Source organism: Macrosteles quadrilineatus, unplaced genomic scaffold, assembly GCF_028750875.1.
Source record: "Macrosteles quadrilineatus isolate MER2022 unplaced genomic scaffold, UCM_ALF_1.0 Scaffold_3__2_contigs__length_128488019, whole genome shotgun sequence".
NCBI classification, from domain to species: Eukaryota; Metazoa; Arthropoda; class Insecta; order Hemiptera; family Cicadellidae; genus Macrosteles; species Macrosteles quadrilineatus.
The window spans coordinates 50,527,559-50,671,737 of record NW_026542596.1 but is presented as its reverse complement, the minus strand read 5'-3'; the positions used below and the strand labels follow the sequence as shown (position 1 = coordinate 50,671,737).

Here is a 144,179-nt window from a genome sequence, read left to right as displayed (position 1 = left end):
ATTGAAAGAGTAAAGTACGATTTCTCTTTCACCATTTTTTTTTGTGCAGGAAATGATTTGTAACGCGGAAAAATCTAAAAAATGAATGATCATGATATGTTTAACACAAAAACATAGAAAAGTTTGAGCTTCGTCCCTGGTTATGAAGATCAGTAACTTGACTTAAATTGATGAGTAAATTGATAAAACGTGTTAAAACAATACTTTAAATTAATTGCGATCTCAATATAAGAAAATTGCTGAATGCCACTTTCTTAATCCAATCCCTTGTGCAGGATCACACAAAACAGTATTGGACAGTTTTATTGACAGAAAAATACATTATAAATTAAATTAATTCCTGTATTTTGTCAAGTAATACGTATAGAATCGCCAGAGGCATGTCATGCCTGATATTGATATTCCAATCAATCGTACCGATAGAACATATGTGTTAATGGTATTTCTGAAAACTTTATTTCTGAAGGTACAGTTTTGACCTCAGGGGAAGGACTTGAACAAACTTTTCCGAGTAAACTTGTCATTTATATTTGTCTTCCCCAGCAGACACATATGATATATTTACTAAGCTGTTTTACACTAGAAACACAACCCTAAGGTAAAAAAAAGGTTACTTTAAAAGGTACGCTTGAGTATTTCAATTTCGGGACTAAAGGTCCAATTTTTAGAGTAATTTGTTATGAAACGATACAATTTGAAATCCACATACATATCGAGAGAAAATGGATTACGAATAAAATTTTGAAAGTTGTTACATATTAATGATTTTTTTATACGCAATAAGGCAATAGGTACTATGTGTCGTTTTAAAGCGTTTGATCTAGCACAGGTTCCAAGTATTCAAAATAAAAAAAAAACAGAGTTTTCGCCTTAACGCCATTTCAACCTTAAAGCCTTTGCAGCTTGGTACAGCCATAAAACGTACGACTGCCTAGAGGTCATAAAAAGAAATAGTTTCGTAGTGGAAATGGACGACGAGAATGGTAGCCATGACATAGATGAACTATTCATCACTACATAGACACATAGAACTATTCATCACTGATTTAGGCAGCATGCCTTTTTGATTGTGTATTCAAATGAAGAGTAAAATCACTATGATAACTCAAACACCTATATTTTGTTCAAGGAAATCATTGAAAATATTTACTAATAGGTAGAGAACTAGGTAAAAATCACTATCTACCAAACTATTCTTACTAATTAGTAATAACAGCTATTTTAAAATCAAGTCTTACATTCAAATGAAACCTTCAATGATGATCTTCTTGGATCTTTTGTTTCAAGGATAATGAGTTTCAAATTTTAATTCATACAAACCAATCATTGACCTTTTAAGATGGGAAAAGTATGAATTATACCTAATTCACTGAACAAAATTAAGAACTACTTTGGGATACACGGTATATATAAATAAACGAGGGTTGCAATACACCTAGGACTATTACGCAAAACACAAATAAAATTTTCGGAAGTGTGATTAGATATAATCTGTAAAAGATACAACGGGCTACAAATAAAAATAATATGTACTATAAATTTCTGACTACAGTAACAACTACAGCAACAACAAAAACAATAATCAAATGAATACACGACATTACATTTACTCAATACAAAAGCAAAGAAATTATGTTGTACAGTAATTCTAGAATAATCACAATGATATCAATGTTTTCATAATTACTGTATATCAGGTATTACAGTTTCTTCTTTTATGATTAGAGTATGCTGCAGGGATTACTTGATTAAGGCAAATGAGCTCTTTTCTTTTAGATAAAGGTGGAAGTGAATTATCCTTAGTATTGTGCTTTTATTCATTTGACTGCTTTTTACATTGTTGACTGAATTAGGTAATATGAATGGGTATAAGTATGTAGCGTATCTTTTAAAATTGCAGTTAACTTATCATCGAAGCATTTCTCATAACTTTAACCTTAGAAAACAAAACATGTTAACGCCTCTACAGTTTTAGTCTATGTATACGTTTTACTTAAGTTTTAAACGTAATGGAATTGTTTATATTTTAAATGCAAGTTTATTTACATTTTACATGTGACTATTTACAACAAATAAAACTATGGACAGTAAAAATAATCCATACACCTAGCGTATTTTGTTCAACAAGAAATATATTTTAACAAAACCCATGTTTTACCAATCTTAAAGGCTCTTCTGGTTTTAAACCAATTAGCAATAAATGAATGCTCTAGAACTGAGAAATCTGCAAACGTAATTAGATTGTAAATTTATTTACCTTTTATTTGCAAATGAAACACATTTTCACTGTGGGTGTGGTCAATTGTTAGCTTTACATTGTACAGTATTACACAACTTTATTGCACAGAATGCCTTTAGGAGTAAGTTTCTGTCATAGTTATTGATACAAATAATCAATACTATATTTTCCATATTTGTATATATTATTCCTAGAAACGTTATTTGAGTGTTAACAAAATATACACAATAACAATCATAACCGGTTTTGTTAAATAGGCCTACTAAATTTTTATTTTTAACTTAAGGCATTTTGGCCAAGTACTTAACTCACTGCTATTTTTGTAAGGACCCTTTGTTTTTTGTTTAAGTCATTTAACATTATTGTCCTTTAATTTATATATATTTTTAATTTGTAACCTATTGTACTATAATTATTTCATTTTGTACAAATCGTTATCATCGATAAAATGAATGAAATTAAATCAAATATTTGACATTGGCCTAGGAAGCGTAAGTATCTTATTTTAAAATTATTTTGCTTATTAAAATTGCATAAAAAGTGTGAACTTTTTACATCTGTTTCAAAAGGATAAGGTAAGTTTTTAAAACGCTATCTAAAAACACGCAATTCTTCCACAAAAAAATCTTTGATATATTGTATATAAAAGAAAGTGCAGCAATTTTATAAAAAAATGTACTCAAAAGGCAAAACCTATTCTTGTGAAAGGAATGAAATAGCCTAATTCAAGAAGAAAAATATACAGAGTGTCCCGTAACTCTTTGGACATATGTATATAGCGGTATTGCTTAGGTCAAGACAAACAGTTTCACCGTAGGAACATGGGTCTGTGGTGCCTAGTTTTATGTCTGTCTGTATTTATGTGTTTTTACAAAAATATTAATAACTCCTAAACGGTTTGAGATACAGCGTTGAGATTTTGCATAAATGTTTATGTTGTTAACACCTAAAAACTTAGAGTGTTGTTAATTCATTACCTTTATTAGTTGTTTTTTTATTATTAAAAAGAAATTGTGATTAGTACAATGAACTCAAATATGTATTAATAGAATGTGTACCAATTGTTTTATCTCAATAGTCATATTAAGCTATTTAGGGAGTCGCAGCACGGCTATCTTTGAGCGGGTTGGTATCTTAACGCAATTTCACGTTATGAGATAAATAGTAAATAATTTAAATTAGTTTTAAAATTTTATTATTTATAAATAGTTTGTAATAAATTTTATTAGTAACATTGTTTTGTAAAAAATATGTTGGAATAAAAAATTCAGAATCTTGAATATGATTTCTATAATATTCAAGAAATTTAATTACTACCTATTCGATATCAACGGATACTAATGTTTCACGACTAAGTAAATCACATATGAAACAATAAAATCACTTTAGGCAGGAAGTTGTAACGCTATCTCACATCCACAGTAATATAGCATTGGAATCAGAAAATTTAGAATTTGAAAAACATTTAATTGCATTTTAGTAATAGTTTTATGTAAAACGTTATTTTAAAATCATAATATTATAGAATGACTTTTTGAGCGGTGAAAATGTTTCTTAACAAATTTATAAGATTAGTACAGTACACAAGTATATTTCCCTAACAATATCTTTGTTATTTTGTTTGATCTTATGTAATGCATAAGTCATTCAGAAGACATCTTTATATATCCCTATAGATCATCAATTTCTTGTCTAGGTAATGGCGAAGGTAATTCATCAACATAAATGTTAATGGTAACTGGTTTGATACAGAAGTAGATCAGTTCTAGAAGCATATTACATTTAAGATTATGAAATCGTTAATTTAACATTATTTTGAATTTAATATGGTGCACTAACTATCAAGAACATAAGGTTTTGTAAAAAAAAAAACAGAAAAAAATTCACTTTAGACCTAAAATTGTTAGACTTGTGATACAACAATATTTTGTAAAAAAAAATTTCTTGCTTAACAATTTAGTTAAAATAAGACTTGTATCCTTATATGATAACATATTTTCTGTATATTGGTTTCGGTCAAACCTTTTCCGATACGGTACTCATTATCAAGTAAGAAATTATGTGAGCAAATGTCATCGGTTCACACCACTTCTTTACATATGACGTCTCTGTATGTTACCTTAAACATAAATAAAAACTAATTTAGTTTCATTATTAGAGACAAAATCAGAATAAAGAAGTCGATAATATATAAGTTTTGAACAAGAGTTTAAATAAAGATACAACCTTCAGCATTATGTCAACGCATATGAATGGCTTCTTATCATATAAACGCCTTTGACTTCAGTCGCGTTAAAAAGATTGGTTTTTGTGGAATATATATGAAAGTCTTATGCATGTACAAAAAATGTTGTACATAAAATACATGACGTCCTTTACACATACATTATAGTGCTTGTATTGGGTTGTATACTTATTCTGACTGTTTTTACGTAAATTTAAAATATCCTACTAACAATATATACATGTCGACAGATTTTTCATAATATTTGAGGTGGAGGAAAAATATTGCTTTTCCTAAATAATTTTTACTAAAAAACGTCAAACAAGTAGTTTAATTTTCTTTAGCTACATTTTCAAATTTAAATTTAAACCCTTATTTCCAAATCCAGATGTTTTACGGTTGGTTTAACAGTTTCGGTCCTTTCAAATTCTGCAAGGCTGTGGTGATGTTATCTGATTTTTAGTTTCTATAAAAACATACGTAGAAAAACCAACCATAGTGTATTTTCAACATCAATAGATATTTTAAACAGCTTCTTTTAATTATTGTAAGTCTAAATACGTATTCCATGAAGAGTAGTTTTCTAAACTAAAATTAATCTTTCCTCAGTTCTTACTATGTGTCTCTGTCTCGCAGTAGCACGCAAACAGCTGGTTTTATCGTTGTTTGGGCTCACATTTTATTGTTGGCGCCTCCTAACAAGAACACGATTGCTTTATTGAAATGTCGATAAGCTTTTTCACAGTTTTGCACGTGGTTCACCTTCTCATGCCTAGTAAATGAGACTTAAAAACGATTTAAGATCTTTAAGTTTATTTGCAGTCGTATAAAATAGTATAAAATTAGTATTGCGTCCTGGGCCATTAAACCAGTCATTGACGGTTATAGACAGCATGGAAATAATTTATACCACTTGAGTCATGAGTGGATTAGAATACATCTTATATCGTAACAGTACTGTAATGTCCTTAGATACCGTACGAAATAAATAGTCTTTGTCGAGGTTAAACAAAAACATATTAAATTGGATAAAACACATAAAGCATTAGTTTACTAAAGAAAAGAAAATAATACGTAATTATAGCTAATGGACTAAAGTCTACTAAAACAAATCTTCAGATTAAAATGAAAAGTCAATTTATAAAAGTCAGTTTGATGTGTGCAGTAATCACATATTACTGTCATGTGACAGGAAAGTTTGACAGTTTGACAGATGATATGTGCCAATACAAGGAGTCATCAAGTGGTTGCCTCTACTCAAACCTATTTTGTAGTCTGACACCAACGTCTACAATGTTCTCCAACTAATAAATGAAACGTTATCGTAGTAAAACTTAAATTACAATTACATATTTTTAATTGAATCTATATTTTCAAATAGTAACTAATGGTTGTGACGTATAAAATTATGAACCAAGAAGAGAATTTAACCTAAGATATAAGGTAAAATTCTCAAAGGTGTCGTAATTTTGTTCCTGTTACGTAACTGACGCAGTATTAATGTGGATATGGAGGACCTTTAAACATAGGCTATTCTAAAGCTTATGTTATTACTGTTAAATTATCCTAATGTAAAACGACGGTTCAATATCTTTAATTGTGAAACGTAATCATCAAACCAAACTCAAGCTTGAATACCCTTCTAAATGCACGACAAGGCTATAAAATAGTAGTAAAATAGTGAATATCCAGAACTGACTTTAAGAACCTCGGGATATTTTTAACTGATGTTGAAGCTACATTTCATAAAAAAAAATTATTTCACTTTTTATAAACCTCAGATCACATTCTTTGGTGCAATATAATATTAAAACAAAACACTGCTATCTTAGTTTTAAGACCGTCTCATATTTAGTTTGCTGTTAAGTTGATACTAAGTTGATGATGTATTGTGGATGTTGGTATGGATCCTGTCCCTTCCACACACGAGTACGAAACTACTATACTTCTATCTACTATACTAGCAACACACTCGAATGTTCAATACACATCCACAAGTAATATTGGCACTGTATTGACAAGTCATTCAACTATGAAACTTAGACTGTCTAAGGTCGACTCACATGCCAAAAACACAAACATTAAACCACATACGGTTCGATCATAATATAATAAGCTAAAATTCAGAAAAACCTATGGATCGATTTCTAAAAAAATTATTTAATTTAGTAAATAACTAATAACATTTAAACGTATTTACAATAAACTGAAACCAGTCAATGTACAATGGATGGACCCAACTCAAAAGTTAAATACGTAATTTTAATACTTGTTAAAAAATCTAGATGGAGCATGGTTTGTTTAGGAATTAGATCGGTCCAATTATCTTTGAACTATTTATATTTATAAGTATATTTACTGAGTTAGGTGTAAATAAATTTACTTAGCTTAACTAAACTTTACTTTACTTTAATTTACTTAGTTATTTACTGATACCGACTTAGGATTATAATTTTCTTTCTGGATTAAGCTAAAGGTCCAACAAGTGATCGGTAGGGGAAGAAACAGGGTCTATCGGAGATACTTTATATTATAATGAGGGAGGAAAACATGTTTCATTAGATGTAAATGAGACTATTGGCCTGATCCTGAGACGAAAATAGTTGTATGTCAGGAAATACATTGCAACATTGTTTATATCCCCTATCAACTCCTTTCAACTCCTTACTTACATGCTAAAGTATATGTTGAAGTTAACAGGATAGTTATCTTCAAGCTGCTTTAAGGTAAAAGTTTAGTTAAATACGCAAAACGTCAGTACCCATTGTTCATCCTTACCAAAATTGTATTCATTATTTTGATTTTATTTTCCCTAAAAAAATTAAATTATAAAAGCTTAAATCTTCGTCGTGATTCTTACCGCATATCTTTTTAAAATGAAGACAAACTGGTTGTATAACGAAATTATTTAAACACCTTTTTTAAATCAGCTTAATTGTTTAAGCCTGAAACAAGGATGTATAACACCACCAACATAAACTTATCAGGTGAAATATTTAATATATTCCAAGCAATTATGAGAAGTTTGACCACACATTATGTTATATATATCATCATGTTTTATGCACTAGATCTGTATCAAACTGATAACCAGTGACATGCCAGTGAGTGTTTTTGCCAGTTAGTGGATGATATGTAATTTTATTTCATACTCCATCAATGAGAAATCTACAATTATTGCACTTAATGTAAACTAAGAAGCTTAAAATTATCGCTTTTTATTATTTGTTCGTTAGCATGATAGATATTACTGTAGAGTGAAACCAAACTAACATGCTAGTTGTTTTATGTTCCTGAATGAAAATACAAAACGAGAGGTGGTAATAACAAGGTATGTATAAGGTAAATGTCTCAAGGGTGTCGTGGTTCCATTTTATTACGGCAACAAATGAATATGAATGAACTCGAAGTGGAAAACGGACTTCAAACTGTGACCAAACCAAGATTATCATGGGTGAGTTGTAATAACAAACATTGAGTCTATTGTTAAAAAGACTAACTGTTGTGATATTAGTTTTAAAATTCTAAACCTCATTTATGGAGGTTTTCCCTTTATTTTCCACGAATTGTGAAATCCAAATACTGTTACCTAAAGTTGTCTTGTAGTTTTATAACATAGTTTGTAAAATGAAATTTTCAATAAGATAATTGGCGAAACAAAACACTATATTCTTAAAGTCTTAAAAATATTTTACATTACAACAAGGATATTATATGAAGCTAACAGAGTTTTATCTGTGGATAATTACTTGTGTGTGGTTTACTACTGATCTGTGTTATATACACATACTTTTACCTACATAGTTAGTATCCTGTATAACTGAGTCAGTAGGTATATCACAGTTTGAAATTAGCCTGATGAAGTTTGCTCTCTAGCTCATTATTGTACATACAGTTAACTACTGATCTGTGTCATGTACACCTACTTTTATCAACGTTGTTAGTATCCCGTATAACTGAGCCAGTAGGTGGATCACAGTTTGAAATTTGCCAGATGAAGTTTGCTCTGTAACTTTACATTACATACGGTTAACTACTGAACTATGCCATGTACACCTACTTTTACCTACGTAGTTAGTATCCTGAATATTGGCTGAAAAGTCGGAGGATTTGTGTTTTCTAGCCGACAAGTTTATTCAAGAATGTAAAAAAGTGGGTTTGGAACTAAATGAGGAAAAAACCAAAATAATAAAGTTTGGACGACATCCCACCAATAGAGGCACCAATTTCAATATAGCCAACTATTTGATTGAACCAGTAGAAAGCTTTAAATACTTGGGAGTTACTGTAAATAGCTTTAACATAGAAGATACAGAAATATTAAGTAAGTTAGACAATGCCAATAAATGTTTAGGTGCATGTATGAAGCTCCTGTCATCAAAACTCCTATCATCTGATACAAAAATAAGAATATATAAAACCATTATTTAACCAGTGTTATTGTATGGAAGCGAGACCTGGGTCCTATCCAAGAAAAATTAAGGACGCTTGATTGTTTTTGAAAACAAGGTCCTAAGAAAAATATTCGGCCCAGTAAACGATGAAGGAGAATGGCGGATTAGAAAAAACAGAGAGCTACGAGCGTTATACCAGGACCCTGATATAATAGCTTTGATAAAGGCAAAAACATTAGGTTGGCTAGGTCATGTATTGCGAAGGGAAGAAGGAACAAGACTGAAGGAAGTATGTTCAGCTGTAGCAACTGGAAAGCGTCCACTGGGTAGACCAAAAATGAGATGGTATGACCAAGTTAAGAGAGATGTGAGTCAGTGTGGAGGGACAGTGGAGATGGCAGCGGACAGAGAAGCGTGGAAGAGGCTGATCTACGAGGCGAAGAATCGACTGCGATTTGTAGCGCCCCAGCAGTAAGTAAGTAAGTTAGTTAGTATCCTGTATTACTGAGTCAATAGCTAGATCACAGTTTGAAATTAGCCAGATGAAGTTTTCTCTGTAGCTCATTACACTGTATACGGTTAACTACTGATCTATGTCATGCACACCTACTTTTACCAACGTTGTTAGTATCCTGTATAACTGAGTCAGTAGGTGGATCACGGTTTGAAATTAACCTGATGAAGTTTGCTCTGTAGCTCATTACACTGTATACGGTTAACTACTGATCTATGTCATGCACATCTACTTTTACCTACGTAGTTAGTATCCTGTATAACTGAGTCAGTAGCTAGATCACAGTTTGAAATTAACATGACGAAGTTTGCTCTGTAGCTCATTACACTACATACAGTTAACTACTGATTTATGTCATGCACATCTACTTTTACCTACGTAGTTAGTATCCTGTATTACTGAGTCAATAGCTAGATCACAGTTTGAAATTAACCTGATGAAGTTTGCTCTGTAGCTCATTACACTGTATACGGTTAACTACTGATCTATGTCATGCACACCTACTTTTACCAACGTTGTTAGTATCCTGTATAACTGAGTCAGTAGGTGGATCACGGTTTGAAATTAACCTGATGAAGTTTGCTCTGTAGCTCATTACACTGTATACGGTTAACTACTGATCTATGTCATGCACATCTACTTTTACCTACGTAGTTAGTATCCTGTATAACTGAGTCAGTAGCTAGATCACAGTTTGAAATTAACATGACGAAGTTTGCTCTGTAGCTCATTACACTACATACAGTTAACTACTGATTTATGTCATGCACATCTACTTTTACCTACGTAGTTAGTATCCTGTATAACTGAGTCAGTAGCTAGATAACAGTTTAAAAGTAACCTGATGATGTTTTTTCTTAGCTCATTACACAGTATACGGTTTATTACTGGTGTGTAATGTACACTTGTACCTATAGAGTTAGTATTCTGTCCAACTAATTCAGTTAGTTGCTAGATCACAGTTTAAAATTACCTAATGAAGTATTTTCTGAGGCTCATTACTCTGAATACAATGTACACCATAACTCAGGTACTGTACAATGTATGTGTGTTGTTTTTTTGGATGTGATCTGTGTTATGTACTCGAACTTGTTGCCTATAGGCCAATAATTACTATCCTAGGCTGTATCCTAAGATTTTTTTTTTTCATTCATAGAGAATGTTTTAATCGTAATTCCAAATTATTAATAAATTTCTCTCCTGCCGTTTATAGGTTATGAATGTGTAAAACAGATATTGAGTGAATAAAACAACTAACTTAATATTTGGTTTTAATTGAAGATGTATATCATATTTAGTTTATCCCATTGACCTCAAAATTATCTCAATATGTTGCCTATGATTAACATACATTTAAACATGATCAGCTCTTAAACTACGATGCACAATTGAAACCGTTATGATTGTGATAGTTAGAATCACCAAATCTTAGAGAAAGAGCTCTGCAAAATCATCAAAGACTAGTGGACTTCCCCAAAGAAAACTAATCTTTATATTGTACAGTTACAATATTCCCTGATCAAGATCATAATAAAATGAAGTGAGTAAAATGACTCTTCAATCGTTCAAATATCCAAAAATAAATATACGAAAATAGTGAAAAACGAAAACCCTTTAGTAACCTCTTTTCTTCTCGATTGTTATATTTTAAAGTTTTTTCAAGAGAAAATTCTTGAAAATGAAACTTTTGCAGCTTTAACCATAAAATTTAATATTAAACATACTTTTTAATGTCTCCCTATAAGCTATAGAGTGTTTCTAATTCAGAACTAGCTTGAGTAAATGTATCATATGTGTCTACCGGGAAAGACAAATATAAATGACAAGTTTACTTGGAAAAGTTTATTCGATTCCTTCCCCTGAGGTCAAAACTTTACCTCTAGAAATGAGGTTTTCAGACATACCATCAATACATGTTCTACCAGTAGTTTGGAATATCAATATACATTTTGTCGATTACCGAGAGATTATGTAGAGACAATATTTTGCAGAATCAACAGTGTTTGCTTTAGTAATCATCTTATTCGTAAATATACGCTCAGTCAACTAATTAATATTTATTTCTTGAGGCTGGCGTAGTAATAATTCTTATTAATGGATTTCACGTAAAAGAAAAATAATATCATTGTTTGTAAAGAACTATTTAATAACCTATCCTTAAACAAATGCAAATTTTTACGGGTACATCGCTGTGTAATGTGTATATAAGCTAATTGTTGAACTTTCTAGTTGGAAATTATAAGCATGAATGACACTCTTTTAAGGTACCAAAACTAATCTATTAATTTTATTTGTCCTTTGATCTTTGATTAAGTAAAGTCTCTGTAAATTTGACAACAATATACAAATATCAAGTCGTTAATTGACTGTGGATTGTGAAATTAGACACGTACATGGGGCAGAATAGTATTTTGAATCATCATTTAAAATCTGTCCAAAAATTCTCTTCTTCTCAATCATTTAGAGGGGCAACTGTTTCTACCAATTTGATATTTCTGTTCATATCTAAAAATAATACCAATGATAAGTTTGCATGTATATTCGTAAGTACGTAAGCATGTATATACGTAAGTTCATTCATACGTAACGTTCGAAATGTATTTGGTAATATTGCAGAATAAAATATGTACACATTTTATTACATAAATTGGGGAAATAAAGTATTGTTTCAAAAAAATTTCTCCTGTTTCGTCAAAACTCATTTCTAAAACAACATAATAGTTCAAAAAAATTTATTCTACCACTGACATGTCTATAAAGGGCTCTATAAAAAATATGATGGCAACAATTATAACTTTGCTAATACATTCGAATAAAAAAATGTAATATTATAAATAATATACCATTTTCATTTAATCCATGGCACTTGCCAACAACATCAAATGTGCGTTAGCTCACTTTTAACAACCCAACAAATCCAAAGAAATTCAATTTCGCGGCTTGGTTATCCAGAGCTGTCAACAGAGGGTCGAGTCAGTCAAGGGAAGGGAGCGTAAATCTACTTTGGGGCGATCTTAGCTATATGTAGGGGAGCCAGTGGGGGTTAGGACCTGTGTATGACACTATTTCAAATTAAAGGGTACTGTTATTTATAGCAAAGTAAACTCTGAGAAAATTTTGTAAATATATTTACGCCTGTTTGGACTGCCAGACCTCAAGGTGATATTACTAAATCCGTTTTGATTATACAGGGTGATTTGTACTCAGTGTGACAAAATTTTTTTGGTGTAAGTACAAAGTAAATGAAGTGTGATGATGCATATCAAATGTTCCAAGTCTCAAAATTAGCTTCCCAAAAAATTATTTTATGTTTTTCAAAAATAAACATGTTTTTAAACTTAATACAGCGATTTCCCAATTACCTGTACATGGATTTGAGTTGATAATGTCATTTTCGTGTTCTACATTAAATGTTGAACAAGAATAATGGAAAATGACGGAGGATCAGTTGTAAAAACTCCATTGTAAATAGATTCAAAGATAAAAATTAAGATGTTTGATAAAAATTTTAAAAACAATGGTCTATTGCATTTTTCACAACCTGTATACAAGAATGTGTCGGAATATATTAAAAACTGCGCCATTTTATAAGCTTTCCAACGATATGCTACACTATTGAGGTTTATGTCTGCTTATGTACGCTTTAATGGTTTGAAGACTACAAAGCATGGTGTCTTTAACATTTAAAACATAGAAATTCGGCATGTATTAAGCAAAAGTTGTATTTTTGATTCAGCTTGAACAGTAAAAACAGTAAAAAAGTTCCCTGTTTTCTGGTATTCAAACCACTAAAACAAACAAAAAAATATCTAAACCTCAATAGTGTAGCATATGGTTGGAAAGCTTATAAAATGGCGCAGTTTTTAACATATTCCGACACTTTCTTGTATACAGGGTGTGAAAAATGCAATAGACCATTGTTTTTAAAATCTTTATCAAATATCTTAATTTTTATCTTTGAATCTATTTACAATGGAGTTTTTACAACTGATCCTCCGTCATTTTCCATTATTCTTGTTCAAAATTTAATGTAGAACACGAAAATGACATTATCTACTCAAATCCATATACAGGTAATTGAGAAATCGCTGTATTAAGTTTAAAAGCATGGTTATTTTTGAAAAACATAAAATAATTTTTTGGGAAGCAAATTTTGAGACTTGGAACATTTGATATGCATCATCACACTTCATTTACTTTGTACTTACACCAAAAAAATTTTGTCACACTGAGTACAAATCACCCTGTATAATCATTACGTGTTTGAGCTATTAACTTCGTTTATTATTCGACATTACATTGCCATAAATATGTTAAGATTATTCTATTGAAACTACTACTATAGCTTACAAGAACGACAGAACCGACAACAATATTATACCAATATTTTCACAAGCAAAAGAAAGTGTTTTTTATCTAACTCCTCACATTATTTCTTTGTTTGCCCAGTACTTAAACCAAAATTAAGTTATACGACAATTAATTATTGTAAAAGGTAAGCATAATGTTACGCTAGTATTACGCTAGAGAATAAGTGCATACAAATCACAGAAATGTAAATATTGTTCAGGAACATTACTTATTATTTAAGTCAAACGTCATTAAGCTGTGAAGTCTCTAAAGTAACAAATCACCTAGCCTATTGTATCAACATGAATAATTATTTTCAATTAAGTCAACAGTGTGTAAAGACTATTACTCAACAAAAGCTTTAACACCTGACCTTTCACCTCACATTGCATGATAAATAGTTCACTTTGAGCACGCTATAAGTGCAGTGACTGTATACTTGTTAATAAAAGCAATTAGCAATTAGAGTTTACACTGAATTAACTTTATTGGCTAGTAAATCAGAAAAGTCATATGTAACAGTTTAATGCAAAAGGTTTAATCACTTTTACATAAACGGATCCGAAAGCACATTATACAACGCACTAAATAAATCTTAAAACTCATTAATCCATTAGTAATACCTTATTTTTAATTTTAAAAGCATATTACGTGAAAATATACTACACATGTTAGTGGACGAACTTAGTGTACACGTCTTTGGGGAAATCTATCTAGTTTTTGTTTTCACTAGAAATGGCTAAGAGAGAAAAAAACACAAAAAAAACACGAAAGAAAAAAACTGTAATTTATACAATAGACTGGCTGCACGATAGTAATTTAATCGATATACATGCGCGTTTTATCATAGGCAAAATGGTAATATTGAAATTCTTTGACGATACATCCTTGAATTTATAAAAAGCTTGGAATTGTGATTTTTATTCAAATGTCTATACTTATTTTTTTGAATTTACGTAATATTTGACAAACAAATCCCAAAAACTCCTTCCATTTTATTTATCAATATTCAACTATGAGTATTAACTTGAACCACTGCAGAAACTGCAGAAGAGGTTTCTAAGTAACCCAGAACATTTTTAAGACCAGATATTAATGTTTTTATCATATTGAGAATGGGTCAAAAGGAGTTTGAAAGGATATATCAAATGCAAAATTATGAAAACCCAATTATACATACTCAATTAACAAAATCGTCTTATCCAAAACGCAGACAGTTTAAAACTAATAAGTTGAACTTGATGGAGAAAGCTAATTTGCTATTCCTCGTAATTTTTTACAACCACCTTTTTTATCTAGGATGAACCTGTAGGGTTTGTTTCGTGGTACTGGTTTTCCAAAGAGACGGTTTTACAATTTGACCTGTAGTCACTTAAGATCCTTCCGATTTATAGTGAACCGTTCCTAGTGTGATGGGAAAAATGGTTTTTATAAAATTAGATTATTATGTATGACTCTTATGCATGGCATAGATTCATTATCTGTAACAGTTCAAGAAATAAAATGTCGTTTCCTGACCTTTCGAGGACTCTGTGTGTGATACAACAGAAGCACAAACTAGGCGAAATGAAACTAAAATTTTGAATATATGAAATATTTTTGCAACTTTTCAAACAACAATAGTACATTCCAAATAGTTTACTATAGCACCGACGTAATTTTTTGTTTTACATGTATATACCATACATAGTTATATTTAATGAAGCGGCATGATTGAAATAAATTATTTTCTTAAAAATGTAAATACAAATACATTGTATATGATGAATAGATTTTATATTTTTATCATAAGAAATCAATTTACCCTCTATCGAACAGTCTCCAGTACTTCGAAAGGTCTGATCACAAAGGCAGATGAGACTGGCAACACAAACATTGTTTATGTGTTAATGAGGCAATGTTCCACTAGAGATACTCAAACAGCTGATCGTAGTATCAGGTGAAAATTATAAATTTATTCTTGCCCGTTTCTCGGGACTTGACATATAATAGAATTATAGCTGCCATTCATGTTTTTAAATTGTTAAAAAATTAAAATGAACGTTGTTCATCCATTTTAATTATAAGCTACCATTTCTCCTCCAAGCAAAACTAATACCCACGCCGCAGCAAACCTGCAAAATCATCGAATTTCCATTTGCCTGATTGGATTTACACTAAAATGTCTCCTTAAAAATATAACATTTATTACCTATTTAAATTAAATTTGTTTAACGAGTAATTAAGTGTGCTGCAACAGGAAGGGTAAAAAGTGTTATTCGTTGTAAAATGTTAATATTGTAGTATAGTAAAGAAATGAATGTATTTTCAAAATTCGATCTAAATAAGTTCACAAACAAGCAACTGCAACCGTATTAACATAGGAATTTTAAATTTAAATTATTTTTTAATTTGCTCCGTAACCATTAGGCGCATAATAACTCGTTAACATAATATTTTTTTTTAAGTTCTACAACATGGTTTGGAAAGAGATTGTGAAATTTTCTGTTTTCAGTGTCAAAAATGGGAAAACCCTATTTTAACCCCATAATACCTCCCATACACCCCCGTTCCCATAGTCCGATTATGCTGGTTCGCGAACTCGTTCGAATAAATGTAGGTCTACACGTTTGTACCAAATTTCATCAAAATCGGAAATTTTTTGCTCGAGTAATCGTGCCAACAGACATATATATGTATGAGTTTGAACGGATGGTGTTTTTGGCTACTATGGCCCTCAAAACGAAAAAGTAAATCGGCCCCGGATCCAGGCCTCACCATGAGTACTGCGGTAATTGCTTGTTACCTATATGGGAAATTCGCTAAAAAACTACAATGACAATTTATAATCCCACAGTGCACTAAATATTAAAATTACAATCACTTTAGTATTTGAAAATATATTTTGAGATGGTTAATATTTCCAACAATTTTTTTATGTGAAGCTCACAGACCCTTAAGCTTCTGTTTGAAATTAATGAAATTAACATTGCCCTTATGGTGGGCAATTCCAAGATGACCGTTGGCAGAATGTCAAAAGGTCCTGAGTAAAGTAAAAGAATCTAAAAAAGTAATCTAAAAAAATATTCATGTATTACTAATTTCAAATGTAGTGTTACTATACAGTAAAGCTACTCTTTATCCTACCTATACAAGATACATTTTTATATTCATCAAACAACTTTATAAAGTACAGTAAATCTAAATCAGTATAAGCTTAGGAGACTAACATTGAAGTCTACGACAATTGAACATTTATTTGACAAAGACCAGGTGTATAGTAAAAAACGTAAGATGTATCCGTTTCAATTGGAAAACGTAAAAAAGGCACCCAATCTAACGTGACGTTATTTGACAAATTCCTATTTCGTATTAGCAGATGTACAGTTGTGTATGTACAGTATATTTCCGATGTACAGTTAATAAATGATACAGAAACTTGTTTGTTGTAAGTTCACTTCGCGAACTTCCCAGGCAAGTAAACATTATCAAGTTTGTAGACGCAATCTATATTTTTATTTAGTAGTAACTAAGATTTACCCAAATATTGGTTTACAATTGTTAAGGTGTAGATACGCCATAGAGAATATAAAAATATGTTTATTAGTCAATTTCTTAGTCCCCCAAGTTTTTCTTAATATTCATATTATTTTGTTGTTGTTGTTGTGTATAATGTCAATTTTATACGATAATAAGTTGCATGTAAAAATATAATAATATTGCAAATAAACAAGAATGATATATTTTGTATGCCTTTAATTTAGTGAGTCGGTGGCTCAGTCGGTAGCGTCGCGGACTTCAGGCCCATGGCAGCGATGTCGTGGGTTCGGATCCTGGTCACTGCCGATAACATTTTGTCAGTACAGTTCACCTTTGTACTGTACCGGCTCACTCCTTGCTTTGCTGTTAACGATCCACGCACGGGCGCTTAGTCTATGTGGACGGGCAAATGCAAGGTTAAAAGAGGCCGCCAACCTCTTTAAAAAAAAAAAAAAAAAAAAAAAAAAAAAAAAAATTAAAAATATAACATTGGATTATTATGATTAGGATAACCAGTTGTTCTGATATGCAAAGGGGCAAAAATTCTTAAGAGGGTGAAGGGGTGAGAAAATTACGGTATCTAAATCTACTGTAAGATACACACTTGCCATGAAAATTATACAGGCAAATCTCATTTGTACTTTTTAATTATTTTAATGAAAATTTAGTATATTCACTAAACTGTGTGGCGGAGTCAAAAACTAATAAATTTATCGAAAAAAGAAACCTCTATAATGATGATCAAAAGATTAGCCCAGGAAAAAATTAAACATACAAACTATAATTTAAAAAATCAAACAGCTAATGCATATAAATTTTATTTTGGAGGTGAATTAATTTAGACCTGTAATTGAAGTAAGTGCCCTTATAGTCCAGTCAACGAAGCTGAATGAGTTGGAAAAATGGTGTAGTCCCGGATTGTTGCACAGTTGTAGGGGATACCCTCCTGAACAACATACTAAAAGTCCTGACTGATGGGGTGTGAGCTATTGGGGGGAGGGGGGTGTAAATGCACAATTTTTCGGTTTTCTGTAATTATCTCGAAAACGGTGCCCTCTAGCGGTAAAATGTACGTATACGAAAATGAAGAGCATTACATTTCCAACAATAATGTTCATTACACCGTGTTCCTAAAATGAACACTTAACGAGATACATGGGTCATAAGAAAAAAAAACATTCAGAGTAACTAGTATTTATTGTGGTAAAGTGATTGTTTTATACTACATCAAGTTATATAAACTGATAAAAATGTGCTAAATACTCGTCTATGCAGTACAGCTGTTGAAAAAATTGAGGGGAGAGGAAGTCGGCCCGGACTGGAAGCTGAGGGACCAAACAGTGGTAACCATAATAACATGCTGTAATATTAAAACTAAAATAAACTTGTAGAAAATTTTATTACACCTGTCTTTTGGGATCCCTATTGCACTTTTTAATAATAATAATATATGAACAGCTGATAGGTTAATGCTTACATTTTTTAGTAAACAACTTAAATTTCACAAACAACCATCAAAATGCTGTTGATTTATTGTTTATTATTTGGTTAAATTAATTAAAGAACTTATAATATCATTGATTTAATAATAGTGTATATATAGTTACCACTGTTTAGTCTCTCAGCTTCCAGTCTGGCCCGACTTCCTCTCCCCTCAATTTTCTCAACAGCTCTACTGCATAGACGAGTATTTAGCACGTTTTTATCAGTTTATATAACTTGATGTAGTATAAAACAATCACTTTACCACAATAAATACTAGTTACTCTGAATGTTTTTTTTTCTTATGACCCATGTATCTCGTTAAGTGTTGGTTTTAGGAAAACGATGTAATGAACATTATTGTTGGAAATTTAATGCTCTTCATTTTTGTATCAGTACATTTTACCGCTAGAGGGCACCGTTTCCGAGATATTTACAGAAAACCGAAAGATTGTGCATTTTCACCCCCCTCCCCCCATAGTTCACACCCCATCAGTCAGGACTTTTAGTATGTTGTTCAGGAGGGTATCCCCTACAACTGTGCAAATATCCAGGACTACACCATTTTTTCCCGCTGAGGGACATATTTTGATCTTTGTTGACTGGGCTATTAGGAGAGAGTTTATAAAAGACTAATATTTTAAAGAAACATTCATTCAAATAATAAGCGGTTGATATGTGTCTTTCTATAAATTAAATAATTAGTGCTTTAAAGCTGTAAGATGAATACAAATGATATATATTAAGCATATGATCTATTTAATGGAAAGATAGTACAACTAGGTACAAACTCAGTTATATAGGATACTAAGTATATATATTCACCTCGGTTTATGTGACACAGATCTATAGTAGACTGTACTCAGTGCAATGAGCTGCAGAGAAATCTTCGTCAGGTTAATCACATATTGGGATGCAGATGATGACTCGGTTTAACTGGACTAACTATATAGGTGCGGCAAAAAAACTGATCCATTTTCAGCAGCGTAATGTTCAACGACATGTTGTCTGAGGTTGGTGGGGGTAGGCTGGTTGGAAAGCCTATACATTACCATTATCTGTAGTCGTATTATATTATTATTAGGTATATATCATATTATATAAATTATATTATTATATATATTATATTATATATATATATTATAACCTGAGCAACGCACGTTTGTTTTAGAGTCGTTTTAAAAAAAAGTTATGACTCAGTCATTGCAACTCAGCAGCATGATCTGTATAATAAACAAAATTAAACAAATTAATACAAATTCATCTGTAGGGATAAGAATTTAGATCAAACCTGAAAATTAGTGTAACAGAGCGGTCAGGAATGTTCAAAGCAGATGCTTGTTTCCATGCGGGCCTACGAGGACTGTTTTCCACAGCAGCACGAACTCTATCGAGTTTCAGTTGTCTGGCGTCCGATCTTCTTTGCTCGTCAGCTTCTTTTTGAACGCAGAAGCCGTTGTTCTAAAGCTGATAACCCACCACATGATTGTGCTATTTGACGGATCCACGCCGCCCTAAAGAATGCACGGAACTGCCGCTAAGATGCAATTACTGAATTAATACTTCTTAAATTCGATTCGATAGCAAACAAACGATGCTCAGGTGACCACTGCTCTATGACCACAGATTATGTCATACTGTAGGCTATCCAACGAGCCTAACTCCACCACTCTCAGACGACCTGTCGCTGAACAGTGCGCTGCATAAAATAGATCGGGGTTTTGCCACACCCTAGTTTCACCTAGGTGTACAGGGCACAGATCAATGGTAGATTGTATACAGTGTAATGAGCTGCAGAGCAAACTTCATCAGGCTAATCTCAAATTCTGATTCAGCTACAGCCTGTAGTTTGCAGAAATACACGTCGACCGTTACGGTAAATCCATTAGCACACAACTCTTTTTGTGTAATCTGCAGTTTATACCAGTTACTAGTTTTATAAATTCATCACATTAATTTTACTTCCCGTAACTTAGAGAAGCTTGAGGACGTATTTTATAAAAATATTATTCATTTAGTATTAATAATATATGTATGTTTTATGATGAATCTAATAATATCTACAAAGGCTAAAACAAAACGTATTAAAGTTCAAAATTTTAAGTTTTCATAAAAACTGTTCTATTCTATTCCTTTCTCTCTATCTTTCTCTTCTTAAAACGTTCAAGAAAATGTTCAATTATTATTGTTGGAATATTTATTTTTATTTGGTTAATATTAACGCGTAGATTTTTATTTTTACGAAAACTATGTCAAAGAGACCATTTTTGTGTATTAAAATTAACTAGTGTCCCTGTTGCTCGAATTCAAGCAATTGCTAAGTATTAAAGGCGATATTTTAAAACGAATAACAGTCATAATTTCTGATGACTTTAAAAGATTCAACTCAAAGATTTTGGAAATACTTATGATGTAGGTACATAACAGATCGATATAATCACAATTTCTTGTAAATATCTTATAATTTTTTTTTTAAAGCTGATCTTGTTTTTTAGTGTTTTCTACAATTAGCCTTACTCATAGCCGCATTAGGTTACCCATAATAACATTCTAATTTCTAAAAAAAACAAAAACATTTCTACCTCCTTGATGGTGTTCTATGGCTTTCCTATGTTTCCATGGTTCGCAAATGGGCTCTTTCAATGAATAATAAGAAATGCAGCACAGTGTTAATTCAGTTTTCTTTTTAAGATATCAATCCATCCAGACTCTCTTACTTTTTTCCATTGTAATATTTACGCCAACCCAAATTCAAATAGTAAACATTTAATTTTAACCAAGTCAGTAAATGTTTGTAGCAAACTGTTAAATTATTAGCAAACTTATTGACGGATTACAACATATGTTCTTCTTATCACTTTTAATTTCTGACAACAGCTGGAGTTTCATAACAATTTTTGTTTCCCATGTTAATCTTATGGAGAAATACGAAACTTTAAAGGACCCCAGGGCCTCACTCTCTAATTATTTCCCTAAAAAGAAAGTTTCCTGGACAACTTCACGTTACGCTCTTTCCAATGAAACCAAAAACATGTCAATCGGTTCAGTAGTTTCGGAGGAGTAATTGTCACAAAATTCCTGCTTGCGTATTAAATAAGTATATATAGAATAGATATACAAATTTGACCTTGTCAGTTTTTTATGCTTGAATTTTGCCATATAACTTGTATAATTTATTTTTCAGCTGCATCGTACCAACTAGTAAACTGTTCTATCACAATATTTGTCTTGCTGACCAGTTATCAGCCTATTTAGTTTAACTTATTATCATTATATTATTTTAACATGGTGTTGAGTCACATACTCTTCACACACACAGTGAGGGCTGTGCGAGGTAAACATTGACAGGTTTCCATAGCAACAGTAAGGAAACCACGAGTGTTCGGGTTTATGTATGGTATTTCGTAACCCGTATCTAATCCGAGAGTCAATGATAACATTTTTAGTGTAACAAGACTGCATTAGCTATATAAAATAGATTTATGCTTGATCATAACACTGTAATAGTCACGCTACTTCCACTGATTGTACATGTTTATCCTTTGAAAGTCAACTGAAAAAAGGCTGGATGAGGCTAACACCAGGATATTGATTTTTACTATGAATTTAAGTACTTTTACACATATTATTTGTATTTTTACACATTATTACATACATTGTTCAAGATATGATGTTTCTTTTACGTAACTGTTGGGTGGGCAAATATTTAATGTTATAAAACACACATCTTACCATGTAAAGAGTGCACAACGATAGAAGCCTCTAGAAAATGGTTTATGGCTCAGTTCGTGTACATCACTATGGGCATGTTCTTTTCAAATATTTAAATAAACCTAAAATCTTTTTATTTGCATCATTGTATAACAGTTTTATTAAAGTTTATGGAATTGTGACACCAAAACGGAAAAAAATGCGTTCCGTGTTATAAAAAATTACAATGTAAGTACAAAGTAGGTTCTCCTTGATTTTTATTGTTACAGATTCTAATATTTTTTCTTAGGACACGATATAGCCCGAGATTGTTTTTAGATTGTTTCAAACTAGGGGTTGCGGAATCATTGCGTAGATTAAATCCATTAGCGATTGGCAGGAATTGAACTCGGTACCTCAGAAGTCGACGATGTCCCGCGCTTTACATCTAGACCATCTTGCTCCCCAACAGTTATACATTGGATTTGAACGAAAAAAAAACTTTGTTTTACCCAGTGATGTTAAGATTTTTTTCATATTAATATCTTATTTATTATTTGGTGTAATTTAGTGTTATTTGGTTAAAAAATATATTTTTAAATTCAAAACATAATTATCTCTATTTCAAATTATGTACTAAAGTCTTTGTTAACTACGCACCATCAAACTAGACCTAAGTTATATCTTATGTTATTTTTATGAAAAATAAAGTGCTATTACAAAGTGTGGAGGGAACAAGATCTTTAGGCCTAACAGTGGCTTCGTTTCGCACAGCCAGAGAACTCTGTAGGGACAATGTTGAAACTGAAGCAGTGATTTCATTTGTCGCCGTCACACTAGCGTCAAACGTTGATCTTAATTTGTGTCGAGGAAGTGAGAATGATCGCTGGCTATGATATTTTTACTTATTGTTTCAAGCAAAGGCATACGAACTTTTTACAGCCAAATCTGTTTATTTTTATTAAGTAATCAATACTATTACCATATTTTTTTGTGATTTATATCCAGTTATCACACAACTAATAAAGTGTATAGCATTTTATTTAAGCTTGATATGTAATGCTATATTAAAATAGTGATTTATTTAGAGTTAAAATACGATGTAACCTTAATGGTCCTTTTAATAAATAAAAAATAAAAAAACATAACCCCCTTTAACTTTAAAGGGTGTCAAATATGGTATGATTTTAATATTTATTGACCTCTAAAATAAAAATAATAAATTTTAAATAGATAAATTTTTGTATATGTCATTTTAATTTTCGGCAGTTTTATGTAAACATAGTAATTATAAGAAAGATACGTAGGGCCTATAAGAATTAATTTGTTATGATTAAAATTGAATTTTTTCACTTGTGATGGGCTATTATTGAATTTACGTTTTGACACTGTTTAAATCAAATATTATTTGTGTTTTAAAAATATACTTTAATCTAGTTTAAATAAACCTCACACAAAGGGTTCAAAAAGAGTTCTCAGGCCTTATTCGACTCAATTCCGATTTACTTCTCAGGTATTATAAGGTCTTAACTAAAAAGAATCAATACTTTTACATCCTAAAATATATTAAATTGAACAATTCAATAAGTAAAACCAGTGCATATAGGAATGTAAAAAGGTTGACTTTCAGGTTTAGTTTATTACATTGAGTTCAAGCTTTGTTAGAAAAGGTAATTAAAAACACGTTTAAGCCGTTACATGGCTCAACATTATTCATGCTTTGTATATCTATGTCAACAAACAAAGTTGCGGAAATGAGGTGTCTTTCCGGGGACCACATTTCCGCTTTACAGATAATCCCGCGCCGCATACGGGGGAAACACACGTAACTGTAATACAGTAATATCACTTTTGCCATTCCCATCAACATTGCGTTTCAAAAACTTTACACTGATGAAACAAAGTATAATTTGCCTGAAATCACAATACCCCCGCCGCAGCAAACCTGCAGACTAAGCGAATTTCAATTTACCTGGCTGGATTTCTACAAAATAATTCCCTTTTAATTGTCGGATTTATTTCCTATTTAAATAACATTAATCATAGTAAGTATTTAGGTTTGCTGCTACAGGGAAGATATTGAGGTGTTTTTTTTATCGAAATGTTGATAGCTTGCTATGAAATAACCAAATTTCCAAGTTTGGTTAACATCAAATACACATTACCATCATCAACCATACATCCACTCAGTGGTTCATAGGTCATTATTTTGGTTGATTTTCATTTGGTTAATTTGGTTTTGGTTATCCATAAATAAGCAAACTTCAGAAGTTTATTTACTATCCATAAGAATAACATGGAAATTTTTAATTTACACTTTTTATTATCTCCGTTGCCATTGGGCATACAACAACACTTTAATATACAACATTAATTATTTTTTTATGGTTTGGAAAGAAATCATAAAATTTGGTGTTTAAAGAGTCAAAAAAAGGAAAAGAATATTTTTGCCCCATAAAACCCTGCTCCCATAGTCCGAAGGAAAAATCGGAAAATATTAGTTATCACGCCAATGAACACATAATATATGAATTTGAACTGATGGTGTTTTTGGCCTCTGGGGACCTCAAAACGAAAAAGTAAATCGGTCCCGGGTCTAGGTCTTACCATGAGACCTACGGTAATAGCTTACTCTAAATGGGGAATTCGCTAAAAGTATAACTGATAAGCTGTTCAACCGGAAATATGTGTTGAGTTCTGATTACAATAAGAAAGTGATTATGTGGACAGTGTTAAAACATAGGCATTTTAAATTCATAGATATATAAAAAAGAGGTAATTGTATTAATTTGTATTAATGCAATGTTTTATACAGATTGACTAAACAACACTTGAGATCGCTCCTGATAAAGCTTTTACTTTACTTACTTTTTTTGAGTGATGTTCTTAACTCTATTATTTACCATGAAACAACTCTAATAAAAACACGCCAGCAATGTGTTTATATGGTAATAGACTAGCCATAATTTATGGAGCTAAATGACACAAATAATGTAATATGAAAAATCCATTATTTCTTGCTGTCTACAATCGTGGCATTATATAAGATATATCAAAGAGTATAGTTTTTTAGAAAATCAGAACACCCGTATCCAATTTTGTGAATGTTCCGGGAATAGAAACTGTTACTCTCGTACCGATGTCAGAAACGCTACACTATGCTAGCGACACTCCTTAGAAAGATTGTATATGAATCTAAATAACAATATGAGCCATAATCCAAACAGGCTATACCAAAAATAAAAAAATAATCAAGAAGAGCTGTTTGTGTATAAAAACAGCATGGAGCTAAATTTGCCTCGATGGAATAGAATTTTCATATAATTTTCAATCTCATTGTTCTGCAAAATAAGTTGTACTGTCGACTTGATAATATATTGTGTGATTCGGTTATTTTTTTTTTGCTTTTTAATTAAGGTTGATAGTAAAAATTGTCATTAAGGTTTGAATACAGTAAATTAAGTGTTATAAAACTTTCAGATAATAGGTACAACTTGGGACCTTAAGTTAGGGACCATCATACCACAAATAATGCCAGCATTTCATTCCTCCATTCTAGTTCATATACTTACCAATCAAAAATAATATCACTATTTAGAGTAAGCCATAGTAGAGTTAGTCGAATAGTGTATACGCCCCTTAATTGTCAATCTTCCGCTATCCATAATGCAATTATCAGACTACACTGTGAGTTGCCTTTTTTCCTGTACATAACATATAGCTTACGTATTTTGCTTAATACGTCAAACTCTTGAATAAGTTTATAATATATTAATTTTGTGTTGTGGTTAAACATCAAAAATAGAAAACAATGTTATAGCTTTCTTACCTTTCAAATATCCATACGGATGGATCTTTCTATTGATTCAATCATCCACTTGGTTCATCAATGTTTTCTGCTGCTCTCGAAGACTATACTATCACTTGGTTAATGAATATAAACAACATCAATTCCTTTGGTCCTTTGGTATATTTAAATGTTGTCCACTATATTAAACACATTTCACAATAAATAACTCTACCTATATCGGTCTTCAAATGGTGTGTCTGATGTGTCAATCACAATTCATATTGCGTTATAATCTTGAGATGGTTAAGTTCATTGAACTCCTCTGGCATATTTTGCAAAAAATTATTGTTAATCCATATTCATTTTAAATTAAGTAATGATTGGTACACTAGAATTTGCATTGGTTTTTATTACGCTTAAGTTCAGTATGAGAGCATGATAAAGTGTTGATTCAACAACTTAACTGCATGCCAATGCATAAAATAATCGTTGAAAGCTATGTGATTATTTCTCATGTAAAGAAATATCAAGTTTCATATAACTTCTGAATCGTCATTTGACTATTGATGTCATGCTTTTGACATATGCATGTTTTGGTTTTGATTTTAAAAGTCATTAATGATAAGATAACCCTATTAATCATGATTATTAACTGTTCCAAATCAACTTCAATAATAACAAATTATTTTCAAGATTTGAGTTTCGTAAAGTATGACAATTGCATAAAAAACGGACAAATCATAACATTACTGTCCCCTGTCATTTAAAAGTATTCTATCCGCTTAAACGAACTCACACATTCATAGTCACACGTTTTGCGTTCCCCGAAAAATGCAACACTTAAACTGTGTCCTTTCAAACCCTTTAATTAAAAAACTTAATTTTCTGTGCCGGAAATAGCCGTGTGTTTAGTCGGTGGGTCATTTAATGATACTCCTTCAAAAGAGGTTTGCCTTGTAATTAAAACGTGTTCAGTGACTTGGACATCCTGCAGCTCATTCCTAGCATGGTATGAATAGTGACACTCTCAAATGAGGATGTGCGTGTTGATTTAAACGCTGAATATAATAGTGGCCAGAAATGAAACAAAAATAACGAACGAAAACATACTAATAGGACACTTTGAAGGGAAATGTACAGCAATAAGAAGAAATAGTATGATATTACAATATTTTGAACAGTTTTAAAGCAAAAATTGTGTGATAATGGTAAAAGAATATACCTAAAAATATATATGTACGGTTTCTAATCAAATAATTCTGAAAAATATTGTCTTTTTGTTGTTTGTTTTTCAACATACACACACACAAATGCGTCAAAACTTTTTGTCTCATCTACTAATTAAAAAAAGGTTAGTTAGCGTACAAACCTTTTCCTTGGCCTGTGTGTTGAACAAATTTAGAGTTTACTGTTTTATTCAAAAGTTACAACTGATGCAAAATAACTGGTTGCAACGATACACATTTTGCTTGAAAAATAGTTTTCCAATAACGTATTCATTGTCTTTGGATTATTTACTAATTTATATTAACTGTGATATATCATTTAGGTAGTCTCCTTGGTGATTACCTAAATGAATCCTACTCCACAGACGAGTTTGTAGCCTGTCCAATGAATTAAAAGTTAGGAAATATATTAAACCTAATATAAGGTGTTTGTATATGATGTCAATTTTTCAGCTATATATTTGTAGTATAGTAACCATTTTCATAATTTGAAAGTGAGTATTGTTTATTTAGTTACTATATCATAATGCAACTTTCCTCAAAGAAACTTTTTTACCTCAAAGTCTTTCTACTTTCCAATAGTAAAATATGGTTTCAAAACCTGAACAATAGTTCATACATGGAACAAAGCAAAAGAAGACCTAGCGTATAAAAGTACAGTATTAAATAAGCGCATTGTAGAGAGAGAATATAAGTAAATATTCAAAGCCAAATATTTATGTTGGAAAGTAAAATATATTACCTAGTTATCTTCTTGAGTTTCCTGTCCTGGTCGTGAGTTTGGATTAACTGTGGAGATGGCGCTGCTAACCCTTCTTTGTCTTTTTCGCAATATGAAAAATGGCTTCACATTATTTTTACTCAGATACTGTCTGCATTGCTTTATCATATTGTAGATGTACAGGGTGGCTGAAAAGTAACTTGCACCCCCCCCTTAACTTTTCAACCAATTGAGATATTTGAAATCGGTTTGCGGCAACCTTCTTAGATATAAGGGGCTACAATAATTATGGTCAATTTTGAAAATTTTGCCCTTAGGGGTAGCGGGGGTAAGGGGTAGCTCAAAATTTTCAAATAACAAGTATAGTCGAGTTTGGCATCATTTTTTAGGTCTTGACGAAACATACAAATTGACATAAAGAAGACCAAAATCGGCTCACTAATAACAAAATGGTGCCCTAAAACGTTTCAAATGCAAATAACCACGTGGGTGGAAAAAAATTAACTTGTTCCCTCTTTAACTTTTAACTATTTGAGATATTAGAAACCAGTTTGCGGCAACTTGTTTGGATATAAAGGGCTACAATAATTATGGTAAGTTTTGAAAATTTTGCCCTTAGGGGTAGCGTGGGTAGGGGGTAGCTCGAAATTTTCAAACAGCAAGTATAGTTGAGTTTGGTATCATTTTGTAGGTCTTGACGAAACATAACAAATAACATAAAGGAAGTAGAAATCGGATTATTAATAACAAAATGGCAGTTCAAAATTACTTTAAATAACCATTGTCTCAATCACTTTTAGCTGTCATTTTGTTATTAATGGTCCGAATTCTATTTTCTTTATGTTATTTGTTATGTTTCGTCAATATCTGTAAAATTATACCAAACTCGACTATACTTGCTATTTGAAAATTTTGAGCTACCCCCTATCCCCGCTACCCCTAAGGGCAAAATTTTCAAAACTTACCATCATTATTGTAGCCATTAAATTTCCAAACAAGTTGCCGCAAACTGGTTTCAAATATCTCAAATAGTTAAAAAGTTAAAGAGGGTGCAAGTTAATTTTTTGCTACCCTCATGGTAATTTGGATTTGAAACGTTTTAGGGCACCATTTTGTTATTAGTGAGCAAATTTTGGTTTTCTTTATGTCAATTTTTATGTTTCGTCAAGACCTGTAAAATGATGCCAAACTCGAATATACTTGTTATTTGAACATTTTGAGCTAACCCCTACCACCGCTACCCCTAAGGGCAAAATTTTCAAAATTGACCATAATTATTGTAGCCCCTCATATCTAAGAAGGTTGCCGCAAACCGATTTCAAATATCTCAATTGGTTGAAAAGTTAAGGGGGGGTGCAAGTTACTTTTCAGCCACCCTGTATGTAAGGCAACAAAAAGGTCCTGAATTCATAATGTTAAAGGACACAGAATGTTTTTATTTTTATAAGGAATTAGTGTAAATGGGTAATAATTGTCGTACTAATCATATTTCTTTCTGCTTGACTGTAAATCAAGCTACTTTGGATATTATATAATAACCAGGATTTAAATTACGGCGACGTTGTATCCCAAAGTATATGATTTAGATTTTTCTCGTCACCGTTATTACAATGTTTAAGAGGTTGGCGGCCACTTTTAAACTTCTATTTGCCCGTCTACATATACTAACTGCTCGTGCGCGGAACGTAATATATTCAGCACCTTAATATATTGCACATTAGGAATCTACTTAGACATTATTTACAAGGTATGCTATTTATACGTAGTGTGCATTTTTCAAAGAATATTTCCTTTTATATATTGATAGTGGTTTCAACACATAAATTATCCCATAAGCCTAAAGGACAAATGTGTAACAAAGTATTAACTATATACTGTTGGAGGTTAGTCATAGTTTTTTAATCTTTTTATTAGCAAAACTGTATTTACAAATTTATATTACAAAGCAATTTAAAACAATTGTTACTGTTTACATATTGCATTTTTAAATACTAAATATTACAGTTAAAATAGTTTCATTGAGAGCATAGCGAGTACAGTTTAACTTCCAAACACATGGAAAGTACAAATGTAAAACAATAATAACATGAAGTGTGGTTGTTTATTTTTCACAAATAAAGAATGCTTGTTCACTATTATTCAAAAGTCCTTTTTCATAAAATAACAAGATAAAGATATTGATAATTAGATTTTACAAAAGGTTTTCAAACAGTATTAATTATTTCCAGAATAAGTATAAAAGTGGAAGAATACAAAAATATGTATACAATTCAGTACAGTTTATTCACTGATATGTTTGGTATGCATTTTGTATGTATTAGTCAAACAAGAAAAATTTTCTTTAAAATACAAAATCAACACTTCTGTCAATCAAGTAATGGACGTTTAGAAAACTACATTTGTTTTAGAAGCCTAATCAGTACAAATATACGCTATACTATTGTTTAAGCATCCTAGAAACTACTCTACGACGACCATCACAAACCAGTGTTTACGATAAATATATACAAAATCACTAATAGCTAAAACGTTATCTTTGGTCACTTTGGTAATAAATAAGAATACTTTTTGCCCAATTTATTAGTCCATGCTTAGTGATATGGTATGGATTACAGTCGCTCTTAGGCAAACTACTTTTAAATCAACTTCTTAACATACTCCCACGATCTTAAACTTATTGGTTGTAGTTTTTGGTTGACGACCGTATTAAAATCGATTAATGAAACGTTTATTAACGCTAGTGTTTTATCAATTTCGACACGGTTGTAGGCCAAAAACAACTAATCCATTTATAAATAGGTACTCGTAAATTATAAATTATACCATACAACTTTTGCTAATTGTCTATGTTGATTCACATGTTATTCTTTACTCAAAATATAATATCTGTTAATGACCCAGTCTTATAAACTAGCCGAAAGTGGTATTATAGAGTGGCCAGATAAAAATGGAAGACGAAGATGAAGGCCAAGATCGTCTTGTGAAGACTTTGTGCTGAAGACTCTTCGTCATCACCCAGGTCGTCGTAAGCGCCAACCTTTAGCTCTGAAATCGATACAATTAAGTTAATTAAGTAACTAAAGATAATTAAGTAAATGTATTCACATTTTTAAAATTTTCATCTGCAAAACACGAAATGATATCAAACCCAAAAAAGCTCTAGTTATATATACAATTGTTATGACTGCTCCGTTTAAAATCTTTATAAGTTGAACTAAGAAAAATAGGATTATTTATGTTTACAAGGTGGCATTATTTTATGCTATTTACACCACTTGGGACGTGCTTAAAATATGGCTCATTTTAATGCACGCACGTACAGTATTATACGTATGTGAGTCCTGATAGTTTCAAAAGTGGACTATACAAATTAATTTAACTTAGGGAAATGTACACAGTATTTTATTTTTATTTTTTTACGTAACCAAATTAAAAGTAAATATGTTAACTTTTCAGGGCAAAACAAGCTCATATATGATAGCTCTGATTTCTTTACTTCAATGGCGATATGTTGTTATGGAATGTTTTGTCAACACAATTTAGGGTTCTTGGGAAGTTTCTTAAATAGTATTCAACATGATGTTTTCATGAGCTTTAAGAACTACGAGTTTTGCAATTCTATAGAAATTTTTAAACCATATCCAAACAACATTAACAGCAAATAAGTATTACTTATTACTTATTTAGATATTTGTTTCTAGATGTTTTATATGCTCCTAATTAAATAATATTATTGAACAAAATCATGTTATTTAAATAAAATGTGTGAGCTAAGTTCAAGTTTCAAACCTCTAGCTCATCAAGAAGTTAGTTAAAAATTTGTTTCAAAACAGACAGGAAATTGAGCTAATTAAAACGTGTTAAAACAAGTTGCAATGTGTAAAATCAAAATACTGCGCTAATATAATCGATTTTATATTGTAGTTTTAAGGAAAGTACCTTTTTCATACGTGGCACATTACGAGTTTTTCTCACATTCCGTTCAAGGTGATTTTTTTCAGATATTTGAATCGGTAAATAGTAGGTACTATGCACCGATAGCGTAAAGATAGTCTTAACGACACGGGCAAAAAAATTAAGCCCATTAAAACCAGGCCAATAAAACTTCAACAAGTGGCTTAAAGGCTAATTATGCTAGTTACGTACACTACTTTACCTACGACTGTTTTTAATTACTCAAAATCACTATCCATGACTACTAAGAGAAGTTGTGTTTTCGCTTATAACCTCTCATTGCCACTGAATGTAATGTTTACTGTTCCAACCACTCACTCACTGTTTAATGAATTCAATTGGTGTTCAAATTATTAAAACTATTTTACTTCTTTTCTGTCAATTCTCGAACCTCATTGGTCTAAATCTATGTTGTAAAGCTACAAAAAAATACTGTAAAATAATTAAACAATACTGTAAAGTGAATATTTTCAATTCTAAGAACTGAATTGAATAGGCTAGTTAAAAAACAGTCATAGGCAAAAGTATTATTTACCTTGACAAAAATATCAATTAAATGGCCTGTAAAAAGTTCTTTTGTATGTTGAAAAATAATCCTATGATTTTAAGTGAAACCTTTCTTATACTACAATTCACAGATGTTCATCGTCGTTTTTCCATGGATATCAACGATAAAATATTTCCTCATTCTAAACTCTATGCTAATATCTTACTTATTATTACATTTACCTCTTTGTTTGGCTAGACCTCCAGAGTCTCCAATCTCATTTTGACCTCCGTATTTGGGGCGAAGTCTGTTCTTGTCTGAAACAGTAAAACATGGATTATGTCTTGTATTATGTTGCTTCCAATAAAAAAAGTTAAGTAATGATATTTATTTAAATTTTGATGTTTGTCATGAATGTTGTGCAGAATAAGTAACAATGCCTAAGGTCTGATGTAGTTTTGTAAAAAATAGTGTTCTGCTTCTTAGACCAACTAGTCTGTTCATTATGAACAATTAATTATAAATTATCTCATTTGCACATAGGACGTTTTTGTTACATACAAATAATTAAATTAAATTATTGTTTAATACAATCTTTTGCATTATAATTAGTAATTTGTTCTCTACGTAACTTAAAGATTAGTTAGTCTACACTTTTACTCTACAGTAGTTTCCTTTTATAATGATCATTTGGAATATAGCTACACTATCAGCTTAGCATACAATCTGTTTTTTTATAAAAAAATAATAAAGAGTTCAGTTATATTTTCAAAACGCTGTGAATAATAACTTTATTGATTCTTGTTTCAATACTAACCTTTGTGCCTTGGCTTCATAGTTGATACATTATCCGATAGGACAGCTAAGACAAAACAATATTGGTTTAATATATTGCAATTTTCGGAGTTTTACTTAAATTTCGTATGTATTCAACATGACCACAATCAATGTTACGGTTTGAAAACACATTCCGTCTCCGCACCCCCCCCCCCTACATACCCTCTGTAGTGTATTCCAACTTAGGTTGGGCGTTTGTGTATTGTTAGTTGTAATGTGTTAGTTAAGTTTTTTTTTTACCTGAGGACGGGATCAGATTCCAGATCCCGAAACGTGGTGTATTGGTTTTTACGATTATGATGGAAAATGTCCGCAATAAACCCTTGAACAATATTCCGGCTTTTCCATCTTTGACCTTTAGTAGGGAAATGAAATATTTTGATTAAACAAAAAAGCTAGACTACCTCCTCCCACTATTGAAGTAGCTCCCTTTCCAAACAGATGGGTACTGCATTTGAATGAACCTTGTATATTATCATACGTTAATCATAATTATAATATAATTAACTAGGACATATAAAATCGCATTCTCGTTCATGGATGTTTAAGTGTCTTCTGAAGGGGTCAAATGCCTCTATGTTTTACTTGTATATAAGTTAGGTAGCATACTAAACTATTCAATTATTAATTGCATGATTTTTAGTGATGCAACCAACTTGTTGGTAAATACCACATATCTTGGTGTGAATATTGTACTACCTAATAATTTTTTCTGTTATTTTCCTTTATTGACATTAGCAATACTCACGGTAGACTTTGATGGTGCCATCAGTGTCTCCCAGAGAGTTCTTCGACACACACTTGTACGCCCCGTAGTCACCGGGTCCCAGAGATTTGATGGTTAGTCTCATGATAACTTTGTATAGGTGTTCTACAAGAACTGGCTCGTATTTTGCACCTGAAAGGAAGGGGAAATATTAGGAATTAATTTAATTAAAACTAAATGAAAGCTAGAAACAAAGAGCTAGAAGCAATAACATTTTGTCTTCGAAAAAAAAATCGAATATCAACTAAATTGTATTAGTCTACTTATTTTAGCTTAGGTAGGTACAGTTCAAGTTTAACTGTACTGATAAAATAAAAAAATGTGTACTGAGGTCTAAACACACTATTATTCTTTCTCGGATTTTAATCTGTTGCATTGCTTTCTAAGCCATGAACTTACTATTTACTTTTTCTCATGAGCAAATTAAAATCAGTTGATCTTCTCTTGTTTTACAACAGTGGCCCTCTGGTACTAGTAGACCACGACTCTAAACTATATTAGTTAATGTGTGGATTATCAAATTACATTTCAAGTTTAACCTTTAGGATGGACAGACTAATTTTTGCTTAAATGCTTAACGGTATTGTCACTCTCATTTTCGTATAACTGGATTAAAATATACTATTTACTATTTTGGATGGTTTTTCTAGTTACCTTACTAGATCATACTAGAACATAAATAGTTTTGATGTAAAATACATTAGTATGGTAAAATTGATAAGAGAATTTCAAACAATATTTTAACAGAAAAGATAGTTTACCTATCTATTATTTCGCTATTATTTCGCCCTTATCACCCTTGGTCCAGTAGTTGATAGACTTAGGGTAAGCCTCGGAGTGACACTCCAGGATCAGCTGTTGACCTTCTCTCGAACCTATCAGCTGATTCTGGATCCAGATCATTGGAGGAACTGAAAAAGTGTAACAGTACAATGTTTTGCATAGTGGCTGAGTTGTTTTTATGATAAAAAAGTAGCCGAAAAACAGTTAAGTACCTTAAAAATAAAATTGTCCGCTTCCAATCATTTCAATAGGTTTATTCATAACTCAACATTATTTTCAAACAGGAAAATGCAAAAAATAATATCTTGAAAAGAAATTTACAGAAAAAAAAAATATTTCTGTAACCTCAAGTGTTGCTGGCATAATCCAGTCTCTAGACACCAATGATTTTGCACATTTATATTATTATCTTTTACTCTTGGAGTTTTGACTCACTGAAGTTAGAATAATTTTTATCGTACGTTTGTTTTAAATTGGGAATTTTGTTTTAAATGGATCCCCTGTTTGGTAAGAAAAAGTGTTACATATTTTTTAGTAGCATTTTGAATAAAAGAGAGGTGACGAAAAAGGATTGTACAGATTAACTCTATGATTGATAACATTATGTAATCTTCTATTTTTATTAGTATCAATGTAGATTGTATATAGATGTTATTGGAATGAAAAGTATGTTATAGATGACAAATTACTGTAAATGAGTTTTCACGAGTCTTACAATGGACGGTGAGCATAATCCTCTTGCTGACTGAAGGAGGGACACCGTTGGAGGCGATGCAGAGGTAGGCGCCCATGTGTAGTCTGTTGACCCTTGATATGTTCAGCATACTGCCCTCTACTGTGCCTGCTAAAAAGTGTGAACAATATTTATACATATATTGAAAATATAACCTTTATGAAATATAATAGATCATATTCCTTGAAATAAAAAGTAGATCGCAAATATAAGGACTTTAAAAATCTAATACAAATGACTAATGAAAGTGCTAGATGTGTGATGCATAATAGTGTCATAGACGTATAACAAGTATAATAGAACATCAGTTTCTTAGTATTTTTGTACACAAATATGTTCTGACAGCGATTGGCATAAAATTAGTTCTCGTATATATTCTACAAATCTTTTTTTTAATCCTAAAAGGCTTATGTCTAAACAAATCATGGTAATTAGACAATAAATTGAACGGTAGCACAAACAAAAACAAAATTTTAAAAATTAAATAACTCAAGTATAAAATATTTGTTATATTATGGTATTATTTTCACTGTATTGATTTTAACCACTGTAAGAGGAAAAATATTTATATTTGAGCTTGAAAAAAAAATATTTAAAACTCCTCATATTGGTGTTCATGTAATGAATTTGTTTTTCGTTGGAGATGGTGACACGTACACCATGCCATGCACTTGCACAGTTTTTTTGGTTTCTTACAATAAATGTGTACCTTCCTGGCCAGTAGTGAGAGGTATTGGCTCTCCTCCCTCTCTTCTCCAGGTAATGTTTGGCGCGGGAGAGCCAGAGGCCGCGCATCGGAGAGTCACTGGGCTTCCTTCCCTGACTACCATGTCTGTGCTGGTCGGGGAGTCAAGAATGTCAGGAGGCACTGCAGGCAAGAAGATGAACAAATAAGTGGAAGGTGATAACCATTCAAGAGAGTTTCATATGAAAATACAGTTATTCAAAACTAATTTTGTCTTTAATTTTAGTTTGGCTGTGTGTTAACTGTTTTGGTTATCAAAAATTTTTCCGGTTTTAAATTATTTGTATTACTGTTCCCAAATATTCTATAAGATTAGAATTATTAACTTATCTATTTAACCGTGTAATTTTACTCTTTGTTATATTATAATATAGGTACTAATAAAGATAGAAATAAAGATTTTGTACGTTTAACTTAGATACATAGGGGTATAAGTGAATACCACAACTAGCATTGTGAATTTACCACAGGCCTAAATATTTACAGACATTATGATAATAAGTATTAGAGTTTGCCGTTACGATAACATTTAAAAAAGGCATTTTATTTAAATAATAAAACCCCATTTTTGTGCATTGTTTTCTGAAGATAAACTTACTCGTTTTACTAAATGAGTTACATATAAGACGTTTAAATCAACAATATTTTACATTTTGCAAGTATTTTCATACTCTTCCCTAAAGATCAAATCTATATTTTCATAGCATTTTAAAGCTGTTACAATAGCAATACGCATTTTTTTGATCGCCAGAAAGGGTAATAAGATGAATGTTTTAATCCCAGTCAAGTCAGAACAGATGAATAAATATTTATTGTGCAATCCCGACGTACCAGTTTAATCAGCGCGTTATCATGGTCCGCACCATGGGTTATGAAGATAGATACAGTGTGATTGTTTGTAGAATCACCAACATTCCACCTGCACATTATTTTATACGACTCAATGAAGCTTTGTGATTTCACAACAATGATAACACAGTAGTTAAATCTCCTTCATACTATTGTATTATGTTTTTAGGTGAATCGTATTAATAATGGTAGTATCTATTTTGGATGGTTTACTGGTAAAAATGACATTAAAAATAACAGTGAACAGAATTGTAGTAAAACATTATTTACTGTATTAAAAATAAAAGTAATGTTTATAAAATGTGTTTATAAAAAATAAAACAGCTGTAATCTGGATTATCATGGATTTTAGGTATTTTTTTTTTTGTTCTATATTAACTAATATCTACTTAAATACTACATTTTGCTTTGGATAAAACCTTTTAATTAACTTCGATAAGTGTACCTATTCCTTAAAAAATAAATAAATAAATAAACAGAAAACACGTTATAAACCACAATGTATAACTATTTTTTATTTCAGCTAGAATTTCAGGTTTATATTTGGTTAAAATTTACTATGAATATTGTTCTTAAAACATAATTTTCATATCTATATTGTAAGTTTTAATGTATTTACTCAAACTTCCTTTTAATTCCTTAGTATTTTAACAAATGTTGCATCAAATTAATAGTACAGGTTTAAGAGTTTGTTTTTAACATTATTGCAACAAACATATGGTGAAATTACTTTATCTGGCTACACCATATTACAGTTTACTTATTTGTATTAATTATTTCTTTGGCTAGTTAGTACATGCGGCTTAGTTCAATGTTTCCATTGCTATATGTAGTTTTTTCCTTATCGATTAAAAGTTCCAAATATTTTCATAAGGTAGGCAGAGGCAAATGCAAACACATTTAGTTGCCAATTAGTGCATAATAACAACAGACATTAGAACCAACAAACACACTGCACGACGCATTTCACCTCATCGATATTCTGTTAGTGTTTTGGTAATTGGATTATTGAATTTTGGCCTTTAGTTGTCAGTGTCGAAATAAAGTTTTTGTGTTTAATCGCTGTGGCTTAGAGACAAGTATTGTGAAGCATATTTTTATTTGCATTTAAAAGCATTAGGCAAGTATAAACTGAAACGAGGATTTAATGACTTTTTTGTTGTTCTAAGCTCTATAACATAAAATTTTTGTAAATAACTCTTGTCCTTAGTATAACTTGTCTGGATTTTTTTGCACCAAACTTTATCATAATAACTCTTTGGCTAGTTGATCAACAGAATTTTCCTTCATAGTACATATGTTAAAGAGGCTAGCTAATTCTTTTTTTATAACATTCTTTTCTTAACATATTTTATGTGAAAATAGCAAAATAAGAATAGGTAATTATAATTGGCTTTAAATAAAAAATAATAGAATATAAAATACGTTTTGAAGTAATTTACATACATATTTAACTAATATAATTTATCCATGGTGAATAATGATGTACTATTAGACAACAAATTAGATGCTTAGCTATTCTATCACCTATTATATCTAATCATAATAATATTAGTTGATAGAATATTTAAGCATCTAATTGGTTGTCTATAGTATACTGACTACAAGTAGGTTGATAACAAATAGATTGAATATCCAAACAAGGACAAAATCATAAGTTAAAATTGTATTTCCTTGTAGTATTTAGTATTCTTCTAGCCCTTAGAATAAGTTAACTGATTAATAATTAATAGTAGGTATATTTTTATCCGACCTACGATATACTTTTGATGCTGGAACTAGACGTTCTTGATTATTAGGCCATTAATAAATGATAAATACTAAAGCACAATTTGATTTTAGTCAAGTTGTCATTTAATTCATTCACTCTTGCCACCACTCGTACTTTACTGTGCATTGTATTGCAATAGCTACTGTTTTAAGACTTGCATATTATAAACACTAAGAGGAACTTTATTTCAGATTAGGACTATTCTACCTTTGTACATCTAGTTTTTTCTCATTTCAAACAGACAACACATATTCTCAACACCTCCACGGCTTACCCACAACATCTAGGAAGCCCACTTGGCTCTTCATGGGGTCCGTGTTGATCTGGCACATGTACCATCCTCTGTCGGATGACCTGATCTCCCGGACATGCAGCATCCACGTTCTGTGATCACTGTGAGTCACTCCCACCCGGTGGTTCTTGGTGATCACGTGGTTGTGGATCGTCAGGATGGTCTGAGTGTCCACTCTTAGCCACGCCACCTGTTGGGAAATAATTTCATGATTTGGAAGGTAAAATATTTTAGATCCTTAGTGGATTTGGAGTAAAAAATTATACTTGTAAAAAAATACCTCTCGTAGCTTAAGTGCATTAAACGAACTTCCCAAATCATATAAAGTAAATATGATTACAGTTCAAACGTACTAAATACGTTTGATCAAACTTGTTTGACGTCTTTATCATATTAAAAAATGGAGAAAAAACAGAAATCCTTCATTTTAATTAGCCCGTAATGTATTATTGGTATAAATATGGTCAAAGGAGTGTGATTTCGTTCATTATAATATACATTTTTTACTACATTTAATCTACACACATGATCCTACCTAGACTCTTATAATTTCATTCTATGGCAAATCCAATTTAGGCATAAGGCATATTAAAGGGGAGTTTGCGTGAATTACATGATTCATGTTTTTACACACGCATATAGACGATTGTTATTTAAATTTTTACATGCATATGTTTGTTTTTATAATATTTGTTTCTTATGTTAATACATGAAAGTGCACGTAAAAAAACATCGAGGTTGACCATTTTTAAATCATAAAATCAAACAGCGTGATGCAAATATAGATTTTCTACATAATCTTTATAAAATTTAAATGCATAATATTATATATGTCGATGGTCTAAGCCAAGTGTGTTTAATATTCCTCAAAATATATTTCTAAGGGTAAAATATATAAAGGATGGAAAATACTTATAATTTCACTGCAATAATTATTGTTTATTAGCTGTACAAACTTACTCTAGTTTAAAATTAACACTACATGTTACACCATGGTACTAAATGTTTTAACCATTTTCATTACATATTACATTCGTTTTTGCATGTTTTCAACCATTCCTGAACATTGTTGTGGAGTAGTGTCCAGTAAAAAAGTTAAGTTAAAGCTGTAGTTAAGATGAGTACTTGGGCCACATTGTACTTAAAGTCAAAGGTATCTAGTTCACTTGTAAACATAGCCACCCAAATACAGCCATAATATTCAAAAGTCAAAGTGATAAGATTTGGTTAGATCGACTGACAGTTCTCTGAAGAGCTTTGACAGGAGATATACATCCGGCAATACATCGGACTCTCTATTGGACAGTGTGAAAGGGAATGCGATATATTGGATTGTGTCCCATCCACTTTCTGTACAATTTACTGATTACTTTTGGAAGGGTTCGAATGAAAGAAGTACAAAGCTAAAAGGTCATTAGTGTATCATTGGTACCGGCAATTCAAACTAATTTGAATAGGTTTTCCAGGTTTTAAGGATGTAATTGGTCTATTCGTAGCAAACAAAAATATGTGTTAACTATATATAAGCAAAAAATTTAATTATTCGTCAATATTGCACGGGTAAAAGAGGCCTCCATGAAAGATGTAAATATAGAATAACTAAATAATTTCAAATTCACCATGTTTTTAAAGAAATTTAAAAAAGACAATTTACAGCAAGTAACTCACTTGTATTGTTAAGTATTATATTGATTTATTTTGCCTTTAGTCTATATCCAAGACATACATGTTTTGACATTTCAATATTTGTGTCATTGGTGTGGCTCTAACACATGTTTTGGAATTTAAGAATATTAACATGTGCTTTATATTCACATGAAAGTGAATATAAAACATGAATATATATTGCGTGAATATATATTTGTTGGTTTTTAAATGTTCTGTGTCCACGTTGTAAAATATAAAATATTTTACTCAATTATTTTTAGCTCTTGATTATTTAGTAATTTTTCTCCCTATAAAAGTATTTAACCAAGTTTTCCTGTCTTTTCACTAAAACTCTAAACATCTCAAAGACACATCGAGATTTACAAAGAAGTAAATAGTTCAATTTTAAATCTCTTCTTTAAAAAAATATCATTTGGTATCTACTAATCAAGCCTGATACTAAATTTCATTCTAACTACTCTGATTCTCTCCTCTATAATCATTTCAAGTATTTATAAAACTTATCTTTAGTTTGGAGCTGAAAGAGTAAATGTGATACTGTATGATATATGAACACGATCATTACCTTAATGTAGATTTATAATAGTATAACACTCATTTCATAAAGGTAACAAAGGAATCAAATCAAGTTTCCTACCGTCGGAGTATTTTTATTCGTCGCACAACCCTGCAGTATAATCAAGAATGACATTTTAACCGTTGGTTGACATTTACAGTTTTACTCCTGAGAGAATGGCCCTAAAAATGTCATGGATATAGCTTTTGAACATTGAAATAAGATTAAATGTTTATATGGAATTGTGTCAACATTATACTTTGACAAATAATATATAAAAAAAAAACAATTATTTCTCGAGAGCTTGGGATAAAATTTATCCCAACGAAATTTATGTTTGAACGTACATTTAATGTACGTTCAAAATATCCTGTACCTGTTGTGTACCTAAAATGTATTAGTTTCTTAAAAGAGGGGCTCTATTAAAACCATGCATATACTGTAAATATATATTATATGCTTTTTGCATGTGCATATTCAGCACGTCTATTAAAATTTAATTGTAGGATTTTGTTATAATAATTGTACTGTAAATAATTACAAATATATTCCAGGAACTACAATCATATTTTAACACAACAAAGAGCTAACTTTATACTCCCTTCCACTTGAAAAGAGGCCTTACATTGTGTAGACTTATATAGTATATTGTATATACGACTTTTGATATTTCAGTAGCTTAACCAAATACTTTTACAGACTTAAGTCGATGTTCCATTTATATGGAGCAGATTTAGCAGTGTTGATATATAGCAAAGTGTTCTAAATTCCAATATTCTATTACCCCCTTCGTATTCGTTTATCAAGTACATTATATGACATGAAAAATTATGAAGTTTACAGTAAGATGTTTTTTTTTTGCCTTGTAAAAAAATTTCATATTCCACGGAAATAAGTGAGCCGTCGTCTCAATTTGACTAGGTATACATGCATTTTCATTCCAAACATGTTTAAACATTTTAAATTTTGAATAGAATGTTTGAAATAAAATTTCCATCCAAATTCAAAGGTAAAAAATTCAACCAACTTACAATCAATCTTTTAAATTAATAATATACATTTTATTTTATTTAAATAAAATACCCTTTCCAATCCATAGGCTCAAAAAGAGTTACAAATACATTTCACTATCGGTTTTCCACTCATAGGTATTCCTGGATAGGGATATTAATCAATTAAAAGCAGAGAAGGTTGTTTAATGTCAAGTGCAGGTGAAGTTTGTTTATGCAACAGCGAACTGTTACTCAGAGACAGTTTGACAGCGACGTTAACAGCTGTGTCTGAAAGACAGCGTCAGTCGGAGGTGTTCAACGTCTGACAAGGTTGTCGATACCTTCTAGTCGACCTACTGAATGCGCGTTGAGAACTGGTTTAATTATTACGTTGTCTCTGTTCCGTAAACAGGTATACTGAGTAAAGGCATTTTGTTTGAGTGGCTTATCAGATAAATTATATTTTATCCATGTCATTTTAATGTACTAAAGACTACAAGGTAGAGGTGTTAGTTTTAAATAAGCACGCGAGGCTTTGTTAAATAGTTTTCATTAATTCGTTAAAGCTATTATAAATTAGTGATGTCGTAATAGTAACTAAGTTCCATAAAATGCTTTCATATCTATGATTAATGTGATTAATTGTTTCAACAGCCTACATGTATTTTAGCGATAGAATCCATAATTTGAATATTACAATGCTAATTGGATATCGGAAATATCCTTTAAATAGAATTAGATAGTGAGTAGAACATAGTGCATCGTATTTTTCTGCTTATATCGTTCCAAAACAGTAATAGTAGTGCTGTACTATGGATTATATTATTAGTTAGTTCATTACTGGACCAGCCAACAGAGAGCTCTGCAGTATAATCAGAAGTGACATTTTGGCTATTGGCTGACATTTGCTGTGTTGGCTGGATCGTGACGCACCCGAAACGTAATTACCAAATTGACATTGAAGCACCAACCCTTCAAATTGTATTTTGATTAAACGTAAAAGTTACCGATATTCCTAATTTTTGAACCCTAAAATTTTCTCTGCTCGGAAGAACTTTATATGAATTAAGTACTATAACCATAATGTTTTAACTGCGGTTAACATAAGTGACCATAATAATAACACAACATGTTTTATTTGTTTACCTTTATTAATTTGATATAGTATTCTTCTCTGAGCTAAAATTTTGCATTCTTTATATTTCCCCAGAGACACTAATCAAACATTAATTAAGTTTGTTAAATTTTAATAAAAGACTTTTTAATAGCTGGATTTTTTATTGATTTGTTTTTATATTAAAAACATCAATATAAAACTGTGCTATCATGTAATTAATAGAGCCACGGACAAGAAAAGTGGATATTTGGTGTCATAAATGTAAATTTCAATTTAAATAATATATCTTTTATTAGATATAATTTTAGCATTTTGATGCATGAGAAATATTCTTAGTTAAAATATTAAAAAATACCTCGGTAAAGCTTTTTACAATAAATACACTTTAATAAGGTAGCCATCGTACTTCCATATTGAGGTTGACGAAAAGTAATGCACCTAAACCCTATGTTTATCAAACTCATCAACTTTCTTACTAATCTAAATTAATTTTAAGACTTGCGCGTAGTATTCTACACCGTCTTTGTTGTCGCATGCTAAGAAAATGTAATTTAAGCTCTTCGTTTTTTTTACTATTGTTAAATGTATATACCTACTTTACTACTCCATCCGAAGTTAACAGTAAAATCATGTCAACAGTAAACATTTAAATAGCTTGTAGTACAATATTTAAACTTCACCTCTTTATGTTGGCTTTTGATTTTCCGGATAAATCTTTCTTCTTCATCTTTTCCAATAACGGCTTATAACGGTAATTTGTAACAAATTTAAGAACTATTTATCCAAAATAAAAAATATAAGTATTTTATACTTATGGAATGGATGAAACTGTTTTTTTTGTGCTAGAGATCATACTGAGCAGAGAACACATAAAACAATGAATGTAATGTAATTATAATGGAAATAACGGTTTTGCCACGATAAGTTAAGTATCTGAATATAATTGTGGTCCGATTACTGTTTTAATTTTAGCCTCAACTACATGGATGGTTGTTTAATTAGTAAATCAAATAAAGGGATATTTCTCCTGAAATGAAAGTAAGCATTACTAAAACTCAAACTGCATGATTGACGAGATAATTACGGATTACGTGGCAGTGATGTATCATGATAACTCATACACATAATTACCTCAAGTATTACTTTTTTATTGGCAAATTGATCCCACCATCAATACATTGGCAAGTTACAAAGGCTTCGCATTACTTGCTTTGAGCTGGAAATTCCAAAGGTAGATGGGTAGATTAGCTGTATAAAAGCAAACAGGTAATCTTTAGAGCCGACTGCTGACTTTATTTGCCTTTGATGTGAGTAAATGGAACCTCTGATATCTGTGGGAGGAGATCTGTATAGTGTCCTGCAAAAGAGAATTGACAAATGTATTGTGCCGACCAGGAAAACTGGACCTGCTCGTCTATGTGACTACTCGGACCATATTATTATTTTTATTTTCGTATCATAAACTAGTGGAAACTGAGTTTAAGGTATATATATTCGTTTATATATAGATCTTATTTAAATTGTTTCAAATAATCTTGCATCCGGTTTATATTGTGCGTATGTTACGTAATGTAATAGTGTAATGTAACGTGAAATTATTAACCAGGCAAACGGGCAACGAAATAATAATTTGTTTGCTTACTGTTCTATAATTTTTATTCGTAAATTAAATTCTAAATGCGAAAGACAATCTTTAAGCTATCTCTTTTATGATGTTTTGATAATAACTAAGTAACTCTTAACGTACATACTGAATCCATTGAAATAGTATAATAAAATTACAAACTAGAAATTTTGATTATAAATGCTATCCACCAATATTTATTATCATTACAATCCTTGCAAAATGTTTGACCTTAACTATAACATGTATTTGTTTTGTGTTTGTTTGAAATTTATTGGTTTCCTGACCATTCAATATGCTTATGCCTTTCTTCAATATGCGTATGTTTAACCATTCTTTAGAAAAATATTAATAACTGAAAAAAACAAAATGGCGGATGTGTGAGTAACTAAGGACTTCCGGACAATTTAAATATGATATTTAGGTACGTTTCTTACCCAGGTTCAATGCCCTAAAATATTGGTAGAGAGTTCCGGGGCACCCTGTATAAAAAAATCTATAACCAATAAAGAATAAAAAACTAAATTTTGTCAAAGGGTAAGGAATAAAGGGAAAAATACAGTAATTTAGAAATTGAACAACATTTTCACTTAGAATTAAAAATAGTAAATAACCAACACTCGAATAAGAAGGACTACATTGACAAATTTATACGAAAATATAATTTTGATCAGAAGTAGGATTTACCTTGTAAGACCCCAGGTCGTCTACCACACATACTAGTGTAGCTTCCCTTCCTACAGGGGCGGTCACGTTGATAATGGGCTCCCCGAATCTTGGCACATCTGCAATAACAAATAACTTATTATTTAACTATCATGGGCTTAATACATAACATTGAGAATTATCTCAGCGTATGGTGAATGTTAGTCACTTTACATAACATCATTTATTTAAGAACGTTCTGGTTAAATTTGCTTGGTCAGTTTGGAGATATGCATTGTTAGTTTGGAGGTGCATTATCAGTTTGGGGGTGCATTGTAAGTTTGGGGGTGCATTGTAAGTTTGGGGGTGCATTGTCAGTTTGGGGTGCATTGTACGTTTGGGGTCGCATTGTCAGTTTGGGGGTGCATTGTCAGTTTGGAGGTGCATTGTCAGTTTGGAGGTGCATTGTCAGTTTTGAGGTGCATTGTCAGTTTGGGGGTGCATTGTAAGTTTGGAGGTGCATTGTCAGTTTTGAGGTGAGTTGACCTTAAAACGAACATAGAAAGCTATTTAATTATCATTTCTAAAGAACAAGAGAAAATTATTATCATTTTCAACTTTTAATGACAGTTTCAACGGTTACATAATTAAAAAGCCAATCGTTTACAGACACTACATTTACTTTTTTCATTATTTTTAAACTGAATAAACATATTTTTGAATTAATCCTCAGATTTTTTCCATCTATTTGACATTGTTGTGTATTGACTGTTGAATTAACATGTTTGACAATTTTCAACATCATTATAGATTGATTGATTGACATTGTAGAATAATAGGGTTTACATTACAGCTTTTTGTGAATTATATAAAAAAATAATTCCATAAAAATGGTACTAAGAATAAGTTTATTTATAATATCTATTCACTATTTTACAGTTTTAATTTTAATTGTTGTAGGACTTGGTAACATTTATTGGCGTATCTTAATACGAGATAAATAATATATTATAACATATCAAAGAAAACACCCTTTAAATATTTATCTTTCAAAAATAGCTTAGTTAGTCGATTTAGTTAAACAACATTTATTTTAAATTTTAAAACAAAAACATACAATTTTTGCGTTTAACCCTAAACGCAATTATATGATAATAGAATAGCAGATAAATTATCTTGACATTTCAATAAAATCTAAATTATTTATCCTATTGTTGTTACAGTTGGATAAACAGAAAGTCAAGACATTTTTGTCTTGTGGTAAATCGTAAATGCAATTAAAAGATTAATCCAGGTAAAAATAAAATTTGCATAGACGAAATGCAGATGAAGACGTAGCTTTATGAGTCCAGTTTTAATAACGATATTCCAAGAAGCCTGACAAAGTTAAACATTTTGAAGTAAACAAAAGTAAATTAATTAACCCTTAGCTGAGCCGTAACTTTTATTCCGCTGTCATAAACTTAGAAAAATTTCTAGTTTTACTCAATCCCAGTTAAAAGAATGTCACGTTGATTTAAATTTAATGCAATTATTTATTATTATGCCTTATTATCGTGTTCTAAATAATTAATCTCTAAAACAAAAACTTTTCAGTTGGACTCATAGGCAAATTTAAGTGTTCCTTGTGTGTGTTGAATTAAAACACATATTCAACCACAGAAAAAATGATAAACTTTTAAAACATTTACACGACTGTACATCCACAAGATTATGTATTTTTGTTATTTTACAATTTTGAAAATAAGGTATGGATATAAGCCTTCAAGAGATGATAAAAGTGCATAATAGATAGTAGTTTTGATTAAAATACATTTCAAATCTATTTCCCAGCATATTGTATCTGATTCAATATACCTTAAATGAAATTATTAAATAAATGTTTATTGCAGAAATAAATAGTCCTTATCGTTCGCTTCGAGAGTCCAAAATATATATATGTTGATCGGAAAATGTGTATGCTGTAAGCTACCGAAAAAACTTAAATTATTAATACATTCTGATAATCATATTACTATTTATAATCAAATAAACAGACGTAAATGTTGTAGTTTTTTATAATAATAGTTTATAATAATAGAATAATAGTTTTTTTTTACAAAATTTGCCATACCTTTTTCAAAGAGATACTATTCGAAATTAGCTAATTTATTCGGGTGGGCTTATTAAGCCTAATAAAGATTTTCATTTTAAAGCCCTCATTTGGTCAGCCATTAAACATTTTAAGAACAAAACGTTGTATCATTGAGGTTTGGTAGATTTTTTGACATGATCTTAATTTGAAGAGACATTATAAATGTGAATTTAATTTATATTCAAATACCATTAACTACCAAATTCGTGTTATATAACATAAAACTAATTGAAACTCGTTGAGTGTGCATGATGTTTGGAATAGGCTTGTTTTAATCTACAATTCTTAATCCTAATTTACATTTTTGTATCCTATAAACTGCTGCTTCTGTATAGAAGGTGTCACAGCAGCCATTTCACGAAATGACGACGGGAGATTGACACGAAATTCTAAGTTAATTGACACTGACTGAGGGCTGAAAAGATCGACATTTGACACAACAAAATCTAAAAAGCTATGCAAGTCTCGTTATATATAATTTTAAATAGTGCATTTTAAAAACCTACTTCCATTATGCATTTCTTGGCCAAATAGTTTACAGATTTAGTTTAGGTTTAGGCAAAATCGCCTATACATGCCTATAAATTTGCCTATACATGTAATTTATGTTATAATCGGGGAAACTTAATTCAATTGCCTGATAACAAACGTAATCATATTTTTTTGTAGGTTTTAAACTAAAAGGTAAATAATGAATCGTGGCCGCCAATAATACTAAAGAAAAATCCGTGTTTCGTTTTTTTTAGCATAACACTTAATAAACGGACTATCAGAAACTATCATTAAAGTTAAACATATGTTTATGGTATATAATTGTGACACTTATATATAAATAAAAACCTGCATCTTGCATAGGTCTTGCTCTAATACACTGAAGACGTTGTTGATTTACTACTAAAGTTTGCTTAGATACTTTTAAAATATTATTTTATACCTAATACACTAATTTATAAAAACATCGCATTCAAAATGCACTTCTGATTGTGCTTAAACATTACCCTAAAAGTTGTATAGAAATTTATGTTAATGCAAAATCAACATTAAATGTTTTACACACTCTCACTTTTCGAAAGGAAATATAGTTTTATATTTTACTCTGATATTTTAAGTATTTAGAATGAAAGAATTTTTATAAGTTCTAGTTTTAGGTTACCTTAAGGCCTATAAAACTCCTACTTACTTCAATTATTAACATTATGGCCGTGGAAATTAGAAAGGAAATAGACGCTCCTTTCTTTAATTGTATTGGGAAATGAGACTAATAACACATTACAGTTTTACGTAAATTTAAACTATACAAACATAAAATACTACTTTAATTTTCTTGTTACTTTGTGGAAAATTTCAATTATACATAATTATAATTTTGAAATACACAAATAATTAGATAGCACAATCAAATCCAATACAATTAGATCCCCTGTAGGTCAGTGACTATGTTGTTCTATGCATGTATACAGTAATAACATAGAGGAACATGGGGGATATGGATAGACAAAGTTGATCAGGTTGAGAGTTCTCGGCTGCATAGCACGTCTCTGTTTTATCACCATGAAGACTTCCCAAGATCTACGAGAAATTGATGATAAGGCTCATACACATACATCACTATCTCATTGTTAACAAACTGGACACCCAAATGTATGTTGGTTTCAAGGTAAGGTTGTTGCATTTTCGTATTAACTAGTAGCTATTTAAAGCGGTTGCACATTATCGTAATGTTAAGATTTAATAAAATAGTTTCTCAAGTGATAAAAAGTTCGCTTGTTCATAAAAAGGTCCAAAACTAAAATTGATATTTAAAACATGTTTGTAACTTAGTCTACAGATGAGATCAAAAGTCTAATGAGACTAATCATAATGTAAACACAAATAATTATTATTAATACTATTTTGACTACTACCACTCAGACATATTTTAGTACTTTCGAAATGTTTATATTTTGTATTAAAATTACATAAGTAAAACAACAATACAAGCGAGAAGAACAAATCACAACCAAATATTGCTGAAAAACTGATGTAGTATAAATTAACGAAATCAAATCATAACAGGAATAAACTAATTAAAACTGAAATCAACAATACTATGTCAAGCTTTAAATCTTTGATACAATTATATACGTGAGTTTTTAAACTCCCTTGTAAACTCAAACCTCAAATAGAGGGAAATATATCTGTGTTTTGTCAGTGTGCATTCGGAGATGGAAAAATTATTGGTTTATCCTTAAGTAAATTTATGGTTTATGCTGCTTAAGATGACGCATTTCTGCCAATTACTGGCAAATCTTGAATCGTGTTTACACACTTTAAGCTTTCTTTCTTATGTATATCAATACAATTATAATATTTCTTTTAAGATATAGTTTAAGACATATTAATAGGCTTAACCTCGATAAGAAAATGTTTAGTATACTATATTGTCCCTATTCCAAAGTCACATTACATTTTTCAAAACAGAATCCCTGATTTAGGTATATTGAATAAGTCAAATATAATGGGTAATAAGATCTACGATCTTTTGTATTCAGCAACTTAACAAAGTTACGCAGTAATTAAGCGAATCAACTTCTTTATTAGAAGTGTAGGTTGAAGAGAATGAATAAAACTGGACAAAGGAAGGTTTATTAGCACATAAAAGGTAACTGAGAATCAATAGATTCCAGTAATTACCTTTGGGATTAATTATGCAGGAAACCTCAAGACGAAATGATACTATTGAATTAAATTGCAATACCTTCACTCTACCGCTATGGTTGTTCTACTTGGTACAGAATAAAGTTTCTTAATTCACAAGTACTTTAATGTGTATAAGTATCATTAGTTTAAAACATGATATGTTTCGTTTTACATTTAATTACGCATTTTAAACAAATTTGAATGTCAAGCTCTATTCAAGTTCGCGTAAAGTTTTTTTTTTACTTAGGGAAACAAAAGTCACACACTAAAGGTAACTTATGATAATGAATATATTTAGATTTTTTTAATCGTCCCAATTATTGAAACCAAGATTTTAAAAGAGATGTATTACTCTTTCTTTAAAGAGATTTTACTCTTTAAAACGAACAGGTTTAAAAATAATTCTTATCCCCTTATATGAATTTCAAGTATAACTCTTCAATATCTGGGTTAAGTTCCCCATCAATTGTGAAATAAAAACAAATACATTTTATTCATAAGTCTACCCTAACTTACATTTCTTATGAAATTCTTAGTTATGTAAGGTTAGTGCAGCTTTAAATACCGATATACAATAGAAATTCCATTACTTCCAAAGCGCTCTGTGAGCACCGAATGACTGTCTAAAGCACCTAATAGTACCTTACATCACCGAGACCTCTATATAAGGTTAATCTTTGTCAAAATATAAAACCTAAATATGCTAAAATCAACACTAAGCTGAGAGATTAAATTAATAAATATTTCTAATAGTGTCCATATAAATTGTAATCGTGCATTCACTAAACGATAGAATTGATTTATATTTCATTCCCAAAATGGTTTGCCACCCCTAGGCTGATTGACAGAAGCAAGCTTTTTAAGAAGAGTTTTCTCAAGGAACAATACCTACAAAGTAAGGCGAACTTTTAACAAGATATTAATTACAAACCTCGTTTCAACGATATCCTTGGTTGATTTTGCCTCATCAATTTGTCCAAGATTTTTTTATAATTTTCTGTGTAAAGAAATTACTAACAATAAACATAGTTTATTTTTATGAATTTACTAACAAGAAAAATATTTCAGATACTTATTTTTAATTTTTTATATCATTATTATACATTATTTTGATATTATAATCTGTTCCTTAGGCTCATCATAAAAGTAAATTTATTTGCATGTGTACTGACATTATTCGTACACTCTATGTTTTGAGTAGAAGATACTTATACTGCTATTTTACTTGCACTGACAGGTAAATAATCCAAAAAGAACCAGGGAGATTAAAAGTTTTTATTACTTGATATCAATAGAAGTTCATGAGGTCATGCGATTTGTTTTTATTATCGAAAATCTAATATACTGATTAATGCTCATTTAATAAGCAGTCAAATTACAGTTTAATTGAGTTAATAAAGCGTTCACTTTCTTAAGCTCGTATCTTATTTTCTTGTTCTACCTTGATTAAAATTGCTATTAAAATTATTAATTAATTGAAATATAATGATTTTACATATTACAAGCGAACATATTTAATTTTATTCTTTATTTTTTATATTATTATTGTGTGGGGGGGGGGAGAACCGTCTAAAGCACACTACGATAAGACTTCTATCATAGGCTCTACTTAGGTAAATTAGTCACCTCAGTAGAGCCGGGCCCCCGTGAGCTCTATATCTCTCAGCTAAATAATTCACAAAATTTAAAAGCTCAGTTGCTTGCACCTAGTGACGTAATTGTCTATATGTTAATTTATCAGTCTCTAGAGCTTATTAGATATCCATAGAACCAGTAAACGGAATAAGCATAACATATATGTATAGTGGACAGAATTTACATAACGTATTATTATAATAACTAACATTCAGAAGGGTATTTCTTTAACAAAGATATTTTTAAATTTTAGGGGAATACACAATTTTTTAATTACACAATGAACAGATGATGAGTTTTGAGACATAATCAGTCATGTGTTGAAAAAGGTTTCAGTGAAGTAGTGATGACTATGTGACTTTCCATGGGAATTAAATGCAATACTAACAATGTCAATGTTACTAAAAAACTTTCACTGGGTATATAAAAGATATAAATACTAGGAACTTTAAAATCTAAAGTTTCAGTGATTTTTACCCTGGGTAAGAGTATAAACGACAAATATCTAAAGGAACTTTATGTTTCAACAAGACATTTACCCTCCGTAACCTCCGAAAAATCAAACCAAATCATTTTTTTATACCTCTTAGGGTTTCCTATTTGATTTTACACATTTTCCCACGTAACATTTGTATAATTGGTTAGAAGATGTAAAATTAATTGGGTCAGATACTTTGTATTTACTACTGGGAATTACTACTTTAATCGGTTAAAATGTTTTTAGCACGAAACTATTACTCTATAAGACTTTGTCGGTTATGGTTTGACTAAGGATAATTTTTAGTTTTTACTTTTCAATTATAATAAACTAGCTTGTTGTTAAATAACAAATTAATGAAATGGGTTTAAAACTTTCGGTGTTAGTTACCAGAAATTCACAGGCAGTACTTATTGTTGGAGCGTATTTATATTTTGCTACGTTACAAAAAAGTCAAATTTCTTTTCACTACAAATTAACAATTCAGTTTATACTATTATACAAGTAGTTAGTAGTAGATGTGGGTAATATGTACATATAAAAAACGCGTTTAGTAACTACTTTTTACTTTTCAGCAAGTTAAAATTTAAGGTCTTGGATTGTAAAATTTCGCTTTAAAGAGATTCTTTGAAAAAATACTGGAAAGTTTTAGTATGTAAAATTATAATATTAAATTTAGATATTTTGAAGTAAATTTGTCATATTTAATTGAATACGTATACCTTTCAACAAGGATGGTAATTAATACCTTGTTAAAAGTTTCCTCAACTTTGTGGTTATTGTTCTTTAAGGAAACTCTTGTCGAAGGATGGTAGTTGCTAATCAGCCTAAGGATAAAACGGAATCTTCAAAATTAATACTTGTTTAAAATAAAGCAGTACAAAATTTACTTCCTCATACGAGTAGTTAAATAATATACAGTTTGGCTAAAAAATCTCTGAACGGTTTAATATATTTTATAATATTAAAGTTAATTACTGAAACTTGGTAAATAAATTATGGCCATAAATGTCTTAACTTTTAAGCTATTATTACTTTTTCATCCCTTAAGGGGGGTGGCCAAGAGGAGTCAGGTGAAATTCTTCAATAGCAGTATAAGTCGAGCAGCAAATCTGAGCTCAAAATAACAGCTGGGTAAAAAATGGCAGTCTTTCAATAATTCACAATGGCAGATTCAAAAAAAATTGTACAGCTAACATTTTTACTGAATTTTCCGCATGATTTCGGGTTTGTGGCAATGTGTTTCACTAAATAAGACATTTAATGTGATACCGAACATGACCTATGCTGCTTTTTAAGAATTTTGCCTTACTCCTTATGGACCACCCCCCTAAAGAAATATAAATGTAGCCTAATAATAGCTTGTAAGGGTAGATATTTATGGTCATTATAGATATACTAAGTTTTATTACTTTATATATAATGGTAAAAATATATTACAGCGTTCCGGGACTTTTCAATCACACTGTATACCTAAGTTTATCAAACATCACGTGTTTGGTTGTCTGCGTTTATGCTTTACATAAATTTATATTATAATTCATTACATAAATATAAACCAGCTAAGTATTTTGAGTTTATAAAACGACTAGCTGTACTCGCGGGCCTTGCCCCGTTTAACTTCTTAATTTTCAAGATGAGCTCGTTCGCATGGTTCAATCACGTCCTGGTTGAAGTTCGTTCGCTACGCTCACTCACCTTTAGGTTGGAGCTCGTTCGCTGCGCTCACTTGCCTTCAGGTAAGCTCGTTCGCTACGCTAACTCGCCTTCAGGTTGAAGTTCGTTCGCTACGCTTACTCACCTTTTGGTTAGCAAATTAGCTGTTGTCATAAATTAAAAAAAAATAATAGTGCTGCACCCTGTTGGTAATCCTTGTAAATTTAATGCTATTGAACATCATAGAACAGAACCATCTTGTTTGATTGAAACAGCTGATAAGATTCATTAATTCCTTTTAAATATGAAAAATCATAAGGTTAACATGGGAAAATCCAGAGCCACTGGGGCGGAGTCCGAGAGTCCGATCAGAATAAAAACAACTTAGTTTTCCTATTAAATGCCTAAAGAATCGGTGTACCAAATTTCAGCCTCCTAGGTAAATGGGAAGTGGGAGAATTAGTGATGAGTGTGTCAGTGAGTCAGTGAGGGCTTTGCCTTTTATAAGTATAGATTAACTTCAGTACAAAAAACCTATTCCTCGGGGATCTATGACTGCCGATTGGCTTTAAATTGATATTCTGACATTTTTCTCCCTATCAGGGGACAACCAAATGTCAACTGGCTGTATTCACTTCGTACAAATGCCAATCTTTATTACACAGATAACGAATGTCCATCTTTTTTAAACGTCAAATTATAATACCAACTACAGTTGACAACTGGATAGAACGTAAAGAAACACGATTTTAATTTTCTATACAAACCGTAAAATGTATTAACATTCGTATTTTTCATTTGAAGACCCAATTCCTTATCACATCACGTATTAGTTCAAAAGTGACCTCAGTGAATAAAATAATGTCAGCAAGGTAGTCCATGAATAAGGTTGAAAGTGATTTAGCAAAATACATTTTCTGAGGCTCGGTATAGTTATCCAATAGGACCCCTGAGAACTTCAAAAAGTTCACATGATCTGTTAACTCAGATTTATAGTTGTTGGACTTCTCTTTTTCTCACAAACACATTTTCGAAGAAGGCAGTTAAAAATTTTACCAATTTTCCATAAAATCAGTAATTGTAATCCAACCTGTGCCATACATACAAAAAAATAAATATATGCATAACCTATAAAACTAGAAGTCATGAGAAGAAAATAATATTGTTGTTCCTCTTTTAATAAGAATATTTATTATTGTTAATTATGTCCTAAATCACATTTTCGCATCCATGAATATTTCGGGATAAAATCTATATTATTCTCCAACTTTAACTAAAGTAAAAAAAGATTTATTAACAAAGATTTAAAAATGTACAATGAGCCTAAGGGAAAATATTTAAATTTTTTTGGTCCAGAATAAAAAATACAAATATAAAATCTTATTATTTCTAGACCTGGTTGTAGCATCCCTATACTGCTATTACAGTAGTATTGATCAGTGTTCACTCTCCAGCTAGGCAAACAACGTCAATCAAACTGTCTTGACACCACTATAGTGTTGATTACTTCCATGTTATTGTATACAGACAAAGATATTCAAACAAGTAAAATTATGTGTTTTTAAAGTCATCTAATGTAAAAACAAATCACCTAGATAAATGTTGGTTTGATTTAAGTACTAATATAATAATTAATTGGATGTGTGTAAATAATTAGGTTGTTGTTATGTTCACCTATCAATCTAATGTTATCAAATTTGATTTTAACAGATGTTTGATGTTAGGGGTCGTAAATGGGCCTTTAGGCTAAACAATAAATATATGGTCTTTCCTATGAAAACTGCCGCTTCTATTTAGTAATAAAGCTGGACAGGACATCTCCATTCCACGCCGTTACTTTTTTTATTTAGGGTTTGATACGCACAGCTGTACCCTTTTCTTTTCTTAAAAGCAAAAGGCATGTGTACTTACTAAGATATTTGGGTTAAAATACGCACCTAGTTGGCGTCCCCATCTTAATGATTGATAATTGATAGATAATTGATAATTGATGTTTTTGTAAAGTTCAGAATTTTAAAATATTTTATTTCTCCTTGTAATTAATCGTTTTCTCTTTAAACTTTACTCACGTTAAACATATTTAATCATATTATTCATATTAGTTAGACATAGTATACGTAATAATTATAAAAATCACCCTTAAAATGCATATCCTGCTTTATGAGATCAATAAGGACTGGTAAAATTATCATGATTATGTGAAGAAATACAGTTGAAAATCTAATACCACAGCGTATGTAACTACTAAATAATAATCGACCACTTAGGCCAATAATAACATCACAATAACTTAACGCAATTTTAGCATTTCAAGCATAATTACCGAAAGGTAATATTGACAAAAATTCAAATTAGCAAAAACCTTAAAAAAAAATGTTTTTAATGAAGAAACCCATATTTGCAGTCATCAGTATGACTTGTTGATACGGATTAATTATGGAGAGAATTTGTGTGTGGGGGTCAAGCACTGACATATTAATAAACATCATTTGCAATGATATTCAAATGACACCATTGCTGATGGCAGTTTATCATGCAACAGGCGTCTTTTGTATTTTAACTGCAGCTGCTGATTGTGAATCAGAAAATAATTCTTATTAAATACACTGTGTGCAGAGTAGTTCAAGTATATAAACATTATAATCTTTGTGTAATGAACATTAATAAGATTAATTAAATTCACTAGTTCACAGAAAAAATATATTTATTGGAGGCATGGACTAGTGATAATGTAAAATACAAGCTAAAAGCTATCCCCTTTTACATCCATCTAATATACTTAAGTTTCTTTATATATAAAAGAACATCCTTTACAAATATACATTTGTATATGCCCTAAAAATAGTATATTCTTAAAAGACATTCTGTTCACAAAATTAAATTCCTGGAAAGGAATAAACGAGGTGAAATTGATATTGATCCTAAGTAAAAAAATTTATCAATTCCTGAATATGGTATCTGGACGATGGATAGGTAGGATAACGTTTAAAAAAGTGTTAATATTTAATTTCATTTTTTTCAATTGAATATAGAATTTGTTGTTTTTTTATATCCTACCAAAAAGGTAGCCAAATAAAAAACGTCATAACTTTCCGTATTTTAGCCATGAAAAATTAATTATTGTTTTATTGTTTGTATCTTATTGTGTTCTGCAGACCATGTTATGGGACCAATTCAGTTTTACTAAAGTTAAAGGCACTTTTGGTGAAAATAGTAATTTTTTTTCAAAATACAAACAGCATTTCAAGATATTCCTACAATTAGAACATTTAGAAATAAGTCTTACATTTAGATCCTAAACTGAATATTTAAAGTTGCAGGTGCGGTTGTTTACTTACAGGCAATCCTTACAACGCATTAATTCGTAATATAACTTTGGGTGCTTATTTATAGAAAAAAAACTCCAAAACTCCCGCATCTTTCTGGTCTGATGATTTCTTGATATTGCGTATAGGAAATATTGACTGAGAATCTAGTTGCATCTAGTTGCACCAAAAGAAATTTGACGTAGTTTGTATGGTTTCTGAGACAAAGTGTATTAGATTTTTATGAGAGTAATGTGGGTAAAATATAATTAGGGGAACCACTAGTGTGTATAAACTAATTTAACTAATCCAGCAAATGTATTAAGGCTTGCAATGTGTTTTTTTAAGCTATTTAAATTAAAAGAATTTATATGGTGTTACCTTCAACCGTTTCATACCCGGTTGTCCTAACTTATGATGGTTGTTTATTGCAGAGGTAATGGTATGTTACATACCAATATACAATTCATAACCCTACCATTACTTCCTAAGCACCCAGCGAGCGCCCAATGACTATCTAAAGCACCCATTTGCACCTGACCTCTATTAGTACCTCTCTATGGGTCAAGTAAACCTTTTTTACTACACTATTAATTCTCAAGATAAATTTAAGATTTATAAATATTTAAAGATAATAAAGAGATTATAAAGATTTATAAATAATTTAAGATAAATTTAAATTCAAGATTAATTGTAGGGTTGTTTCATTGTTGATTGCTGCTTAGTTTTGAACAGATGTCTGCACGATAAATCTGTAAAGTCATCAAACTCAATCTCGGCCTACGGAGCTTTTTCATTTATGTTGATGTGTTTTTACCCGTCTGTGAATGAAAACGTTGAGAAAACATTTTTATTGTAGAACCAAAAACACTCACAAAATATTACTGATTTCGATGGCTTTTGAATTAAACTTGAAAATCTACCTCTACTTTATTAATTTTCGCATCAAATACTTCCAGAAATGTGGGTGAACTCAAGTTTCAATTTCACACGTTTTTTAATTACCCAGAAAGATAAATTGTTAATTTGCTTGCTTATGAATAATATACTCAGTAAAGCCAAAGCTATTTACACATATAAGAGTACATTTACGTTGTTAATCCATATTTAAAGTTTGATTTCTTATAAACTTGTTCCAATAAACCATTCAGCAAAGCAGCTAATAATTGCAAGTTAAATTTCAAAACAATTTTTTTACAAAAAAACTTATTTAGATTGTATAAAGTTCCCTGTTTGTGAATTGTATGAAAATTATCAAGCAATATTTTAAGATTTCAACATATATTGTATAATTTTAATCTTGTCTCATAGTATTTGTTGATAAATTAAAGGTCCTTATAACATATAAGGTCGGGTTGGGGTCACGTAGCTATTTTATGGTTTACTGTCCCCCGCAATAGATGCCAATAAATGCCTGGCCACACACATCTGCTTGATTATAGCCTAGTGAAAGAGGAGTGCAGGAATTTTCTTGTCACGCCAGTAGAGCAAAGATGTAAGTATAAATATTGTAAAATTAAATTAAAGGGGAAATTACATTGAATAAATTACTAATAATGGGTAAATAAACTACGTTATTCAAGGTAGTGGCATTTATATTTATATTTTATTTTACTATCATTAATATTATTATTAATGTGATACAAAATGTTCTTACCTTTGTTTTTTATAATGTATTTTAACCAAAACAGTTGTCATAAAAGCTAAGTCCGTGTCCAAGAAAATATATGCCTATTTGTAAAAGAAACGTAAAAGAAATATTTAATAAATAGAAAGAAAGTCGGATTTAGTCCAAAACGACATAAAAGAAAATAATGTGACATAGTTAAACAAGCATATGAGTTTAAACTATCCATACTGAAACTCTCAAATAGATCGAAATTTGTTTTGTATAATGTATTATACAGACCAAAAATTACCAACAAAAGAGCCTCTATATATATAAACAAATGTATGAATTATTGATAAGGGAATTTGTCAATAAACAACAATATAGTGGATGCAATGGTATCTAAATCACACCTTTGCTGATGCTAGTTTATCATGCTACAAATGTTGATAGTTTATCAGGTTAATCCTTATTGATAACAATATTTTAAGGTATATTTGTTAGAATGTAATGTCCAAAAATATTCACGTTTAAAGTTAATAAAATTATTAATAAAAAAAATAAAATTATGCATTTAATAGATTTGTGAAAAGTATACAAATCTAAGGATTGATTAAAAACGAAGACATAATTTCAATTTAAAATGTCAACTAAGTTTAGGCTTTTTACCTCCATGAATTATGAGTGTATGTAAAAGTTTGACTTACATTTGTAAAAGACGTAGTGAATGGTACTCTGGAATATTTAACTTCAAAGAACTTCAAAAACGTGTAATCAGGTATAATGTAAGATGACTTAAACTGAAGCACAGCCTATAGAATATGTCATGTATATTTACTTTATAGCCTGAGCTATAAGGATGGATATAAGGTCTGTGCGTAAGGTTTTTAGTTACTGTAATGTTTACTGGGTTATTTATGAAGTAAAAGCTAGTGATAGAGATATTTTTTTATAAAAGATAAATTATTGATTGATTATCGTATCTTTAGATTTTACTTGAAGAGTTAATACAGTCTTTGTGACACAAATTATCAAATTTATACAAAAAAATTACCTTCATTTTAATCACAAAAAGGTTACTTAAATTATCATCAGGATAATTAAACTAGTAGTACGCTTATTCTGCGCGTAACGGGATGAGTGAACATGAGCGCAATAATGAAAGAGTCCACCCACACCTAGCATACTTACCGGTGTCACTGGTGAACACAATAATGTTATTTGTATGGGCAAATCAACCCATGAGTCGGGGCAAATAATGGTGAGTCGGTGGCTCAGTCGGTAGCGTCACGCGGACTTCGGGCCCAAGGCAGCAATGTCGTGGGTTCGGATCCTGGTCACTGCCACTAAATTTTATCAGTACAGTTCACCTTTGTACCGTACCGGCTCACCCCTTGCTTTGCTGTAAACGATCCACGCACGGGCACTTAGTCTATGTGGACGGGCTAATGCAAGGTTAAAAGAGGCTGTCAACCTCTTAAAAAAACCAAATCTCAGTCAACAACAATCCTAACTTCTCGTCCATTAATTAACCAAAGTCATTGGTAATATACGTAATGTATTTCCTGTTTCCCTCCCTTCCCATAGCATTTTTAGAATTGCAGATGCATTATCTAACTGCCACCAACGGTTCCCACACTCCGCACTGCTCGCCTCATGCTCGATACTGTACATTATTCTAATTATCACAAAGGGTTTCTACACTCCGGAATGCTCGCCTCGACTACTTCCTTCACCACTTCCTACGTCGTAGACCTGTTTCCCTCCCTTCCTATAGCATTTTAGAATTTCAAATAGATTAATTTAACTTTCACAAAGGGTTCCCACACTCCGGACTGTTCACCTTGACTACATCCTTCACCGCTTCCTACGTCGTGGACCTGTTTCCCTCCCTTCCTATAGCATTTTAGAATTTCAAATAGATTAATTTAACTTTCACAAAGGGTTCCCACACTCCGGACTGCTCACCTTGACTACATCCTTCACCGCTTCCTATGTCGTGGATCTGTTTCCCTCCCTTCCTACAGCATTTTAGTATTGAATGTATATTAATCTAACTGTCACAAAGGGTTTCTACACTCCGGACTGCTCGCCTAGACTACTTCCATCACCGCTTCCTGCGTCGTGGACCTGTTTCCCTCCCTTCCCATAGCATTTTAGAATTGCAGTAACACTAATCTAACTGTCACAAGGGGTTTCTACACTCCAGAATGCTCGCTTCGACTACTTCCATTACCACTTCCTACGTCGTGGACCTGTTTCCCTCCCTTCCTATAGCATTTTAGTATTGCAGGTATATTAATCTAACTGTCACAAAGGGTTTCTACACCCCGGACTGCTCGCCTCGACTACTTCCATTACCACTTCCTACGTCGTGGACCTGTTTCCCTCCCTTCCTATAGCATTTTAGTATTGCAGGTATATTAATCTAACTGTCACAAAGGGTTTCTACACCCCGGACTGCTCGCCTCGACTACTTCCATTACCACTTCCTACGTCGTGGACCTGTTTCCCTCCCTTCCCATAGCATTTTAGAATTGTAGTTACATTAATCTAACTCTCACAAAGGGTTTCTACACTCCAGAATGCTCGCCTCGACTACTTCCATTACCACTTCCTACGTCGTGGACCTGTTTCCCTCCCTTCCTACACCATTTTAATATTGCAGTTACATTAAGCTAACTGTCACAAAGGGTTTCTACACTCCAGAATGCTCGCCTCGACTACTTCCCTTACCACTTCCTACGTCGTGGACCTGTTTCCCTCCCTTCCCATAGCATTTTAGAATTGCAGTTACACTAATCTAACTGTAACAAAGGGTTTCTACACTCCAGAATGCTCGCCTCGACTACTTCCATTACCACTTCCTAAGTCGTGGACCTGTTTCCTTCCCTTCCTATAGCATTTTAGTATTGCAGGTATATTAATCTAACTGTCACAAAGGGTTTCTACACTCCGGACTGCTCGCCTTGACTAATTCCATTACCGTTTACTACGTCGTGGACCTGTTTCCTTCCCTTCTTATAGCATTTTAGTATTGCAGGTATATTAATCTAGCTGCCACAAAGGGTTTCTACACTCCGGACTGCTCGCCTTGACTACTTTCTTTACCGCTTCCTACGTCGTGGACCTATTTCCCTCCCTTCCTATAGCATTTTATTATGGCAGATACATTAATCTAACTGCCACAAAGGGTTCCCACACTCCGGACTGCTCGCCTCGACTACTTCCTTCACCACTTCCTAAGTGTCGTGGACCTGTTTCCCTCCCTTCCTATAGCATTTTTAGAATTGCAGATACATTATTCTAATTGTCACAAAGGCTTCCCACACTCCGGACTGCTCACATTGACTACTTCCTTCACCACTTCTTACATCGTGGACCTGTTTCTCTCCCTTCCCATAGCATTTTAGTATTGCAGGTATATTAATCTAGCTGCCACAAAGGGTTTCTACACTCCGGACTGCTCGCCTTGACTACTTTCTTTACCGCTCCCTACGTCGTGGACCTGTTTCCCTTCCTTCCTATAGCATTTTATTATGGCAGATACATTAATCTAACTGCCACAAAGGGTTCCCACACTCCGGACTGCTCGCCTCGACTACTTCCTTCACCACTTCCTAAGTGTCATGGACCTGTTTCCCTCCCTTCCCATAGCATTTTTAGAATTGCAGATACATTATTCTAATTGTCACAAAGGCTTCCCACACTCCGGACTGCTCACATTGACTACTTCCTTCACCACTTCCTACATCGTGGACCTGTTTCTCTCCCTTCCCATAGCATTTTTAGAATTGCAGATAAATTATTCCAACTGTCATAAAGGCCCCCCACACTCCGCAGCGCTCGCATTGACTACTTCCCTCACTATTACCTTCACTACTTCGTACATCGTAGACCTGTTTCTCTATTTTTCCATAGCATTTAAGTATTACAGATACGTTAATTTAACAGTCATAAAGGTTTTCCGTACTCCTTTCTTTTCACTGCTCACCTTTCCGCTTCCTTTACCACTCTCTACGTCGGGGACCTTTCCCCCCCCCCCTTCGCATAGCATTTTAGTATAAAAATATACCAACATCTTTGAATATTTAATATTCAATGCCAACATTAAATTATTGGATAATATAATACCCCCGCCGCAGCAAACCTGCAGACTAAGCGAATTTCCATTAACCTGATTGGATTTACACTAAAATGCCTCCATAAAAATAGCACATTTATTTCCTATTTAAATAGAATTAGTTTAACGTGTACTTAGGTTTGCTGCAACAGGGATGGTAAAAAAGATTTTTTTATAAAATCATAATAGTTTAGTAAGAAATAAAAGTATTTTCCAAAATCGATCAAAATATGTTCATAAACAAGCAAACTACAACAGTTGACTTATTCTCCATAAGAATAACATGGGAATTTTAAAATTACAATTTTTTTGAATTTTCTCCGTAACGATTAAGCGCATAATAACGCTTCAATATACTAAATTATTTGTTTTTTTAAGCTCTATAAAATGGTTTAAAAAGAAATTGTGAAATTTTGTGTTTTTAGGGTCGAAAATGGGAAAAACCTATTTTTACCCCATAAAACCCCCCATAAACCCCCGTTCCTATAGTCCGATCATGCTGGTTCGCGAACTCATCCAAGTTTATCCCGCCTTACACCTTTAAACCAAATTTTATCAAAATCGGACAAAAATTACTCAAGTTATCGTGCGGATGGACACACACATATATATATATATATATAGATATATAAAAATTTGAACGAATGGTGTTTTTGGCCTCTGGGGACATCAAAATGAAAAAGTAAATCGGTCCCGGGCTTAGGTCTTACCATGAGACCTACGGTAATAGCTACTTCCCTATAGGGAAATTCGCTAAAAAGCTGCTTTGTTCTAAATACATACATACCTATATACTTTTAATTTAAAGGTGAATTTTAATACTGAAAATAAACGGTATATAACTGCCAACTAATATTGTTAAGTTCAATTTATTATTCTGAAAGTTGTGAAATTTAATTAGCTTAAATAACATTATTCTGAAAGCTGTGAAATTATAATGATATATATTCATAGATGCCAAACTGTTTACTCCATGAATGAAAGAGCTTAGAGTAAAAGTCGTTCTCTCTGTCTTAAGTAGACAACAAAATTGTTGGTCGCAAAACGTAAACAAATAAAAAGAAGAAGAAGGTAGCTCCTAATGTTATTCTTATGGGACAAAATAAAAAAAGTTTTTTAAGTATTTTATTATTACTACTGAGTGGAATCGTCTAGAATTTTAATGGTGTCTTTACACTGGTGTCATAACTATTTGTGCAAAATTTGAACGCTATAAGTGCAACGGTTCTTGAGTTTTAGGTGCGAACACACATACACACACACACACATACTCCAGCGGACAACTTTTCTCCGACTCCGCTATACACGATACATAGATTCGTTCACTTCGTTCACTCATCTACTAAAATACTAATTTACTAATGTACTCATTATTATGAACACTTTTTCAAAAACTGCATCAATTAAATTTTTTTTGAAATATTAACAGAGATTCTTCATAGTTTTGTTGAAAGATTTAGCCATTAATAAGAAACTGTGAAATAAAAAAACGTGATTACTTTTATTGTTCAATCAAAGTTATTTTAATTTGATTATAACGTATACATTAGAAATAACAACTTTTATACTGAGATTCCGTTATATAATAATAAGTCATATCCAAACAATATAAAATGCATTGCCTTAAATATATTTATTATAGAATGGCCTGTTCTATAATATTAATTAGTTTATAATGTAAGCACCGATAAAGACAATTTTACTTTCAACCTATATAGCTAGTTTTAAACATTTAAAGTGTGTTAAGATTGCAGCCTGTAGTAAAGGAATTGAGAGTCAGTTAATTTTCTCCAGCTTAACTGCTGAAGCTGATGTCTAATATTGATTATTTAATTGATACTCGATAAAATCTGTTAGTTGGTAAACCACAAAAATGGAAGTAGCGTTTCTGGTTGGTTCGTCTCAATTAACACGTTTCTTAATTCTATTCTTTATTTACTACCATATTTTTACTGTACGCATCTGAATATTACTTTTTCAATCCTTACCACACAGTATAAAAGTATAGTTTATAAATGAACTTAAAATAGTATAGTTCAAAATTAAGATAGGTACAAAACATGGAGTATTTAACCTCCATTTTATTAGGAATAATATGAAATGGAGTTCAGTTCCTTTCCAACTAATGCAAATTGTGTCTGTAGCCAGAAGTTTTGATGTAAATAAGGAATAGATGGACTATGCTACGAACGAAAAAAACTATTGTATTTCCTCAGGATCAAAATCATGAACTTGTGTTTGCTTTGTGAGCATTATTTCCACACAATTCAATTCGTACTAAATAGCTCAACAAACTTTACCACCTTATTTTCATAAATCATTGTTTCAGTTATAAAACATTTTTTACAAGCCACGTACATATGTGATAAAGATACGAATTTCATAAAATTGCATTATTACTTTTCAGGATCGAATCCACTCTTGTATTCTGATCCGATACATCAGACAATGACAGTGTGTCAGTAACTGTGACATTGTAATTATTGCATGCAGTTTCCATGACAAGCCCGTGTGTCATCATGATGACACAGTAAACTGGTTTGACACATGATTGATAACACTGTTTCTCCAGGCAAGCACTTTTGCTTTGCAATTATGTGCTGTTTCATATTAGGGTGTTGTATCAATTTAAAATATGTTCGACAAGTTTTCTTTTAAAACTTTCATTGCATGGTAGTAATTTTGAGCTATTTGTTTATTTGTTACCTTTTTTTATTTCAGAGATGGGGAGTCGTATCAAAATATAATTTACAGTATTTTATACATACACAAATGTTTAAAAACAATCTTCGATGAACATTTTTATAGTTTTTTTTTTCCATATTTATTACTACTATTTATTTTGATTATAAGTTGAGGGCTCATTAAGTTATATGATAGACCGGACGCAGTGGCAGAGATGTCAGGGGTTTGCATCCTGATGATCGCCACTAAATTAAATGTTTGTACTAAACCGTCTCATCCCTAACTTTTCTGGAAACCTTTAACGCACAAGTCTGAGGCCTATGTGGACTGTAACGTGGAAGGTTGAAAAAAAACACCAATCTCTCAAAACAGTAATTTTTAATCTATTTATCTTTAACTACAGTATACGTAAAGGTTGTAATTGATAAATAATTCATTTTCTTAGCAAATATGTTAGAACTCAAAGTTACTCAAGATAAAACCACATATTTACAAAAGCTTTTTTAAAACATCTAACCCTTTTTGAAGGGTTTTGTTTACGCTTTGCGTTCTGGCATAAAATAATGACCGCTGCGTAAGGGATTTTCCTCCATCAAGGCTTAGTGGCTGTAAATACTTTTACGGTTCGGTCACTGAAAGAGGGAACGGAAATTGTTTACAAAAAGTTTACTTTTTAAGTTAACATTCACCACTCTTTAATATTAACTTAATGCATTACGAATAATTTATTTTTCCAAAATTCTTAAAAATATTTAGTTATATTCAAACTATAAGAAAAAATATCTTCTTTAAAGAACAGTTATAAATGTAGGTTAAGTTTCATAAGCAGAAGGACTGAGAAATTTAACATACAACAATAAATACAAGCTGTACAACAAAATTTATGATCGTGTGTTTTTATAAGATAAATATCTTTAAAACTTTATTTATATTAGCAATTATGCAGTTTCATATTGAGTCAGTAGCAGCCTTACATAATGAGGACCTCAAAATTAAAATTCGGTAAGTTTAAATTAATAAAAATAAAAATAGTTATAAGATCTCTAATGAGACCATCAAATAGCTTTAACCTAAAGACTTACTGGTACAGACAATGCCCAAGCTAATTCAGATTAATCAATAATAGTACCAATAATACCCATATATCGGCAATGAATTCTTAACATATCGTCAAAATAGTTTCTAGTTATTCAACTGTTATAGTAACAGTAGCCCTTGGAGCAAGCCTGGTAGGTTATTTACGAAGAGGGACAACCTGCAACTATCAAAACATCTCAGACAATAATAAACTTGTAATTTAATCGGTTTAGTGATTACTAGTTCAATGTGGAAATTCTTTGTCATATAAATATAGTGGATAGAAGAATACGTTAAAAAAGAATTAGTTAATATTTTAAATTCATTATATTAAAAAAAGAGAAAACTTTGATGTTTCAAAATGCGTAGAACGCCTATAGTTTTTTCGGTAAAAAGGTAAATTTTCAACTCATGAAACAGAAATACAATCTTAATTTTACAAGTTATGCTTCCTTAACGCTATTTTAGTAAAAAAAAACTTGATAATGCCTCTTGTTGTTGGACAAGATTTCCTTTATAAAAAGAGGCGAGGGAATTTCAACAATTCTTCATTCGATTAATAACGTGATTAGTATTGAGTTTTAATACAAAGGGAAGAATTCCCCCGTGTATTGCGCCTTTACAACAACTATTTAAACATTTTCCTTCTGAAAATTACGGATATTTGGGATTTAATTCAATGTGAACATAAACAATTTAAATCAGGTATTAGTAATACATTTTCATTTACAATTCTTATCAGATTCAAGTAAGATTACTTACATTTATTTTATTTTTGCATTAACTTTGGCCTTCATTATTTGGTGGAGGAATACCATTAGTACTTACATATGCTTTAAACAGTATGCCTTCTTAAATATGTACCTACTTGCAGAGTACCCGTCCTTCGTACGGGGTTGGAATATAAGTATAAAATGCTTATTGCAGTTATACTCAAGCTTTGCGTTTGCAATAAGGGAGGCAAACGCATACACAAAAGGGAGGACACAGTTTGTTTGGATTTGTTTTTTTTTTTTACAGTATTCTATAGTATTAAACTTCTACCATAGCCATAATGTTCTACCACTTCACCTAAACAATAGAGAAAAATAAATTATCAACAATTCGCAAAATATCACAAATTATTCATGAAGTAAAAAACATGAACATAACTGTAAACAATCCTACTTTGACAGTTCTCATTGTGAATCACAGTTTTTTGTTGCTGCCTGGTTCAAATTAGCTGTTTTCATAAATGCAAAAAAATATAGTGCTGCATCCTGTTGGTAAATCTTATAACTTTTTAATGCTTTTCCATATCATAGAACCAACTTTTTTAGTTGAAAAAAAAACTCTAGTTGACTAAATTCTTTAATTCCCTTTAAATATGAATGCTCATAAGGTTAACACGGGGAATCCCAGAGCCACTGGGGCGGAGCCCAAAAGGATTTTTGAGATAAGAATATGCCTATATGTTAATCGGGAATGTAAGCTATCATCATGCCAAATTTCAGCCCAATCCGTCCAGTGGCTTATGCGTGATTGAACTTCAAACAAACAAACAAACAAACAAACAAACAAACAAACACACAAACTTTCACATTTATAATATTAGTAAGATTAATCACAATTAAACACGTAAACACGTAAACCCCAAATCTATCTTGACCCAATTAATTATTGAGAATGAAAGTGGATGTTCACAAACCACCGTAAAATGAGTTTAGGAAATGAAGTAAATAGTACATTAAAATTCTGGATTATAAACGTAAAACCAAAGTGTACCATTGACAATGGTTTATTTAAATTTTCATGTTATAAACAAATCTAAGCAATTGCAAATTTGCTAAGAAGGTTGCGTTTTAATAAAAAAATAAATAAATACTAAACACTTCATGATACTTAACATTAATTTTCTAATAGCCTATCAATAGATCTTTAAGCTAAACTAGTGTCCCTGTTGCTCGAAATCGAGCAATTGCCAAGTATTACAGACGTTGTTTTAAAACGAATAACAGTCATAATTTTTTATGACTTTAAAAAAAGATTATGGAATACTCAAGATGTACATAACAGATCGATATAATCAACATTTCTTGTAAATATCTTATCATTTTTCAAAAGCTGATCTTGTTTTTTACTGTTTTCCACAAATAGCCTTACTCATTAATACATTAGGTTGTCCATAATAACGATTATAATTTCTAAAAAAAACATTATTTTTATTTCTTCTCCTTGGTGGTGTTCAATGACTTTCCTATGTTTCCATAGTTTGCAAATCGGCTCTTTCAATGATTACTAAGAAATGCAGCACAGTGTTAATTCAGTTTTCTTTTTAGTATATTAATTTATCCAGGCTCTCTCGTTTTTTTTATTGTAATATCTACGCCAACCTAAATTCAAATAGTAAATATTTAATTTCAACCAAGTCAGTGAATGTTTGTAGCAAACTGTTAAATTAACAAACTTATTGACTGTTCACAATTAACATAATTATGTTCTTCTTCCCACTTTTAATTTCTGACAACAGCTGGAGTTGCATAATAATTTTTGTTCCCCATGTTAATCTTTTGGAGAAATACGAAACTTTAAAGGGTTCTAGGGCCTCACCCTCTAATTATTTCCCTAAAAAGAAAGTTTCCTGCACAACTTCACGTTACGCTCTTTCCAATGACACCAAAAACATGTCAATCGGTTCAGTAGTTTCGGAGGAGTAATTGTCACAAAAAACCTGCTTGCGTATTAAATAAGTATAGATGTTAGATAATTTTCTACAACAAACATTAAGCAGATTTATGAAGAGATGCAACTATATAGTTTGTAATGGGCTTGTATAACGTATTTTCTTATTTTTTGATCAAAAATGGACTATTTTTAAATATGTGTTCAAGGCTTGATTCAGCAACAGTCGGTACATTTGGCTCTAGACTCGTTGACTGATTTTTTTCTCTGACCTTTTAGAGTGAACACCCATCATAACTTTTTATGTTTTAACACCACTACGGTTGCTGATGAATCACACATTCTGTATCTCGCTCTCACAGCTTTATATATCCTCTGTTTACTCACATCCTGGTGAAAATTAGCAGCTTATGTACTCACTAGTTGTGAAAATGTAGGTAAATGCAATAGTAACACCTTAGTATAAGGAATTAATCATTTCTTTATAGAATTAAAATCTATATTTTCATTGATAGGAACATATGCTTCTAATGGTAAATAGTTTTAATCTAAACATGTTATCGGATATCTATAGTCTAAAATATTTTAAGAAAAAAAAAATACGAACCCACATATTTGTCTTAGGTCCTTTGTCTTAGGTGATACCTTTTGTGTACTAAGAGTTAAAGTTATGAATTCCAGATGACATCTAAACCTCTTCCAATAAACCTACGATTTGATACAGTGCTGTTTAGATAAAAAATATTAAATCAGATCATTGTCTTAGACGATAGCTTTTGCGTAATAAGAGTTAAAGTTATAAATTCCAGATGACAACTAAGCCTCTTCGAAAAAACCTAAAATTGTATACAGGGCTGTTTACACTACTGTATAAAACTAACATTATATTTTGTTCTCAAATACACATGGAGTAATGAAAAGAATAATTATAATGCACACTTTATTTGACGCTTTATAGTGAAACTAACACAAAATGGCAGTTTATGTAATTGATGAACAGAAATTTCGTTAGGAAATAAAATTTCACTCAAGGGTTCTTTACATTAAAATACGATTCGTAAAAGTGGATCATTTTTTTATTAAAGGTATGAATGTAATTTGTAAGTCAGAACTTTTTTCAGGTTGTGCATACAACATATATTATCTGACAGATAGTTGTGTAGGGCAAAAAATATTGGAGGGAATCTTCACGTTTATTTGAAAAAAATACTTGTTGACGAATTTAATTTTTTTTCTGATTTTTAAATAAACTGTTATGAAAAACCCTGAAAAGCTAGACAAATATGTGCTGTAACCACTCTAAGATTAAAGTCTAAGAATGTGGTACATCAATCATCCTTAAATGGATAAGTAATGGTTGGTCTCACAGTTGTTAAAATTGAAGCAAAGACAAGGGATTTCACTTACGTCATAACTTTTATAGGTTTTAAACCTAAAACTAAGTTGAAGCCAGAGTGAAACGCTGTGCTCTAGATCTATGAAAAAAAAATTCAAAACTATCCTAAAATTAATTTTTTTTCATGACGCATCATATAACGTAAAAGTTAATGCCAGTACAAATAAGGTTATGAAATCGCAGACGTTATTTTTCCTCTACACATCGTTAAAATTATACAAACAGCTTTAGTGTTTGGTTTTAGTTAATTAATGACTAATGTCAAATGTTTTTATTTGAGAAAATGTTTGTTTTCTATGATATCTATTTTAATTGCATTTGCAGTGCTAGAGATATAATACATATATCAAATAGTCGGGGACGACTTATTCTATTAGATTTTTATGTGTGTTAAATGCTGTTTGTGTTTTTTATTGTTATGTCTGAAAAGCTAATAATAGTTGGGAAAATAAGGAACAGCTTATTGGCTATCTAGAAAATTTCTTAGTTGTAACAGGCTTTTCAGTGGAAAAGGGTAGGACGTTAACAATACAGGAAACTATTATTATAGAAGGTTTTTTATAAGATAAAAAAATCAGGATTCAAAATGCTTTTGTGGATAGGGGTTTTTTAATGAGTAATATCATTTTAGAGGAAAATCTATACACAGCAATACGTTTATGCAGTAGGTTGTGGGCGTAACACATGACTACCTGAATATCACACCTTCTCAATATGTCGTCTGCTATATCGCCCCTATGATAGTAGTATTGATCAGTGTTCACTCTCCAGCTAGGCAAACAAACGTCAATCAAACTGTCTTGACACCACTATAGTGTTGATTACTTCCATGTTATTGTATTCAGACAAAGATATTTGACCACTTTGGTTTCAAGCGCGTTTACAAAAGTGAGCAATCCATAAAACTGGCAAATTAAATATAACCTACTTTCTAATAAAGTAATTTTTTTTATTGCAAGTTGACAGGCAATATAAAACAGTTTCATAAAGAATATAAATATAGAAAAATCGCAAAATGAAATTTTTAATCCGTCAAGGTTTAGTGACATTTAAAAGTAAGTATAAAAAGTCCCCAATCTTTGGGTGTACCCTTTAATTAAGGGCACATCACCAAACAACATAACAAAAATTGATTTTCATGAAATTATGCATCCAGATTACTTCATAAAACAAACGTTTCTTGAAATCAATATTATGCGTATCATTAACTATTGAATATATAGTATTATTTTTATATATACTTTTTGAATTTTCTATATGCAAATTGGAAAGAATAAATTAATTTTTATGTTACTAATATACCATTTATTAAACTTAAATATTATACTTGTCAACAATAGAGGCAAATACCATAATGAGTCAATTTCTGCATTGTTCTGCCATATTGTTTTATTTTTTTTTATTCTTAAACCAATCTCTGAGTTCTAAGGGAGAAAGCACATAAGTACCGGCTCCAAACTTGTTGCTCCTGACTTAATATTTGCCGTTAGGGGAAAATCATATCCTTCTCTGTATTATAGGCTTTCAGTTAGGTGGTATGTTTAAGAGTCGTGTATAATAAGTGATATTTCTGTAGATTAATTCAGACAAATATGCAATAAATCGATACTTGTAAATGTGTAAGAGTATTAAGTTAATTAGCTATTATAATTTTAATAATTTATAATATTTTATAAACTATAATGCTGTTAGATATTGTCTTCATACCTTACGTCTGATGTTTGTTTATAAATGGTATACCTTATACTAACTTAACTTTAAAAAAGTTTGCATGTACGTGGGAAAATAAAAAATCATTATTTAACAAATTTTTTTCAACATAGAACTTTGACTTATAAAATGTTAAAAACACATTTCGTAACCTATTAAAAGCACACGGTTTGCTATGATTATGCAAATGAATATATTATATGAGAACAGTTTCTTGTTTTTGATTGTTTTTAACACCGTTCAACATTATAATAGCTTTATTTATATTATAATAAGGTATTACCCTTTCATCGTACTTTAAAATATTTTTCTTCATAGAAAACTCTTTATTTTGTTAGTCGATGATTATGAAATTACTTATAAATACCGAGAGTTTTTAGGATCACAAAGAATTCATATTATACTCTTACTCAAATACCTACACATTTGAAGAATAATTTCATTTAAGTCAAATAGCTATGAACAAATTTAAACTCAATTTGTGTGCTTGGTAATATTTTCTTCGAGTTATTAATTTATAAAAACATTACTTGACAAATGGTTTTGTAATACATTATAACTTGGCAGAAAAGAGCCATTTGTTTAGTGAAAAAGTAGAACTATGTGACGTCAAACAAAGGAAGTCTTAAGGGACTTATTCTATGATCACCGCTGTGTTGCTTGAAAACGCTCCTCCGACCGTTTACACTTTGTAACTTTTCAGCTCGAATATTGCACTTTTGTTTGCTTAAAAATTGCCTTTATAAACATACAGGTAATCATGGTTTCTTCTTATTATTACATTTTATCTGCGTTAACATTGTTTTTATTTTTTTTTATCCATTGTACTACCAAGAAATTTCTTTTGGGAGGTGGATTTTACTTCCATAGAGGTTTTAATTTTTTCTTCGACTATTGGGCTTTCAAACAAAATTCAGGCCAAAGACACAGCTTAATCGGTTACAAAACCACACAAGACATATTACCTTACTTTATTCACTTATCTTTAACTCTTATTTGGATTTAAATGCACCAATCCACGTACCTATCTCAATTGGAAAAGTAATAATAACAATAGTAATGCAATATGCTGATTATTCTAAACCTATATATCTTTTCAAATGTTTCAATATAAACTGTTCTTAACTTATATTTTAATCATTAATAAAAAAAAATATACGCAAAAGATGACATTACCGTTGCCTTGATATTACTAAATTGTCTAAATGTTGAATAAATACCAATTAAATAGGGTAATGCATCGGTAAAATTAAAAGTAATAAAATTTGTTGCTGTTCTAATTTAACTCTCCCATTTACTCTCTAACACCTAAAGTAACATAACTAAGAAGCTTATAAGAAATACAACCCGCTACCCTCAGTTATTATGAGGCGTTCCATTCCAAAACTCGCCCATTGCAGTATAGTAAACTCTACACAAACTTTAAAATAAAATTATTTTATTGTAATTATCATGTTTTTCTGTTGTTAGGGGGGCTACCTTGGTGGAAAATTACCTATGGAACCACTTGAAATATTCATTTTCGATTTCTGATCAACCGTTTGAGCTCCAAAATATGTAAAGAGTGAGTTTTGTCGTGGCATGCCTATAAAGAGTGCGTTTTGGCATGATACAATTAATTGTATTGAGTGAGCATTTTGGTTCGCAGGTTATAATGAGTGAATTATGGAATAACAAGTATCTTGAAATTAGTTTTGAAAAAATATCCAAGTTTATACATTAAATTATAAGTGGAAAAAGTGAGTTTTCAAAAGGTTTAATGTTAAAAGTAGATACAGATTTTTTCATCGAATCCAGTGATGTCAATACCTGAAAATCGAAAAGAATTTCGATAAGTGAGTTTAGGAATGGAAGGACTCATATGAAGTACGCCATCATCAAGGTAATATCAACGATCTTTACATTAAACACGGTTAAGTTTACGCTAGAGACTAACTATCCTAAGCTTGTAACATGGTTGGATTAACGTTTAATATGGTTGTACTACTGATAACAAAAAAAGTCAATAGACATGGTTTAGCCCCTGAGCTGAATGATGACTATAATATAATTGTACAATTACCTCGTCACAGCTCCGTAGTTTCCGTATATATTACGGCCGTTTCGGCATCAAAATGCCATCCTCAGATACATACATCCACCGGATTTGGCGTCGTCAAACTTGAAACACACACGTAACACGATAACAAACATTTAAAACATAAAAAACGAAAGACAGGCCTGTCGCGCACATGATGAGTACGTGTACGGAAGCTGACTGGACAACTGCTAGTTCGTTCCAGCCGTTGCGGTATTATCTCTTGGACTTTGATCCCTTGGCTTGCTTCGTTTGATGATGTTATTGAAAATAGTGTGAGATTTAAATTGTAGTTGGTCATTTAGTATGGATTCATCGTTGTTTTTTATTTTATGGGCTTTATAAATCTCATATTCCTCAAGGGTGTCTAGTCTATTTCCATTAATACAGGCGTGCAGAATTTCTAAGCCATTGTCCAAATCAAGTAAGTCGTGATTATTGTCAACCAGGTGTTGTGCGAAAGTGGATTTTTGTTTGTCAGTTTTTCCGTTAGGGCGATGTTCTTTGTACCTAATGCTAAAGGAACGTCCTGTTTTTCCAATGTACGTACTCGGACAACTAGCGCATTTTATTTTATATACACCTGATTGGTCAGCTTAATTTTTATTAATCTTAGGTTTTAACTTATTTATAACTTTATTGCTGGTTCTGAAAGCTAGTTTAATTCCATGCTTTTTCAACTCATTCTTTAGGCAGTGTTGCAGGGGATGAGAACCCCGTATCACATAAACTAGCCGCCTACAATAGCATGGTATATCGCCTATTAAATGTCCCAATGACAGAACAGAACTACAATAGAGAACTCAAAATCATCAAGCAAATCGCTCTATCTAATGGGTATGACATTAAAATGGTCGATAGCTTAGTAAAGAAGTACAAAAATAAACAAACTCCAAATCAGAATCTAACCCAGCAAAACAAGAAATTCGTCTGCGTAAATTATTCTCATCCCCTGCAACACTGCCTAAAGAATGAGTTGAAAAAGCATGGAATTAAACTAGCTTTCAGAACCAGCAATAAAGTTATAAATAAGTTAAAACCTAAGATTAATAAAAAATAAAGCTGACCAATCAGGTGTATATAAAATAAAATGCGCTAGTTGTCCGAGTACGTACATTGGAAAAACAGGACGTTCCTTTAGCATTAGGTACAAAGAACATCGCCCTAACGGAAAAACTGACAAACAAAAATCCACTTTCGCACAACACCTGGTTGACAATAATCACGACTTACTTGATTTGGACAATGGCTTAGAAATTCTGCACGCCTGTATTAATGGAAATAGACTAGACACCCTTGAGGAATATGAGATTTATAAAGCCCATAAAATAAAAAACAACGATGAATCCATACTAAATGACCAACTACAATTTAAATCTCACACTATTTTCAATAACATCATCAAACGAAGCAAGCCAAGGGATCAAAGTCCAAGAGATAATACCGCAACGGCTGGAACGAACTAGCAGTTGTCCAGTCAGCTTCCGTACACGTACTCATCATGTGCGCGACAGGCCTGTCTTTCGTTTTTTATGTTTTAAATGTTTGTTATCGTGTTACGTGTGTGTTTCAAGTTTGACGACGCCAAATCCGGTGGATGTATGTATCTGAGGATGGCATTTTGATGCCGAAACGGCCGTAATATATACGGAAACTACGGAGCTGTGACGAGGTAATTGTACAATTATATTATAACAAAAAAAGTATTAATTATTTACAGTTGTAATATGCATTAAACAAGCTGAGCGTAATCACTTTTATGTATTTACTAACCTTTTTTTTAAATTATGATAATGCTAATGATAATTGTACATTACGTAAAGACTACAATACATAGGTAGTTTTAGACACGAAAGTATAGTTGATATCATTGTAATTGTCACTACGACATTGAAGGAAAAATTTACAATCAATCAATTGTGGTGTAGTAAAATGCTTCTTGACATAAAAAAGTATTAGCGATAGCTTTTGTCAAAAACCTAATAAAAATATAAACCACTATCATCCTTTTACGAGCAAAAACTGTTTTTAAGCTCTGGCTTTGGTTGTGTTACGTACATTACAATTGTTTATTCCAGCAACCATATAATAATTACGTAATGTTGTATATTTTGTAATATTAAGCCATTTCTCGCTACAAACTACATATCGCCCCTATCCGAACAAAAAATATATGAATTGCCAAGTAAAAGTTTAAATAAATACAGCAGTAAATACAATATATTCCTGTACATTTTGCGAATAATTCACAAATTTGTGTGAATATTAATCTAGTGTTTAAATTTGACTTTTAACTTAATGCCTCCTGGAGTTGTAAAAATATTAATAATTTCAATTTCACTGCGTTTATTTAACAAAATTTTTCCACGATATTTTATTCATTATATTATTATTTGATACTAAAAATTTGTTTTTAAAACTAAACTTCCTGGTAATTTACAAACTCAAAAGCAAAACGACATTTTAATAGTGCGACCAACATAAGTTAAATGAACATTCGCGTGCAGAAAACTGAGTTCCGTGCAGCTACAGCTGCGTTTCTGGAATACCGTATTATAAGGAAAATGATTTGAGTATAATATGATTGCCAAGGAAAAAATATTTTGATTGATCCTTTCTCTCTCGAAATCATCAATGTATATAACCTATGTTAGGTTATTTACATCGATGCTCGAAATACAGACTCTTTTCGACATCAGCTTGAGTTTAATGACAGATATAATAGCAAGGAGGGGATTTTACTATGGTATATAAAACATTTTGGCTCGTGAAAAGGAAAATTATTTTCAGTTTTTTAGTATAATTTACTTTCCCTTGATCTCAATCATTTCTCCGTTTGCCCACTAAGTACATTAGTATTTTCTTGCCATATATTTTCATAGTTTAAACAGTTTTATTTTAATTGTTGAACAATTTAAGCATGGATGAAATTAATTATTGTGTCAGCAGAATAATACTTGTTGCATTCAAATAACAGTAAAAACATTTAGTATAATACTGAATACCTCCAACACAGCAAAGCTGTGGACTAAGCAAATTTCCATTTGCCTGATTAAAAATTTAATTTCGACCTACTTAAATCAAATTATTTTAAAGAGTACTTAGTTTTCCAAAACAGATAAGGTAATAAGGTTTTTTTTTTATTTTGTTTGTTAGTAGCTTAGTATAAAATATATAAATCTTCTAAATTTGATCAAAATATATTAATACACTACATATGTTTACATATTCCCCATAAAAAATAACATGGCCGTTTAAAATTGACAATTTTATGAATTTCTTCCTTAACCATATAGCACTTAACAACGCTTAAATGTACTTGATCGTTTATTTATTTATTTTTTTTTTTTTACTCGACAAAATGTTTTGGAAAGGAATAGCAAAATTTATATTAAATAAAAAAAAATTGAGAAAATCACTTTTTACTCAATACACCCCCTATGAAACCCGTTTTTATTTAACAATTATGTTGATTCGCAAACGTATTCGAATAAATGTAAGTTTACACGTTTATAATAAATTTAATCTAAATCTGATACTTTTTGCCCGAGTTATCGTGCTAACAGGCACACACACACACACACACACACAGACGTTTTGATATCAAGGTTGACTATTTATCGAGGTTTGCAATAACATGTAATGAGGGTAAATTAACTAAATTCACCAAATTCCTATATTCAAGAGGATTAAAAAATTACACTTATTATCAAGGTTGGCTTGATATATTGTTATTGATGTTCCACTGTATATATGGATTTGAACTAATGGCCTATTTGTCCTCTGGGGAACTCAAAAAGAATTAAATCAGTCCCGGGTCTTATCTACGATACCACGTGACCTACGTTAATAGATTTTTTCCTATATTGGAAATTCTCTAAGACCAGAAGGAAACCAATCTGTAGCTAGTTTTAAAAGGAAAACGTGTAGTAGGAAGTTTGTGTTTTGTTTACTGATTTGTCTTTTTTAATACAAATACCAACAAATATAGTTGACCACACTAGGCAACATATTCTCTTTCATCCTCGCTCATTTTACGTTCATGGCCTTTCTGCGATTAGTCATTCTAGGCCTTGATGTAAAAGATTGGCGTATCTTATTTACGTAAATCAAATTTTACTTTTACTAATTTAACATTTATTACCATCGTAAAACACGATTTCAATTAGAAAACATTGTTTAGCACCACACCCCAAACAGTTGTTGTTCCATTAATGTATTTTTACAGACCACAGCTGCACAATGTTGAATAAAGTAGTGAGAGTACCAGAGAAATGAAGTACAATTAAAACTCTACGACAAGAGTACTTCCCTAGACACTATTGCACCCTTTCGCAGCCTACTTGGTTCCTGCATTATGAACATACTTGGATGCGACACATACGCCACACACAAAAATATTCTGATACCAGAAAAACATATATGAGTACTTTTCGTTTATAATATGATTATTGCTATACAAATGCATTTTTATAACTTTGTATTTCATAAACGTTAAAAATCCGCTCTAGTTACTACTACTTGGGGAATGTTTCTATATATTGTATTAATTTTGTTGTTGCATGCTAAATCTTAACTCATCTTGTAAACATTTTTATTTAATTATCTTCCTTGTATAAAATTGCGGGTTTAAAACTGACTCACAATGTATTGATTATTTTGTTTATTTTACGCTTGGTAAAAATTACGATTCATTAATGATTTTACTCGTAGTTTGGTTTCTAATGGATATAGTGTAAGAAGTAAAGAACATTTTTTTTTTTACAAACGTATTCGGGTCATAAATACAGGAGCATAATCAACAGACTATACACTGTACTTATTAAGTTTTCATAAGCAGATTAATATTAAGATATAATTTTAATTATTTTTCCAGTGACAAGAAAAAAAACTAGATAATAGAACTATTCGGTACATTGTTTGATAGCCTTTGTTTTTGCAGGATATTAAAAGTTTCCTCCCAGATTCACATTGTTAATGGTTTTCAGTTAAATAACTATTTAACTTTTTTATATTTACAATAAGGATTTCTTTCCCAACGATAGCTGAGTTCTTAGAAATGAAACGTCCTTTCTGTGGAATGGCAAGCCTTAAAAAATAAGTTTATGTTTTCAAAAAGTGTATTTACACAGGTTGCTCGTACATTTGTAGATCTCTGTCCCAAAAGACAATATCTGAAAGATAATTTCTCTGCATTATGCTTTGGTGATTAATGAAAGGAGTACACGAACGTGACTGACGGATCCTTTAAGAGCCATTATAAAGGGCAATTTCCGGCAAGCATTAAGGCGCCTTCCCAGCTCTGCACGCACCTTATAAACATCTGATAAGACAATAAAGATAAGAGCATCTGAGTGGTTCTGGGTGATTTGAATATTTTTAGTTGAAAACGTGAATGTAGATAACGTGAATATGAGGAATAAAAGTAGGCCTGGCCTACAACAGCCGACGGTAGTAAACGAGTGTGGGTCAGAATAACTAAGTATATTTTTGTCACTCGCAACCTTATTTGTTAAATAATCTTGTACCAATAGGGATCGACGTAAAATAAATTCAGCAACTAGAATTTTCAGATACCAAACAAGCATAATTATTTTGAAGCTGTTTGATTACAAAAAAAAAAAATCTCAACGAAGAATATATTTGTTTTATACTATTATGTAATAATATAACAAATAAGTATATTTCAGCGAAGGTTTAACAAAGCTTATTTCAACTTTACTCAAGATAACGAAAAAACGTGAAAACCTTATTGGTGAAAATAATTATATATATCTGCTTGTCGCTCTAAAAGTACACTTACGGAACTTGGTAACGCCACCGACTTATATGGCAGCGATGTCGTGGATTCGGATCCGGTTATCTGTTCTTATTTTATCAACATCAGTACATTATCAGTATATTTCGACTACTATACTGAACAGACTCAAGAAAAAAACCTCTATCATAATCGAATGCTAATATGTTGTTGTACCCTATACTAGTTTCAAAATTAACTAATTTCTCAGGCACCGCGTCCAAACATTCTGGAGATTCAAATATTTTATTTTATTATTTTATAATTTGCTTCGGGACTTAAATAATAATATAGTTTACTAACAATAATAACATATGGTGTGATGATATTCGAACAATGAGGTTATTATATAATATAACAGAGAAATCTAACTTAAATTTATAATTACCAGAAATGTGAGAATGTGACCGATAACAAAATCTAAAAGGTTGTCAATATCAAAAGATAAAAATTACATAGGGACATTTATTTTTTACTATAATATTTTTTTTATAAATTAGACAAATAACAAGGGAAATATCTGCTTAGTTGTGAATTATAAAAGTAAAACATGACAAAGCTTTTACAAAGGTCGTAAACTTGAAGAGAAGGTACTCTTCTTTTATCATAAAACCTTGTACGATTGCCGGCTTTATATTTTAATGCAGCTACCTATTTAAGAAATATACATTAATTCCGAAGATAAACTATAAGGAGGAGTTTATTTAACTAATAGTTGTAGATTTCGAACACATAAAAACCGTGAGTTTAAAATATTAGGTAACTGTTGACAGAATACATTTTTTTACTTAGGGATTAAGGATTATGCGAGGGATTTATATTTTTTTCTAAGACGCTAGAAATGAGCCCAGGATCGTTTTACACATTACTTCAGGCTGGACCTAGGGGTTGCGGCACTATCACATAGAATAAATCCATTGGTTATTTGGCGAAATTTGAACCCGGAACCTCAGGGACTGAAGTCCCGCACTCCAACCACTTATTACGTGAGTGATTGCATTGAGCTAACTTGTAACTACCAAAAGTATTCCAAACCAAGCGAATAATACTAAAATATAAAAACACATATTACGTTTAGAAAGTGAATAGCCTAGTTAAGAATCTTGATCCCTATACCTCTTTATAAATTTAGGTGATTTTTTACTTTTAACTTGTATATATTTCATGAAGTTTTACTGTACTCTATGTGGTTTGTGTATTTCATTAATTGTAGTGATTTGTATGGTTTTCATAAAGGTATATTCCCAAATTATTAGAAAGCTAACAAAAACAAATATATGGTTATGATAAAAAAAAACTACAACATTTTTTAGAAATGCTTTGTGCTCCTTAAAAATAATTTACATCCAGAATATTTGGAAACATTTTCATTGCTTAAATTATGAATGGAATTGTAAAACATTTTATCAATATTTTACAACACGGAGGATCGACGTTCAGTAACAGGTAGAAACAATGTTTTGCACACATTCAGTTCCACATCGGTATCAGCACGCTATGACACACGTAAAAATCAACTACCTTCACCACGCAACCAACCAATGTTGTTGGCTCCTATTGTTATGGGGGATTTATGGAGTTGGGTTGTCTGACTTTGTCACAACCACAATCTCGTGACACTTGGCACACAACGCACGTATGCAGTAGAATGCCTATTGAAACGATCTGTATGTCTTTGTTTTCATCGGTTATGTTACAAGCTTAAATATAATAAAGTCATCCTAATGACTAGATTGTCGATTCACAAGCCATTCTAATAATTACAAAACAAGTTTGTTTATGAGACAGTCTAAGAAAATTTAATTAAATTAAACATTTTCAAAGCTACGGTATTTTATTTTTTTATTATTTAGTTGTTATTGATGAATAGATGTAATAAAAAGATAAATATAAATCAATATATTATTGAAACAAGTTTTTCTTATTTACCTATTGCTCCTAACTTTATCTGAACCAAAATAAATCTTAAAGGGCCCTTTACTCTAATTAAAATATTTACAATTGTATACATTTTAAAATTTCCAAACGTCTGGAACATTAATTTAGGAATAGTAGTATTACATTAAGTTTTACATAGTTATGTCCAATGCGTTGAAATTATATAACAAATAACATTTTGTAAAGGGGTAAAACTTTCTTCACGTTACTGGTAACCCCATAAGAAATTAGTGGTATTATGAGTTTTTTTTTTCTTTTTTTCTTTTGTAAGTGTTCTAAATGTACCAACAAAAACGTACTGAGGGATTTCAGGAGCCTAAGGATCTAAGTAGGTCGAATAAAAAATCAGTTCCTTAATCTCTGAGAAACACTACCTGTTGCTTTAAACTTCTATTTCTACCTCCGTGTTACTTGGAATTTTAAATTCCCATGTACACATCGGAAAACCAATAAATATAGTTCAGAGAGAAAATTAAATGTTTGTTATGTCTTGCTACCTTAAAACTTTATAAAGTTACATGCAGAAAAGTCTTTGGTTTCTTAAACTTTGAACCATGAACGCCTTTACTTAAAATTTGGAGTAATAATTTTTATATTTTCTTATGTTGTCTATACACAAAGAAGAGTTTTTAAGCTTTAAGACGTTGAAAATTATTAATGAATGTTGAGTGTATTAATACTATGATTTTGGCGCCGTCCTGTGATCCAGCTACTAGGAGGTCACGAAATGTGGATATTTATAGGCATACTTTGTGGATGCTATACTCCCTGGTGTTGATGAAAGTCCGCTCTAGTGAGTACTGCCTTTCTCCGCAGTACTATCCTAATAATTATACCAATTTGTTAATTACAAGGAAAGAAAATTTGATTTCGGATTCAACTATAAACTATAGGCCCCTTAGTCACCATTGGCTGTATGGTCTATTAATTAACAGCTTTGTTCTGGGAATATGTCAGCCTTAGTCACTAACAAGACTTCAAGATCGTTCCACTCATCCTAAACTCAAATCCATTCATTCTTGGCTTTAAATACTAACATTCATATGGTCGCAATTTTAACATAAAAATATTAAAAGTATTATTTGAACTCGTTCTAAGTACTAAATTCAGCTGGTTCTTTGGTCAGACACTTTTATTAAACTCTCAGATTTGAACTGAAAAACTACCCGTTACTACGAAAGAGCTATGTTTACTCGGCTTTCCACTTATCTATTCATTGTTTACAAGTTAATGATAATTTATATAAAATAATTTTATAAAAAAACAACCTTTATTCTAATCACACCAATACAAGTCGTCAACCTTTGAAATAGCAGAACTGGTATGTTTTTGTAGTGCATTCGAGGATTGTCAAATCAAATCACGTACAGAACAATTAATTAATTAATTAAATTTTAATTTATAACGTTTATTGAAAATTCTTATTTATCAACCTGCTTAGTGTTTTGTGGGTTTTTTTTTCAAAACAATGAAAACATTAATTTATTGTTATTGCGGTACAGAAAAATACGCAGTAAGTAAATAACTTGTGAGTAGAGTATATCTGAAGCTTAATTACTTTTCAAGACTTATTTTGCTTAGTTCCATGTCAAATAAATGATATGCCTAATTATTGATTAATATAGCCATTATTATTATATTATATCATATGGTTATGTTGTGTTTTGCAACATTTTCTGCAAGGAAAGGGCCTTTTCAGGAATAATCCTCAATACAATAGACGCCAGGTGATTAGTAGGAGTTTAGAGCATGCAATAGCACTTGAGTTAAGTGCTTGTATTCTGTTTTGTGGAGGAGTAGTTAAAGTAAAAGTCTAATAATGCTTTCGGCTAATTTAACGGACTAGTAGTTTTTTTTTATGGAATTACGTTGGATTTAAAAGGGTCGATTGAACTTCATATTATTACACTATTCTTATTAGAACTTACAGATTGTCTTAAATTTACACAATGCCTTTAAGGTGTTTGTCTTAAGTTCTTCCTTACACGTTCTTTCGTAGTTTTTTAAAATCATTTTTTTTTATAGCAATGTTTATTTTTTTATATTGAAGTTTAGCCAGGTCTCAAAGTGAGTACAAGGCTTGAACATTTTAATCTAGTAAACAAAATATGCATGAATCATTTTATAACCAATCGGCAGATTAACAGTTTCAGTGTTATTGGCTAAAGTCATTTATAATATCAAAAACAAAACTACATTTTAATAGAGCTCCTTCCATTGCCTTAGCATCAGATAAATGAAGACTTGCGTGCCTAAATGTGACTTTCGTGTGACTTAAGCTACGACTGATGATAAACCAGAATACCTTGCACCTATTTAGGTCAGCAAACAAATGAATTATTTAATACGACTCGACCCTTGCGCATTTTAATAGGATAACAACTTAATTCCAAGGTAAAATAATAATGCAATAAGCTCTTATTTTCTGAAGACCTATATCCACACTATGAAGACTGGATTAAACTACATCAGGTTGACATATTGCCAAGAATCTTTCAAAACTAACTCTATAAAAAATACAAAGTAGGCAAATCCATGCTTAAGTGGGACCACTGTATTGCCAATGCTATACCACTTTTAACTAACATTCACTAAGCACTGATATAAAAAAAATACTGTATTTGAGCATTAAGGCTACTTTTAACAAATATTGCTGTTGTAGCTGTATTGTTTTTAATACAACGTACACGAAGGATATGGCTGTTGATGAGTAAAGTAACTTTAAGCCAGTTGTTGAGTGAAGTACCACTGAGGCTCTCATTGTTTTACAACCCAAACAACAACTTTGAAGACAAAATACAGTTAAATAAGATGACTAAAATATTTTAGAAATCGTTTTAACAACGATAAAAACAATATTTTACAGTAATTAAGTCTGAGAACTCTACAAGTTATTTCCCAAATTGTTAATAAAAATATTTATACAACAAACTAGTTGGTGGTCATATTTCCGATAAATGTTGGTCATTCTTGGTACATAAACATAAACTTAAATCATATCATTGTAACAAATGTACTTGAAATCAACAAAGTTACAGTCCAAAGCCACCATTTTGTAGTAAACCATCTATCAACTAAATAAACCCTAATAAAAATATAGTCTTGTTACAAAAATAACTTATAGGAGACCATAATTTTTATTCAACTATTGTTTGTGTAAACTAAACAAAAATTAAATGTATGAGAAATAGATAACCGTATTATATGATCATAAAATCTTGAAGATGTTAATTGAAAATTATTAAGTGTACCTGTTCTAAGTCTAAGACAAGGCTTTTAAAGGTGTCGTAAAGTTTTAAGATGGTTCTCCGCATGTGGTTATAAAAATTATACAACACTTCTACTTCATCCATCAAGATTTTAACCTAGATAAAACTAGTTAACTGAAAATATTTTAACGTATTTTATAGTGATTTAAATGTGATTTTCTAGCAAAGTAGTGGGTAAATAGAGAAGTATACAATATACAGTAAGATATTTTTATATTCATAGCAAATTTTATTGTTATTATGTAGCTATTCTCAACTACAATTTGATCGTTCAGTGATCAAAGAGTCAGTCAACATCAAGAAAGCTGTTATTGATCTTACTGCAGTCTTGTTGATAACCAGCAACAATCATTGTGCAGCTTAACTTTTAGAGACAATATATACTTTGAACACTGAAACCAGAATTACAAGATAATTACAAAAAAAAATAGATTTTAGATTTATACATAAAAACAGCGTATTTAAATTAATAAATTGGTTTGATAACGTAAAATACTTATAAAATAAATTTTACTCTCGTATAAAAACTATTTCAAGTCAGATTGGTCTCCGATTACATTTGTAGAGGCCTGGATATAAAGTTATACGTCAATTATTATTGAAGAAAGTAATGTACAGTTTATTGCTGTATCTTAAACTGTTGCAACAGTTCACTAATGCAAACAGTTCATGGCTAAATATGATGTTAATAATTTAAATGTTAGAATTATCAGCAAAACAAAATACCAAAAGGCTGTAAAGTTGTGATAAGTCCTTACAACTTATAATACAGGATTTGTAATATATACAGGGTGACAAAAAAGTCTGGAAACGGTTTAATATCTTTTTTAACTAAATTAGTTAGAAAATGCAAACCTTTCACATCAACTTACATGTATGAAAACTACTTTTTGCAATCATTGCCATTATTTGACCTCCCCCAGGGGACGGCCCACGAGGAGTAGGTACATAATCTTTAATGTAAGCATAGGTTGATATGCACATCATTTTAAAGGTCTGGTCAAGTGGAGTTCATTGCCGGAAACCGCGTCAAAAAAGGTTCATCCGTTACAAAATGGCGGCAGTTCAAAGTTCTTGCGGAATATACCTGCAGAGGCCTTAGTATTGGTAAATACTCATAGCCAACATTAGCAGGGAAATCTGAAACCCGGCTAAATTTGTTTTGAAGATTGAATACTATTAGTATATGAGCTAGTTGACTTTAAAATACAGTTTAAGCTCTCAAGCTAATGTTTATTACGAGTATTTGCCCATACTAAGGCCTGTGCAGGTATATTTCACAAGAACTTTGGACAGCTGCCATTTTGTAACGGATGAACCTTTTTTGACGCGGTTTCCGGCAATGAACTCCACTTGACCAGACCTTTAAAATGATGTGCATATCAACCTATGCTTACATTAAAGATTATGTACCTACTCCTCATGGGTCGTCCCCTGGTAGAGGTAAAAAAATGACAATGCTTGGAAATAGTAGTTTTCATACATGTAAGTTGATGTGAAAGGTTTGAATTTTCTAACGGATTTAGTTAAAAAGATATTAAACCGTTTCCAGACTTTTTTGTCACCCTGTATATATATATACCTAGGTGATTAGAGTTATTTCTAATGTTGATGTTTGAGATCGAGAAAGAAGTATATAAGAGGCCAAAGGAACAAGTCCGCTGCATTAATGAGCTAATACATGAACTGGTAGCTTGTTGCCCTGAGCTGTGTACAGAAACAAGTTTATCCTTGAAAAGGACCATTTAAATTTACTAAAGCATTTTTAGTACAATTTTTTTCAATTTTTTTTTGGAATTTGTAAATGTAAACCTCTTAACTTACAAGCGGACCAAAACGACATCCAGTATAAGCAAAATTTACACATTGCATTTAAGAATATTTGAAAATTGCAACAAATAAATAAAATTGTAAAATATTGTAATTATTTTCAAAATTGGTAACACTTTTGGCTGCTCTAAAATTTAAATATTTTATTTAACCTCAACAATTATTTAGTTAGCCAATCTCATTTTAGAATTTAAAAGTTTTTCGTGTTCTTGTGTGTTATGACGTGCTGTGAATGTATTGACATTTGAAAGACGACAAGTAAGAGTTGAGAAATTATAATGTCTCTTGTAACGTGGATTTACATTCAGAGTTGACGTAACCTCATCCAAAGTTACATGCATCAGACTATTGTCATAAGACTTCTTGTAATGTTTGTTGATAAATAGAATTATTAAGCTAAATCTGTTTTAACAAGTGTTTTTATATATAATTATGCATTCCATGCCCATGTTACGGTTGTTGCCATTTTGTTAAATTTACCTAGTTAAAAAGTGCTAACGGAAGATTAAACTGATATAAATTTCTGATTTATCACGAATAAGAGGTCATTTTTACTAAGTGAAAATCATATGACAAATTATTGTATGCTATTGCATATTTTGTGCCTCTTTAATAACTAAGAATAAAAAACGAAGTAAACATAATAATGATCGACACTAGCACTCACTATGACACTTTTCCAACCACATATTACCAGGATCCTTCCTTATAATACAATAGTTTATTATAACTATTATACATGATGCGAAGTTTTAATGGTATGATCATTGCACGTGATTTAAAAATCCTCTCAAGTTCCCCATAGTAATTAATGGATCTTCTAAGTAGAATTGATGAATGATTATGTAATGGGGAAACACTGCTCTTTAGTAGAAACGCTAATAAACAATCTTGTTGACTTCACTCACATCCTCTAGACAGATTTCTCACTTATTTAGACATAACATTCACCACGTCATAAATCACTACAAAATTTGTAAAATCTTTTAAAAATATGAATTACTGCTACACAGTTATATAATTTAAGATTTACGATTTACAATTATAACTAAATGCCTTCATAGAATGAAACTCAACAATTTCCAGAGACCCCAGTCGAGGAATTACGGAGCTGCAAACTTTTATACGACAACAGTCTCCTGCTGGGAAGTTAACATGAGCATCTCAGCTCTATAGATTAATTTAAGTTTGTTTGTGTTCCCGCACACTTTGAACTCTCTGCAGTAAATGTTTTGTATTTAATAAAATACGGCTTACCTGTAAGCATTGAGTTTAAAATCCCACAGTAGACATGCCATCATTCAGTCTAATATTTATTTTTAAATTGTATCGATTATAACATAAATTTATTTGTTATATTATTTATTTATTAAATTTATCTTTAAATTGTGTATATTAACGACAGTAGTATTATTGATATACTGTACCTTAATATAACGGCTTTGACTTCAAAATATAACGTATAAAACATAAATATTAGTGAAGCAAGTTGATTACAGTGATAGCATAGTACCAAGATAGTTATACAATGGCATAGTACGCCTAGATATAATTTATATTCCTTATATTTAGAAATCTTGTAATATAATCAAATTTACTTTAAGGCAAAATATTCTATTGTAATCGTACTGTATATGATAGTATAACACAAAACAATGTGAATTGTACAATTTAAACAAATCAAATATTCTCGTTATGTTTCAAGGTTCTATGACAAAAACCAGAACAATATAAAACGTGTGCTTGTGTGTGTAAAACATGTGGCGGTAAGTAAATCACTAACACTGTGTGTGTATTTAGTGCCTAAATGTATTTGATTTAATTTGTTGCATATGTCTATAAATATAGTTTTCTTACAAAAACTAGTTTTATCTCTTGTTTAAACATAATTATTGCTCTTGTCCAAATAAAGCGAGTTGTACAGTTAAAAGAAACCCGACATTTGTGTTATTTCATGGTTCGTTAACAACAAACCAGATCAATATCATTTGTGTGCTTGTATAATATGTGTGTATACAATTTATGTATAACATGTGGGGGCTAGTTGATCACAAACTATGTGTGTGGTTATTAGGGTCTAAACATAGTTGCTTTAATTTGTTGCAGTATTCCATAAATACATTTTGGTACAAAAACAAGTTTTATTATTTGTTAAAATAAAATCATATCTCTTGTCCAGTCTATCTAAACACAACAGATGAAAATATATTTTATTTTATTTCACATAGTAGTGTCAAACACAAAGATAAACAAAATAAAATTTACGATATGCTTATGCACTGACAATTTACCAAAATATGTATTTTTACCAAGTCTATCTTACCAAGTGTATTTTTACCTCACGATGTTTTGATGCCAACCGACACAATAAATACAGTATTAGAATATTAATTATAAAGTTCATTTACGAATGTTCACTATGGGATTCATTTAATTTATTTTTCTAAATACTGCATTTCACTAATAAAAGCCTACTGTGTCTATTTTTTATCATACTGTTGCAAAGAATACTGATGTTGTGCTGTGGGAAATATAAACCTGAATTGCCGGTTCCTCGCAACGTTCCGATATTGTGTGTTTGGTATTGTTAAGGCCAATTTATTAGGGAAAGCTGTCTGATTCTGTCACAAACACAGTTGAATGCAACAAAAATCTGCCTTACTCGAAGTTTTGTCATGGAACAAAACCTTTCCTGTTATTGAATATGAAACTGTTACTTAAAATGGATAAAGGTTTTGTAAACGTTTGTGAAAGATATATATTTTGGTCAGGGATATTTTAAGTAAAATTTACAAAAGACTTTATTGAAAATTGTACCAAAGGTTTAGAAATTATGGAACATAGTAGCCACTCATTAAAGAATTTATGATTTCTTCGGTTAAGACACATGAAAGAGGGAATACAAAAACAGATCCCTAATTAGGGAAAACCCTGTAAACGTCACTTGTTTCATCAAGAAACGTATTGACTAATTAAATAGACAATGAATGTTTTTTGTATAGATTGTAGACCGACACTAGCACATTTATTTTACTTTAAGAGTTTAAATGGTTAGTATATTCTAGAAGTGTTTATTCTAGTGTTTTTTATGACATAAATGATGGCGTGACAGTTAGGTAAGCGTAAGTGATGGAAACTTAATAGCATAAGTCAAAAATGTACAACCATGCTAAGCTGTAATACCAAATAATTCTTTTAAGAATGTTTAGTCAATTTTTAGAATGTTTTTTTTATGATATTGAAATGTTTAGTCACTCTATTCGTGCTTTTGGCATTTTGTAAGGTTTCATTGCAAAGGAAAAACCGGCTAAACTGTAGTATAATTACTTCCAAGCATGAACCTTTTAATCAACTATAGTAGGTCAATGACAGATGGGCCAGAAAGTTCCTCAGTTGGAATCAAACCAGTGACCTTAGAATTTGAAGACGAGCACCAACTACTATTCTTTCAAGATAATAATCTCGCAATTGCCTTCAGCTTAAATCACTTCTTAACTTTCTACGTAGGTGAGACAAACAACGTAGTATATATTGTCTAAAACTAATTATTTATAAGAAAAAATTAAGACCTGATTAGTTAAAACAATCTTCCAGAGCCCACAGATAAAACTTTTTTGCGAGGCAATTTACAATACAATACACTGCAGTTGATTAGCGGGTATTTGAGAGCATGCAAGTACACTTGAGGTGAGTGCTTGTTTTTGTACTGCAGGGAAGGGCCTTAAATAAATCTCTTAATGTGGGTCCAACGGTTCAAATACTATTATCTGGCAATGTTTTTCTGCAGTAGGAATTCCTTTGAGTTATTTAGTTTTTATTAAATTATTTATAATTTAAAAACACAATTTGAAGTAAAATATGAACATTTAACATAAAAAACATTTTAAACGAACACTATTACGTCGAATTAGTAGATAGGCCTACAATTGAAATATCAGTGGTATAGTGTAGGACTACTGTATGATTAAATGTTATGTTAAATGAATTAATTTAAATGTTACGGAAACGATTCTCTATTATTAAATTTTTACTATCACAAACTCGATTTCTAGATAACCTAAAACGTTCATATTTATTTCAATCTTTGCTTTATATTGGTATTTTATATGTTGGTCAACTTAAACTATTATTAAGATTAAACTATTAATCATAACTCCTGTAACAAATGTGAGAGCCAAAATAATATATTATTGATATACTAGGGAAATGTTTGGAATTGACCTAGGTTAAAGATAAATCTTTAAAAAGGTGTATATAGTTATTTTAAGAAAATTAAAACAACGACCTTAATAACCATATTCAATAAAAGCCAGCAGGTACTAAACTTGAAGGCAATTCACAGACTAAGTAGTAAACCAGTTATGCGGAGTTATTTGAATATCGCATTTCTTCACTTACAATACCTGTTTTTTAGTCTTCATAACCGATAAAGATTTTTTATAAGCTATTTTGTCTGTAAGGTCTATTGTTATTCATAACCCTATTTTTAAAGTATACCCTTTTTGGAAAAAATATAGTCTAACATTTACTAAAATATAATTGTGTGCAAATATTCTGTTTTGCTTCCATAATATGTTTTGCGTATTATTACAAACACATATACACTTAGAACTAATGTTTATTTATGATATCATGTATATTTTTGGAGAATTATTTTAGCCTGGAGATCTAAATACCAAATACATGTGTATTTTATTTTTATTCTGACATTAAAATGTCTTAACAACTATTACTACAATGCACTAGCAGTCTTAAAAACGTATAACAGGTGTTTTTGTGTTTTATTTTTCATTACATATCTACTAAGAAGAAAATAAGCCCTAAGAGTAAAATTTTTCCCTATTGTTGTTACTGTACAATCTATTTAACTTTCTATTCCACGAACTTATTAAAAATAAAAAATGTATTTTCAAAACATTAAATCTATCAGAATATATGTGATTTTTTTACTTTTTAGGGTGTAATTATGTAGGACGTCAGATATGGAAAGAATAATTTTTGATTTAAATAATAATAATACTATCTCTTATAATACTTAAATAGCAATAGTATAACAGAAGTATAAAAAAGTTTATTGAAACTATTAACAGCACGAAAAAATAAATTTGAAATACATAATCCATCCTACTTTAAGCCACATAAATTATTTGTGTGTCTTCGTATTTTCTGAGCTGTAACGTTGTGTAGGCAAATAAACGTAGTTGAATAAGATAATTGCAAGCCAGTTGTTGAGTGAAGTACACTGACGCCACTTGGTCTTTTGTTTCACCATAGAGTAAGATTTTGGAGGGTGAAACTCACTGACCTCAGTTATTTGTCACATTTATTTTTGTATGAAAAGTATATTATTTTAAATTAGCCAATTATTGTTTATTACGAGTATTTTATACAGTATGGCTATATGATCGGGTAAATGGGCAAATAAAAAAATGTATTTGTACTGGTGAATAAGCATAGAAAGTATATTTAGATACGTATATGTCCTAAAATAATATGTCAATGAATTGTTGTTTCGGGTTTAAATTGTGGAATATTTATATTTTAAATGTTTATCATCTTTTAATATAAAAATGGAAAGAGTGAACCTGATTAAAATAACACTAAGTGCATACAAATACTTAGATGTTGGTTGTATCTGGTTAACCTGCACTAATTACAAAATCTAAGACCATGCGAAGCTCTTCAAAGCACCATAAAATTTGAAGCAGATTTTCCGTAAGGAGTAATAAACATTTGAAAACGGAGCTTTTGCTCATCCAATTGGTTGTGTAATTTATATTTCGTTTAGGAGGTAAATGAATCAATTAAAACTAACCTAACAGGCGATTCCGTCATCCTGATAAACATAGTTCAGTTACCTTGCTATTGGAAAATGTTATGAATAACAAATTATTTTATGTGTGGTAATAGTTTATAACAGGTTTTATTTTACTATGTATCGTCATAACAAATTTCCTATTCATGTAAAATTGTTAGACCTTTATTATAAAACATAAATTTTATAAAGAAATACTTTTAGTATAAACGTTTTTAGACTACTAAAGTAAATACATTAATGAATATAAAGCAAAATCCTTCCTCTTAGATACCGTAGTTAAAGCCTTAACTTATTATATTGTGTTCCAATTTACATAATTTTTGTTAGTAAACAAGCGAACGTTTGACTAAACAAAAACCCTACACAACAAACTAAAAATAAGACACAAATGAGAATAGGTTACAATAGGTTGACAAATAAGAATTTTGAATAACCTATTCATAGAGCGTTATGTTCACGATGTTAAGCCCTGATAACAATACCTAGGTTTAAGGGGAACCAATGTTAAAATTTACATGTTTTTATGCCTACTTACAATCTCACTGTATATCAAAGTAAGTGAATAAAGAAAGATTTGCTCACTACATGCAAGATATGCTGGTTTAAAACATTATTAAAAACTTAATTAAAACTATCATCAAGGTATAGTTTACAAACACTTAAAAGTTTTCCCTCCTACTAACTTTTGTTAGTATCAAACTGCTACTGAAAATATTATATATGAATCAAAAACTTATGTAGATCAGAGTAAAGAAAGCTGCATAAGTTTGAGGTACATCTCGAAACATTTATTGAGTTGCGTAACACAAACAAGCAAGAGTTGAGAAATTATAATGTCTCTTCTAACGTGGATTAATATTCTGAGTTGATGTAACCACATTCAAAGCTAGATGTGCAAGTCTAATCCCATAAGACTTACTGTGCTCTTACTAAGTATTTTAAATACAAAAGAATCTTATTTTGTCTAAAAGGTATAATGATTAGTTATTACAACTGCAAAAGTAAATTTTGTATACAGGAGGTTTATCAATTGATAGAAAAGTTTCGTTAATAATAATATTACTTTTAAAATGATATAAGCTTACTCCCAAATACCGATTAAAATACTTTGTATGACGTAACTAAAAATTTACTATTGACCAAGTTAGCAATTGGAAATGATATAAACGTTATTTTTTGCCAAAAACGGAGAAAGTAAACAAAACAGTTAGCTTTTGAATATCGTTAGTAATCACAAATAGCTGTAGACGTTAGATATAATATATTCACAAATACGTTGATAAAAAAAATTACTTTTTAAGAGGCTAGGGACCTATTTAACCTTGGATTTTCTGCCTGGAAAGTTCTAAAGACTGTGCGTTGAATTAAATAAAAGCGATTACTACTTTTCTTTGGCGCAACGCATTAACTCAAAAAAGGTTGATCACATAAAATAACAAGCATAAACGATAAATAAATTATAAGCAACTTTGCCAGGACGTGAAAACATGAGCTTTCTGCTGCTAACAAAAACCCCCTTTATGATACGATGCGAAAGATGTCGTTGAAAATTTAACTTTATAAATAAACAGATACAACTTTACAACTGCAAATAATATATTTGTAGACATTTTATACTCCTCGTCCAAACACCAAATTAGGTAAATCACATATTTAGGTTGAAAAGTAACAGATTGACGTATGAGTACATAACTGTATAACATTTATGTATGTTGTAAAAATAGACAAAACTATCTATTAGGCTACGTTTAAAGTATCATGATTTACAATCAAATCAACATTTGTTATTAATTTGTAAACTACACAACATAATTTTACGCATACAACTAAGTGGTATTGACATAGGCCTAATAGAAAGCCGATATCCGGAAATATATGCAGAAATTTATAAGGTTGTGGACTTTCAGCAGGTTCCAATCTTTGATCTACTTAAACATGCACGCAATAAGCCTTGGCAAGCTGATTCATGATCGTTCTGACGTTAAATCGTGATTGTTTTTAAAACATTCATTCTGCAAACCTCACATTTAAAAACATATTGTTTCATAAAACAATGTACAACCTTACGCTCAAATAGTAAAAAAAACGTGCTATGGTTAGTATTCATCTTATCAAACATCCCGCAAGTGATTAATTAATGCACTAATAAATAAACATCATTTTTGTGTAGATACTTAATTATCTTAGTATCTAACACGAATGTGCTTGGCCGGAAATGACAATTTGTGACGGTTAAGTGTAAAATATTAATTAGTAAAAAAGTTGATTATTCATATTCCAAATTATCAGGCTTAGTTCAGAGATTATCCATTGAAACGTACAAGATCCAATTAAACAAAAACAGTTCAATTGGGTCTTACAATGTATAACATATTTTATAAGTTTGATAACTACTTTAAGCATATAAATTAACAGTAGGCCTTTGAAAATTCCTGTATTTAAAATGATAGACCTTCTTTAGGGGTGTTTTTGTTATTTAGTAGGCGTTTTCACGAACACCATATTGAAACCTTATGATGTTTAAAAGAACCAAAACTAGTTGTCAAAAACAGCGACAAAGGATTACTGCAGGTATCGTACAAAATTTTAAGTGTTTTCTAGAAGATTATCAGTGTAATGAGTTATTTATAAAATTATTAAAATAACTATTAGTCATTGTAAGTATCAAAGAAGTTGCCATCAAAACATTTTACGCGTTGCTGGTTTATGATGGTCAGTTTAAATCAAATGTGATAAAACGATTAATTAATTTTCACTATAGATTTTTCAAAAATAAAAAAAAATATTTAAACATCAATTTATGGATGAATTTGTTATTTTCTTTCCAGTTATCTTGGGTGTTACTATGATTTAAATATTTGATAGTAGACTCTAAGTTTTTATTTAGAAAGGAACCGTGCTCTAAGTATTCCTTGCTGTATTCTTTATCAATGTATACAAATGACCCTGCAACCATAACGATATTCTAATTGTTACAAAGACTGTTGACCTGGCAACAAATCGACATATCCTGGTCTAAATCGACTCTGTCGTGCAAAGACTGACTTTCGTGCAGCCTAAGGCAGGGTGCACACTGGAGAAATCCGTTTCAGGAAACCAATTTCATGAAACGTGAAACTTTAGTTGCTCGCAACAGATGGATTAGTTTAACAAAGGATAGTGCACACTGCGTTGCATGAAACTGTAATTTCATTTGTTTCTTGCAACTGGTTTACATGAAATCCAAAAAACAGATTTCGTATAGGCTTAAGTTTCACGTTTCTATTGGTTTTCTTGACTTACCTCAATGTATTGTTATTTTTCCTCAGCTCACAGAGCTAACCTCCGGTTGGTGTCCTTCTTTTTTATTAGTGGGCTAAGTAATTCCACTAAAAGTTCAAATACCCCGCCACAGCAAACCTGCAGACTAAGCGAATTTCCATTTGCCTGATTGGATTTACACAAAATGTCTCCTTAAAAATATCACATTCCTTATTTAAATAGAATCAGTCTAACACATACTTAGGTTTGCTGCAACAGGGAGGGTAAAAGTGTTTTTTTATGTAAAATGTTAATAGTTAGTAAGAAATAAAAACATTTTCCAAATTTGGGCAAAATATGATAATAAACAAGCAAACTACAACAGTTTACTTATTCTCCATAAAAATAACATGGGAATTTTAAATTTACTTTTTTTGGTATTTTCTCCGTAACCATTAGGTGCATTATAACGCTTCAATATACTAAATTATTTGTTTTTTTAAGCTCTACAAAATAGTTTGGAAAGAAATTCCAAAATTTTATGTATTTTGAGTCAAAAATGGGAAAACCCCATTTTTACCCCATAAAACCCCCCATAAACCCCCGTTCCCATGGTCCGATCATGCTGGTTCGCGAACTCGTTCGAATAAACGTAGGTTCCGCGTTTGTACCAAATTTCATCAAAATCGGATAGTTTTTGTTCGAGTTATCGCGCTAACGGACACATACAGGGTTAGGCAAAAGTCTGGAACCCCCCAGTTAACTTTTTAACGCGTTGCAGTAGGAAAACCATACTCGGCACATATTTACAACATAAGAAATTTCACTTTTTCATCAAAGTTACAACTTTGACCCAGCCCCCAAAATGGGGTATTTCGGGGGTAGCCCCAAATTTTCAAATGTAAACACCTATCATATGACCCCTCATTTTACAGGGTTTATCAAGAGAAATTGAATGGTGCAAACCAGAGGTCAATATATCACCCCTAATCAAAATGGCAGCCATTTTACTTATTTAAGATGAGCAAGCAAGATAAAGTCTGGACACCCCCAGTTAACTTTAAAAATTTAATATTTTAATACTGACCAAAAGGTGAATTCTCTTTTTTTATTAAGGTATGTTAAGTTTATTTTTCCTGCTATAACCTGTTAAAAAGATAATAGGGGATACTTCAAAATGTCTGCCATTTTGATTAGGGGTGTGATATTGACCTTTAGTTTGCGCCATTTAATTTGTCTTGAGAAATCCTTTAAAATTAGGGGTCACATGATAGGTTTTTGCTTTGAAAATTTGGGGCTGCCCCCAAAATACCCCATTTTGGGGGTCATGTACAAGTTCTAATTTTAATGAAAAAGTGAATTTTTTTTATGTTGTAAACATGTGCCGAGTTCAGATTTCCCACTGTCACACGTTATAAAGTTAACTGGGGGTGTCCAGACTTTATCTTGCTTGCTCATCTTAAATTAAAATGGCTGCCATTTTGATTAGGGGTGTGATATTGACCTCTGGATTGCGCCATTCAATGAGAGGTCACTTGATAGGTGTTTACATTCGAAAATTTGGAGCTGCCCCCAAAATACCCCATAGCAAAGTTGTCACTTTGATGAAAAAGTGCAATTTCTTATGTTGTAAATATGTGCCGAGTTGGGTTATCCTACTGCAATGCGTTAAAAAGTTAACTGGTAGGTTCCAGACTTTTGCCTAACCCTGTATATAAATATATATTATATATATAAATATATATATATATATATATGAATTTGAACGGATGGTGTTTTTGGCCTCTAGGGACCTCAAAACGAAAAAAAAATCGGTCCCGGGCCCAGGTCTTACCATGAGTACTACGGTAATAGCTTATTCCCTATATGGGAAATTCGCTAAAAGAGGCTTTGGCATTCTTAAAAATCTAAAAATATTACAGGATTACTGCATAATTAACGAGCTACAATGTAAGTACTGTGTTGACCATCCCTAATCAACGGGTGAACCCAATACTTCCTTCTTTTAGTTTTCTTTAGCCATCACCAATATAGTCACATCATCATCATTCGAATTCAAGTCACATCATCATCATCCGAATTCATATCAAGAAACTGATGGAATCCCGTTTCTTCTGTGTGCATTTGTTAAAGAAATGGTTTCCTTGAAACCAATTTGATGAAACCAGTTTCCTGAAACGGGTTTCTCCAGTGTGCACCCTGCCTAAGCTACGTTTGATGATAAACCAGAATACCTGAGAATTATTCCAGGCCTTGACTAATTATACTACTGGACTTTCTAATGAACAAAGAAAACAATTCTTCCCCAAAATATGTGTTTGATGATTAATATTGCTAAATCTAAAAGAAATACCAGTCTTAAAAATGTATGTATTTTGTTTACTACGCCTACAGCATGTAGTGGGTAAAATATTAAAATTTGTGTTGTATAAGATTTGACAATAAATACTTCCAAGGTTTTCTTTCAATACAACTATAGATCACAAAATGAGATTAAACGTTATTCTAACATTACAAAAACAAATATTGTAATAGTATTAGATCATTATACAAGTTTGTATCCTATCCTTTCCAAATAAAATAACATTTAATTTAATTAACCTTCTTATATAATATGCATAATACTTCTTACCTGTAAATATTTCAATGTAATACATTAAAGTAGGATATAAAATTACAGCCATTAAGAGATTTAGTACCAGACATGTATAAGACAATTGTTATGTATCAACAAATCTAACAAAAATTATTTTTTTACATAGACATTGTATAGTTTTAATCCAGAGAGTTATATTAAATAATAATTATTTTGTTTTATCGTAAGTGAAGTCATAATGGGTGGAAGCAAGTGAGAAGAAGCCTACGTAATTAAATAAAAAAAAAACAATTTCTGTGTTTTATTTAATTCAATATTACACCAATACAGGCTTTTGGAACAACTAAGCTTATGTCATTGACTATTCACATTTGTGGTTAATTGTAATGATTAATACATACTTACCCTCACGACCACGACCTTGTAAAATGAAACACATTGCCTCATGTCTTACCTGAAACATAAGTCATATTATCTTTAAGGATTCAACAATTCAATTCAATTAATTTATTTTCATAATCAAAATCATTTATTTCATGTACTAGAGCTCTCCCCGTGGTTAAAAACTCGACCAAAAGTATGTGTTGTGCAAACATCTCATTTGTCACCCCAAGCTGTAAATAAACATGTGATTAGAATTTTTTCATTTGTTTTGATTTTCAGTTTTTTTTTCATTCATGTTCATGTTTTTTTTAGCTTGTTTTAATTTATAAAGGTGTTCTGCACATCTGTAGGCAAATATCTTTCTAATCGCATGCGTAGATGTTCCCTGCAATGCACAGGAGCTGAGAAAAAAGGTTTTCAATAAACTTGCTTGTCTATTAATATATATAATTAGGCCCATGTTAAATCTCCATTAGAAAAGTTTAATTTCCATTTTTGTCCCAATTAACATACATATCATCAAAATACAAATAATGTCTGCACATATAGGACCAATAACCTTTCTTTTGGTACAACCCGCGTGTAATTCGGTCCAGTAGTATGATCAGGGTAGCTATCATAAGTTTTGCAAAGGTTGTTTCATATATAGGATTAAATTAACAACGAAGCATATATTAATTCAAATGCAAGTACAACACGACAATTGTAGGGCTTGGAAACGAGTAAAAAATAAAAATAAAGTATTGTTTAGCAATCTAGTACCTATACTATAATGTGTACTTTAAACTATTAAATAGAATGTGTTGCTAATCGTATGATTTGACCAAATATCGTAGGAGTCAATACATTTTATAATTAGTGAATTGATACAAACACCCTCAAATATAAGCCTATGACTTTTTAGGTTTAAATTAAGATCAGCATACAAAATAAATGGTTTGAGTGTATGAGTGCAGTGGGTAAATATAACAGGACAGCATGACTTGAGTTCTAGATTCGTATACTTAAATATAATATGAAATCCCACGAAATATAAATCATACGCATCTCCAAAAGTTCCTCTAGAAACACGAAAAAAGTGTCCATTAACGTTTACGGAAGAAGAAAAGATTTTTCAATTTAATTTCAGAAATTATTATTAAACCCCATATACATGTAATACTTTATATTTCATTTGATTTTTTCATCACCAAAAAATTCAAGATGAATCTGAATCATCAAATGTGATTAATGGATCTTGAAATGGACTATGATGAATGGTTTTGTAATGGAGAAACCGTGCTCTTCAGCTAAAACACAGATCGATGCTGTCTTGTATAGTGACTCGGTTTTGCCTCTTGCCTGACGGTTAACACACTTAAGCTAGTTAATATAGACACTATTATTTCTGAAACTGATAAGACGTATAGTAGTGTCAATATAACAATTGCTTTGAAATAGTATGTGTCAAAATTAATTCTAAACATGGAAGTTTCCGAATGGTTTAAATACTCTGCTTAAGATTGAAGAATTAAATAATTTTTGCCAATTCTTTACATTCTAGGAAACAAGGCCAGACCCTTTTTCGGGTTACTTAGAGTGAGGCCTATTTTTAGCGAATTTCCCTATAGGGAAGTAGCTATTACCGTAGGTGGCACGGTAAGACCTAGACCCGGGACCGATTTACTTTTTCATTTTGATGTCCCCAGAGGCCAAAAACACCATTCGTTCAAATTTTTATATATGTATATATATATATATATATATATATACGTCCGTGAACGCGATAACTTGAGTAATTTTTGTCCGATTTTGATGAAATTTGGTTTAAAGGTGAAAAGCGGGATAAACTTGAATGAGTTCGCGAACCAGCACGATCGGACCATGGGAACGGGGCTTTACGGGGGGTTTTATGGGGTAAAAATTTGTTTTTCTCACTTTTGACCCTCAAAACACAAAATTTCCCGATTTATCTTTAGACCTTTTTAAAGAGCTTAAAAAACAAATAATTTAGTATATAAAAGTATTTTTGTTCGATTGTTAGTAACGGAGAAAATTTAAAAAAAATTAAATTTAAAATTCCCATGTTACTCTTATGGAGAATATTGTCAAATGTTGTAGTTTGCTTGTTTATGTATATATTTTGATCAAACTTGGCAAATTTATTTATTTTGTACTAAGCTATCAATATTTTACTCAAAAACACACTTTATTAGTTTCCTTATAGCAGCAAACCTAGGTACTCGTTAAACCTAATGTTATTAAAATATATTTAACTGAAAATCAATTCAGACAAATGGAAATTCGCTTAGTCGGCAGGTTTGCTGCGGCAGGGGTATTTTATTTTAGATTATAAGCTGGGAGTCAAGCTGACTAGTGGGATTTGAACCCGAGATGCCAGGGAATGGAACCTTGCACCAACCAGCCACACATCAGTCCCTTAAATGTGTAATATACACTGTTTTGAATAATTTATTCATTTGGCTGAATTGTAAACTTTTTATCTACACATTTTACGCATTATAAATATAAAGGTAGTTTTATGTCAAATTAAAACTAGTTTTCCAATCTCAACTCACAGTGATACAAATATATCTCACATTGACAGTGTTCACTTTTTGTCCGGTCTTTTACCTAAATTTGCCGTTGCAAACTAATGGTATTTTACGTTCTATAAAATTTTTTTTGTCTTTAATATTTACCCTATTTAATTTTGTTCTGATTGAAAGCAAGCTTTCTTATTAAAATATAGTATGGTTGTGAACAGCTAACTTCACAACATGTATCAAGATAAAACAAAGATAACAAAAAAAACTTATAAATATACAAATAATTATTAATGAAAACAGCAATCTTCATAAGCCAAGAAGAAAGCTTACACCATTTCTTGGGACCAGCATAAGGGGCTTAAAAAGTTTAATAACTTCTATGACAGCAGGCTCGTGATATGAGATATGATGAGTTTTCCTGCGACATAGAGTAATACAATTTTTTCTACTTGTCACTTTCACACAAGTTCTATACTTGTAAACACTGTATTTGGCTGGAGCGTATAATAGTTTGCTTGAATAGTTTTCGAAAAAATGTTAAATATCCATACAGTTCTCCAAAGTATTTGTTTGATTATTACTTTTATATTTTTCAAATCTTATGATATCCATCCAATAAATTTTTTATATGTCAACCTATTAATTTAGACTATGCCGAGTATTAAAATAGATGTACCTTTTCAATTTATTATGTGAGGCTCTGTAACATTATGTATACTTAAAACTGTTACATAGTAGAAGTAAATGACTAATCATAATTTTACTAGGACACCAAGGACATCATCAATTAAAATGATGGTTATAACGGATTTCTAGAGGATTGTTACATAGGTTTTCTAGGGTAACTTGGGTTGGGGAAATAATCTACAAAGGGTATCTCCTTGTTCATTTGAATCCTTGCACGGATGACCTTTTATCATACCGAACGGAAAGCTTATTCATATTTATATACGTGGCAACCTGTTTAACTTTGTTACACTCAGCATTTTGTTTAAACATACATAATTTACCAGCAACAGTAACTTGAATTAATCTAACACTGGATAATGTTTAAAATATCTGCATTAAATTTAACACTAAAATAAAAATGTCCGTACAGTTGGACATACAGATATAATATAATACGCAATACAGATATAAAGAATGAAGTTGACGTCACTTCTTAAACGAGTTACAAAACTTTGTAAGATGTCATTTCCACCTTCCGAAGATGAGATTCAAAGTTTTTTCGGCCTCGAGAACTTTCCAAATAGTATAAGTAAATATCTTTACACATTTTACAACTATGGTTTTCAAAAATGATTTCACGTTCATGGTGTGATATTTTGGTGTTGCTATGCATGGTTTTCAATGATTATGAACTATGATTATATAATACTAAATATTATTAGAAGTACGGAGTAACCAAGTAGATTGGATGTAGAGGAGTTTACAGTGATGGTTTTGGGATTTAGAGGAGAAAGGAAGAAGAAGCTCACAGTCTTGTGGACATTAACAGAGCGTGTTTTGATTAATGGATCAGGAAACGGAAGATGATCAATGTGTGTTGGAAAATCCGCTCCTCCATTAGTTACTTGACGTGGTAAATTAGACAGTAATGGGGATATTCGGCTACTAAGTAGAAATCCATTGGAAAATAAATTACAACTTTAAAAACAAATTGAAAGTCATCACCATGTCTTTCGTATGAATCCATCTGCACGGTAAAAGGTTTAATGTTAAACATCTTAGTAACATAACATTTATTATTTTATGCAATGAATAAATTTGCAAACAAAAATTACATTCAGCTAAAAATTAATTTGTTACTAAACATTTGTCAGATACTGACACTACAGTAGATCAATGCAATCAATGACCTATTTGTATAAATGGTTTTTTTCTGAAACTTCAAACCATATGCAGACTGTCTATTTCTATGTAGTAATTAATTACGGTCAATTAGAAATGGTATCCTTGAATTTCCTAACAATATTGTATTACTAGTTTCTTTGTCTCGTGCATATTCATACCAAATCACTCTCAACAATTGTGATGTCAAGTATATATTTAATGTCTAATGTAAAATGCTACTACAAACATGCGACAATAATGTAATTTTGATAAATAGGACGTTTATCCAAGATCGTTAAATTTTTCACCAGTTTGAAAAGTGTTTTTATAGGTTTCATATGTTATTACTTTTGAAAATGTTGACAATTATCAAACAGAGTTTGAAGATTTGTTGTCAAAATTTTGGATTCAATGTTTGTAGGAACAAAATAGGGGTGTATTAAACATTTTTCCTTTGTGGTTACTATACAAATGACTTCCTTTAGTTATAACCTGATATGATTATTAATTTGCAGTTTTGAAGCTTATTGTTTGGATATTGGATGTAGTAAAAAATGTTGCAACAAAAATACAATTTTCTTATTTTATTTTGAAGACACAAAGACTTTATATCCTACGCACAACGCTTTTTTTAATACCCCATTCCTTGAATTTATTTCTGTAAAATCGCACTTAATAAGGTTGGGTTATGTATCTATAACTCAAGAAATCCTATCATCCAACAATCCACAAATGTACCATGTGTATCCATGTGTGTGTGTTGCTCTTGCAACCAAATGAACAAACTTTGTCACGTTATTCGGCATGTAAAAAGAAACACAAAATGTAATATAACATACGTCCTAACTTATTCCGTTTTCGGACTATCTGTATACACGTGATCTTTACAAATGCATTCATAACTCCGTAACAGCTTAAGCTAGAGTGTTAAAATTATATAAAAATGTTTATCTTATTGACCACTATGTTCGTGCAAAATATAAATGAAAACTCAAAAACCGTTTAAAAATGGCGGCCTTTTAAAATGTTTGATGATGAATTTCATTAAAACCGTTATATTACAAAATATTTGCAAGAGATGTAAAATCTAGTAAATGTTATGCAGATTACAACAATATTTTACAAGCTTAGTTTGGAAAATTTTTGATGATGAATTCCATTAAAACCGTTAATATTACAAAATATTTGCAAGAGATATAAAATCTAGTAAATGTTATGCAGATTACAACAATATTTTACAACCTTAGTTTGGATTAAGAATAACTCATATATTAATCGTTTCTTCTTACCTACAGTTTTCACCATTCAAACTATGTTAAATAGATAACACTACTTTTTTAACATTGCTTAAATGAAAAACAAAACTAAAGGTATGGAAAAAAGAATAATTTGTTCAGTTATTCCTTGTCCAAATTAAGCATACAAGATATTGTTGTAATCTGCATATAATTTTGTAGATTTTAGATCACCTATCGCCTCGGGTACAAGCTAGTACGACTATATGACTTTAGTTTATACTTCAATTTATTTATAGACTTTATATGACTAAGCCTCTTCCTTGGAGCAACCTGTATTATTAAACTGTATTAAATTTCAAAGTCTTAATTTTCTAGAAATACGATGATTAAACTTCTTATTATTTCTGCAAGCATGATACTACAGAATGGTAATCAATAGTTACACTGACCTATGAACTCAGTGTGTGAGTATATCGCAGAAAGGACCAAGAGTAGTAGATATGTTGACATAGCGACGGACGCACCTCGAATGACGCGGCGACTATCTCGAGCCTGCGCGGGAACTTTCAACCCACGTGGTAAGTTACAGGATGTGTATATTGGTTTTAAGTTTTAAATTTATATGAATAATTTTAAACTTACATAAAATTGGCTTTATTGAACGAATAAATAAACATATATGAATGTGAATTTAAAATTTATATTGTTGGCTTGTTCTATATTGTTTTAATTAGGCTGTTTAGTAACAATGATAGGAAAGGTAATATTTATTGGTGTATTAATTATAATGCTATCTAATAAAATCGTCAACGCTAGTAACAAACCAAGGGTAGGGACCGTTTGCTAACAAAACAAAATTATTAGGTTTTTTGAGAATGAACCCAAAAATGATTAATAAAACTGAAAATTACATAGCTAACGCTAAGAGAAAATACCCCCGCCGCAGCAAACCTGCCGACTAAGCGAATTTCCATTTGTCTGAATCGATTTTCAGTTAAATATATTTTAATAACATTAGGTTTAACGAGTACCTAGGTTTGCTGCTACAAGGAAACTAATAGTGTGTTTTTGAGTAAAATATTGATAGCTTAGTACAAAATAAATAAATTTGCCAAGTTTGATCAAAATATATCCATAAACAAGCAAACTACAACATTTGACAATATTCTCCATAAGAATAACATGGGAATTTTAAATTTACAATTTGTTTAATTTTCTCCGTTACTAATAATCGAACAAAAACTCTTTTATATACTAAATTATTTGTTTTTTTAGGCTCTTTAAAAAGGTCTAAAGAGAAATCGGGAAATTTTGTGTTTTTAGGGTCAAAAGTCAGAAAAACCAATTTTTACCCCATAAAACCCCCCGTAAAGCCCCGTTCCCATGGTCCGATCGTGCTGGTTCGCGAACTCATTCAAGTTTATCCCGCTTTACACCTTTAAACCAAATTTCATCAAAATCGGACAAAAATTACTCAAGTTATCGCGTTCACGGACGTATATATATATATATATATATAAGTCTATATATATATACATATATAAAAATTTGAACGAATGGTGTTTTTGGCCTCTGGGGACATCAAAATGAAAAAGTAAATCGGTCCCGGGTCTAGGTCTTACCGTGCCACCTACGGTAATTATAATGTGTTTTGTTTTATTAACAACAACAATGCTACAAAACAGTGTATGCTAATTACATTGTAGCATTAAGTATGCAAAATAATGTTTATAAGAATAATAAAATACAAAATATAGTCAAGGGAAAAGCCTCCCTTCACTAGTGGCAGTATTGAAACAATTTCAATCAAAATATAAACATAAACATTTATATATACTCCTAACTATATATGTTAAGGTATTAATTGGAAATAAATCAAAGCAACGCAACGTTTGTTTTGTATAACTATTTTAATATTTTATATATACAATTGAACGAGGTAAATGATTCTCTGTAGGTAGTTATACACCCCTATAGGTAGCCTGATTCGTTTAACAGTAGATGATTTCCGATTAAAACCTAGTTCACCTATATGTTTCGATAGATTAGTTATGGATAGTTTTCTAAGTAAGATCGTTTAGTAGTAAGCGATCCTTTACTTAAATCACTAAAATCTACTAGATTCCTGTATTTTGTGTAATTACTTTCAAAAATTAAAGGTTGTATTATTATATTATATATTATTACTATGATATTATTGGTCTTACTGTGGACTTATACGAGTAAAACTGAAATATCTAAATACTTTGTTAAACTGTAGTACTTAAGTCCACTTAATTGAACGTTTTAATCCAAAACTATAAGAGATATTAAAAAAGTTAAACGGTAAGTGCTTTTGATTTTTTTATTAATTTTAAAAATTTTAGTCCACTCAAAAAAATTATTTTAGCCGCCATTTTTCCAATATGGCCGCCAACTTTGATTTTTCTTACAGAACACCCTGTATTTTATGACGTATTCCGGTAGAAAATGTAATTTTAAGACGATTTTATTCTTGTGATTTTTTTCATAAACCTTACCGTTTCAAAGATAATAATATTTAAAGTTTTAAAAATTCGGCATAAGAAAGAGTTTCGATAAAGGCCTAAGCAAGCATGCCAGCTGTTTTATTAAAAAAAACTATTCAAAATTTCACAACTTTAACAATTATTGTCTTTTAAATGGTTAGGTTTATGAAAAAAATCACAAGTATAAAATCGTCTTAAAATTACATTGTCTACCGGAATACATCATTAAATACAGGGTCCATAAGAATAATCAAAGTTGGCGGCCATATTGGAAAAATGGCGGCTAAAATATTTTTTTCGACTTGACTACAATTTTTATAATAAAAGATCCAAGGCACTTACCATTTAACTTTTTTTGATATCTCTTGTGGTTTTCGAATAAAACGGCTGGCACACTTATATCAATCACCCTGTATACAATTGAACGAGATAAATGATTCTCTCTTGGTAGTCACCCCTATAGGTAGTCTGATTCGTTCAACAGTAAATGATTGCCGTTTAAAACCTAGGTCACCTATATTTTCGATAGACCAGTTATAGATATGTTTTCAAGTAAGATCGTTTAGTAGTAAGTGATCCTTTACTTATATCACAAAAACCTATTAGACTGCCCTGTATATTGTTTCATTACTTTAAAAAATTAAAGGTTGTATTATTATATTACATATTATTACGTATATATTATTGGTCTTACTGTGGACTTAAACGAGTAAAACTAAAATATCTAAATACTTTGTTAAACTGTAGTACTTAAGTCCACTTAATTGACCTGTTTGTGCAAGGCCTGCCAAGAGATACGAGGTTTTACACCCTAAATACAGTGGAGTCAACATGCAGTGGACAGAAACTGGGACAACATTTAGGTTTACAATCGTGTTTCTAATGGATCTGGTATACGTCCAAAACACCAGAGGCTGCTTTGCATGGATATGCCTATTTAACTTGACATTTTAAAATCTGAGCTAATTTTTGCATGCAGCTGCAAGTCTATTGCAACGTGGAGTCCAACTGCAAAGTAGGTTTGAAAAGATTTGACTCGAGGTTTTCATGCACGTCTAATATAGGGTAGGGACATTATAAGATTATTTGGACTATTAACAACTGGACTGGTAACAGATTAGACGTAAATGCCTATAGTATTATAAGAGAACATGCCTTTTAATTCTTTTAGAGAAATTTGGGATTATAAATTATGACATTTTGAAAACTTCTGTAACATATTTCATTTTGATGATTCAATGAAGCAAATCAATTGTATATACAAAAAGCATTGAATTAACCAAATTAGCTGCTTTTATACTGTGTAGAATTGTGTGGATTAGAACACTGAACTATATTGTAAATATTGGTTAGCACAATATTTATTAAACTGATTTGACAACTACATATACAACGCTGATTACAAAATTATACTAAAAAATATCATCAACGAGTGAAAATTGATTATTTTAAATAATATGCGGTCGAACGTCAGAAATGTTGTAATTTACTATGTAAGTGTACCCAATGCAATGATTCTATCAAAACCAATTTTCACCTATCGTTTTCTCTAATATAATAAAACGAACAGGGACACTAATGTTGATTTGAAGAAACTTTTTTTCAAACTATGTTTATTATTTACAGATAAGAGATCCAAAGTATTTTTATGGAACGTATAAATATATAAAGTATACTTTTATTTAAGTTTTTATCCTAATGCTGCTCAAAACATTACTTTTCATACAGGAAAGTTTAAGCTTGCGTAGGAGTGCCTCAGGGAAATATATATTTACCTTTTTGTTTGTGTTTTTCTTTCCACTTCCCTAAACGGTTTATGTACGGCAAGTCTAAGCTAATATTGAACTTTATTCGTTTAAGTACTTAGGTTTATCCAATTGTGTTAAACCATGTTTTTATTTTAGAAAGGCATCCGTTTTGGATGGTAATGTATTGGTTTAAAAGAGCTTGTAAGTTTAAAATTATCCCCTAGCTCGGTAAAGAAAATATAAGGCTTTAGAAAAGTAAGAAATGCAAGGTTTCTAGGTTCCTAATTTAAGTAGAGTTGTCGTTGTTCGTACACAGTATAAACGTCATTGATAACAAATTTTCAAATTTGTAATTCTGCTAGTTAATCTTATTCTAGGTTTTATGACAATAAATCGACGCTATTTTAATGAGTTCCTTAACAGTTTTTCAGGAGTTCTAAGCACCTAGATAAATAACAATTTTACAAAATTAGTGTTAACATTTTACAAACGAAGAATAAATTCGAATATAATAATGTACCTGGATGTTTTCGTGAGCGAAATCGATCAAAAACTAGAAAGTATACTGTATTAGGAACGAAATAAAACTAGAACTTTATTATAGAGATGTAATTTTCCTGTAGAACACTGCGTAGTTACCATTTAAACCTCCCTAGGGAGAGCTGGGTGTTTGTCGCACTGTAAATCACAGAAACAAAGACTAAAGTCGACATCAGCTTTGTGTTTGGTAATTGTCTCGTCCTCTAATCAACAGCTGAGTTTAAATGTCCTGGAGATAATTCAATAGTTTTGCTCCTGCAGTTAAAACACCACGTTGAATTAACTGTATTTTTCCTTGGTCATATACATAGACACTTAAGACATTATTTATTGTTTGTCGAGTTGTACTTATATATACATACGTGTCATCATTAATTATACGATTATGTCATATCGCGTAGAAATACATAGGAAAAAAGTATCTAAACTAAAATTTTGACATTTTAAAGTGAATCATGAAAATTGTAAAAAGTCAATAAAAGAAGATACAAAGTTTGACATTTAGAGATTTATGAAAAAAATATATAATTAGAGTTTTTTGTTTACCTAAACAATCTTTTGTATTAAACGTACCAAATGTATTGCATTGTCCTACTGAACAAAGCCTCTGTTTCTATTGCCTATCATGCATATTGTAAAAAACAGACTAAACATTTGTGTATTTCGCCTACTAAATAAACGCATCCCGTCGTAGTAATAGGAGCCATAACCTGAATGATTTTACTTTGCCCACTTAAAACATCCAGATATTTGCATTGCCAATCATACATGTTGGATAGCGTAGCCTGAGTATATAATTGATCGTTTCTACTAGATACTGAGGACTAAGTGCATTGTGTCTACTGTATACTGTATAATGCTGTTTGTATGTTTTGTACATACTCTGTACTATATGGACTGCCAGTGTATTGCATATCTAGTTGTATTCAGCAACCTGTGTGTATTGTGTATCCTGTATTGCCATTCGGAACACGTAACGCTGAGCAAATTGATTCCGAGGCGTAACCACTCAACTGAAAACTTCCCTTCTTTTGTTCTATAAAATTTAATGTGTTTTCCCCACTACCTGAACCTTTGAGGTGTAAATTATTGGGATACTTATTATTTTCAGTCATTCTATGTGTAAAACTCCGTTCCCAAGGGTATTATCGTAAATTTTGAAATCTGAAAAACTCAAAGACATCCAAAACCTATAAATAAATTAAGGAAAATCATTTTAGTAATTGTATCCATAAATTAATTTGAATTAACGAAACTATGAGAAGCCGTTGATGCAAATTTAAAACATAAAGGTATATGAATTATTTAGATACAAATATATAAAATAATAGCTTGTATCCACACAGCCTATTATTACATAAATTAATAAACAGGATTTACTCCTGTTACTGAATTCGGTATAAACAAAACTAAAGAAAGTCCGTAATATTTCTAACTGCCCATATTTGGTAAGACAGGTTACGTATATATATTGTATCTTCTAAATTTTTCAGTTGGACAGTTAAAAACAAGCTCATATACGCGTTTCTTTAGGTTTCTCGCCTTATCCCTTACTCAATTCAAAACTTGTAATTTGTTACTGCTATGGTAGCAGTAGCTAATGAGTAATTCAAATAATAAAATAACTAAGTAAGAAAATAAAAAAACTTTAGTTTTTATATTGAAGATACTGTTTCGTTTTAATTGATAAAAATATAGCTATACATACATGTTGGAATGCAAAATACATTAAAGATAGCCTACATTGTATTTTTACGACTACTTTTTTTATCTTTTATTTAAAATTTTTCGTTTTCTAAAACAAAACAATGGAACATTTCAGGCTGAGAGATGGGCCACAGGAGGCCAGAGATAAAGTTAACACATTACGCCACTAGACAGTTGACCGTACCAACTTTGCCGTATCAACTAAATTCTCATTGTCAACTTTTAATTCCCACCCCAATCCACAATCATAGAGGTGGAACGTAATGTGAACTAACACGGACAAATAAATATCTTTCAACTAACAGTTTACGTTTCATGATTCGTTTCAACAATTCCAACGCAAGCTACTGAAAAAATAGGTTTTGTAAGAGAAATAAGACGACAAATTTCACAAAAATTTACAAAATAGGTTGGTGGAATCTTTTAACCTTGCATTTGCTCATTAACATAGACTACAGCTCTGTGCGTTTAACGTTTCCAGCAAAGCAAGGGGTAAGCCAGTACAAGGGTAAAATGTACTGATAAAAGTAGTGCCAGGTAATAGAATCCGAACCCACGACATCGCTGCCTTGGGCCTGAAGTTAATAGTGCTACTGACTGAGCCCCCTAATCTTCACAAATTCCACACAACAAATTCTTTACAAATTCTTTTTAAAATTAGTATAAAATAAGCTGACCGACAGGTAAAAATTTGCTTAACTTGTATGTTCTTTTTTTCTTTATGGGAAAAATTCACATTTAGCTAATTCAGAAAATACTAACTAGAGTAAAAGTTTTATGATTAATATATACATAGTGTCCACTCGTTTCTACGCTAGTTGGATTCATTTAAGTGTTTTTTGTAAGTTATCCGTCCAAACCGTATTTTTTTTTTTTTTTTATTATCTAACGTAATTTCTTGTTATTAGAAATCTTGGCCAATTGATGACAGTAACATTTTTGTTACATTTTTAACACATTTAAAAATGTGTAACATTTTTGTTGGGAGTAAAACTGTTAAGTAAAAATAAATATATGTGATCTTATATTTGTAGGCCTAAATACTTTTTTTAAGGCTAGGGTACCTGAAGAATTTTATCTAAGATATGTAAAACCCCTTAAGCGTGTCTAAATCTATCCTAAAATATATATCGACCATATTCAAGCTCAGTAAATGTTTAAGCGAAACAACTAAATATAAAAGTCAAAGTTTTAATAAAGCTCGGTTAAAACAATTTCTTGAGCCCTTCGTTGGAGACTGACTGAGTTACTCAAACTCTTTACAACATCTACCGCCCGCCACCAAGTTAAAAAGAAATTTCTCGCTTCACAGAATAATCAAAGTTTTGTTTCTATTTACCTACTGCCTCTCCTGCTTCATGAGTCTCACGATACTTTCAAACTATATGAATTGTGGTTTTAGCATTATAGCTTGGACATTTAAGATGTACGTTATTTTATATTAGTAAAGTTTACATTTAGTAAAATCTAAGTAAAAGAGCTCTATTATATAAAAAGTTCCGTAATAATCGTATGTTGAACCTTAAAACTAACATCGGTCCCTGAATAAACATGTTAGATATATTTTTGTAAATCTCAACTATAAAATAATAACAAAACGACAATTTGTCCGTAACAATTATGCTTAAGTTTTTTTTACAATAACAAGTTGCTTCAAAACATTTTCTTACTTTAAATGCAGAAGATGCATTAAATCTATCCATTAACAACAAAATAGGACTTACACACAGGTCTTAGGTAGTAGTTTACTATCATTGACCAAAAAAGAACTTTTAATTTGTTTTCTTAAGAAAAAATATTTTTTATGGCTACCAATTTCTTAAAGCACTTTATTAGAAGCACCCAATAGTTTTTGTACTTTTGGATTCTACTGAATGGAAAATATAAAACACTTGATTGTGGCTTTGTTCTGAAACACCCTTTTGGAGCAGCTTATTAGGACTCATAAAGGCTTTAAGATTTATATTGTATAAGATTTAAAACAAAACTATGCCCTGTATTATATAAAGCATTTAATAAATTAAGATTGCTGACATTATATTAAAATGAGTTCCTAAAATAACATCAAATATCTATTCACCAGGATGTATATTAATTAAATGAATGCAATATATTCTTAAATTAAATATATAAACAATAAACTGTTAAGCTATGAAACTATATTATCAAATATCTACTACTTTCATTTACAGCTTTGGTTAGTTCTGTTAAGACATCGTATACCAGATAAAAGTTTCTTCTTGGATCAATTTACTTCTCATGCAAATATCGCAGCTGCAGTAATCTTAAGATGAAGTTTTAATTGGCCTTAACTTATACGGAGTTGGTCCAAGTTGATACTTACTTACCTCTCACTCAACCTATATCTTCTCTTTTATTAGGATGCAAATAAGATAGCATAGTCTTAAACCAACTATTGCTATAAGTATTTGTGATATTTTAGGCCTACAATTTTAAATTTATTTTATTATTAATTACAATCTCTATGTTTATAATTTAATTTAAAATTGACATGAAGTAAACGTCTTACACATTACAGTATATTTAAATATCCCAATAAGCAAATACGCTATAGGCTAAAACAAATCTGTAGATTAAAAAAAGGCAATATAATATAGGAAACATAGGTGTTAAGACTTCCGATTTATTTAGGCCATTCAAGTGACATTTTAACGTAATGATAGAATGGTGGTCTTACATGAATATTATCTGTCAATGGAAGCTCTAGAAAGAATACCCAAGCATAAGGCTATAGTCAAAGTCTGCTTTAACTCTAAATATTGTTTTTATGTTCTAAAACAACAATAAGAAATATGCATTTCTCTTTACACATTCATAGTTTTTTTCACATTTGTTAGGTTCGATCATATATTGCGTAAGCTTTTATAAATACAATCATACTAATATTATAAATGTGAAATTTTGTGTGTTTGTTTGTTGGTTTTACGATTGGGCTGAAATCTGGCATGATGGTATATCCATTCCCAATTCACATAGACCTATTCATATCTCAAAAATCCTTTCAGGCTCCATCCCATTGGCTCTGGAGTTTCACATATTAACTTTATGATTATTTAAATATGGTTAAAGAATTTGTTTAGGTTTCTAATTAAATAAGTTAGTTCTATGATATTTAATAGCATTAAACAGTTATAAAATATACCAAATTCAGCACTATTTTCTTTTTTTTATTTATGACAACAGCTTAGTTTAACCCAAGCAGCAACAAAAAGCTGTGATACGTAATGAAAACTGACAAAATAGATCGTTTACAACTTTGTTTATGTTTTTGGTTAAACAAATAATTTGTGATAGTGTGCGAATGTTTGATAGTTAACTTTTTTTCATTGAATGGTAGTACTCTTTCCAGTGGTAGTACATTATAGCAATGGTAAAATGATGTGTTACACTATAGCATACCGTTAATTTTAAGAACAACATATTTTCAAACCATGTCCTGCAAACCTAAAGCAGGAGTATAACTGCAATAAGCATTTTAAACCAACGCCAACCCCGTACGAAGAACACACTCTGCTAGTAATCTATAAATCAGAACTCTTGTGACCTAAATATAATAATTTCTAAGTTAACTTTTAAAGGCCCACCATAATATGCACAAAGGCTTGCAAAATTTGGGAAAATGTTATAAAGAAAAAATTATATAGAAAATTTCCTATTTACTTTTATATCACCAGCGATACAAGAAATATCCAAATATTAAAACAACTAATATACGTTCTCAAAGATATTTTCCGTTATTGTAAAGAAAACAACATGTACACTTTAACAGTAGGCTATGTTATAAAAAATTGCCACCTCGGTAATCCCACATCTTTACAACTCTATTTTGGGTATATTTCGTTTGGATCAAAAGGTGAGAAACCTTAGTTTCTCACAAACTGTTATAACCCAGTTTCTCGATGTTCAACTTTTGCGTGACTGCGATTACTACCTTTAGACCGACGGCTGCAAACTGCCGCCCTGTCACGGTTTCATTGAAGTTTCGCGACATAGCTGCAAACTGCCACCCTGTCACGGTTTCATTGAAGTTTCGCGACATAGCTGCAAACTGCCACCCTGTCACGGTTTCATTGAAGTTTCGCGACATAGCTGCAAACTGCCACCCTGTCACGGTTTCATTGCAGTTTTGCGACATAGCTGCAAACTGCCACCCTGTCACGGTTTCATTGAAGTTTCGCGACATAGCTGCAAACTGCCACCCTGTCACGGTTTCATTGAAGTTTCGCGACATAGCTGCAAACTGCCGCCCTGTCATGGTTTCATTGCAGTTTCGCAACAATTCTGCAAATTGTCACTCTATCACTTGTTCATTTTATAAACTAAATATTGCTGCAAACTGTAAACTTGTCAAAATATCAATGATGTTTCGCGATAGTGTTGCAGAACTTTCTGCTTAACATTATCTCGATAAAGTGTTGAAACACTTCTTGTAAATTCCAAAGCATGATTTCGACGTATATACGCTACGCTATGTTAAGGTCTCAACAAGTTTACTCGACATTACTTACATTTTTATTTTGTCGACTTATCGTTATTGCAAACAACTGATCTTTCATATCCCCTTACTGAAATTACACAATTTGAATTAATTTTATATCAGCCTTGACACCTTTAAATTTTTTACTATAGGTAAGATTCACTTACTTTTGCCTGAAGGTGTCAGATGTTAACATATGCTGTACATGTTTCGAGCTACTTACAGCTCATCTTCAGCAGCATTCTTGAATTTAAAAAAAAATTAAAAAAACTGTGTATATACAAACTGTAAATAGTCGACAAACATCGTTTGATGTGATTTTTTTTAATTCAAGAATGCTGCTGAAGATGAGCTGTAAGTAGCTCGAAACATGTACAGCATATGTTAACATCTGACACCTTCAGGCAAAAGTAAGTGAATCTTACCTATAGTAAAAAACACTTTTAATCCTAAATACCACCATGCCTAAATTATTATTTTTTATTATTGCAGAATAAAGTTTTAGAAACCACACATCATTGAACAATATCAAGGTTTTAATTAAAGGAACGGGTTATTGCTCTCCTTCAACAAAGCAATCGCCAGCCCTTCATTTTCGCTATAATAAGTGCTTCTTCAACGGTAATAAACCTAGAGCAATAACCTTCATGTAATAAACCAATCAAGGCACTCTTAACTATTACTTTGAGAGATTAGATATAATTAAAGTATGCCTATGAGATCTCAAACACTAATAAGACAACATGTTTGTATTGAATAATATTTTACCTATTCTGAGGAGATCTTTTCGGGGGAGCGAGCTGGTGTAGTGGTTAGAGCGTGGGACTTTGGTCTCTGAGGTCCCGGGTTCAAATTCTGCCAAATCTTCAATGGATTGTATCTATGTGATAATGGCGCAACCCTTGAGTCTAGCCCAACTTAATGTAAAAAACAATCCCAGGCTCGATGATGTCTCCACGACCAGTGATGATCACGTTATTACAGTACCTCTAGTTTGGCTTGACTGAAAATATCAGGAAAGCGTACCTCTAGTTATAATAAATAGTTAAGTATGCCATGTTATAATAGTTAATGATTTAAATGTATTTTTAGTAAATACCTAAAAAAAATAAAAGCTAAAAGTTACACTTTATTACTTTATTAGAAACCCTGATTACACATTTTTACTTTCTCCCCCTATACCATAGTATATGGAGAAAGTATTGTTTTCGTCAAAATTTTCGAGTTTGAGTTTTGAGTGGATATATTCGTTTTGGGTCCCCCTGGACCCAAAAAAGTGGTTTTTGAAGTGATGTCTGTGTGTGTGTGTGTGTGTGTGTGTGTGTGTGTGTGTCTGTATTCACCGAATAGTGGCATCCTTCACAAGCACACGGCCGTACTGTGGCACCTTCAAAAATTGTGGCACCTTTTTCAGGGTGCCACAGCTAATTCGATCATTTTTGAGATTTTCCAGCATTATTACGTCGTTTAAACATCACATGCCACAATTGAGTATTTTTGAACTCGTTGATGGGAGTTTAAGTAGCGCAGGTACACGCCGAATTGTGGAACACGAAACCATACAGGTAGCTAGCGCGCCTCGCGCCGTCCGCCGGAACTATAACTTTCCTAATGCTACGTTGCCAATTCTCGCGCCAGCTTACACTCTAAATAGTGGCACCATGCCACAATTCAGTATATATCAACAGTGTGTGTACAGGATGCCACTTAATGAGTTGTAGCGCTTGATCAGTGTGTAGAACAGTGCAACAAGCAACTAATAAACTAATAATACTGTACTGCCACGTACTATAAAACAATTTAAGTACCATAAATAATATACTTTTGCTCCGAGTGGTGAACAATGTTTTACATTAAAAATAATTTGTGTTGTAAATAATTATTTAAATTGTTTTTATGCCACCATTAAAAAATGTATTTTTGTTTACAAACATAAATTGGTAACGTAGTTACTTTGTATCAATTGAATTTTTACATTGAAACAATAACAATGTTTTAGGTTAGAACACTATATAAGTTGTCCTATGCTGCAATTTTTTATCTTACAAACTATTTCGTGCTGACATCTGTTTTATTAACATTCTAGTCATGTTGAGAAAAATTTTACAATTACATTTCTGAATCACTCAGTAGAGGTAATTATTATTATTTTTTTTTATTATTATTTTTTTATCATTTTATTTAATTTACAATCTCTTCAAAAAAAGTAGAACAATAAGCAAATGTGATAAAATTTAAACACAGTAGTTAGTCCTTATCCAACAATAAAGCTAACAAACAATCTTTGCATATTGGCACAAAGTTTAAAGTCCATAAATCTCTAAAAACGACTACTTAGGTCAAAACAAGGCATCTTTTCAATCTATATAATATACAGTTGCTGTTGTTCAACAAATTCAAAGCGAGGTAGTTGGTATGGTACTCTAATTTCTTTGTATTTGGCACTTAACCTTGAAATTTCTTCTTTGATCGTTGGGGTTCGACTGTCTCTATGGAGCACTTCGTTGTTAACGAACCATGGTGCCTGAAGAATGTGTCTAAGAACAAGAACTTTAGATTGGAATCTTTGGATGATGTTCAAATTGGATTCACTGGATGTCCCCCACAGTTGGATACCGTACGTCCACACTGGTTTTAGAATGGTTTTATATAAAAGCAATTTATTTTCTGTTGTTAATTTAGAATTTTGATTTAATAGGCAAGAAAGAGGTAAATTTCGATGCAACATTGCTGAAAGTTATGTTTTGCTTCTCACTCTCAGAGTATTCCAAAGACATCTAATGTTTCAATCCATGTTCAAATGTTATATGAGGTAAACATATAACCGAATCAATTAAAGTACGGTACTTAAATTAAAATACATATTATTACTAAGAGGTGAAAGCCAGTTGAGCGGAAAAAACGTGATTTGATATTTGTATAAGTAACTAAATGTAAAAACTCAATAGATGTACTAATGCTGGTTTTATTGGTTAAAATTATAATAATTCAAATTTGTTTTACTACATCTTGTTATTCAGATACCTCTTCCAGAAGTGCATTATGGTAGTTTTGACCAGGAAAATATTACAGTAGTTGGAATCTGATATTAACATCCAAAAAGGGCATTAAAGTATAAAAAAGAGAACGGAAATTTAACATCCAAATTTAACTGTAGCCCACTGTTGGGGGTGGAATTAAAACTTATTTAGTAAAATAGGTGTGGTGTGGTGCTACCTTCTACAGATGTCTTCAAGACGAGCGGGGTTCCTTGGTAGCAGCGTGGAGCGTGGATCTGGCGTCTCGTTCTGGGTCAGCGTGAGGGCGAAGATGCCGAGGAAATAAAATACTGGCTAGACTGTTACGTAAACTTGTATATTAAAACATATATTTAGTACATAGGTAATGACAAATAAATCATAGCGCCGGAAGGCACTAGCGTGTTGGCGGGGGTGGCCAGTCACTGCAGGAGTCAGGAGTGCAAGTGGCGTCGTCCTGTCCTTGAGGGAGGGGGTAGCGTCGAGTATCAGCTGTTTCTTGGCGGCAAATTCAAGTTAGTAGCACCACATTTTTGGGACGGATGAAAAGGTAATTTAATGGCTGAATTAATATATTTTTAGGTTTAGGCCCTAACATTCCCCTCACCCAAAACAATGGTTTTGAAACGAGAAAAAAAAGATAAAATATTTAGCTTTAACACACAAACACGAAACAATTTTAATTTAACACACGCAAAACGAAATACACCGTTGTTTTATCAATTTAAAGGTTATGGTCAGGAGGCGGGAGGGATATCAGCTTGTGTACTGGCCTTGTGAATGTGCCTTGAGTAGTTTTTATTTTAGCTGCTCTCACTACTCCATCTTTTCCTGGGTAAGTAACTTCAACTCTACCGATGGGCCATTCTAATGGACTAGTGTTCTTCAACTGAAGATAAACTATATCGCCAATGTTGATATTGGGTTGAGTGGTTGTCCATTTGTTCAGCTGGATCAGGGTATGGAGGTAATCTCTGGACCAGGCCTTCCAGAAAGCTTGTGTGGCCTGTTGAAGAAGCTCATATCGTGTAAGTCTATTCATTGGCGTATCGGTGTAGTCATGTTCTGGAGGTGAGATGAGTGGGGCACCTACTAAGAAGTGTCCTGGGCTGAGGTAATCTCCATCGTTGGGGTCGGTCGTCATTGATCCAAGAGGACGGCTGTTGAGAACGGCTTCGATACGGTAGAGAAGTGTAGACATTTCTTCGTACGTTAGACTCAGATTTACTAAGATTCTAGAGAGATGACGTTTGGTTGACTTAACTGCAGCCTCCCAAATTCCTCCAAAGAGGGGTGCAGCAGGGGGAATGAAAATCCACTTAATTTCCTTTTTGCTGAGCTGATGAGTGAAATGTTCATTATTTTCTTTGAGGAATTGTTGAACACGTAAGTAGTGGTTTGAAGCACCTTGGAAGCTGGTTCCACAGTCACTGTATATTGTTTTGCACAGTCCTCTGCGCGCTACAAATCGGTCAAATGCAGCAAGGAATGAGGCAGTTGATAGGCTAGTAGCGAACTCTAAATGAACTGCTTTTGTGGCTAAGCAAACGATTATGACAATGTATCCTTTTGATATGGGAGCCTTTCTTCTTGAACCTTCTTTAAAATCAAAGGGTCCGGCATAATCAACACCAACATTCAAGAATGCACGCACATTTTCGAACCTTATTGGAGGAAGGTTTGCCATTTTTGGAGTGAGTGGTTTCGCCTGAAATAAGTAGCACTTGTTGCATCTAAATATTCTCTCTCTCAGGAGTTGACGAATACCTATTATCCAAAATTGCCTTTGAATCAAAGACTGAGTGAGCCGTGGACCTCCATGTAAAGAGAGGATGTGATAGTGATCACATATAAGTGTTGCGAGACGTGAAGACTGGGGAATAAGAACTGGGTGTTTTGCAGGATAAGGGAGAAGCGAATCTTTCAAGCGTCCCCCCACCCTAACAATCCCATCATCGTCTAGAAACAAGGCTAGAGGTCGATACTTGAGAGACACGTGTTTTCCAGTTTGGAGATTTATTATTTCCTTTGACAAGTGACATTCTTGGGTAGATCTTACAAATCGTGTGAGAGCATTATTTTGTTCTTCTGGGGTTATAGGACCTTTTAGTGGTGGTTGCTGTGCTATCCTGTTCTTCAAGTTTTTAATGAAGCGGAGTAAAATACTTAAAACCAATTTAGCTTTAGACAAACTAGACGATTTCTCTAATATGTCCAATACTATGTTAGGAGATTGTTGAGTTATCATAAGGCTCTCGAGTTTTATTTCGGGCAAATCATTGCTGATTTCTGGATTAGTATGTGCTTTGAGATTGGATATAGGTCCATATAGAAACTGAGGGCCTTTCCACCATAGATCGGAGTTTACTAAATCTTTAGGAAGAGAGCCTCTGCTTGCAATGTCACAGGGGTTTTCTTTGGAGATAACATGATACCATTGACTTGGTTTCGTTTCGTCAAGTATTTCTACTACTCTGTTTGCAACAAAGGTTTTGAGCTTATAAGGTGGTATTTTTAACCAAGAAAGTACTACAGAGGAGTCGGTAAACAACAGCGTATCTTGAGGATGAATGGTTTCCACCAACGACTTGACTGATATTAACAAGTGAGCGAGAAGTTGTGCTGCACAGAGTTCGAGGCGTGGAATGCTAATGATCTTTAAAGGGGCGACTTTGCTCTTTGCTTTTAGGAGATGTATATTAACTCCATCTGTATGTTCTGTACGTAAATACAAATTGGCGGCATATCCCTTCGCTGATGCATCGCAGAATCCTATGATCTGAATGTTAGTGGCATTAACAATGGGTATGTGTCTCGGAATCTTTAGGTGAGCCAGTTCTGGAAGAGTAGAGATGAATGTTTCCCATTTATTACAGATCTCAGTAGGAAGTTCGTCATCCCATCCTAATCCTAGCAACCAAATGCTTTGCATAAGAATTTTCACATAGAATGTGCACGGAGTAATCCAACCTAAAATGTCGTAGATTTTGGACATCTCACTTAACATTGAGCGTTTTGTGTACACTAGGGGATTGAGATGAATTATGTACGAGAATGTATCGTCATCTGGGTTATACTGCAAACCTAAAACTTTCATATAATTTTCATTTTCTGAACTGATGCTTAGAGGCTTTTCTCGATGATCTAAAGGTACGGTGGCTAGTACGTCCTTACAGTTGCTAGCCCATTTGCGCAACGAAAATCCTCCTAGGTTCAGTAGGTCTATAAGTTCTTGTTGCAATGTTAGAGCTTCGTCAATAGTGTCAACACTGACGCAGATGTCATCTACAAAAGTTTGGTTTGTAATGGCTTTAGATGCTAGGGGATACTTCTGACCTTCGTCTTGTACTAGCTGTAGCAAAACTCTTTGAGCTAAAAATGCACTTGATGTTACGCCATATGTTAAGACGTTGAGTTCGTATTCTTCTATGGGACCATCTCGATGAGTTCGATAGTATATGTGCTGTAGTTTGCGATGTTCTTCTGTTACTAGCACGTTTCTGTACATTTGTTTGATATCTGCACAAACGACGATAGAATGCAATCGGAAATTGGTTATTATCTCTGCGATATCCTTCTGTAGTTTTGGACCACTGTACAATATATCGTTTAGGGACGAACTAGATCCACTAGGTTTGAATGAAGCGTTGAATACTGTCCTTAGTTTAGTTGTAGAACTGTCCTCTTTGCGAACACAATGATGAGGAATTATGTAGTTGGATGGTTCTAAACAAAGACTCATATGTCCCTGAGATATATAGTCGTCCATGAAGCTTCTATATTCTTCATACGTCTCTTGATTGCGTTTTAGTCTTTGCTCTAGAGTCACCAGCTGTCTTTGAGCGCTATCCCTAGTATCAGGGAGTGATGGAGCTTCAGGCTTAGTTGGGAGGGACACAATGTATCTTCCATTAGTGTCTCTTCTGTGAGTTTTTATAAAGCTTTCTTCTGTGGCTTCATCTTCAGGATTGGGTCTTACTACATTGTTGACAGATTCTATCTCCCAGAATTTGGTTAGATGAGCATCAAGAGTGTTGTTACAAATCAACATTGAGGACCGGTCATTCAATGGAATTTCGTTGATAACTTTGCCTCCTATTACCCAACCAAATATAGTAGCTATCGCAGACGGTTCTCCTTTAATTAGGTTGCTTGACTCCTGAAGGATGTCAAAATACAAGTCCGCTCCTATAAGGAATTCAATAGGGGATGATACGTCAAATGATGGGTCTGCGAGTTTTAAATGATGAAACTTTGAGCGTATTGATGAGTCAATGGGGATGTTTGGTTGGTCTGACGATATTTTAGGGACAACAATTGCGTCTGTTGTTAGAACAATGCTGGCATTTTCGAGTGGACTGATAACGCAATGAACTAATCCTTTATTGAGGGGAACGGATGTTTCAGCTACTCCAATGAGGTTTACATTGTTAGAATATCTTTTTAGATTTAGTTTGGAGGCGCATTCCTCGGTGATCAAGCTAGTTTGAGATCCTCCATCTATAAGAGCCTTTGTTGGTAACAGTTTACCATGATGATCTTTAACTCCAATGACTGCTGTACTCAGTAGCATATTAGATGAGGTTTTCGAGTTAGCAAAGCTGCAAGTCTTCTCTACAGTGTCGGTAGACGGCAATGTAACATTATCGGATGGCTTAGGACTACGGGTGACGTTGTTATAAGTTGAATCTCTTTGGCGATGAAGGAGAGAATGGTGTTTACCAGAACACTTGAAACATCTCGATTTGGACTTACAGTCGGAAATTCTGTGAAAACCCAAACAACAATAGCACAGAGAGTTTGCTTTAGCAAAGTCATTACGACTGGACACATTTTGTTCCTTAAACTTTGTGCAACCAAAGATTTTATGTGATGTATCTTGACAAAAGGCACATTTTAGTGCTGAAGGCCATTTATGATTGCTGTTATCATTGACGGTAGTAGATAGCATCGTATTTTTGTTACTATACGGTTTGCTTGGAGTCCTAGTCTGCTTGGGCTTAGTTTTAGTACTCGTTATTTCAAGGATTTTAAGCTGTTGTTCTATGAAGCTAATTAGGTTTTCAAACTTAGGGATTTCTTTGTCTGTCTGTTCGCTTTCGAAGTCTTTACGGGTACCTGGAGTTAGAGTACGCAATGCGACATGAAGCATAGTAAAATCGAACAAATCATCTATGCCAAGGGCCTTGAGAGCGGAGAGATTGGTATTAAATACTTCTAGAAAACTAGTTAATGAACTGGCAGTATCTTCTGTGAGAGCTCGGAACGAGAACACTTTATCTAGATAATTAGATGCGAGTAGACGCTTGTTTTGATACCGCTGAATGAGCTGATGTAGAGCAATATCGTAGTTTTCTTCAGAAATAACTAAATTTTCTATTAGAGAGAGAGCGTGAGACTTGAGTAGACTACGTAGATAAGTTAGTTTTTCTGATTTTGAGAGAGAGCGATTCTTGTGTATCAGAGAGTTAAACAAAGCGTAAAAGTTCGGCCAATCAGCTATCGAACCATCAAACGGCTCAATTTCAATTTTTGGTAACTTAGCTACCTGAGGGGCAGATTGCGGGGGTTGCGTAGGTGTGGCTTCAGATTTGCCGGAGGTTTGCGTTTTGGGTTGCTCAATCTGCATTTTGCGAGCAAGAGATTTTACGTTAAAATACATTTCATCGTAACTCATTGAGACTTTGTGTACCTCGATCTTATCGCTATCATCTAGATCAGAGTTAATAATGGTAATGTCATCACTAATATCTTCAAAAACAGAGTAATCATCTTCTATTCTATTATAGCGAGAAACAAAGTGATCAAGTTCAGCTTGATAAGGTTGCTTCTTTTGAGCCAATTCTAAACATTTTTTACCCACGTCATAAAGCGCTTGAAGTCTAGCAAAGTACTTTTCTCGCTTCTTTATCAATGAATCCATTTTTGCTTTATTCTCTTTAGTGGCCATTGTTGAGCTGACAATGTACAGGAATCAATAGGATAAAAGGGGATAAAAGGTAGATTAAAAGAATATTTACCGATTAAAAATTACGTTTAGACCGTTGCTGTAAATAAACAAAACAATACACGTGTACGAGAATGAATAATTGACAGTTGTAATATTAGATTAAAAACACACTACTATAATCTACAAATGGGGAAATATGAATGAAATAATAACAGTCAAATTGTTGAAAGAGATAAGCAACTAGCGGACGCGTAGCGATAAGCAAACAATAGGCGGCGGCGTTCCGAAACGGGACCTGAACTAACCTGTCTCAACAATAATCAAGCAAAACCTCTTTAACTTAAAACTTTATGTCAAAGCTAAACTAATTAAATGCTGATTAGTACTTTTAGTAAAACAGTTTTATGAGTTTACTGCCTTCTTTTTACACAAATTAAGCAATAATATAATTCTTTACTTTTATGATTTGAAATGGACTGTAATATTTAAAACAAAGCGTTTAGTTCAAACTTTTAATTTTATCCGGCTCGTAAAGGACCAATGTTGGGGGTGGAATTAAAACTTATTTAGTAAAATAGGTGTGGTGTGGTGCTACCTTCTACAGATGTCTTCAAGACGAGCGGGGTTCCTTGGTAGCAGCGTGGAGCGTGGATCTGGCGTCTCGTTCTGGGTCAGCGTGAGGGCGAAGATGCCGAGGAAATAAAATACTGGCTAGACTGTTACGTAAACTTGTATATTAAAACATATATTTAGTACATAGGTAATGACAAATAAATCATAGCGCCGGAAGGCACTAGCGTGTTGGCGGGGGTGGCCAGTCACTGCAGGAGTCAGGAGTGCAAGTGGCGTCGTCCTGTCCTTGAGGGAGGGGGTAGCGTCGAGTATCAGCTGTTTCTTGGCGGCAAATTCAAGTTAGTATAGCACCACATTTTTGGGACGGATGAAAAGGTAATTTAATGGCTGAATTAATATATTTTTAGGTTTAGGCCCTAACACCCACAACAAAAACATTGAGCTTCATTTTTCACCCTTACAATCGGTTAAAAGTATTGAAGTATAAAAAAACGTAATTATTAAAAAAAACTAGTATTAAAGTATAACAACAGGAGGGGAAATTTGACATTTAAATTCAACTGTGCAACATAAACATTGGTCTTCATTTCAACCCTTGCAATCGGTTAAGCTCAGCTTTCTTTGCTGGAAATAATTTTTGATTGTTAATACCAAGTATTCTTGATATGATGGAGGATATTATTGTAATGTAACTAGATTGTACATCTTCTACCATTATTAGGACGATTTAGAGACAGCATTTTAATATTGTTCTTAATAATGGCCATTGGATACAGAAGATTTTGATGAAAAAGGCTTGCTACAAATTTAACATGGGGATGGAATGTCTGTAAGTTGTATTGATAGTCAAAGATAAAACAGGCCTACGAAAAGCTTAGGGCTATTTTAATGTGAGACTCAAAAAACACCTTTAAAAGACTAAAATGAACTGAATTATCAATTATATATTTCAATGTGTAAAAATGTAAAAAATTCAAAAAGACTTACTTATTGAACAACAAAATAAGATGGCTGAAATGTAGGCCTAAACATAAGTAATAAGTAAACATCGCATTCAGCTGATTTAAGTGAAAACAGAATAACAATAAGAAGGGAAGACATGTCTTAAATATACAATGTAGATAATATGATTAGAAATTCGTAGCCTACTTCTGGACAGGCCTAGTCAATTATCCATACCGTGGATAAAAGTGTACTTCTATTAGCCCAGGTAATTATTTATTTACTTATTACGGTTGTAACTGGACGTATGTATAGTCCGTGGCTTGGCAATCAAATAACAGTATTTAAATAGGATAGGCTACTGTTATCAACTTTTGAAATTACTGGATTGTTACCAAATTACTGTTTCACAAAATACAGAATCCATTTTCAACCGAGCCATTAAAATGAGGATTTGCCGAACAATTATTAATATTACAGAATAGTATTTAATGCTATACAACTTTTCACATTTCATAAATTATATGTTAGTTTTGCTATGGTCAAAGGTCCAAATCCAAAAATGTTCTTTTCATTTGGTTTTTATGTAGTAATTTGCTAGAATCATTGACTTTATATCAAGTCAATGCTAGAATACTGTAGATGGCTTGTTAAGACCATAACACAAGCATTTTTCAAATCGTTTACCCGTTTAACCAAATATTCCAAAAGATAAAAATTATATGGTGCAACACAAATAAACAACCCGATCACCTATCTATAACCTACACTTTACCTCCATAATCCAACCTTACTTTAAAACACTTAATGTAGTCACGAATACTCATAAACCCCGACCTACCTTCACCTACCACCTACCACATGCCTAAATTAGATCAGTGTTCAATCTGCGTTTTAAGTGTAATAAGTTACTGCACCGTCGATGTAATTCAACATAATATAACCTGTGAGGTATTATCGGATTAAATATCGATTTCGATGCGGTTAGATATATCGCTTATTTTTTATCAGAATTTATTTTACAATCGGTTCAAATATGAGGACAATAAGTAAAACATATATCAAAACAATGTCAGGAAACATTAAACAAGCACCTGTTCATCAACAAGCCTTGCCAAAAATTGGAACAATCATTTAAATATTTACAGAAATCTGTAGCTTAGGTCCAGCACATGCACAACACTTTATAATCTGGTAATGCACTGACTATTGTCACAGAAAACATACTGTAGTATGTTTTCTGTGCTATTGTCCAGCAGATTAACAGCAAGACTGTTCGAAATCCTGATTTCTAACATTGGCTGTTCTAATCAGCCGGCAACACAAATAGGTTCCGAGGAAAGTAGTCACAGGTCCGTATCCCTCCGCTCCTTGTTAAATATTGGAAATTTTAAGTTCGATTTAAATTGCATTAGCATTATCTAATTGAAATTTGTTTGTTTAAAAACCATCTCACTATTAGTCTAAGTAATTTTGTTAAGTTTGGCTGGAATGCGTTCAGCCGTTATTGAGTGATGTTTCTCTATTTGTTGCATTGAAGTTGATCCCAAAGAGCTTCGCTCGCTCCGCATTGACAGTAGCTGCTTAAATAGTATTTTCTCTTTGTACCATTTTTTACAGCCAAAATGTCGTGTTATTTTCAATAATGTTACCAAACCAGTGCGCTAAATTCCGTAATATAGGCAGGTGCAAATAATTTGTCAAGGTGGGTACCATTTTAGACAAAGTTTCTATGTTTGGATTTTATTAGACACGATAAGAGCAGATATTTCTACATAAATATTTGATATGTGTAGTATAATATGATAAAATATAGGCAAAAGTGGTGAAAAAGGCAGACACCAACCCGTGCAAGTGATATAAGATAGTTCAATAAGAAATAATTGAAGAATTGCTGTGATAAAAGGACTTTCCACTGATTTCGTAATGGGACGTTATATTGCAAAACATGACATGATAAAGAAGGAAATCAATTTTAAAATCTGAAAATAACATTGCAAATACTTATTTGGTAGAATTCAGTAACTCCCAATAAATGTGTGTTGTTTGAAATACAATTTAAAAATGAACAGCTGTTTCATTAAAAAGTATTATTCACATGGCCAAAATGTAAACAGCTCTGTGGAGGGATCTTTAAAGGCTTCTGGGGCAGAGTCCTAAGGGATTTTGATTAGTCTTTCTTTTGATACCTAACTCATCTACAGACCAAGACGTTTCTTTGGACACCCCTACCAAGTTTGGGTCTCTAAATCAAACGTACAAAAATTGTATATTTCGTATCTAGGGCCGAAAGTGAGGTTTTGCCGACTCGAGATCGGGTTTTTAGTTCGAGACGAATTCGAGAACGTGAAAAGATCGAGAGCTGCAAACACATTTTGGCTCGTGGTACGAACGCTATTTTTCACCCAAGTATGTTTTGCAATATAACGTCCCTCTTATTTATGTGAAATATTTTGAGGAATCAGCAAAATCAAAAATAACAATAAATAGTTGTCTAGGCAGCTGTGACAAAAAACAAGTCTATTGCAATGCCATGGATACAGCTTGTGCATTTAATATACATTAATGTTTTAAGTAAATAGGCAAGGAGTTGCGTTAACAAAAAACGGCTTCACGTATTATATATATAGATGTTTTAAGTAAATATGCGAACAAGTGATTTTGCGGCCCTAGGGATGTAAACCCCTGCTCGGTCCCCATATGACGATGACAGCTGGCATGGCCAGCAAAACGTAACTTTCAGCCACCAATAAAAAACCAGCTAAATGTATGTAAAACAGCTAAAAACATCATTGTGAGGTGAAAAATTCGTTACGCATACTTTTACATTACCATAAATTAATTATATGCATACAGAAAAAACGGAGTCATACTTATTGCGTATTTTAATGTAAACTAGTGGCTTGTAGGGACATAGTCCCTAAAAAGCTTAAACGGAAAAGGAATTATTGTTGGAATATTTAAACAAACTCAGAATCAAATGATCTATATGTCAGGATAGGCCTAGATATCCCACTGCAACATATCTTTTGTGCAAAAAAAAACAAAACAGTTTGTTGTTTGTCTTTGTTTGCTTTTGTTGATAACGTTATGTTCAATAAAGAATTTGAATGATTCCAGAGGTTTAACTGCTAAAGGCAGCAAACATGTTTATGAATAAATATTGGTTTATTAAGGTAGCTTTGGTTTTTTGGTTAATGCTGATAACAAGGCTTCCCCGATTGAAATACAGTATTGGAAATTGTCTTCGTCAAATAAGAAAAGGCAAAAAATGGTGTGTTGAGATACCCTACCCAGTTATTATTTCTAAGTCTATGCTCATTTTGTAAAGGTTAAACAAAATTATTCTTAAGTAAAGGCATCCCATTGACAGAACTTGGACCTAAATTTGTTTGTGATCAACATTAAAAACCACTATTAGCCTAGTGTAAGTATGTGTGGTGTTAATCCTCCTAAAGGTGCGATTGATTTACATATTCTACCAAAAAAGGGCCTAGTCAACGTCTAATTACTAACTATTTTGCGGCTAGTTAGGGTTCCATTACCCAGTTATCGAAACTAATCACGACATAAATATTTTTGGTTCGTTTAAATACCTGTACGAACCTACTTAATCTCTATTCCCAAATTGTTTTCTAAGAGTAACCGTTGAGGTTATTCCACTTCATAAAAAATATTGATTAAACACTACAATAAATCTCAAATATAAATGTTAGTAAATTTAAAAAAAAAATTGGAATAAATCTTTTACATATGTTTTGAAATAAAAACAAAGAAGATCTTCTTTTAATCTTGAATCGTTTCTTAAATCTTGAAAACAATTTATTTCAACTTTGACATAACTAAAAAGTCTTGATTATTAGAGGTAACGTTATCCCTTTATATAGTTGGTTTTATATAGTATACATTACATTGCAGAATTGACTGGCAAATGAGTAATCCAAATGTAAGCTTACTTGCTAATGATAAAATCACGATCAGCTGGATTGAAGTAAACAAAAATCAGCAGTAAATGCCTTCTAATGCTATTCTTATGGAGAACATTGTACGTTATATCTAATTTTGTGTTAAGATTTTGGGAATTTCACTATTTTTCCCGCCGTCACGGGATAAAGACCTTTAATTTGAGCCCTCTCACGTCGTTCTACGACTTCCCAGTCGCCCACAATTTTGACGCAAAGAATCGGCTTACGTAATTAATATATAGACTAGCTGTACCCACGGGCTTTGCCCCGTTTAACTTCATAAGTAAGCTCGTTCGCATGGCTCAATCACGTCCTGGTTGAAGTTCGTTCGATACGCTCACTCACCTTTAGGTTGGAGCTCGTTCGCTACGCTAACTCGCCTCCAGGTTGAAGTTCGTTCGCTACGCTCACTCATCTTTTGGTTGCAGATTAGATGTTGTCATAAACTAAAAAAAAATAATAGTGCTGCACCCTGTTGGTAATCCTTGTAACTTAAATGCTAGTGAACATCATAGAACAGAACCAACTTGTTTAATTGAAACATCTGTTAAGATTCATTAATTCAATTTAAATATGAGTACTCATAAGGTTAACATGGGAAACTCCAGAGCCACTGGGGCGGAGCCCGAGAGTCCGATCAGAATAAAAACAACTTAGTTTTCCTATTTAATGCCTAAAGAATCAGTGTACCAAATTTCAGCCTCCTAGGTAAATGGGAAGTGGGAGAATTAGTGATGAGTGAGCGAGTGAGTCAGTCAGTGAGGGCTTTGCCTTATATATATATATATATAGATATATAGACTAGCTGTACCCGCGGGCTTTGCCCCGTTTTACTTCATAAGTGAGCTCGTTCGCATGGCTCAATCACATCCTGGTTAAAGTTCGTTTGCTACGCTCACTCACCTTTAGGTTGGAGCTCGTTCGCTACGCTAACTCGCCTCCAACTCGCCTCCAGGTTGAAGTTCGTTCGCTACGCTCACTCACCTTTTGGTTGCGAATTAGCTGTTGTCACAAATTAAAAAAAAATAATAGTGCTGCACCCTGTTAGTAATCCTTGCAACTTTAATACTATTGCACATCATAGAACAGAACCAACTTGTTTAATTGAAACAGCTGTTAAGATTCATTAATTCCATTTAAATATGAGTACTCATAATGTTAACATGGGAAACTTCAGAGCCACTGGGGCGGAGCCCGAGAGTCCGATCACAATAAAAAAAAACTTAGTTTTCCTATTTAATGCCTAAAGAATCAGTGTACCAAATTTCAGCCTCCTAGATAAATGGGAAGTGGGAAAATTAGTGATGAGTGAGTGAGTGAGTGAGTCAGTCAGTGAGGGCTTTGCCTTTTATATATATAGATTTAAGATAGAATAGATTTCTTGTATATTCCCATGAAACTGATAATGTACCCAGCACATTAAGGCCTTTATTCCAAGTATCTCAGTTCGTAAACCATACATACAATGTGACGATAAAATATTAACAAAGTAGCATGTAGTTTTATGTAATCGTCACGACATTTCATTTGGTCCATTGACTTTAAATCCAATAATTGTAAAAATTATTGGAGCTTTGAAAAAAGTTCATATAAAATCCTTACACTAATAAAATACGACGTCATGAGCGCGAGAAATGAGCTACAGCGGCTAGGGCATAGCCACATGAATACAGAACGGAATGAAGGAACTAGAACGGAGAACTGGCAACAGCGCACGCAAGAAGTAGGGGGAGCGCACACACCGCTCAAGCACTACAACGCATTAGTGGCATCCTGTCCACACACTGTTGATATATACCGATTTGTGGCATGGTGCCACAATTTAAAAACTGGAATGTTAGATGTTAAAATGGAGTGTTCATTAAAAATATCGATGCAGACCTGTCTCTACCACCTTCCTTCATCCACTGGTGGCCGCAGGTTGAAAGATGCCACAATTAGGTGTTTGCGAGTATTCGGTAAAACCCCGTATGTGTGTGTGTGTGTGTGTGTGTGTGTGTGTGTGTGTGTCTGTGTGTCTGGATGTGTACAGAGCTAGGGACTACACCTGTGGTCCGATTTCAATGAAATTTGGTATGTAGGTTCTAATCCGTAGTATCTCCAGGCGTTTTTTTCATTTTTTTGAAATTTTGATTTTTTATGGGGATTTTTCCATAAAAACCCATAAAAAACTGGAAAAATCGGATTTTCTCAAAAATGGCCCGAACGATTTTGATAAAAATTTAGTATGTTGTAGCCCTTTAAATTCTGAACAAAATGGTACAAATCCCATTTCTGTAAAAATTACGGTTCAAAAGTTATGGTAAATTATGTTATTTTCCCATAAAACCCCCATAAAATAACAAAAAATAGGATTTTAGACAAAAATCCGGTTTTGATTTAACAGCGTATGTTATGATCCTTACAATTTTGATAGTTTTTGTCATTTTTTAGATAATTTTATTTTTAATGGGGATTTTCCCTTAAAACCCCATAAAAAACTGGAAAAATAGGATTTTCTAAAAAATGGCCCGAACGATTTTGATAAAAATTTAGTATGTTATAGTCCTTTATATTCTAAACAAAATGATACAAATCCCATTTCTGTAAAAATTACGGTTCAAAAGTTATGGTAAATTATGTTATTTTCCCATAAAAATCCCCATAAAATTACGGAAAATCGGATTTTCCCAAAATTGGCTAGAACGATTTTGATAAAAATTTAGTATGTTATAGTCCTTTAAATTCTGAAGAAAATTGTACAAATCCCATTTCCGTATCACCGCTTACTCATGAGAAAGGTTGTTGACAATCTTATGGGAGAAAGTATGGGTCAGAATGCTGATACCGTTTATTACTTCCCTAATCTTTAGACGAACCGATTGTGCTAAAAACTTAAACACATCCACAGTTATGGTAATATTGAAATCAAACTAAGCATCTACGAATCGTGTGTACTAATTAACTTACCCCTTTTATTAGACTTAGTTTTTATTAATTTTCTTAAAGAAGGTGAAATGGCTTTTACACAAAACCAACTTGTTGGGTCTAGTTCAATGACCTGTGCAATGTTAGACCTTATGTGTTCTCCCGTCCTTTGTTTAACTTTGGTTTATTGACAAAGCAAGAACAAAAGAGAGGTATAATGTACACCACAAATCAGAAACTATAATTCGATTAACAATTCATTGCATACTCATACAATCGCTCATTCTATTTTAACACAAATATGTTACACAGTAAAACGGATAAAAGGTATTTTAGAAAATATGGATGACAAATTTAAGTTGATCTAATGAAAATGGATGGTCTTGATTTTACTGATACCCTAATACAAAATTGGTGTGTGTGTTCTTGATTTTTAATAATGGAAAAAATATATTGTGTGTGTTTAAAAATAAAGATGTAAAATTACAGTTTTTTTCGCATTTTTTACGTAAAGAAAAGCTCTTAAATTCTTGAGTTGTAAAATAGTAATTGGTTAAATCAACTAACACTACCTGTACAGAAACAATGGCTGACTTCATTACTACTTCAATTACTACAAATTCATAAAACTCAATGAATTTTTGTAACTTAAAATTGAATAACAGCTTAAATTGGAAAACTAAATAATTCTTGGCTTTACATTAAAAGAAGTACATTTATAATCATGTAAGTCTATTTGTAGCCATGTATTATAATACTATAATATGTATCATTTACCAAGTGAGTGACTCGGGTCAACAGTTCTGAGAGTCGCCGTCAGTAATCTACCACTACAGTCTGTCCTAGTCAGAGAACGACCAAATGCTATCAATCAGAAGCACGCTAAGGTCACAGTTAACTGCCAAGTGCTACTTACAGCCATATTCACTAGGACTATAATAAACATCAGGCTATCGAGTCAAAAAAATGAAGTTACGATTATAATTTAATGTATACTACGTCAAACACTCACACACTTGTTAAAAAAAAAAAAACACTTGTTATGAAAAAAAGAACTAAACCATTTAACGTATTGTATAACCAGAACAAATTTTAGCTGACCTAACAGCGAGAATTTTTGAAGCACTTTTGAAATGTATATTCAAGGGGATGGAGCTGGTCTAACAGTATAGCACTGGGTTTAAGTAACCAAGGTCGCGATTTCAAATCCTACCAATCGCCAATTGTTTTAGCGATGTAATAATAGAAGTACCATGTTACTAAATTTGGAATATATTTTATACAGGCGTTTTCAATAACTAACTAATTCAATGCGTAGATGAATACGTCATAAGCAACAATGAATAACTCAAATATATGAATACACTAAGCAGGATTAGACACGCAATAATACATATATGAATAAAACATGTCTCATTAATTCATAGCAAACCTGGCACAACAACGGAATCAATTCTAAATAGTTCTCTCCACATTTTGTTAACCGCTTGCATATGCATTAAATAGATATACACCATTCACAGTTGTTCCAATGGAGTTTGAAATCCCATCGCATCTACGAATAGGTTTCAAGTAAACAGTAAACAAACCGATAGATGTGGTTTAACCACGCCTTGGCAGGGAACATTTTTATTTTTATCTTTATTTTATGTTATATATTTAACATCGTTAGTTTTTAACTAGAGTAGCAATTTTGTAGTTTTGTAGTATTTGTTTGATTTAAAAATACTTGTATAGTTCCTTTTGTAGGCTTTAACACCGAATGGCAACGTTTCCAATTCCTATTATGAAAAGTGGTATCTAAAAGTTAACACTGTACTTTCTATAACGATGTAGCCATTTTACAAGTTGGGCAATTACTTGTTTAGTGTGGTTAAGGTAATTTTGGTACATTATGTAATGTGGGAGTTTAGTTAAGTTTACTTTACTTTACCACGGTTACCTTAAGTCTGGTTAATTATTTATCCTGCTTTTAAGCAAGGATTTGAACACACGAAGATAACGTGAAGCCTGTAATAGCCTCGTACTTATCCAAAATCTCCATGCTTAAATATATCCACCTAAATGAATTTATCATTAAAAAATTCAAATATCAAATATATTATGATTATGCTATACACTTAAGCCAAAAAGCTTTGTTTTCTACGCTATTGAATATATATGTCTAGTGAAGAATTGAGTGCGTTAGTTATTTTATCATAGCCTCCTGTATTACAAGGCCGTTGTGAGACGAGAATTGGCAACGCCGCAATCCCGGCCTAGCTGATGCACTATACATAATACAAACTCCATGCAATGCTTACGTTTACACTTGTGTTTTTACTGTTATTACTACATCAATAAGCCGGGCGAAGTAGCCACTCGCCAACACCGCAGCCTTGTATAGGATACTATAGTTTATTTTCTGCTTATAACTCAAAGCAGCTTGTTTTTACCCAAGTATATCCATTGAAAGCCCAATGATCGGGAATGGGACTCATTTTCATAGGCAGTTTTTTTAACTTGCAAGATCATTTCCCAGTTAGTAAATAAATGTACACTCAGCAACAACTGCTTATAAGTAAAAATAAAAAGTAATAATGTAATTGGTTATTATAACTATGAAATAAGTTCAGCTGTAATATAACTTGTTTTTTACTAAGTCATTTTATTTGATTTGATACCCAGGGAAATTTACTAAAACTTATAAGTAGTAATGGTTTCCTGTTGTGTTCTTTACTGAAAATCTATTCTCTTTAGACCAATCCAACTTCTGCGTGATATTGTATAATCAGACACATGTATAAACGAATAAATCACTTTCAATTTTATTTTATTAATGGGATAAACAAGAAATTAGTTTACTATTTTTATCACACGCATGGTGCGTCAATAAGGTTTTTAAGTCATGGTTGAGATTCATGTAAATTAGATGACGGAACTGTTTGGATAAATAGATAATGAACGATCCCTTTAACAACAGCGTCTGTCTCCACTTGTACAGATAAGTCACAGCTGTAATGATTAACTCGAATTTAACGTTAAAACATTTTTATTATAATATTCAACAACCAAAAGGAATAATTTTTTTACTATCGTATAACTTATACTACTTTACATTTTATATACCATATTAAACCTCCCCATTACTAAGGGTAGTTCAGTTAAGTGAACGTGCTTATGATCGGTTAAAATTATATCTATGGCAAAAATGTAGTGCAAGAATAAATGATGAATACAGATCGATTCTTACAAATAGCCTTTATTCTTTAAGAAAAGGTTTTGCAAAAAAAGCTGCTAATCTTATAGTGGAACTATGTTAGCGATCAACAAATTCATGGCCAAAATTAATTTTATGATGTAATTCCTTATGACCTTGCTAAAATTCTACTTTTATACACTTGCGTCTTATCCTTTCTAGGAAACCTTACTCTAATTGAAATGTAAGGACGTGTTTGTTCAGTTAACCTTGAACTTAAAGCTAATTAAACTTTATATGCCGAAACTCGGCACCGTCCTGAGAAACTGAACGTGCTCGAGCTACTTTGGACAATATAATAAATAACATGTTTTATATATAAGTTTAAAAATAAAAAACAAGTAAAATATAAAATGTTAATGGTTAACATTACAAAAATTTAAAATTGATTCGATAAATTTAATTTCCGGATTGATTTTAGATTCTTCTCCTAATAACTAAACATGATAACTTGGAAATTTCGACAATAATCATGAATTTTGGAGGGTTAATACTATAAATTGAAAAACGATTTTATTGCCTGGGTTTATATTAATTATAAAACAGAAACTTCTAACATAGAGTTTGCAGGGGGTAAAAAGAGGTGACAAAGATAATTTAAAGCATTTACATGCATTTATACGTTAGATCTATTACACATATTTATTCGAAAAGATAAACGTATATATATTTTTATTTTACTATATTAAATGGTCAATTTTCCTAATTTTTTATATAGTTAAGTTAAGATTATATTTTAGTCTCATGTGCTAAGATTTCCACCTAACGCTTAACTAAAGAAGATTCCTTATAATGGACTCGTTGACTAGATAATGTGATTACCGGTATTTGCGGGCTTGGTCTTTAATATAGCAAAGCGTCTGTTATGTTGATGCTTTAAGCAATGCTATTTCTTACGCACATCACACACATCGACACATATTTTAGTAACATTTGGGTTAGTTGTACTTCGAAAACATCTAAATAAAAACTATGACAACAGTTTTCTGAGATAGGAGATAAGAATAGGCATTAACCTGAGGCACTTTTAGCAACAAAGCACAGCTGCACTTTTTACCAAAGATAACCTTAAATCTTGATAATTCACTGTGCTATAGTCTAAAAACCCACAAAAAGCCAAATAGTAGATTGATAGTCATATCCCATTTCAACTTAAAATCCTTTTTGAGTGAAATGGTTATTTCAACTACTTCCTATACAAGTCACAAATTACAAAAGGTGTTATCCCCCTATATATACTACTATGAGAAGAAATAATAACCTGGAGGGGAAAGATAACTAATCTTAAGCTGGAGGTCTGTTGAAATCACCATGGGAGAGTGCAAAATCTTCTTCTACCAGTCGTAAAATCTTTCATTTGATTTCATATAAAGTGAGATGAAGATGACAAGAAATAGCAGGTGTCATTAAAGATATCACGAACAACGACATGCGCTCAAAGCAATACCCAAACATAAACAACACAAAACAATTAACAAACACTGTTACAATTAGATAACAATTGTTTCAACGTGTCCTTTTAACTGAAAGGAGAGTGCCTTTTAAATGTAATTAAATTATATTGTGAATATACTCTAATACTAAATCAATAAAGCAACCATTCAAGTAAAGTAAATTAAATAGTAAAAAGTAAGTATGTTTGTAAGTATGTTAATTATGCTAAGTAAGTATGAAACTTAGAAGATCATGGGTTTTTAAATTAAATTTAATGTGTATGTCGGCATAAGGAATACGATATCCTAGTATAAATGCATTTTTACGATATCCTAGTAAATGCATTTTCCAATCATTATTTCCTGTTTTGTATGCAAAAGAAATAAATGAAAAACATTATACAAGACTAGCTAGTAATCATACAGGTGAAGAAAGACATTATCTAATATTTCTGTTCAAACTTTAATCGTGCAGGTACAGTACACAGTTGAAGTAGACCTATTGTTCTCAGTACTGTTTACATGAAACCTATTGGTAGAGTCAACGGGGCCCTTCAATTCCAAGTTGAAACAATGGCGAATGTTCAATGTTATCTGTTTACTGCATATGTCAGTGGCCAATAAATGATGCTGTTCACATTCTCTTCTAACTGCTTTGTAACCAACTGATGGAATGAATGCAAATATTAGTTTCCAAGACAATGTTTAAATAAAATAAGGTACAACTGTTTTGGTTGATCACAGTGAGTGTGAATAAGTACTATACTATATCACAATTTAGTTTTTAGATTGAATAGTTCCTATATGCTAGATATCTTTAAGACGCTATATATAAAAGTATCCCGTACTAGAGATTTATATAATAATACACAGCCATTCAATTATGCCTAGCCTTCTTTGACGATGTAAAACTTAAAATATTGGCTAACTTTAAGTTACACATTTTGTTTAATGTAAACGATTGTTTTAGTGAATGTCACACCATTGCTTGCAAAATAAACAATTGCCGTAGGTCTCATGGTAAGACCTGGACCTGGGATGGATTTACTTACAGATCAAAAAATCATTATATATATATGACCACGAGTTATTTGTGTGAGTCTTCAGTAGCACGATAACTAGGGTAAAATTCCCTGTTTTAAATTTAATTTCGTACTAACCCTTTACTAAGCGACTTCGTGAACTAGCATAATTTGACCACGGACACAGGCTTTATTGGGAAAAACTCAATTTTTGCATTTTTTCAATCTTATCATAAATAATGTATTTAATTTTTAAATCCACTTTGTAGGGCTTAAAAAAGTAGAATGTTCAATTGTTTATGTACGTTTAGTGATAACAAACGGAATTACATAAAACTGAAACTTTTAATTCCAAATTACCATGCCATTTTTATGGACAGTCAGACAAATCTTATAGTTTGATTGTTCATGAACATATTCTGATAAAATTAGTAAAATGTCTTTATTTCATCCAAGGATATTAACATCCCACTAAAAACCACACAATATTTTATTTCCTGTAGAATCGGACTTAGATACTTATTAAGCCCAATGTTATATGAAAAGGTCAGTTATAACTATAAAAGCTACCTTTGTGTAAAAATGCAGTTTTCCATTATAATCTACCGCAATAAGTAAAATTAGCGAAATCTTTTATTCAGCGTTCAGTTGTATTCACTGGTTTATAGTGAAAAATAGAGGCCACTGTAACTGTAGGAAAATTTCAATCCTTTCTCGATAGTAATAATATTATGTATTGTAAAAAATTTACAGTGTATAGTAAAAGTCGTTTTTCTAATAATATTGATAAGACAATCGGCCAAATAGAAGAGTAATTTAAATAACAATGTAAATAGGATTGACATTTTAAGAAATAATAAATACTAGAGTAAATACGTTGAATAGACTGAAGAAAACTACAATGCTTAGTTTATAATACTTAAATGTTCAGTGCCATAAAAGGTTTTAATAAATATTTTCTTGCAATGACACAAACGCCTCGTATGATTATTTCCTTCTTTTCCTTCAGTCACTGTTGTCAGATATAAAACATCTAATTTAATAGATAATTTGCGTGCTTGCTCTAATCTTTCGTGGTGCGAGCGTTCATTGGTGTATTTTCAATCCCTCCCTCCCTATATTAATTTTCTGTACAGTTCTTTAATGATTTTACCTAACCCGCCATGTTAAACTTCCCTATCCCAAGCGTGATGTATACAACTTCCTTACTTCTCGAGTCATGTAAAGTTGAAAAAAACTCACTCGGTGATGTAATGAAACCCATTTAAATAACATTGAGTGGATAACTTAAAAAAATATACCTCTATGAAGCCAACGACGTTCAACGCTAGAAATCAGCTGTGTGTTTGAATGTTATTGTTATGCTTTGAAGAATTTTCCTAACCTAGCTTTTGTTTGTAAATGAACGTTACTGTTAGAGGATGAGTGAAATTGATAATGAAGCATATTGCTCGTAACCTCCTGAATATTGTCGGGTCAGGTAAAATCTTGTACGTTACACGTTACGCAAGAGCGTGTTTACATCACTTCGGTGAATTATGCAACTCGCCTTCGCTCGTTGCACAACATTCACCTGCGTGATGTAAAAACGCTCTTACTACACTTGTAATGTAAATAGCTATAATACAACTTGAACCTAACAAATAAGGTAATCATTTATTTTTATTGGCAGTGATAGTTAAATGATTTTTCATAGCTATACTGGTTTGATTTTTTAAAACCATCAAGTTGTTGTAGACTTAGACTATGAGATAAATGTCGCGTGTAATAAGTCGCGCACGCTGTTTGTGGGTAAGTTTCGATAATTTTACATATTGTGTGTGGGTATTTTAGTAAGTTTGCATTGTCGATAAACACTGACTATCAATGCTCTAATAATCAAATCCTTCTTTGAGTAGATTTGGAGTGACGGCCAATATGAGATTTATTGATTTCAGAAGCCAATTAAAACAGAATTGATCGTATTTCCTACCTGATGCCCTTGAAACTTGGTCTCTACTACAAACATTTATCCGTGAACCTAATTGTCTGTGTTCAGTAAATCACATTAAAATGCAACATGCACACACCATAGTAATGCTTAATTAATACAACAAAAACAGTTCATCTTATATTTTTTAATACACCCGATTAAGATTGAAAATATTGTTTTTTACATGTTTGACTGACGCATTAATGTTGGCCTAAACATTGACGAACTCAAATTGATGTCGATTATAGAAAAATTCTTTCTCATGAGGATATTTCATTTTTAATATGAATTTTAGTTCTTAGTTACTTATATAGCTTGTTTTATCATATTATGTACCATTAGGCATGTTAACTGTATATGTTAAACATTGCTGTAGCATGCTACATACAGGTTTTTTTTTTACTTGCATCTTTATTTATGTAAAAACCGCAATAGATAGAAATATGCAGTTTGCGGGAATCATCTATTGACGTAAGGGGCCCAATTGTTTTGAATTCAACGTTACATCCACATTCCCCCCCTTTCCCCCCTGCCCCCAACTTATTTTTTTTTAAATAGCAAGGTACCCCTTGTGACATATCAAATGAAAGAGCATGAAAAAAGAAAATGTTTGGTGAATTTTTTTTTTCATTTGATATGTCACAAGGGCGGGTACCTTAAAAAACTAGTTATGGGTAGGGGAAAAGGGGGGGGGATTATCTCACAAAATCATGAGCCGATTAAAAATTTTTTTCACCAAAAATTTTCTTTTTTCGTGATCTTTTATTTGATATGTCACAAGGGGTACATTGCTATTTAAAAAAAATTAAGTTTGGGGCAGGGGGCAAAAGGGGGAAATGTGAATGTAACGTTGAATTCAAAAACATTGTGCCCCCTACGTCAATAGATGATTTTTGCAAACTTCATATTTCTATCTATTGCGGTTTTTACATAAATAAAGATGCAAGTTAAAAAAAAAACACCCTGTATATATATGAAAAATTTTTGATGTATTTTTTTATTTCTAATTTACTGTGTAGAGTATGACTGGCTTTCGTCCTGCTGTGTCAATAAACCAAAGTTAAACAAAGGACTGGAACACATAAGGGCTAACATTGCACAGTTCATTGAACTAGATTTGGTTATTTGTGTAGAAACCATTTTACTTTCTAAGAAAGAAAAATAATAAATTAATTCTACTCATATGTATAAACTATTTAATGCATGATACTTGTTTGGGTTCTATTTTATTTAGTTTATAATGCGTTAACGGTTGTATGAGTTTAAGTGTTTAGCTTTAAACTTTTAATCCAAAGCTTAAGATGTGAAAAAGTGAGCTATCATTGCTATCAGAACGTAATGATAACTTTTTACTTGTATAAATCAATGTTGGAGCAGGGAATTATTTGTTAATTTGCTCGTATTAAAAGAAGGTTGATGCCAAAGTACTATTGTAACTAGTAGGTCTTTTTACAATGATTCTAATTAGCTTATTGTATTGAGTCAAATGACTCAAAGGGGCTTAACTAACGATGTTTTAGAGTCGATGAAAGATAAAAGTGCAAACCTTTACAAACAAAAGTCTTGTGATACTACTGTAAGCCTGCCTATGGAAAATTTGTACACTTAATGCATTTGATTATGTATGATTTACATTGATTACATAAAATATTGATTAAAAGAAAATCCTTTTTGTAACGACATTCAATTTAAAATATGAAAATATATCTTATTATAATTTTAATTTCGTGAAAATATCTGGGTAGCATATAAATAATTATGTCTCATCTTAGGCATCACATTTTTAGCAGTATTTTAATATAGACTATTTATCCATAACGTAATTTGTTATACTATATTTAAGGTAAATTTACTAAAAATCTTCTCAAACAATACTTTTTGATTGTAAACTTAAATGACTTTGGCATACTGTACTAATTTGGCATTTAAAAATTAATTATGATTACCAATTAGAAAATACTATATAGAAATTAATTTCTTAATACGTGCTCATTAATGCAAAATATTCAAAAAAAATCTTATCTCTTATATTACGTTGAAGCTCGATTAGTTAATTGCATAAGGGTTTTTGCTCTAGGTTTATTGCCATTGAAGAAGCACCTAATAGTGTGAAAATGAAGGTCTGATGATTGCAGTGTCGAAGAGGAGCAATATCTCCTTTCTTCAATTAAATCCTTTTAGTTGTCTAGGGGTAGGTTACATTATCTTGGTTTTGGATTTATTATACTAATATATATATATATCATGTATATATATATATATATATATAGGTACATTGTATTAACTGATAGTATATGATGTATAAAAAAAACTTACATTTCAAAAATTATTTTTTGCGCTTATAGTCTACTTTATGTAAGGGTCAAGTGACATACATAAAAACATAATCATCTAAGACATGGGTTTTACATGCAATTAAAACTAGTTTGAATTTGTATGTAGTAAGATAAGTTAGACATTTTGGCAGTTATAAAAACAAAGTTAAATCAATTTAAA

At 31.6% G+C, this 144,179-nt stretch overlaps 3 protein-coding genes across 3 annotated transcripts; all 3 read right to left on the bottom strand.

The window, feature by feature from the left end:
• Positions 1 to 30,794: 30,794 nt before the first annotated feature.
• Positions 30,795 to 116,418, bottom strand: LOC128989192 (lachesin-like). The gene is made up of 10 exons (XM_054411063.1): positions 116,119 to 116,418; positions 46,011 to 46,136; positions 39,349 to 39,556; positions 36,419 to 36,577; positions 35,692 to 35,820; positions 34,991 to 35,104; positions 34,176 to 34,325; positions 33,408 to 33,452; positions 32,833 to 32,907; positions 30,795 to 31,194 (listed from the first exon to the last, which is right to left on the bottom strand). The coding sequence occupies exons 1-10, from the start codon at positions 116,416 to 116,418 to the stop codon at positions 31,076 to 31,078; spliced, it is 1,425 nt and encodes a 474-aa protein (XP_054267038.1). The 3' UTR covers positions 30,795 to 31,075.
• Positions 116,419 to 120,405: 3,987 nt separating this feature from the next.
• On the bottom strand, positions 120,406 to 121,368 carry LOC128989191 (uncharacterized). The gene has a single exon (XM_054411062.1). It carries the CDS (start codon positions 121,366 to 121,368, stop codon positions 120,406 to 120,408), a length of 963 nt encoding a protein of 320 aa, XP_054267037.1.
• Positions 121,369 to 121,472: 104 nt separating this feature from the next.
• LOC128989190 (uncharacterized) lies at positions 121,473 to 125,310 on the bottom strand. Its single transcript, XM_054411060.1, has 3 exons — positions 124,751 to 125,310; positions 122,414 to 124,447; positions 121,473 to 121,554 (listed from the first exon to the last, which is right to left on the bottom strand). Exons 1-3 carry the CDS (start codon positions 125,308 to 125,310, stop codon positions 121,473 to 121,475), a joined length of 2,676 nt encoding a protein of 891 aa, XP_054267035.1.
• Positions 125,311 to 144,179: the final 18,869 nt, after the last annotated feature.

Bases quoted from the DNA above. Each gene is read 5' to 3' on its own strand.
- LOC128989192 (XM_054411063.1), bottom strand. From the start codon at position 116,418: ATGTCGCGAAACTTCAATGAAACCGTGACAGGGTGGCAGTTTGCAGCT. The intron at 34,326-34,990 runs GTGATAAGGGCG...CCTTCCTTTCAG, and splicing joins TATCAACTACTGGACCAAGG to GTGCAAAATACGAGCCAGTT. The intron at 31,195-32,832 runs GTAAATGTAATA...TATCGATTTCAG, and splicing joins AGGTCTAGCCAAACAAAGAG to AGCTAAAGGTTGGCGCTTAC.
- LOC128989191 (XM_054411062.1), bottom strand. From the start codon at position 121,368: ATGGCAAACCTTCCTCCAATAAGGTTCGAAAATGTGCGTGCATTCTTG.
- LOC128989190 (XM_054411060.1), bottom strand. From the start codon at position 125,310: ATGCAGATTGAGCAACCCAAAACGCAAACCTCCGGCAAATCTGAAGCC. The intron at 124,448-124,750 runs GTTTGAAAACCT...GGGTTTTCACAG, and splicing joins ACAGACAAAGAAATCCCTAA to AATTTCCGACTGTAAGTCCA. The intron at 121,555-122,413 runs GTATTTACGTAC...CTTATTCCCCAG, and splicing joins AAGGGATATGCCGCCAATTT to TCTTCACGTCTCGCAACACT.